At 42.3% G+C, this 123107-nt stretch overlaps 14 protein-coding genes and 1 pseudogene across 15 annotated transcripts; 11 read left to right on the top strand and 4 right to left on the bottom strand.

The window, feature by feature from the left end:
• The first annotated feature begins 11780 nt into the window (after positions 1 to 11780).
• On the top strand, positions 11781 to 17013 carry LOC131986938 (putative olfactory receptor 52L2). The gene is made up of 4 exons (XM_059352080.1): positions 11781 to 12134; positions 12264 to 12658; positions 16512 to 16577; positions 16728 to 17013. The coding sequence occupies exons 1-4, from the start codon at positions 11781 to 11783 to the stop codon at positions 17011 to 17013; spliced, it is 1101 nt and encodes a 366-aa protein (XP_059208063.1).
• A 1310-nt stretch (positions 17014 to 18323) lies between these two features.
• LOC131986937 (putative olfactory receptor 52L2) lies at positions 18324 to 21879 on the top strand. Its single transcript, XM_059352079.1, has 3 exons — positions 18324 to 18677; positions 18807 to 19201; positions 21855 to 21879. The coding sequence occupies exons 1-3, from the start codon at positions 18324 to 18326 to the stop codon at positions 21877 to 21879; spliced, it is 774 nt and encodes a 257-aa protein (XP_059208062.1).
• A 4195-nt stretch (positions 21880 to 26074) lies between these two features.
• LOC131986936 (olfactory receptor 8G17-like) lies at positions 26075 to 28250 on the top strand. Its single transcript, XM_059352078.1, has 2 exons — positions 26075 to 26952; positions 28205 to 28250. The coding sequence occupies exons 1-2, from the start codon at positions 26075 to 26077 to the stop codon at positions 28248 to 28250; spliced, it is 924 nt and encodes a 307-aa protein (XP_059208061.1).
• A 6832-nt stretch (positions 28251 to 35082) lies between these two features.
• LOC131986934 (putative olfactory receptor 52L2) lies at positions 35083 to 36027 on the top strand. Its single transcript, XM_059352075.1, has 2 exons — positions 35083 to 35436; positions 35566 to 36027. The coding sequence occupies exons 1-2, from the start codon at positions 35083 to 35085 to the stop codon at positions 36025 to 36027; spliced, it is 816 nt and encodes a 271-aa protein (XP_059208058.1).
• Positions 36028 to 39396: 3369 nt separating this feature from the next.
• LOC131986933 (putative olfactory receptor 52L2) lies at positions 39397 to 40341 on the top strand. The gene is made up of 2 exons (XM_059352074.1): positions 39397 to 39750; positions 39880 to 40341. The coding sequence occupies exons 1-2, from the start codon at positions 39397 to 39399 to the stop codon at positions 40339 to 40341; spliced, it is 816 nt and encodes a 271-aa protein (XP_059208057.1).
• Positions 40342 to 45021: 4680 nt separating this feature from the next.
• On the top strand, positions 45022 to 45966 carry LOC131986929 (olfactory receptor 8G17-like). Its single transcript, XM_059352069.1, has 2 exons — positions 45022 to 45375; positions 45505 to 45966. The coding sequence occupies exons 1-2, from the start codon at positions 45022 to 45024 to the stop codon at positions 45964 to 45966; spliced, it is 816 nt and encodes a 271-aa protein (XP_059208052.1).
• Positions 45967 to 50137: 4171 nt separating this feature from the next.
• On the top strand, positions 50138 to 51082 carry LOC131986928 (olfactory receptor 8G17-like). The gene is made up of 2 exons (XM_059352068.1): positions 50138 to 50491; positions 50621 to 51082. The coding sequence occupies exons 1-2, from the start codon at positions 50138 to 50140 to the stop codon at positions 51080 to 51082; spliced, it is 816 nt and encodes a 271-aa protein (XP_059208051.1).
• An 11508-nt stretch (positions 51083 to 62590) lies between these two features.
• On the top strand, positions 62591 to 64981 carry LOC131986926 (olfactory receptor 8G17-like). Its single transcript, XM_059352065.1, has 3 exons — positions 62591 to 62944; positions 63074 to 63468; positions 64966 to 64981. Exons 1-3 carry the CDS (start codon positions 62591 to 62593, stop codon positions 64979 to 64981), a joined length of 765 nt encoding a protein of 254 aa, XP_059208048.1.
• Positions 64982 to 68055: 3074 nt separating this feature from the next.
• LOC131987184 (olfactory receptor 8H1-like) lies at positions 68056 to 72481 on the bottom strand. 2 transcript variants are annotated; one of them, XM_059352372.1, is made up of 2 exons: positions 71461 to 72481; positions 68056 to 68073 (listed from the first exon to the last, which is right to left on the bottom strand). In XM_059352372.1, the coding sequence occupies exons 1-2, from the start codon at positions 72358 to 72360 to the stop codon at positions 68056 to 68058; spliced, it is 918 nt and encodes a 305-aa protein (XP_059208355.1). In that variant the 5' UTR covers positions 72361 to 72481. The 2 variants fall into 2 exon arrangements, with proteins under 2 accessions (XP_059208355.1, XP_059208354.1); XM_059352371.1 differs by lacking the exon at positions 68056 to 68073 and having other exon boundaries at positions 70483 to 72481.
• Positions 68617 to 69629, top strand: LOC131987185 (putative olfactory receptor 52L2). The gene has a single exon (XM_059352373.1). The coding sequence runs from the start codon at positions 68620 to 68622 to the stop codon at positions 69562 to 69564; it is 945 nt and encodes a 314-aa protein (XP_059208356.1). The 5' UTR covers positions 68617 to 68619; the 3' UTR covers positions 69565 to 69629.
• Positions 72482 to 91705: 19224 nt separating the features above from the next.
• LOC131986924 (olfactory receptor 52N2-like) lies at positions 91706 to 92653 on the bottom strand. Its single transcript, XM_059352062.1, has one exon. It carries the CDS (start codon positions 92651 to 92653, stop codon positions 91706 to 91708), a length of 948 nt encoding a protein of 315 aa, XP_059208045.1.
• A 6289-nt stretch (positions 92654 to 98942) lies between these two features.
• On the top strand, positions 98943 to 100381 carry LOC131986346 (putative olfactory receptor 52L2). Its single transcript, XM_059351245.1, has one exon. It carries the CDS (start codon positions 99132 to 99134, stop codon positions 100107 to 100109), a length of 978 nt encoding a protein of 325 aa, XP_059207228.1. The 5' UTR covers positions 98943 to 99131; the 3' UTR covers positions 100110 to 100381.
• Positions 100382 to 100967: 586 nt separating this feature from the next.
• Positions 100968 to 104028, bottom strand: LOC131986348 (olfactory receptor 52N5-like). The gene is made up of 3 exons (XM_059351247.1): positions 103634 to 104028; positions 102572 to 103083; positions 100968 to 101210 (listed from the first exon to the last, which is right to left on the bottom strand). Exons 1-3 carry the CDS (start codon positions 104026 to 104028, stop codon positions 101191 to 101193), a joined length of 927 nt encoding a protein of 308 aa, XP_059207230.1. The 3' UTR covers positions 100968 to 101190.
• Positions 104029 to 107291: 3263 nt separating this feature from the next.
• Positions 107292 to 108297, bottom strand: LOC131986347 (olfactory receptor 1500-like). Its single transcript, XM_059351246.1, has one exon. The coding sequence runs from the start codon at positions 108295 to 108297 to the stop codon at positions 107347 to 107349; it is 951 nt and encodes a 316-aa protein (XP_059207229.1). The 3' UTR covers positions 107292 to 107346.
• A 4851-nt stretch (positions 108298 to 113148) lies between these two features.
• On the top strand, positions 113149 to 116879 carry LOC131986923 (piggyBac transposable element-derived protein 4-like; annotated as a pseudogene).
• The last annotated feature ends 6228 nt before the right edge of the window (positions 116880 to 123107 follow it).

Here is a 123107-nt window from a genome sequence, read left to right as displayed (position 1 = left end):
TCCTAGCCTCTCAGTACGATCCCTTAGGTTACCTGTTACCATTCTCCACTCGAGCCAAGCTCATTTGCAGTTCCTACCTCAACTTTCATTCCCACGTGCATTTGTGCCTGCGGATACCAACCTTGAGAAGGCAACTCGTGAAGTCCACATCTTCGCAGACGCCTCAGAGCAAGCCTACGGAACCGTAGCCTACCTGAGGACTGAGGACAGGCAAGTTCAAATTCATCTGTCCGTCATCCTTGCACGTTCACGAGTGGCTCCTAAACATCTGCACTCCATCCCTCGCCTGGAGCAAGCTGTGCTGCAGCACAGCTCTTGTTCGTGTCCTTCAGCAGGAACTGACCTTGGTTGTGGCTAGTTTCGTATTGTGGTCAGACTCCACCACTGTGCTAACCTGGCTACATTCCCAGTCTTGCTGCTACAAGGTCTTTGTTGGAGCTTGGGTGGCTGAGATACAGGAACTTACAGAGAGCTGTACCTGGCGCTATGTAGACTCAGCAAATAATCCAGCAGACGATCTGACTAGAGGGAAGACCCTTAAAGCTGTCATAGAGCCAAAGAGGTGGTTGCAAGGACCCCCCTTCCTCCTTCAGAGCCAAGACACATGGCCAGAAAGGCCAAGCACAGAACAACCTCATGACCAAGCCGAGCTCCGGAAGGTCACCTTCTGTGGGGTAACAGTTATTTCACCCAGGCCTACCAGCCTAGACGACCAGGTCTACAACACTTGGCAGGAGCTCATGGATGCAACTGTTCAAGAACATAATGGTCGAAGCCCCTCCAGTCCTCCACCCACAGCTGATGAGTACCAACAAGCAGAGAGAATCATCCTTCATGGTCCAGCAACAGTAATTTCCTGAGGATTGTAAACTCCTTGCAGTGGGGAAACCTGTCTCGTCAGGGAGTCGCCTATTGACGCTAGCTCCTGAGATGGATAGGGTCACTGACCTGATAAAGGTGGGCGGTTGGCTCTGATGCCTAGAAAGTATAGATGACTCGATAACGTACCCTGTAGTCCTTGATGAGGCACACCCAATCACTCGCTTGCTCATCAAGAAATATGACAGTGATCTGCATCACCCTGGTCCTGAGTGGGTCTTCGCAGAGATGCAAAGGTCATTCTGGATAATCTGCGGGCGTGAGGCAATATGCAAACACCAGCGTTCGTGTGCAGAATGTCAGCGATGGAGAGCTCAGCCTGCAATCCCCAAAATGGCAGATCTGACCTGATGCCCGTCTACGATTATTCAAACCAGCCTTCTACTCCACTGGTGTGGATTGTTTTGGGCCCATGATGGTGAAGGTGGGACGACGCCATGAGAAACGATGGGGAATTATATTTAAGTGTCTAACAACCAGAACAGTACACTTGGATCTCCTCAACAGCATGGATGCAGATGCCTACCTGATGGCTCTCAGACAGTTCATCACCAGGAGAGGAACTCCTGAAGAGTTGTGGTCAGACCGGGGGACCAATTTCACGGGAGGAGAAAGGGAACTTATAGGCTTATGGAAGCATGCCGCCAACCCTTCAGAGGCAACTTGCCAGCCAAAGGATCAAGTTCCTGTTTAACCCCCCAGCAGCCCCGCACTTTGGTGGAGTGTGGGAGAGAGAAGTTCGGCCTGTCAAGTCTGCCCTCTACACCTGTGTGGGGTCCCAACCCATTCCACCAGAAGTCCTCCTCACAGTGCTCCTGGAAGTTGAGGCCATCCTCAACTCAAAACTGGCTGATATCACCGATATAGACCCTGTGACATCAAACAGTCTGCTCATGGGGCGGCCTGATGGATCGCTCCCCCAAGTGGTCTACCCTGAGTCAGAGATCCTGAACCGCAGACGTTGGCAGCATTCACAGATCCTTGCAGACCAATTCAGGTCCAGATTTATCAGGGAATACCTCCCCACCCTGCAGACCAGGCAGAAATGGCATTCTACTCCTCCTGAGCTCTTGGAAAAGGCCATTGTCATGTTGGTGGAACCACAGCTGCCTTGGGCCCAGTCTCCCAAACAGTCTTCCCGGGCTAAACAAGTTGGGTATCCCTCGTTTCTGGTGTGTTTCCATCAGGCACGTGGGGATTTGTTTGTGCAACTGAATTACATACAAAGTCAATGCAAAGATGCAAGTATTCTCTCTTCAAAAAGGGGCAGAGCTGCCTCTTTTTCTTAAGGAAGCTCAGATCTCTTGACATGTGTAGTAAGATGCTGCAGATGTTTTATCAGTCTGTGGTGGTAGTGTGTTGTTTTATGCTGCAGTCTGCTGGGGAGGCAGCATCAGACACAGAGGTGCAAGGCGGTTGGATAGACTGGTCTAAAGAGCTGGTTCTGTGGTTGGAACCAGGTTGGACACACTGGAGGTGGTGGAGACATGCACTGTCAAGATGTTCAAGGCCATCTTGAAATACCCAGATCATCCGCTACACAAAACCTTTATGGACCAAAAAAACGGCAGAGAACGGCTCCTCTCTCTGTGTTGCAGGACGGAGAGATTCAAAAGATCCTTCTCTCCTACAGCCATCAGGCTGTCTCATTCTTCTAGAGATTCTACCAGACTGAATTTCACCTTGGGGATAAATGAAGTAATTTTGATTTGATTAGTTTTGTTTTTTTTAAGGTCAGAGGTGCTGCAGTGGGCCCACTCCAGTAAACTCACCTGCCATTCCGGTTCCCATCGCACACAAAACTTCCTTGTCCAGCGGTTTTGGTGGCCCACTCTGGCCAAAGACACTATAGACTTTCTTAAGGCCTGCATCACCTGCAACCAACACAAGGCCTCTCATCAGGCACCTGCGGGACTCCTTCGGCCCCTCCCGGTTTCACATCGTCCTTGGTCCCACATCTCATTGGGTTTTGTCATCGGACTTCCTCCTTCCCAGGGTCACACTACCATCCATACTATTGTAGACCGGTTCAGTAAGATTGCACATTTTGTGCCCCTGCCTAAATTACTGTCAGCCAAAGAGACTGCCCAATTAATGCTGACTCGTGTTTTTCGCCTGCATGGCCTCCCTACCGATGTGGTGTCTGACTGAGGCCCCCAGTTTACCTAAGTCTTCTGGAGGGGGTTCTGCAGCCTAGTGGGGGCCACAGCCCATCTCTCCTCTGGGTTCCACCCACAGACGAATAGACAAGGTGAAGGGATGAACCAGGAGATGGAAACGGCTCTGCGCTGCCTGGTGTCGTGGAACCCTTCGGCCTGGTCCCAGCAATTCCTGTGGATGGAGTATGCCCACAATTCCCTTACCAGCTCCGCCACCGGCCTGTCCCCATTCCAGTGTGCGTAAGGGTACCAGCCCCCTCTCTTTCCGGCCTTGGAAAGAGAGGTCTCCTGTCCATCTGTCCAAGCCTTCATCAGCCGCTGTTGCAGGAACTGGGTCCAGGCACGATCCTCCCCTCTGCGCTCAGAGAGGTGCAATTCGGAAGCGGCCAACAGACGGCGTTCCACGGCCCCGGACTACAAGGCTAGTTACACCCAGGACCTGCCTCTGCTGGTGGAGTCGAAGAAGTTGCCCCCAGATTCGTCGGACTGTTATCGATCCAACGCATTATTAATCCGGCTGCAGTAAGACTACAGCTCCCTCGCTCCATGAAGACCCACCCTATCTTCCATGTCTCCAGGATCAAGCCGGTTCATGAGAGTCCGCTGGCTCCGGCACTCCCTCGTCCTCCACCTCCTCGTCTCATTGATGGAGGTCCTGCGTTTCCTGTCCGGCGTCTGGTCCGGTCTCATCATCGTGGGAAAGGGCTGCAATACCTGGTGGACTGGGAGGGCTATGGACCGGAGGAGAGGTCGTGGGTCCCAGCACGGCACATACGCGATCCGGACCTTATTGCTGACTTCCACCTTCATCACCTGATCTGCCCTCACAATTTGTCGCGCCGTGACAATTTGTCATCAAGCTCCAGCATTTAAGCCTCACCAGCCAAGCAACAGTTGCCAGATTGTCTCTTGTGTCATGCAGAACTTTCCAGCGCTTTCTCTCGGTTTGATTTCCTGGTTCCAATCCAGTCTGTTCTTGACTCCTCGTCTCTGCCCTGGTAAACCTGCCTGCCTTTTGTCCCAGACTCTGATTCCAGCCTGTGTGTTTCCTGGTTGGATTTTCACTGTTCCTGTGTTGGTGTCTGCTGCTCCGGCTTCTCTGAAAGGATTACTCGCCGGTCGCCTTCCCTGCTTCACAGCTGTGCTCAGGACTCTGAATGACTCAGAAATACCAGAGACCCTAGTTGCAAGACTGTGTTTGAGTTTATTGTTTCCTGTGTAATCTTCTGGGTGTGGAACAATAAAAGATGCCTCGGCCTCAATCTTGGTTGTACTGCATTTTGATCCTGCCTGATTCATAACAATAATAATTTATTTAATTTTTAATCAGTGTTCCATATTGATAGTTTAGTAACTTTATGACACTGATTTAGGTGAACTGGCTATCTTGACATCAACACAAGTGTTGCTCAAGTGTATCCTTACATATTTGATATCCTTATAGGAGGGATAGCATTTATGATAACGCCCTTTTTAAAAATATATATTTGACAACCCGTGAAACGTATCATTTATTCATAAAAGAGGCAGCCTTAATTCCCAACACAAGTACTTAACACTAAATTATTGGTATTACTCAACTTTTCATTCTTATTACTGAGACCCATTCCCACATTTCTAATTATTCCTTTTACTTCACCTTCTTACACATTTGGGCCAGCATTGCAGTAAAGTACCAGCTTTTTAGCTTTCAGCATTAACACACTTCATTTGCAGGAAAATGCATTTTGTAGCATTTTCAATATATCTCATCACCTTCAAATTAAAACTTCGTATTATGAAGATCAATTTTATCTGAATGTTTTTATAATTGTGCTATTATTAAATGGCTTAAAGTTGGTTGGACATTTACTGTAACTCTTAACCATGAGGATTAAAGCCATCATGATTGCATAATGTTGCATCATTTCATCCGAGTTGACGTGGAATGGCTCCCCCATGAATCAAAATGTCACTATAAGAAACTGTAAGCAGGAGAGAGAGCTTCTTTGGATGTTACCAACCAACAAAGACAAACAGCCTGGAGCCAGACAAACCGCATGACTCAAGCAGGTATTACTAAACAGTAATGGTCTTTCTTTAATATTGAATGACAATTTCTGTAGTTTTCTTTCACTTTGGTTTTTGACACTTTATACTTTTGGTGACCTATGCTATGTGCTCAAAGTTTACACTGGCTTACTGTTTGTTTCAGGTTGATGGAAAACTTCACATTCAACAGCTTCACACTGCAGTTGGAGGGATTTAACATTTCTGAATACTGGATGTACCCTGTCTTTTTCTGCTTCTTTTTATCCTACCTCTTTATAATGATTACAAATGTTGGCATTGTAGTCCTGATTTTCATTGACAAAAGCCTTCACCAGCCCATGTATCTGCTTTTCTGCAACCTGCCAGTTAATGACATTGTTGGGAACTCGATCATGATGCCTCGTTTGCTTTCAGATATCTTGCAGCCTCCATCTGGGCGTCTCATCAGTTATTCTGAGTGTGTGGTGCAAGCTTTTACCACACACATGTTCGGCACCACTTCCCACACAGTGCTGATGATTATGGCCTTTGACAGATATGTGGCTATCTGTAATCCCCTGCGCTATGCTGCCATAATGACCAACAAAATGGTGATCAAGCTGACAGTTTTTGCCTGGGGAGTAGCACTTGTTTTAGTTGGGATTCTGCTGGGTCTGACCATTCGACTGAACCGATGCAGAACTCTGATCATGAATCCCTACTGTGATAATCCCTCTCTCTTTAAACTCTCCTGTGAGAGTGTGTTTATTAATAATGTGTACGGTCTCACATTCACTGTCATCCTGTTCACAGGTTCCATAGGCAGCATCATTCTAACCTACACTAAGATTACAGTCGTCTGTGTCACGAGTAAAAACAAGTCTTTGAACAGTAAAGCTTTAAAGACGTGCAGCACTCATCTGGTTGTGTATCTCGCCCTGCTGATCAGTGGATTTATTGTCATTATTCTGCATCGCTTCCCTCATTACTCTGAATACAGAAAACTATCTGCCATTTTGTTTCACATTGTCCCCGGCTGCCTCAACCCCGTTATTTATGGCATACAGTCTGCAGAAATCTTCAGATCCTTGTCAAAATTATTCAGATCAAAAAAACTAACACCGTTATCCTGAGATTTAACTTCGTGTTTAACTCTCGGATCCCAAAAAGCTGTTTTCTTCAAACAAACAAAAAAAAAAACTGCAGAAAATATGTTTTATCTTAGAAAGAAAATGTAAAAACATACTCTAATCATGGATGTGCGGTTACTCTATTGCCGCAGGGCTTGTATAGATTTCATTTACTGCAGTGAAATATGAGGCCAAATTGAATAAAATGACCTGAAGCTATCTGTTAGGGTTCAGATGGTTAAAGCAAACATTATATGAATAGTTATTTTAAAGTAACTTCTGATAATTATGAGACTTTGTTAAAATGTTCATAAACATTAACTTTTTGTAAAGCATCTATAAAGTTCATATATACTAATTTTTATTTTTCATAATTCACTGATTATTTTAAACATACGTTGCAACTTTATACAAATTCCAAATATCAGTTATATTGTTCTACTTCTTTTAACAGCATATAAGAAAGAACAACACAAAAGAATAATAGAAATAGAAAAAAATGAATTCAAAATATAAAATGTTTTGATGAGCAATATTTAATGTAAATCATTGCTATGTAAATTAAACTAACTTATTTGACCAAATTTACCAAATTATTTGAAAAACATCTGTTTACATTATTTTGATGGCTTTTAAAGAGTTGCAACTGATGATGGTAATACTTTGTTACGTAGTGAACACATACTTCATCTAAAAGCATTATTTAGATAGTTCATACTTTGTCATTGCTTCAGAATTGTTTTGAAACAATCACTTAACATTATATTTACATTTAAGCACTTAGCTGTGTTAATTTGTTTTGCATGATATTTAATTATGTTTTAAAATGAATTTGTTGGATTTCAAAGCAGTCAGTCGGTTCAGTTTATTGATTAATTTCTGAACAAAACTAGGGCTGACCTGTGATGACCCTAGTCCTCTCTTCATATTTTGATATTATTCAAATCATTTTTGTGATTGTTCTTTTTGTGCTGTGCAGACAGGGGTGGACAGTAACCATTACTTCACTACTGTATGGTAATAGTGTCGGTACAATAGATATGCCCCAAGTTTTCATTTGTATATATATGAATTGAATTGAATGAAAAATGCAGCAGCATTCCTCATTTCAGCTTCAAAAATGGAGCTTTGGTCAAAGAGGACTCCCTTGTTGTTAGTTGCGTTCACAAAAAAATCAGGCCTTTACAAACTTTTGAAGTTAAGAAATTAATTTTGGGTCTACTACAATAACTCACATACAGTATACCTGAAGTTGGCCGTTCAACAGACACAAGAATCAATGTAAACATGGTCTTTGTGTTCTCCCAAGACAAAAGACTGTCAGCCTTTTTTATTTTACCTGTTTCTTCATCATTTTGTCAAATACACACAAGCATACACATCACCCTCTCTGTCCAACATTTCTACACTGAAAATAATCTGTTGGATTGGGTCTCTGTTGTTTGCCTTTTTTTGTTTTTAGAATAAATATGTCCTTTGGAATATACACGCTGGTTTTTTTTTAATGCCACACATTTATGAGTGAGATGCCAACCTCTTCTATAAGATGAAATCAAAATTCCTTCAACCTTTGCTATTTGTTATTATGCTAATTTGATTATAATATTTAAGCTAATTATTATTTTAAGTTCCAGTTTGGTAGTTCAGCGACTTCATGAGACTGATTTAGGTGAACTGCCTCTTTTCTCTGTTCTAAAGAGTATTGCACCATTTCGAGCTTGAATATGAATTCATATCATTTTTATTATAATGAATAATTATTTAAAATAATTGTCAATAACTCTGAAAGCCATGCAAACATACTTTTGAACCAATACTTTATTTTGATACTACCGTTGCGAAGTATCCATACATTTACTTTGGGACATCCTATGATGCCTACATTACTGCGGTCCCCTCGTGTCAGTACTTTTATGTTTCCTATATTTTTGGTGCCCAATGTGAGACACATTAATATTGCACAATTATGAATGATTGCCGGCTGTAATATCAGCATTTTTCATTTTTGGTCCACAACAAAAATTTGGATTTCAATTCTACACTTGCTCGAAGTCCCCACATTTTACACTAGTAGTCTGCTACAGGAGTAGAGCCACCTGTACTCACAAAAGTACATTGTGGTGTACACTAATTTATTCATAAATCTAGTAAAAGCTATTTGAGAAACTTGTGTATTGATAAGTACCACCTGTAAACTTTTCAGTCTGCTAAGTAAACCACTGGCTATTGCTAACTACCTAAATCAAACATACTCTGTAGAAGTTTAAGAAGTGGACTTGGTGGAAAAGTCACTGGGCCTAGATTCAACATACGGCAAAGCACAAGATTTAAATGTAATTGATGATTTGGTTTCATGTGTGCATCCATCCATCCATTTTCCTCCGCTTATTCGGGACCCGGTCGCGGGGGCAGCAGGCTAAGCAGGGCATTCCAGACGGCCCTCTCCCCAGCCACAACATCCAGCTCCTCCTTGGGGACCCCGAGGCGTTCCCAGACCAGGCGAGAGATATAATCCCTCCACCGTGTTCTGGGTCTTCTCCAGGGCCTCCTACTAGTTGGACGTGCCCGGAACACCTCTAACGGGAGGCGCCCGGGAGGCATCCGTACCAGATGCCCAAACCACCTCAGCTGGCTCCTTTAGAGGAGAAGGAGCAGCGGCTCTACTCCGAGCTCCCTCCGGATGTCTGAGCTCCTCACCCTATCTCTAAGGCTGAGCCCAGCCACCCTACAGAGGAAACTCATTTCGGGCAACTTGTATCCGCGATCTTGTTCTTTCGGTCACTACCCAAAGGTCATGACCATAGGTGAGGGTTGGAACATAGATGGACCGGTAAATCGAGAGCTTTGCCTTCCGGCTCAGCTCCTTCTTCATCACGACGGTCCGGTATAACGCCCGCATCGCTGCTGACGCCGCACCAAACCGCCTGTCCATCTCACGCTCCGTTCTACCCTCACTGCTGAACAAGACCCCGCGATACTTGAACTCCTTCGCTTGAGGCAGTACCTCTCTCCACCCAGAGGGGCCAGTCCACCGTTTTCACCCAGAGAACCATGGCCTCAGACTTGGAGGTGCTGACTCTCATCCCTACTGCTTTGCACTCGGCTGCAAACTGCCCCAATGAGGGCTGGAGGTTCCAGTCTGATGAAGCCAAAAGAACCACATCATCTGCAAAAAGCAATGATGCAATTCTAAGGTCACCAAACCGGATCCCTTCCTCCCCCCAGCTGAGCCTTGAGATCCATGAAAATCACGAACAGAATTGGAGACAAGGGGCAACCCTGGCGGAGGCCAACACCCACCGGGAACGTGTTTTAAACCTTCCCCAAGTCCAAAAAACACATGTAGACTGGATGAGCAAACTCCCATGACCCCTCCAGAAGTCTCACAAGGGTAAAAAGCTGGTCCGTTGTTCCACGACACAGGACGGAAGCTGCATTGTTTCTCCTGAATCTGAGGTTTGACAATCGGCCGTAGCCTCCTTTGCAGCACCCTGGGGAGGCTGAGCAGTGTGATTCCACGGTAATTGGAACACACCCTCCAGTCCCCCTTTTTTTTTAAATGGGAACCACCACCCCGGTCTGCCAATCCACTGGCACTGTCCCAGACCTCCATGCGACACTGAAGAGGCGTGTCAACCATGACAGCCCAACAGTGTCCAGAGCCTTCAGCATCTCAGGGCGAATCTCATCCAACCCTGGCACCTTGCCACCGGGCAGCTTTTTAACTACCCCGGCGACTGCTGCCAGGGATACTGATGAGTCTTCCCCCGAGACTCTGCCTCTTCCACAGTGGACCAATTGGCTGGATTAAGGAGTTCCTCAAAGTGCTCTTTCCACTGTCTGAGGACATCCCAAGGTCAGGTCAGCAGGTAATCATCGATCTTTGGCATAGTGTGCTCTGGTACCAGGTACACTTTTGAACAACTCTATGTTCGAACATGGTGTTTGTTATGGACAAACCGTGACTAGCACAGAAGTCCAATAACAAAACATCGCTTGTGTTTAGATTGGGCCGTTCCTCCCAATCACCTCGTGCAGGTACCATCATCATTTCCCACCCGAGCGTTGAAGTCTCCCAGAAGAACTACAAAGTCCCCAGGTGGTTCCCCTTCCAGGACACCAGTCAGAGACTACAAGAAGGCCGGGTACTCCGAACTGCTCTTTGGTGCATAGACACTAACAACAGTCAGAGACCTTCCCATTGCGACTGGCCCAGGTACCCGCCTTCGCCTGCTGCCTGGCTCACAATCCACCCGACCCCTGTGCCCTACTCTGCGGGGGTGGGCCCATAGGTCGGCGGATCCATGTGGCTTTTTTTGGGCTGAGCCAGACGGGAGTGGGCCCCAGTTTACCCGTGCCAGCCGTGGTACACCCTTCTTCATGAGTCACTTCATGAGGGTCTTTGAATGGCTCTTAGTCTGGCCCCTCCCCTGGGACCACTTTGCCTTGGGAGACCCTACCAGGAGCTGTTGCTCCCGACAACACAGCTCCCAGGATCACTGGAGCACACAAACCCCTCCACTACGATAAGGGGGCGATTCTTGGAGGAGGGTTTCATGTGTGTTATTAAGTATTATTGTTGTACTATCTGGAAAGGTTCTTGGTTGTAGGGTTTGCCACACCACTTGAAGTTGAATGTTAATCTTACATAACACAGCACAGGGCTTTCTAACCTGGCACACAAGATTTAGCACAATATACTTTGAATTTGCTTTTCCAACACAGACATACACCTCTGAAAAGGAATTTAAAGTTGCCACATGGTCCTTCACTCTGACCCCCAACTCAACTTGTGGTCAAGCAGAACAAAGACCTCCCTCTCACTGCCATCTTTGTTTTATGACCCTTTGTCTGTTAGTCATGTGGCCCTTTTGAAAAGTATGCTACACATGCTGCATATATATACTGCACACACACTCTACACATACACATTCCATTCGCATATTCCAGACATACTGCATACACAATCTACACATACTGGACACACAAATACTGTACACATGTACTGCACAAACTAAATCATTGGATTATTCACCTTTTCATTCGTATTACTTAGACCAATTCCCACATTGTAATTCTTCCTTCCCTTATACTTCTTACACATTTGGGCTAGAATTGCAGTAAAGCATCAGCTTTTAGCTTTAAGCAGTAAAACCCTTTTCTGCAGGGAATGCATTTTGTAGTTCATATAATACTTCATATTATGGAGATTATTTTGATCTGAATGTTTTCATAATTAAAGCTTTTATTTAATGGCTTAAAGTTGGTTGGACATTCACTATAACTCTTAACCATGAGGATTAAAGCCATCATCATGACATAATGTTGCATCATTTCATCAGAGTTGACATGGAATGGCTCCCCGAAGAATCAAAGTGTCACTATAAGAAACTGTATGTTACCAACCAACAAAGACAAACAACCTGGAGCCAGACAAACCGCAAGACTCAAGCAGGTATTATTGAAGAAGTGATGGTCTTTCTTTAATGTTGAATGACAATTTCTGTAGTTTTCTTTCACTTTGGTTTTTGACACTTTATACTTTTGGTGACCTATGCTATGTGCTCAAAGTTTACACTGGCTTACTGTTTGTTTCAGGTTGATGGAAAACTTCACATTCAACAGCTTCACACTGCAGTTGGAGGGCTTAAAAGTTTCTAAATACTCGATGTACCCTGTCTTTATGTCGTTCTTTTTCTCCTACCTCTTTATAATGATTACAAATGTTGGCATTGTAATCCTGATTTTTATTGACAAAAGCCTTCACCAGCCCATGTATCTGCTTTTCTGCAACCTGCCAGTTAATGACATTGTTGGGAACTCGATCATGGTGCCTCGTTTGCTTTCAGATATGTTGCAGCCTCCATCTGAGCGTCTCATCAGTTATTATGAGTGCGTGGTGCAAGCTTTTACCTCACACATGTTCGGCACCTGTTCTTACACAGTGCTCATGATTATGGCCTTTGACAGATATGTGGCTATCTGTAATCCCCTGCGCTATGCTGCCATAATGACCAACAAAATGGTGATCAAGCTGACAGTTTCTGCCTGGGGAGTAGCACTTGTTTTGGTCGGGATTCTGCTGGGTCTGACCATTCGACTGAACCGATGCAGAACTCTGATCATGAATCCCTACTGTGATAACCCCTCTTTGTTTAAGCTCTCCTGTGAGAGTGTGTTTATTAATAATGTGTACGGTCTCACTTTCACCGTCATCCTGTTCACATGTTCCATAGGCAGCATGGTTCTCACCTACACTAAGATTACAGTCGTCTGTCTCACCAGTAAAAACAAGTCTTTGAACAGTAAAGCCTTAAAGACGTGCAGCACTCATCTGGTTGTGTATCTCGCCCTGCTGATGAGTGGATTTATTATCATTATTCTGCATCGCTTTCCTCATTACTCTGAATACAGAAAACTGTCTGCCGTTCTGTTTCACATTGTCCCCGGCTGCCTCAACCCCGTTATTTATGGCATACAGTCTGCAGAAATCTTCAGATCCTTGTCAAAATTATTCAGATCAAAAAAACTAACACCGTTATCCTGAGATTTAACTTCGTGTTTAACTCTCGGATCCCAAAAAGCTGTTTTCTTCAAACAAACAAAAAAAAAACTGCCGAAAATATGTTTTATCTTAGAAAGAAAATGTAAAAACATACTCTAATCATGGATGTGCGGTTACTCTATTGCCGCAGGGCTTGTATAGATTTCATTTACTGCAGTGAAATATGAGGCCAAATTGAATAAAATGACCTGAAGCTATCTGTTAGGGTTCAGATGGTTAAAGCAAACATTATATGAATAGTTATTTTAAAGTAACTTCTGATAATTATGAGACTTTGTTAAAATGTTCATAAACATTAACTTTTTGTAAAGCATCTATAAAGTTCATATATACTAATTTTTATTTTTCATAATTCACTGATTATTTTAAACATACGTTGCAACTTTATACAAATTCCAAATATCAGTTATATTGTTCTACTTCTTTTAACAGCATATAAGAAAGAACAACACAAAAGAATAATAGAAATAGAAAAAAATGAATTCAAAATATAAAATGTTTTGATGAGCAATATTTAATGTAAATCATTGCTATGTAAATTAAACTAACTTATTTGACCAAATTTACCAAATTATTTGAAAAACATCTGTTTACATTATTTTGATGGCTTTTAAAGAGTTGCAACTGATGATGGTAATACTTTGTTACGTAGTGAACACATACTTCATCTAAAAGCATTATTTAGATAGTTCATACTTTGTCATTGCTTCAGAATTGTTTTGAAACAATCACTTAACATTATATTTACGTTTAAGCACTTAGCTGTGTTAATTTGTTTTGCATGATATTTAATTATGTTTTAAAATGAATTTGTTGGATTTCAAAGCAGTCAGTCGGTTCAGTTTATTGATTAATTTCTGAACAAAACTAGGGCTGACCTGTGATGACCCTAGTCCTCTCTTCATATTTTGATATTATTCAAATCATTTTTGTGATTGTTCTTTTTGTGCTGTGCAGACAGGGGTGGACAGTAACCATTACTTCACTACTGTATGGTAATAGTGTCGGTACAATAGATATGCCCCAAGTTTTCATTTGTATATATATGAATTGAATTGAATGAAAAATGCAGCAGCATTCCTCATTTCAGCTTCAAAAATGGAGCTTTGGTCAAAGAGGACTCCCTTGTTGTTAGTTGCGTTAACAAAAAAATCAGGCCTTTACAAACTTTTGAAGTTAAGAAATTAATTTTGGGTCTACTACAATAACTCACATACAGTATACCTGAAGTTGGCCGTTCAACAGACACAAGAATCAATGTAAACATGGTCTTTGTGTTCTCCCAAGACAAAAGACTGTCAGCCTTTTTTATTTTACCTGTTTCTTCATCATTTTGTCAAATACACACAAGCATAAACATCACCCTCTCTGTCCAACATTTCTACACTGAAAATAATCTGTTGGATTGGGTCTCTGTTGTTTGCCTTTTTTTGTTTTTAGAATAAATATGTCCTTTGGAATATACACGCTGGTTTTTTTTTAATGCCACACATTTATGAGTGAGATGCCAACCTCTTCTATAAGATGAAATCAAAATTCCTTCAACCTTTGCTATTTGTTATTATGCTAATTTGATTATAATATTTAAGCTAATTATTATTTTAAGTTCCAGTTTGGTAGTTCAGCGACTTCATAAGACTGATTTAGGTGAACTGCCTCTTTTCTCTGTTCTAAAGAGTATTGCACCATTTCGAGCTTGAATATGAATTCATATCATTTTTATTATAATGAATAATTATTTAAAATAATTGTCAATAACTCTGAAAGCCATGCAAACATACTTTTGAACCAATACTTTATTTTGATACTACCGTTGCGAAGTATCCATACATTTACTTTGGGACATCCTATGATGCCTACATTACTGCGGTCCCCTCGTGTCAGTACTTTTATGTTTCCTATATTTTTGGTGCCCAATGTGAGACACATTAATATTGCACAATTATGAATGATTGCCGGCTGTAATATCAGCATTTTTCATTTTTGGTCCACAACAAAAATTTGGATTTCAATTCTACACTTGCTCGAAGTCCCCACATTTTACACTAGTAGTCTGCTACAGGAGTAGAGCCACCTGTACTCACAAAAGTACATTGTGGTGTACACTAATTTATTCATAAATCTAGTAAAAGCTATTTGAGAAACTTGTGTATTGATAAGTACCACCTGTAAACTTTTCAGTCTGCTAAGTAAACCACTGGCTATTGCTAACTACCTAAATCAAACATACTCTGTAGAAGTTTAAGAAGTGGACTTGGTGGAAAAGTCACTGGGCCTAGATTCAACATACGGCAAAGCACAAGATTTAAATGTAATTGATGATTTGGTTTCATGTGTGCATCCATCCATCCATTTTCCTCCGCTTATTCGGGACCCGGTCGCGGGGGCAGCAGGCTAAGCAGGGCATTCCAGACGGCCCTCTCCCCAGCCACAACATCCAGCTCCTCCTTGGGGACCCCGAGGCGTTCCCAGACCAGGCGAGAGATATAATCCCTCCACCGTGTTCTGGGTCTTCTCCAGGGCCTCCTACTAGTTGGACGTGCCCGGAACACCTCTAACGGGAGGCGCCCGGGAGGGATCCGTACCAGATGCCCAAACCACCTCAGCTGGCTCCTTTAGAGGAGAAGGAGCAGCGGCTCTACTCCGAGCTCCCTCCGGATGTCTGAGCTCCTCACCCTATCTCTAAGGCTGAGCCCAGCCACCCTACAGAGGAAACTCATTACGGGCAACTTGTATCCGCGATCTTGTTCTTTCGGTCACTACCCAAAGGTCATGACCATAGGTGAGGGTTGGAACATAGATGGACCGGTAAATCGAGAGCTTTGCCTTCCGGCTCAGCTCCTTCTTCACCACGACGGTCCGGTATAACGCCCGCATCGCTGCCGACGCCGCACCAAACCGCCTGTCCATCTCACGCTCCGTTCTACCCTCACTGCTGAACAAGACCCCGCGATACTTGAACTCCTTCGCTTGAGGCAGTACCTCTCTCCACCCAGAGGGGCCAGTCCACCGTTTTCACCCAGAGAACCATGGCCTCAGACTTGGAGGTGCTGACTCTCATCCCTACTGCTTTGCACTCGGCTGCAAACCGCCCCAATGAGGGCTGGAGGTTCCAGTCTGATGAAGCCAAAAGAACCACATCATCTGCAAAAAGCAATGATGCAATTCTAAGGTCACCAAACCGGATCCCTTCCTCCCCCCAGCTGAGCCTTGAGATCCATGAAAATCACGAACAGAATTGGAGACAAGGGGCAACCCTGGCGGAGGCCAACACCCACCGGGAACGTGTTTTAAACCTTCCCCAAGTCCAAAAAACACATGTAGACTGGATGAGCAAACTCCCATGACCCCTCCAGAAGTCTCACAAGGGTAAAAAGCTGGTCCGTTGTTCCACGACACAGGACGGAAGCTGCATTGTTTCTCCTGAATCTGAGGTTTGACAATCGGCCGTAGCCTCCTTTCCAGCACCCTGGGGAGGCTGAGCAGTGTGATTCCACGGTAATTGGAACACACCCTCCAGTCCCCCTTTTTATTTAAATGGGAACCACCACCCCAGTCTGCCAATCCACTGGCACTGTCCCAGACCTCCATGCGACACTGAAGAGGCGTGTCAACCATGACAGCCCAACAGTGTCCAGAGCCTTCAGCATCTCAGGGCGAATCTCATCCAACCCTGGCACCTTGCCACCGGGCAGCTTTTTAACTACCCCGGCGACTGCTGCCAGGGATACTGATGAGTCTTCCCCCGAGACTCTGCCTCTTCCACAGTGGACCAATTGGCTGGATTAAGGAGTTCCTCAAAGTGCTCTTTCCACTGTCTGAGGACATCCCAAGGTCAGGTCAGCAGGTAATCATCGATCTTTGGCATAGTGTGCTCTGGTACCAGGTACACTTTTGAACAACTCTATGTTCGAACATGGTGTTTGTTATGGACAAACCGTGACTAGCACAGAAGTCCAATAACAAAACATCGCTTGTGTTTAGATTGGGCCGTTCCTCCCAATCACCTCGTGCAGGTACCATCATCATTTCCCACCCGAGCGTTGAAGTCTCCCAGAAGAACTACAAAGTCCCCAGGTGGTTCCCCTTCCAGGACACCAGTCAGAGACTACAAGAAGGCCGGGTACTCCGAACTGCTCTTTGGTGCATAGACACTAACAACAGTCAGAGACCTTCCCATTGCGACTGGCCCAGGTACCCGCCTTCGCCTGCTGCCTGGCTCACAATCCACCCGACCCCTGTGCCCTACTCTGCGGGGGTGGGCCCATAGGTCGGCGGATCCATGTGGCTTTTTTTGGGCTGAGCCAGACGGGAGGGGGCCCCAGTTTACCCGTGCCAGCCTTGGTACACCGTTCTTCATGAGTCACTTCATGAGGGTCTTTGAATGGCTCTTAGTCTGGCCCCTCCCCTGGGACCACTTTGCCTTGGGAGACCCTACCAGGAGCTATTGCTCCCGACAACACAGCTCCCAGGATCACTGGAGCACACAAACCCCTCCACTACGATAAGGGGGCGATTCTTGGAGGAGGGTTTCATGTGTGTTATTAAGTATTATTGTTGTACTATCTGGAAAGGTTCTTGGTTGTAGGGTTTGCCACACCACTTGAAGTTGAATGTTAATCTTACATAACACAGCGCAGGGCTTTCTAACCTGGCACACAAGATTTAGCACAATATACTTTGAATTTGCTTTTCCAACACAGACATACACCTCTGAAAAGGAATTTAAAGTTGCCACATGGTCCTTCACTCTGACCCCCAACTCAACTTGTGGTCAAGCAGAACAAAGACCTCCCTCTCACTGCCATCTTTGTTTTATGACCCTTTGTCTGTTAGTCATGTGGCCCTTTTGAAAAGTATGCTACACATGCTGCATATATATACTGCACACACACTCTACACATACACATTCCATTCGCATATTCCAGACATACTGCATACACAATCTACACATACTGGACACACAAATACTGTACACATGTACTGCACAAACTAAATCATTGGATTATTCACCTTTTCATTCGTATTACTTAGACCAATTCCCACATTGTAATTCTTCCTTCCCTTATACTTCTTACACATTTGGGCTAGAATTGCAGTAAAGCATCAGCTTTTAGCTTTAAGCAGTAAAACCCTTTTCTGCAGGGAATGCATTTTGTAGTTCATATAATACTTCATATTATGGAGATTATTTTGATCTGAATGTTTTCATAATTAAAGCTTTTATTTAATGGCTTAAAGTTGGTTGGACATTCACTATAACTCTTAACCATGAGGATTAAAGCCATCATCATGACATAATGTTGCATCATTTCATCAGAGTTGACATGGAATGGCTCCCCGAAGAATCAAAGTGTCACTATAAGAAACTGTATGTTACCAACCAACAAAGACAAACAACCTGGAGCCAGACAAACCGCAAGACTCAAGCAGGTATTATTGAAGAAGTGATGGTCTTTCTTTAATGTTGAATGACAATTTCTGTAGTTTTCTTTCACTTTGGTTTTTGACACTTTATACTTTTGGTGACCTATGCTATGTGCTCAAAGTTTACACTGGCTTACTGTTTGTTTCAGGTTGATGGAAAACTTCACATTCAACAGCTTCACACTGCAGTTGGAGGGCTTAAAAGTTTCTAAATACTCGATGTACCCTGTCTTTATGTCGTTCTTTTTCTCCTACCTCTTTATAATGATTACAAATGTTGGCATTGTAATCCTGATTTTTATTGACAAAAGCCTTCACCAGCCCATGTATCTGCTTTTCTGCAACCTGCCAGTTAATGACATTGTTGGGAACTCGATCATGGTGCCTCGTTTGCTTTCAGATATGTTGCAGCCTCCATCTGAGCGTCTCATCAGTTATTATGAGTGCGTGGTGCAAGCCTTTACCTCACACATGTTCGGCACCTGTTCCTACACAGTGCTCATGATTATGGCCTTTGACAGATATGTGGCTATCTGTAATCCCCTGCGCTATGCTGCCATAATGACCAACAAAATGGTGATCAAGCTGACAGTTTCTGCCTGGGGAGTAGCACTTGTTTTGGTCGGGATTCTGCTGGGTCTGACCATTCGACTGAACCGATGCAGAACTCTGATCATGAATCCCTACTGTGATAACCCCTCTTTGTTTAAGCTCTCCTGTGAGAGTGTGGTAATTAATAATGTGTACGGTCTCACTTTCACTGTCATCCTGTTCACATGTTCCATAGGCAGCATGGTTCTCACCTACACTAAGATTACAGTCGTCTGTCTCACCAGTAAAAACAAGTCTTTGAACAGTAAAGCCTTAAAAACGTGCAGCACTCATCTGGTTGTGTATCTCGTCATGCTGATGAGTGGATTTATTGTCATTATTCTGCATCGCTTCCCTCATCACTCTGAATACAGAAAATTGTCTGCCGTTCTGTTTCACATTGTCCCCGGCTGCCTCAACCCCGTTATTTATGGCATACAGTCTGCAGAAATCTTCAGATCCTTGTCAAAATTATTCAGATCAAAAAAACTAACACCGTTATCCTGAGATTTAACATTGTGCTTAACCCTCTGAACCCCAGAAAGTTATGTTTCTTTAAAAACCAAAACAGCAAAAAATATGTTTTATCGTAGAAAGAAACTGTGAACCCACACTCTAGTCATGGATGTTACTCTACAGCTGCAGGACTTGGGGTTCAGATGGTTAAAGCAACATAATTTGGATAGTTATTTTAAAGTTACCTCTGATAATTATAAGACTTTGTTAAAATGTTCATAAATACTTTTTGAAAAACATCTATGAAGTTCATAAATACCAATTCAAAGCACTTTTTCATAATACACTGATTATTTTAAACATAAGTTGCAACTTTAAACACATTCCGAATATCATTAGGGCCATGGGGCAATTGCACCAAGCACTGGCCCCTACAGTAATAGCTCGGGCGAGACTGTGCGGTTTGATCGTGGTCGGTGTGCTATTACTTTTCTCTACGGAATACGAATACGAAAAAAATGCCCAAAATTTTGCATTGAAGTGAATGGGAAGGTAAAAAAAAAAAAGAGTGAAAAAGAACAATAATTGGAGATTTTCAAACGTCTACTTCTCCGGCATAATTTCACCTAGAGACTCCATTTAAACTTTAAACAGTAGACACAAGTCTTGTGTATCGGTGTATTAATCCACGTTTCGATAGGTCACATAGTTTTTTTTTATCAATCCTTGTTCAATGACCATAATCATTAAGATGATGAGATTATAATGGGTGTGTATTGCACGGAATGTTCGTGTCACAGTGTGTGACATCATCGCCAGAGTGTAGAGGGAGAGGTAAAACTGTCAAAATATAAATTTGAAAACTGCACTCCAGGCCACAAATTCCACTCTACAGAAATAATTTATACATAGAAACGTAGGAAAATTAGTCTTCTCCCTCACAATCCTCTGGTAAAGCTGTCAGAGTTATAGTTTGGGCGTAGGACGCACAGATGATCCACCAACACCACCAACAGCCTCATTGGCTCCCATATTAAAAACGCAGGAACATTTCTGTAGAAAAGCATATTTAACAGTTTTTCAGATTGCTCTTACAAAGCTATTTCTTCATTTTTCTTCACAAAAAACATATGTAGACGTTCAGGAAGAACTCAAAGTGAAGTCGGATCAATGATAGGTATTATGGTTTTGCCAAAAATGCTTTCTGTTTGAGGTCAGAAATTTCAGTCTGTCCACCTCTGGCTGCTGTCACTGTTCCAGACAATTCTACAGCAGAAATCTCTGAAGAATCTCATCATAGTGTACACACACCGGCAGTAGCCCCTGTGGCCCTTTCAGAAATTCCCCAGAAGAAATTTTCTAGTTTTTTTTTCCTCTTCATTTAATAGCATATAAGAAAGAACAACTCAAAAGAACAATAGAAATAGAAAAATATAAATTCAAAATGTAAAATGTTTTGATGGGCAATATTTAACATAACTCATTGCTATGTAAATTACACTAATTTATTTTACCAAATATACCAAATTATTTGAAAAACATCTATAAACATTATTTTGATGGCTATTATAGAGTTGCAACTGATGACGATAATACTTTGTTAAATATTGAACACATACTTTGTAAATCATCTATAAGCATTATTTAGCTAGTTCATACTCTGCCATTGCTAACTAATTGTTTTTTAAACAATCACTAAACATTATATTTACATTTAATCACTTATATATGTTAGATTGTGTTGCATGACATTTAATTTTGTTTTAAAATGAATTTGTTGCATTTCAAAGCCGTTAGTTGGTTCAGTTTATTGATTAATTTCTGAACAAAACTAGGGCTGACCTGTGATGACCCTAGTCCTCTCTTTATATTTTCTTATGATTCAAATCTTTTTTGTAATTGTTCTTTTTGTGCTGTGCAGACAGGGGTGGACAGTAACCATTACTTCACTACTGTATGGTAATAGTGTTGGTGCAATAGATATGCCCCTAGTTTTCATTTGTATATATATGAATTGAATTGAATGAAAAATGCAGCAGCATTCCTCATTTCAGCCTCAAAAATGGAGCTTGTGGTCAAATGGAACCCCCTTGTTGTTAGTTGTGTTAACAAAGAAATCAGGCCTTTACAAACTAAGAAATTAATTTTGGGTCTACTACAATAACTCACATACAGTATACTTGAAGTTGGCCTTTCAACAGACACATAGAATCAATGTAAACATGGTCTTTGTGTTCTCCCAAGACAAAAGACTGTCAGCCTTTTTTGATTTGACCTGCTTCTTCGTCATTTCAAATACACACAAGCATACACATCACCCTCTCTGTCCAACATTTCCACACTGAAAATAATCTGTTGGATTAGATATTTTGTATTTTGTTTGCCTTTCTTTGTTTTTAGAATAAATACATTTTTTGTTATATACACCCTGTTTTTTTTTAATGCCACACATTTATGAGTGAGATACCAACCTCTTCTATGAGATGAAATCAAAATTCCTTCAACCTTTGCTATTTGTTAATATGGTCATTTGATTATAATATTTAAGCACATTATTATTATTAGAGTTCCAATTTGTTAGTTTAGCAACTTCATGAGTCTGATTTAGGTGAACTGCCTCTTTTCTCTGTTTTAAAGAGTGGTGCCCCATTTCGAGGTGTGAGACACAGTACAGTCTGCAATCATTCATAATTGTGGAATATTAATATCAGCATTTTTCATATTTGGTCCACAACAAAAAAATTATTCCATTTCTGGACTTGCTAGAAGTCCCTATATTTTACACCAATAGTCTGCCACAGGAGTAGACCCACCTGTACTTACAAATGTACATTGTGGTGTAAACTAATTCATTCATCAAATCATTCAAATCAAGTAAAAGCTATTTGTGTCACACCGCGGTGAGTGTTTTGTCAAGTTGCGTTTTTGTCCTGTCTCTGTCTTGTCAATTCCTGTTTTATTTTGAAAAGTAACTCTCCTCTCGTTTCAGGTCACTTGCCCTTCCTCATGTGTCTCCAGTCTGATTGTCTTCCCTGATTCCCTGATTGTGTCCACCTGTTCCCCATTACCCTCATGTGCTTATAGTCTGTGTCTCCCCTTTGTCCTGTGCCAGTGTGTCATGTCTTTTGTCCGCACCACTAGCTCTGAACCACAGTATTGCCACAGTCATAGTCTTGTGAAATTGTTATTTTTCCTTAGCCCTCGTTAAGAGTGATTTTTTGTTGGCCTTTTGCCCCTTTTTGCCTAGAGATCTCCTCAGTTTAGTTTTGGTATTTTTCTTAGTAACTCCCTCGTTTTTAGAGGCGCCTTTTGTTACCTGTAGCTCCGTTTTTCTTGGACACAATAAAGACCTTGTTTTTTCTCAACTACTCTGCATCCGAGTCCTATTCCTGGGTTTCCCCTCCGTGTCAATTTGAGAGATTTGTGTAATGGTAACTACCACCTGTAAACCCTTCATTCTGCTAAGTAAACCACTGGCTATTGCTAACTACCTAAATCAAACCTATTCTGTAGAAGTTTAAGAAGTGGACTTGACCAAGATTCAACATAGGGCAAAGCACAAGATTTAAATGTAATTTATGATTTGGTTTCATGTGTGTTATTAACCCTCTGGAGTCTAAGCCAATTTTTCCTGTTTATTTCCTCCTGTTTTTGTTGTTGTTAAATGCATGTATTTCTTCAACCCTTTGATGCAGAATAAAGTAATATACACCATTTTTTCAGCAGTACCAGTGCTACCAGAATAAATGGTTCTGTCATATGTCACATGAATGCACGAAAAGTTATATAACTCTGAAGACAAAGGAACAAATAAAGTGAAAATTTAATTTTACAGAAATATATTAAAACCACACACAAAAACATAAATGCAATGGCCTTTTTCAACTGAATGTTATATTTTTAGGTCTTGGGAATCAGGGGGAAAACAGATAAACACTCTACATTGTACAAAATTACATATATTTACAAATAAGTTGAGATGTTTTTCTCAAGAATAGCTCAACTGTGTTACACTTCAAAGCAATTCCTTCAAAGTGTTCTAGTCTTTTAGTGACATTTTGCAAAGCAAAACTAATTGTTGTTACTTATTTTACTGTAACAAATCAACTTTCTTGCAAAAACAATGAGAGCGCATCCATCCTGCTCCCCCTCCCCTCCCTGTGCGCTAAATATCAATATATACAATATGGTTTGGATAAACTCCCCAAAAAGACTGTTGTTCCATGTCAGATCATAAAACCTATGGAAGTCGTACAATGACACCAAATACCTCTTCTGCAGATCCAACGCAGCGACTGCTTTTTAAAGTAAGTTGATACAGTCCTCCGTTCCGGAGCTATTCAAGTATTAATAGATTCCCCCCACGCGAATCATCGGCGACTTGTTAGACTTCAGAGTGTTAAGTATTATTGTTGTACTATCTGGAAAGGTTCTTGGTTGTAGGGTTTGTCACACCACTTGAAGTTGAATGTTAGTGCTGCTTTAAACAAAAACAGGGCTTTCTAATCTGGCACACGAGATTTCGCACAATATACTTTGAATTTGCTTTTCCAACACAGACATACATCTCTGAAGAGTGTTGTGATTGTACCACAGGTGAATCTTGGGTTCATTTGTGGACTTTAACATTTGTGGACTAAAATGCAACAGCATCCTGATTCAACTCATTAAATGGCATCCACCTCCATTTTGAGCTCTCTGAAGGATCTTCTCTCCCAGAATGCTTGGCGTTTATGGCCAACAGGCCAACTCATTGGTCAAGGGACCTGTGACACCACATGGGGTCCCCTGGTAAAACAGATCAGAGACCTCTGATCATTCTCTTTCTCCACCGCTCCCCAGAGCAGTAATACCTCTTTTTCAGGAGGGGACACAGAGGCCTGGATCCACCAGCCCCCACCTCATCTCCTGCACATCAACATTGCATTAATGAATGCAAAGTTTTTTGCAACTGCCAGAGAAAGCTTCACCTCAACAAGGACAAACCAGCAACTTAATTTGCAAGATGGCAAATTATTGAAACTCAGCCTGAAATCAAATTTCCTTCCACGCCCTGCACCAGAAAGTATTTCCCCCCTTTTCCAACTGGACTGTGAGTAATGTAACTAGGCTTAGAAAAGCAATCAGCAAGGACTTTTTTAGTACAAAAGATTTGACCTGTAATTAATGTTTTGGTTTACATTTGTGTTTTTAAATATATTGGTTGTGATATTCGTGTAGCTACATCTTTCGAGGGTGTATGTTAAACTTGCTTTATACAGACAGTCAGTCTCATATGCAAACTAAAGTTACTAACATTTGATTTGCTCACACAGTGATTTACACATAATATACTTTAAATTAGCTGTAACAAAGATACAGTTTTGTAGCAGCCCAAAAGGCCAGGCCTCGTCATCCCTTCACCGCATGAGTTTTGTGGCTCTTTGTGTGAGGAGCTTCACCCCCCCCCCCCCCCTCCCCCTGTAGAAACCTGTACTCCATAGATATGTGCTTTTGTTTGCTTTACTTATTTAGAATAAATACCTGCTTATTAAAAATGCTGTCTATTTAATGTTGTACACTGTGAACAATATGCTAGCCTCTTCTGTGACAAGAATTCATGATTCATTCAACCACGGCTTAATATTAAGATGGCAATTTGATTAGAATTATATTCATAATTTATAATCAGTGTTCCAAATTGATCATAAAGTAATTTTATGAGACTGATTTAGGTGAATTGGCTATATCTTTATGTTTTACAGATGGTGCCCCAACAAGCTATGACTTTGAGCAAATCAAGCCATATATTTTTTTATCTAATTGATCTTTCTAATCAATAATGATTTATGATCATTATTAATAATTCTTTATAGCCATCTAACCACACCTTTAAACCATGAGATCAACACAAGCATTACTCAGGTTCATCCTTACATATTTGGTATCCTTATGGGAGGGAAAGCATTTATGATAACGCCCTTTTATTTACATATTTGACGCCCTGTGCAAGGTATCATTTGTCATAAAAGAGGCATCCTTCATAACCAACAAGAGGAGTTTAAAGTTGCCACATGGTCCTTCACTCTGACACACATCTCATCATGTGGTCAAGCAGAACAAAGACCTCCCTCTCAACACCATCTTTGTTTTATTACACTTTGTCTGAAAGTCATGTGGCCCTTTTGATAACTATGCTACACATTCTGCACATACTGCACACACACTCTACACATGCTACATATTCTGTACACATTTACTGCACAAACAAAATTATTGGAATAAATCAACTTTTCATTCTCTTTACTTACACCCATTCCCACATTTCTAATTATTCCTTTTACTTAGCTTTCTAAAACATTTAGGCCAGCATTGCAGTTAAGCATCAGGTTTTTAACTTTCAGCATTAACACACTTTACATTCATGCATTTTGTTGTTCATATAGTACTTCATATTATGAAGATAATTTTGATCTGAATGTTTTCATAATGATGCAATTATTTAATGTCTTAAAGCTGGTAGGACATTAACTATAACTCTTAACCATGAGGATTAAAGCCACCATCATTACATAATGTTGCATCATTTCATCCGAGTTCACGTGGAATGGCTCCCCCAAGAATCAAAGTGTCACTATAAGAAACTGTAAGCAGGAGAGAGAGCTTCTTTGGATGTTACCAACCAACAAAGACAAACAGCCTGGAGCCAGACAAACCACAAGACTCAAGCAGGTATTACTAAACAGTAATGGTCTTTCTTTAATGTTGAATGACAATTTCTGCAGTTTTCTTTCACTTTGGTTTTTGTCACTTTATACTTTTGGTGAACTATGTTATGTGCTCAAAGCTTATATTGGCTTCCTGTTTGTTTCAGGTTGATGGAAAACTTCACATTCAACAGCTTCACACTGCAGTTGGAGGGCTTAAAAGTTTCTAAATACTCGATGTACCCTGTCTTTATGTCATTCTTTTTCTCCTACCTCTTTATAATGATTACAAATGTTGGCATTGTAGTCCTGATTTTCATTGACAAAAGCCTTCACATGCCCATGTATCTGCTTTTCTGCAACCTGCCAGTTAATGACATTGTTGGGAACTCGATCATGGTGCCTCGTTTGCTTATAGATATCTTGCAGCCTCCATCTGAGCGTCTCATCAGTTATTATGAGTGCGTGGTGCAAGCTTTTACCTCACACATGTTCGGCACCTGTTCCTACACAGTGCTCATGATTATGGCCTTTGACAGATATGTGGCTATCTGTAATCCCCTGCGCTATGCTGCCATAATGACCAACAAAATGGTGATCAAGCTGACAGTTTCTGCCTGGGGAGTAGCACTTGTTTTGGTCGGGATTCTGCTGGGTCTGACCATTCGACTGAACCGATGCAGAACTCGGATCATGAATCCCTACTGTGATAACCCCTCTTTGTTTAAACTCTCCTGTGAGAGTGTGGTAATTAATAATGTGTACGGCCTCACATTCCTTGTCATCCTGTTCACAGGTTCCATAGGCAGCACGGTTCTCACCTACGCTAAGATTACAGTCGTCTGTCTCACCAGTAAAAACAAGTCTTTGAACAGTAAAGCCTTAAAGACGTGCAGCACTCATCTGGTTGTGTATCTCGCCCTGCTGATCAGTGGATTTATTATCATTATTCTGCATCGCTTCCCTCATTACTCTGAATACAGGAAACTGTCTGCCGTTCTGTTTCACATTGTCCCCGGCTGCCTCAACCCCGTTATTTATGGCATACAGTCTGCAGAAATCTTCAGATCCTTGTCAAAATTATTCAGATCAAAAAAACTAACACCGTTATCCTGAGATTTAACGTTGTGTTTCACCCTCTGAACCCTTAGAAAAGGATGTTTTTTATTAAAAGAACCCCCCGCAAAAATATGTTCATTTTTGAAAGAAACTTTAAAAACACACTCTAGTCATGGATGTGCGATTATTCTACAGCTGCAGGACGTAAAATACAAGGCCACAGAGAGTAAAATGACCTGAAATAGTTTGTTGGGGTTTAGAGGGTTAAAGTTAACATAATTTGGATAGTTATTTTAAAGTCATCACAAATAATTATAATTAATTGTTAAATAGTTCATAAATACTCTTTGTAAAGCATCTATACATTAATATATACCAATTCAAAGCACTTTTAAATAATTCACTGATTATTTTCACATTGGTTGCAACTTTATACATGGATCCAAAGAAAATTTATTTTCATCTACTTATAATACCATATAAAAAAAGGACAAAAAAATATATAATTCAAAATGTAAAATGTTTTGATGAACAATAATAAACATAACTCATAGTAAGTTAAACTGATTCATTGTATCAATATTACCAAATTATTCATAAATCATCTATCAACATTATATTGATGGCTGTTATAAAGTTGCAACTGATGACGATAATACTTTGTTGCATAGTGAATACATAATCTGCAAATGTTCTATATGCAATATTCAGATAGTTCATACTTTGTCATTGCTAAATAATTGTTTTTTTAAACAATCAATAAAAATTATATTTACATTTAATCACTTATCTGTGTTAGTTTGTGTTGCATGACATTTAATTATGTTTTTAAATGAATTTGTTGCATTTGAAGTCAGATCGTCAGTTCAGTTTATTGAGCAATTTCTGAACAAGTCCAGAGCTGACCTGTGATCACCCTAGTCCTCTCTTCATATTTTGTTATTAATCATATTGTTTTTGTGATTGTTCTTTTTTAATGTGACAAAGACAAAAAGCAATTTGAGAGATTTGTGTAACTAATACCTGTAAACCTTTCATTCATTTGAAGTTGAATGTTTTCAACTTCAAAGTCTTGCTTTAAACAAACATAGGGCTTTCCAACATGGCACACATGATTTCGCACAATATACTTTGAATTTTCTTTTCCAACACAGACATACACCTCTACAGAGGAATTAAAAATTGCCACATGGTCCTTCACTCTGACCCCCAAACCTCAACTTGTGGTCAAGCACAACAAAGACCTCCCTCTCACCGCCATCTTTGTTTTATGACCCTTTGCCTGTAAGCCATGTGCCCCTTTTGATAACTATGCTATGCTATCGGCCGCTTGTATCTGCCATCTTGTTCTTTGGGTCACTCCCCAAAGCTCATGACCATGGGTGAGGGTTGGAACGTAGATGGAGCGGTAGATCGAGAGCTTTGCCTTCCAGCTCAGCTCCTTCTTCACCACAACGGTCCGGTACAACGCCTGCATCACTGTTGACACCGCACCAAACCGCCTGTCCATCTCACGCTCCATTCTACCCTCACTGCTGAACAAGACCCCGAGATACTTGAACTCCTCCGCTTGAGGCAGTACCTTTCTCCCCACCCAGAGGGGGCAATCCACTGTTTCACGGCAGAGAACCATGGCCTCAGGGGCAACCATGGCCTCAGGGGCAACCCTGGCGGAGGCCAACACCCACCGGGAACGTGTTTGATGTTGTGTCGAGTATGCGGACACAGCTCATAACATAACAGTACCCCATATTCCCGCAGTACTGAGCAGCACTCTGACGATACGATGATGAAATCAATCATCGATCTTTGGCCAACAATATAGTCCCCAAGCGGTACCTCTTCCAGGACACCACCCAGGGACTCTAAGAAGGCGGGGTACTCTGAACTGCTGTTCGGTGCATAAACGAAGACCATAGTCAAAGACCTTCTCCTTGCAGTACCCCATATTCCCGCAGTACCCCCACAAGACTCCATGAGGGTCGTAAGCCTTCTCCAAATCCACAAAACACATGTAGACTGGATGAGCAAACTCCCATGACCCCTCCAGAAGTTTATTGTTTATTGTATCCTTTGGATCCCCATTAGTCTTCATAGAGATGAAGACTATTCTTCCTGGGGTCCACATTAAATCAAACAATTATTACACAATTACATCATTACAGCATTTACACAGATAATAACATGAAGTCATTCATCCTAACATGATTATAATGTATATTAACATGATTATAATATTAATTAAGTAGTACAAGGTATGATTATAAAAAGAGTTACATGATTATAGAAGAGTATACGAGGTAAGCATAAATTTTACCATGACGTTCAATGCAGATGTATTAACATATTTGAGTTCAACTTAACATGATTTCATATTTCATATTTTCATAGAAGACTATTGCAGCATAAGATTATGATTAAACACTGCTTCTCTCAGTTTCAGTTTAAAGCTCGACGCACCACTGGTAATGAACAAGTGTGGTGGGAGACTGTTCCAGTGAGCTACAGCTCTATACATAACTGACCTTTTTAGTGCATTGGTTCTAGGTAAAGGCAAGGTGAAGGTGTTTCCTGAGGCCTGTCTAGTACTATGACTATGTTTCACATTTGTTGGCTGAAGTTGTAAGAATAAAGAAAGAGGTTTATGTGAGATATAAGTCTTTCTCAAGAACATTATAAGACTATAAGCCAGTCTCTCCTCCACCAGCATCCATGTGAGTCTCTTGTGCATACCACTAACACTTTCTCTAAAAGAGCACTGCAGAGCGAGGCGTGCTGCCCTGTTTTGAGTGAGCTGCAGTTTAGAAAGGTCTTTCTTTGAGGCGCTGGACCAAACTGTTGGACAGTAATCCAGATGAGACAGAACTAAGGAATTAATTAATAGTTTAACAGTTGATTCATTCAGCAGGTAGGTAATTCTTCTGATGTTAGAGATATTGTAACTCATTTTGGACACTATATTGTTGATATGATTCGACCAAGATAGAGTTTCATCCACTGTTACTCCCAACAGTTTGGCTTCTTTGACCTGTTCTATAGCACTGCCTTGGATAGAAAGACACAGTTTGGGTTCAGATCTCATTACATGCTTAGAGCCAATAACCATACATTTAGTTTTCAAGACATTCAGCTTTAGTTTGTTCTCTAAAACCCACTCAGAAGCTAGCATTAATTCATGTTGCAGTAACTTTTCTACAGATGTAATGTTCTCTGCAGAGACATGCAATGTTGTGTCATCAGCGTAAATAACAGCACGTGCACACTTTAATGCATACGGCATGTCATTGACAAATATTGAGTATAGTAGCGGTCCAAGGCTGCTCCCCTGTGGAACCCCACTATTCAGCGTTGCAGTACTTGAGAGTGTGCCATTAAACATGACACATTGTTGTCGGTTCGACAGATAACTTTTTAATAATTTGAGTGCTGAATCATTTAATTTATAAGCTGACAGCTTTCTGAGTAACAACTCATGATCTATAATGTCGAAAGCTGCGCTGAAATCTAACAGCACTGCACCTACAATTAATTTCTTATCAATATTATTTAACCAATCATCCGTAAGCGATGTTAAGGCTGAGCAGGTCGAATAGCCTGTTTTATAAGCATGTTGGTGCTCAGAACTAATGCAATTTTTGTCAAAATACTTCTGAATTTGAATAAACATGATTTTCTCCATTATTTTGCCTAAAACAGGCAAAATACTAATTGGTCTGCTGTTAGGTCCTGATAGAGGCTCTCTATTCTTTTTCGACAATGGAGTAATCTTTGCAATTTTCCACTGCTGAGGAAAGACACATACATCGAAACACAACTTAAAAATATGAAAGATCGGCCTTACCACTATTCTAGCCGATAACTGCAATAGTCTGGCATCTAGATTATCAATGCCACAGGGATTATCACATTTAATTGATAACAGAAATTTCTCTAGCTCTTCTTCCTTGATCATGCTGAAACTCAAGCTGCATTCCTTGCCCAACATAATCTCTTTTTTAATAATGGAATCTGATAGCGTGCCACGCCTAGGCAGCATTTGCGATCTGATTGCGTCAACTTTTTTAATGAAATAATCATTGAAATAATTTGCAATGTCCATTGGTTTTGTTATAAATACACCATCACATTCAATAAATGTAGATTTATTTTTTACTTTACCCACAACTTCATTAAGTATTCTCCACATTTTTTTGTTATCATCCCTACATTCTGCAAATTTAGCTCTATAGTATTGTTTTTTCTTTTGTTTGTTCATTTTAGTGATTTTGTTCCTCAGTGCACGGTAAGCGTGCCATTCCTCTGGGTTTCCATTTTCAATAGCAGACTTCTTTAGTAGGTTTCTTTCTTTAATATAGGTTTTTAATTCTTTGTCAATCCAGGGTGCTTTAACTGATCTCACTGATAGCTTTCTAATGGGAGCATGTTTATCACAAACCCCTGAGAATAATTTCATAAAATTGACTAATGCAGCCTCTGGGTGTAAACAATCCAGAACAGTGTGACAGTTTACGTTTTTTAGATCATCTGTAAAGTCTTTTTCTGAAAAAGTTTTATAAATTCTTCTTAGTATTACTTTTGGTCCAGCTTTTGGTACCTTTGTTTTTATCGTTAGTGCAATTATGTTGTGGTCACTGAATCCTACAGGTACAGACACCGCTTTCGAACATTTCTCTGGGTTATTTGTAAAGAGGTGATCTATGCAAGTTGATGACAGTGAGCCTTGCCTATTAATATTAATTCTAGTTGGCATATTTATGATCTGAGAAAGGTTACATACAGCAGCTGCATCACTCAGCCTTTTCCTCAAAGCACAATTACAATTAAACCAGTTGATATTCATATCTCCAACAAAAAAGACCTCAAAGTTTTTGTCAGTCACATCCTGTAGCATACTACATATATTGTCTAAATATTCCACATTTGAACAAGGTGGCCTATAACAACAACATATTAATATTGGTTTACAATAAGGAATGTGAATTTGAAGCCATAAGGCCTCCACACCATTCCTACTCAAATCATTTCTGATCTTCGCTGGAATGTGCTCTTTCAGAAAGAAAGCAGTGCCACCACCAAATCTATCCCTATCCAGTCTAAACAAGTTGTACCCCTGTATAGAAACTACTGAATCTGCTATTGTGCTATCTAAATGGGTTTCAGATATGGCCATTATGTGGATGTCATTGTCATGCAATATTGAGCTTAACTCATTAACCTTATTTTTCAGACTGCAGATGTTTAAGTGAGCAAATTTTAAACCTTTTTTTGGTATTTTAATAGACATGTATGTCCAAACTACTCAAACAAAACAAAACAAAACAAAACAAAACAAAACAAGACAAGACAAGACAAGACAAGACAAGACAAGACAAGACAAGACAAAACAAAACAAAACAAAACAAAACAAAACACAATCCCTGAAATAAAATGTACACTGCTATTTATCACTTAGTCCTGTAGACTTCATTTCGGTGTGGAAGTCACAGGGGAGGGACCAGCACTGGTGTTATGGTTTAGACCTCTCCCCTTTACCCTTGGTGGGTGGACGACTAAATAATCAAATTTCAGGTACGCAATGTCCCCTCTGTCCCAAGCTTCTCTCATTTTTGGCAGCAGCTCCTTTCTTTTCTGTCTAACTGCCTCGGAGAAGTCTTCATTCAGGAAGACCCCTGGGGCAGTTCTCTTCAGCTCCTTTCTCCTAGACAAGACCAGTTCTCTGTCTTTGAAATTTAAAAACTTAGCCACTATGGGCCTCTGACGCTCACCTGTGGGGTCCCGCTTCCCCGTGCGGTGGGCTCTCTCGATGACCATGGCTCCAGTATCCAGCTTTAACTTCTCAGAGATCAGGCTGCGCACTTTCCTCTCTGCATCAGCTGGTTTCTCCCCGTCCGATTCCTTAATTCCATCAAAGATCAGATTATTTCTTCTCGACTGATTTTCCAGGTAGTCAGCCTTTGTTTCCAGTGCCAACAAAGTGTCACAGATAGTGCGCATTCCTCCTTCTAGGGTGTTATGGTCACTCAAAACTTTGGAGGTTTTGACTTTTATCTCATCCACTTCCTGTTGTGTGTAGTGGATGCTGTCTTTTATCTCCTGAATGTTTCTATTCATTGAGTCCAGACGCTCATTAGGTAAAGAGCTGGTCCGTTGTTCCTCGGCCAGGACGGAAGCCACATTGTTCCTCCTCAATCTGAGGTTCAACAATCCGCTGGAGCCTCCTCTCCAGCACCCTGGAGTAGACTTCCCCAGGGAGGCTGAGCAGTGTGATTCCACGGTAATTGGAAGACACACTCCGGTCCCCCTTTTTTGAAAATGGGAACCACCACCCCGGTCTGCCACTCCACTGGCACTGTCCCAGACCTCCATGCGACACTGAGGAGGCGTGCCAACCGTGACAGCCCAACAGTGTCCAGAGCCTTCAGCATTTCAGGGCAAATCTCATCCAACCCTGGCGCCTTGTTGCTGGGCTGCTTTTTAACTCCCTCGGTGACTTCTGCCAGGGATACTGACGTCTGAGGACATCCCCTGAGTCCTTAGACTCTGCCTTTTCCACAGAGAACATGTTGGCTGGATTCAGGAGTTCCTCAAAGTGTTCTTTCCACCGTCTGAGGCACGCCCAGGTACCTGCCTTTGCCTGCCGCCCGACTTACTATGCACCCGACCCTTAGGCCTAACTCTGCGGGTGGTGGGCCCACAGGTTAGCGGATCCACATGATCTTTTTGGGCTGAGCCCTGCCGGGGCCCCATGCTCGCCTCTAAAGAGGAATTTAAAATTGCCACATGGTCCTTCACTCTGACCCCCAAACCTCAACTTGTGGTCAAGCAGAACAAAGACCTTCCTCTCACCGCCATCTTTGGTTCATGAGCCTTTGCCTGTAACCCATGTGCACCTTTTGATAACTATGTTACACATGCTGCATATACAGCACACACACTCGACACATGCTACACATATACTTCACACCCATTCGATACACAGACGCGATCTACACATATTCCAGACATACTGCACACACACTATACACTCTTCACATTAAATAAATTATTGGAATGATTCAACTTTTCATTCTTATAACTTAGACTTATATTAGACTTACTTTTATAACTTCTAAAACATTTACGCCAGCATTGCAGATAAGCATCAGCTTTTTAACTTTCAGCATTAACACACTTTACATTCATGCATTTTGTTGTTCATATAGTACTTAACCCTATAAAGCCTGAACCATGAAATAATTGCCAGAAAATTCAATTTTTTTTAAAACCGAGTGCTTATTAACTTGCTGACGAATTTTTAAAAATAAATAAATTGCATATATGAATTCTAATTTGTATCATATTTGATACATCAGGTCTTTTTGTGCAATTTGTTGCTCACAGTTTGTTTTTCTTGAACTAACAAAAACATCAAACGGCAACATTTTTAACTTTTCCTTTTTCCTCAAACATGCAAAATACATATTTTTTCCATATAACACAACATCATACATCTGCTGATATGAAGTTTTTTAATGCAGCAATGACTGATCCACTCGTGGAACCTGCATATCATTTTTGCTACATCCGGTATTTTTGTGCAATTTGTTGCTCAGTTTGTTTATCTTCAACACATGTATACATCAGGTTTTTGATGATGGAGAGGTCTCAAAAATTACTGTATCTAATATGATACACTTGGCTTTATAGGGTTAATATTATGAAGATTATTTTGATCTGAATGTTTTCATAATTATGCAATTATTTAATGTCTTAAAGCTAGTAGGACATTAACTATAACTCTTAACCATGAGGATTGAAGCCATCTTCATTACATAATGTTGCATCATTTCATCCGAGTTGACGTGGAATGGCTCCCCCAAGAATCAAAGTGTAACTATAAGAAACTGTAAGAAGGAGAGAGAGCTTCTTTGGATGTTACCAACCAACAAAGACAAACAGCCTGGAGCCAGACAAACCACAAGACTCAAGCAGGTATTACTAAACAGTAATGGTCTTTCTTTAATTTTTCATGAACATTTTTGAAATATAATTCTTTCACTTTAGTTTGTGTAGCTTTAATCTTTTGGCGAACTACATCATGTGCTCAAAGTTTATACTGGCTTACTGTTTGTTTCAGGTTGATGGAAAACTTCACATTCAACAGCTTCACACTGCAGTTGGAGGGCTTAAAAGTTTCTAAATACTCGATGTACCCTGTCTTTCTGTTCTTCTTCCTCTCCTACCTCTTTATAATGATTACAAATGTTGGCATTGTAGTCCTGATTTTCATTGACAAAAGCCTTCACCAGCCCATGTATCTGCTTTTCTGCAACCTGCCAGTTAATGACATTGTTGGGAACTCGATCATGATGCCCCGTTTGCTTTCAGATATCTTGCAGCCTCCAACCGAGCATTTCATTAGTTATTATGAGTGTGTAGTGCAAGCTTTTACCACACACATGTTCGGCACCTGTTGCTACACAGTGCTGATGATTATGGCCTTTGACAGATATGTGGCTATCTGTAATCCCCTTCGCTATGCTGCCATAATGACCAACAAAATGGTGATCAAGCTGACAGTTTCTGCCTGGGGAGTAGCACTTGTTTTGGTCGGGATTCTGCTGGGTCTGACCATTCGACTGAACCGATGCAGAACTCGGATCACGAATCCCTACTGTGATAACCCATCTTTGTTTAAACTCTCCTGTGAGAGTGTGGTAATTAATAATGTGTACGGCCTCACTTTCACTGTCATCGTGTTCACAGGTTCCATAGGCAGCATGGTTCTCACCTACACTAAGATTACAGTCGTCTGTCTCACCAGTAAAAACAAGTCTTTGAACAGTAAAGCCTTAAAGACGTGCAGCACTCATCTGGTTGTGTATCTCGTCCTGCTGATCAGTGGATTTATTATCCTTATTCTGCATCGCTTCCCTCATTACTCTGAATACAGAAAACTGTCTGCTATTCTGTTTCACATTGTCCCTGGCTGCCTCAACCCCATTATTTATGGCATACAGTCTGCAGAAATCTACAGATCCTTGTCAAAATTATTCAGATCAAAAAAACTAACACCGTTACCCTGAGTTTTAAAGTTGTGTTTAACCCTCTGAACCCCAGAAAAGTATGTCTTCTTCCAAAGAAATCGCAGAAAGAAACTGTAAAAACACACTCTAGGTATCGTTTCCATTGAGCTGCAGGACTTATAGATTTTATCTCGATGTTATATATTGCAGTGGCCACTGTGAGTAAAGTGCCCTGAAACTGCTTGTTGGAGTTCAGAGAGTTAAAGTTGAAGACAAAACAATTACAGAATGTATAAACTTATAAACCAGGCTACCTTATTGTATTTGAAACATGTTTGTTGTTTTTGTGCTTTAAGCTTAATGTAAATTGTTTGATTGGTCACATTTTTTAAAAACATAATTTAAAAATGTTAAATGTATTAATTTATTCGACTTCAGTTAAATATTTTACCTGTTAACAAAACATAAAATGCTAAATACTGATGTGAATAATTCCAGTGAGTTCATTCCAGAGTGGACACTGTTCTCCTGAAATATGGCAAAAAAAGTCTGGGAAAACATACACAAATAGGTGGTGGTGTAATTTAAATGACTGATCTCGACTCTGAGATGATGTAGACCCAGAAGACTCTGATGTAGGTTTGGGCCGATGGATGATTGCGATACTTTGACTATTTGTTTTGTCACTTCCCTGGTGAATTTTAAGATGTACCTGTTTTTGACCAAGGTAATTTGAGGTCAACATGGTCTCTCTACAAATGTTATTATTATGATATATATATGCCTATTAAGATACACTTACTGTGAGGGGCTTTTACTTTGAAAAATAAGTTCAATTCAATTCAATTCAACTTTATTTATAGAGTGCATTTCATGCACAAAGCAGACTCAATATGCTTCACAATGTATACACATAATTACAGTTAAAAAAAACACTAAAAAAACACAGAAAAACAAACAAAAATCAATTACAAATTAATTGAAGAGTGCAGGTAGACAAGCTATTCCATATTCACCACATATACACTTACTTACTCACACAACAAGTCTGTTGTGTCCCGTTTACACACAGTTATTTCTCAGGCTTTTATTATTCGAAACTACTGGTTACTTCAATCCCCATTGCGCGAAGTACATCAGAGTGTCATAAACTACTTGTTTCTATAAAAAACTAGGTTCATCCCAAGATTCCTGTAAACACACAGATACCCTTCTGGGCCTTTACTTTGAAGGCCTGGCTCATCCTGGCACACAATATCTAACAGCTGACAAAGGTAATTTATTGGAGATCGTATCTCTCAAACTCCTAGTCTCATCAGAAAGAAAAGTCTCTGCTGAACACGTTGATGGAAGTTTTATGCCTGTAGTAAAAAAAATGTGAGCATCATTACAGGTTAGAAAACTGTGTTTTTCTGTTTTCTTCTTTACATTTCTGGTCCCATTACTCATTCGTCTCTATGGGACAGTTGGTTGGAGTTGCTGTCGCATTCAGGCTCACTGAGACAAATCTGTTCCTCCCACTAATTCCAGAGTTGGATGTCTTCAACCAGCACAAATTTCTCTTCCATCTGTTATAAAAATGATTTTTTAAGAGTGAAAGTTGTAAAAATGTTATCAACTACAGTTGCAGATATGTTTGTGGTCTGTGTGTTCCAGAATCTGGATAAAAACACAAATTGTTTATGAAGAACTTCCATCCAACCCTGGCGGAGGCCAACACCCACCAGGAATGTGTTTGATGTTGTGCCGAGTATGTGGAACTCCACGTCCCCAGCCTCACCCGGAATGCTGGAGAAATTCTTCCGGGGGTGTGAGTTAAAGATCCCGCAGACAGGGGCCTCTGCCAGATGTTCCCAGTTCACCCTCACTACACGTTTGTGTTTGACAGGTCCGTCCAGCAGCCTCCCCCGCCACCTGATCCAACTCACCACCAGGTGGTGATCAGTTGACAGCTCTGCTCCTCTGTTCACCCGAGTGTCCAAAACATGTGGCCGCAGATCTGACAATACGATGATGAAATCAATCATCATTCTTTGGCCAACAATAGAGTCCCCGAGTGGTACCTCTTCCAGGACACCACCCAGGGACTCTAAGAAGGCTGGGTACTCTGAACTGCTGTTTGGTGCATAAACAAAGACAACAGTCAAAGACCTTCTCCTTGCGAGAACTCCAACATGGCTGCGCTCATCCGGGGGCTTATGAGTATCCCCACACCCGCCCGGCGCCTCTCACCCTCGAGTCCAGCTTCTCTCCAGGTGTTTGGTTCCAGAGCCCACGCTATGCGTGGAGGTGAGCCCAACTATTTGTAGTCGGTATAGCTCCACCTCCCGCACAAGCCCGAGTTCCTTCCCCGCCAGCGAGGTGACGTTCTACATCCCCAGAGCCGCTGGAGCCGGGGGTCAGCACGCCCAGGTACTTGCCTTTGCCTGCCGCCCTGCACCCGACCCTTAGGCCTAACTCTTCGGGTGGTGGGCCCACAGGTTAGCGGATCCACATGATTTATTTGGGCTGAGCCCGGCCGGGGCCCCATGGTCGCCTCTAAAGAGGAATTTAAAATTGCCACATGGTCCTTCACTCTGACCCCCAAACCTCAACTTGTGGTCAAGCAGAACAAAGACCTTCCTCTCACCGCCATCTTTGTTTCATGACCCTTTGCCTCTAACCCATGTGCCACTTTTGATAACTATGTTACACATGCTGCATATACAGCACACACACTCGACACATGCTACACATATACTTCACACCCATTCGATACACAGACGCAATCTACACATATTCCAGACATACTGCACACACACTATACACTCTTCACATTAAATAAATAATTGGAACGATTCAACTTTTCATTCTTATAACTTAGGAATAATTAGAAATGTGGGAATGGGTCTTTTACTTCACCTTCTAAAACATGTAGGCCAGCATTGCAATTAATCATCAGCTGTTTAGTTTTCAGCATTAACACACTTTTTCTGCAGCAAATGCATTTTGTAGTTCATATAGTACTTCATGTTTTGAAGATTATTTTGATTTGAACAATTTCATAATTATGCAATTATTTAATGGTTTAAAGCTGGTTGGACTACTATAACTCTTAACCATGAGTATTAAAGCCATCATGATTACATAATGTTGAATGATTTCATGTGTTTGACATGGAATGGCTCCCCCAAGAATCAAAGTGTAACTATAAGAAACTGTAAGAAGGAGAGAGACCTTCTTTGGATGTTACCAACCAACAAAGACAAACAGCCTGGAGCCAGACAAAAGACTCAAGAAGGTATAACTGAACAGTAATGGTCTTTCTTTAATTTTTAATGACAATTTTTGAAATATAATTCTTTCACTTTAGTTTGTGTAGCTTTAATCTTTTGGCGAACTACATCATGTGCTCAAAGTTTATACTGGCTTCCTGTTTGTTTCAGGTTGATGGAAAACTTCACATTCAACAGCTTCACACTGCAGTTGGAGGGCTTAAAAGTTTCTAAATACTCAATGTACCCTGTCTTTCTTTTCTTCTTCTTCTCCTACCTCTTTATAATGATTACGAATGTTGGCATTGTAGTCCTGATTTTCATTGACAAAAGCCTTCACCAGCCCATGTATCTGCTTTTCTGCAACCTGCCAGTTAATGACATTGTTGGGAACTCGATCATGATGCCCCGTTTGCTTTCAGATATCTTACAGCCTCCAACTGAGCATTTCATTAGTTATTATGAGTGTGTAGTGCAAGCTTTTACCTCACACATATTCGGCACCTGTTCCTACACAGTGCTCATGATTATGGCCTTTGACAGATATGTGGCTATCTGTAATCCCCTGCGCTATGCTGCCATAATGACCAACAAAATGGTGATCAAGCTGACAGTTTCTGCCTGGGGAGTAGCACTTGTTTTAGTTGGGATTCTGCTGGGTCTGACCATTCGACTGAACCGATGCAGAACTCTGATCACGAATCCCTACTGTGATAACCCCTCTTTGTTTAAACTCTCCTGTGAGAGTGTGGTAATTAATAATGTGTACGGCCTCACTTTCACTGTCATCCTGTTCACAGGTTCCATAGGCAGCACGGTTCTCACCTACACTAAGATTACAGTCGTCTGTCTCACCAGTAAAAACAAGTCTTTGAACAGTAAAGCTTTAAAGACGTGCAGCACTCATCTGGTTGTGTATCTCGTCATGCTGATCTTTGGATTTATTTTTCTCATTCTGCATCGCTTCCCTCATTACTCTGAATACAGAAAACTATCTGCCATTCTGTTTCACATCGTCCTGGGCTGCCTCAACCCCGTTATTTATGGCATACAGTCTGCAGAAATCTTCAGATCCTTGTCAAAATTATTCAGATCAAAAAAACTAACACCGTTATCCTGAGATTTAACGTTGTGTTTCACCCTCTGAACCCCAGAAAAAGATGTTTTTTATTAAAAGAAACCCCCGCAAAAATATGTTCATTTTTGAAAGAAACTTTAAAAACACACTCTAGTCATGGATGTGCGATTATTCTACAGCTGCAGGACTTGTACAGATTTTATATATTGCAGTAAAATACAAGGCCACAGAGAGTAAAATGACCTGAAATAGCTTGTTGGGGTTTAGAGGGTTAAAGTTAACATAATTTGGATAGTTATTTTAAAGTAATCACTGATAATTATAATTAATTGTTAAATAGTTCATAAATACACTTTGTAAAGCATCTATACATTAATATATAGCTATTCAAAGCACTTTTCCATAATTCACTGATTATTTTCACATTGGTTGAAACTTTCTTCATGGATCAAAATACAATTTATTTTAATTTACTTTATATAATACCATATGAAAAAGAACAAAAAAATGTAATTCAAAAGTTTAAATGTTTTGATGAACAATAATAAACATAACTCATTGTTCATAGTAAATTAAACTGATTCATTGTATCAATATTACCAAATTATTCATATATCATCTATCAACATTATATTAGTGGCTGTTATAGAGTTGCAACTGATGATGATAACACTTTGTTGCATAGTGAATACATACTTTGTAAATGTTCTATAAGCAATATTCAGATAGTTCATACTTTGTCATTGCTAAATAATTGTTTTTTTAAACAATCAATAAACATATTTATATTTAATCACTTATCTGTGTTAGTTTGTGTTGCATGACATTTAATTATGTTTTTAAATGAATTTGTTGCATTTGAAGTCAGATCGTCAGTTCAGTTTATTGATCAATTTCTGGACAAGTCCAGAGCTGACCTGTGATCACCCTAGTCCTCTCTTCATATTTTGTTGTTACTCATATTGTTTTTGTGATTGTTCTTTTTTTATGCGACAAAGACAAAAGACTGTCCGCCTTTTTGATTTTACCTGTCTCTTCATCATTTTGTCAAATACACACAAGCATACACATCACCCTCTCTGTCCAACGTTTCCACACTGAAAATAATCTGTTAGTTTAGATATTGTGTATTTGTTAGTCTTTCTTTGTTCTTACAATAAACATCTTTTTGGGAATATATACACTCTTCTTTTTAAATGACACACATTTGTGAGTGAGATGCCAACCTCTTCTATGAGTTGAAACCAAAATTCCTTCAACCTTTGCTATTTGTTAATATGGTAATTTGATTATAATTTGACAAGTATATAAATTCATATTATTTTATTATAATTAATAATATGGATACTACCCTTGCAAAGTATCAATACATTTATTTTGGGACATCCTATGATGGCCTCAATACTATGGTGCCCCATGTAAGGCATCCATACATATATCAGTCCTCTTATGTTCCCTACATTTTTTGGTGCCCCACGTGAGACACATTACAGTAGGCAATCATTCATAATCGTGCAATATTAATACCTGCATTTTTCATTTTTGGTCCACAACAAAAATTTCCTTCACTCTGACACACATCTCAAAATGTGGTCAAGCAGAACAAAGACCTCCCTCTCACTGCCATCTTTGTTTCATGACCCTTTGCATACATACATATACTTCACACACATTCGATACACAGACGCAATCTACACATATTCGAGATATACACCATTCCATGCACACACACTATACACTCTCAGTATTAACTAAATTATCGGAATGATTCAACTTTTCATTCTTATAACTTAGACCCATTCCCACATTTCTAATTATTCCTTTTACTTCACATTCTAAAACATTTAGGCCAGCATTGCAGTAAATCATCAGCTTTTAAGCTTTCAGCATGAACACACTTTTTCTGCAGGGAATTCATTTTGTAGTTCATATAGTACTTCATATTCCATCCATCCATCCATCCATCCATCCATCCATCCATCCATTTTCCTCCGCTTATTCAGGACCGGGTCGTGGGGGCAACCGGCTAAGCAGGGCATTCCAGACATCCCTCTCCCCAGCGACAACATCCAGCTCCTCTCGGGGGACCCCAAGGCATTCCCAGGCCAGGCTAGAGATATCATCCCTCCACCGTGTTCTGGGTCTTCCCCGGGGCCTCCTACCAGTTGGACATACACGGAACACCTCTAACAGGAGGCGCCCAGGAGGATCCTTACCAGATGCCCGAACCACCTCAGCTGGCTCCTTTCGACACGAAGGAGAAGCGGCTCTACTCCGAGCTCCCTCTGGATGTCTGAGCTCCTCACCCTATCTCTAAGGCTGAGCCCAGCCACCCTATGGAGGAAACTCATTTCGGCCGCTTGTATCCGCCATCTTGTTCTTTGGGTCACTCCCCAAAGCTCACGACCATAGGTGAGGGTTGGAACATAGATGGAGCGGTTGATCGAGAGCTTTGCCTTCAGGCTCAGCTCCTTCTTCACCACAACGGTCCGGTACAACGCCTGCATCACTGCTGACGCCGCACCAAACCTCCTGTCCATCTCACGCTCCATCCTACCCTCACTGCTGAACAAAACCCTGAGATAATTTAACTCCTCCGCTTGAGGCAGTACCTTTCTCCCCACCCAGAGGGGGCAATCCACTGTTTCACGGCAGAGAATCATGGCCTCAGGGGCAACCCTGGTGGAGGCCAACACCCACCGTGAATGTGTTTGAAGTTGTGCCAAGTATGCGGACACAGCTCATAACATAACAGTATCCCATATTCCCGCAGTACCCCCATAAGACTCCATGAGGGTCGTAAGCCTTCTCTAAATCCACAAAACACATGTAGACTGGATGAGCAAACTCCCATGACCCCTCCAGAAGTCTCGCAAGGGTAAAGAGCTGGTCCGTTGTTCCACGGCCAGGACGAAAGCCGCATTGTTCCTCCTGAATCTGAGGTTCGACAATCGGCCGGAGCCTCCTTTCCAGCACCCTGGAGTAGACTTTCCCGGGGAGGCCGAGCAGTGTGATTCCACGGTAACTGGAACACACCCTCCGGTCCCCCTGTTTGAAAATGGGAATCACCACCCCGGTCTGCCACTCCGCTGGCACTGTCCCAGACCTCCATGCGACACTGAAGAGGCGTGCCAACCATTACAGCCCAACTGTGTCCAGAGCCTTCAGCACCTCAGGCCGAATGTCATCCAACCCTGGCGCCTTGCTTCTAGGCAGCTTTTTGACTACCTCTGCAACTTCTGCCAGGGATACTGATGACTCTTTACCTGAGTCCTTAGACTCTGACTCTTCCACAGAGAACATGTTGGCTGGATTCAGGAGTTCCTCAAAGTGTTCTTTCCACCGTCTGAGGACATCCCCAGGTCGGGTCGGCAGGTCTCCGCCCCCACTGAATACAGCTTGGGCCAAGCCCTGCTTTCCCTTCCTGAGTCGCCCGACAGTTTTCCAGAACTTCTTTGAGGCAGACAGAAAGTCCTCCTCCATTGCCTTCCCAAATTCCTCCCATACCCGAGTTTTTGTTCAGCGACAGCAGCAGCGGTACCGGAGACCCCCCAGCCAGCCAAGACCGAAAGGCCTCCTTCTTCAGTTTGACGGTCTCCCTCACCGCTGGTGTCCAAAAGCGGGTTCTTGGGTTGCCACCACAACAGGCACAGATGGCCTTCAGGCCACAACTCCTACCAGCCGCATCAACAGTTGACGTTTTGAACATGGCCCATTCAGACTCCATGTCCCCAACCTCACCCGGAATGCTGGAGAAATTCTTCCGGGGGTGTGAGATAAAGATCCTGCAGACAGGGGCCTCTAATAGTCAGCACGCCCAGGTACCTGCCTTTGCCTGCCGCCCGACTAACTATGCACTCGACCCTTAGGCCTAACTCTGCAGGTGGTGGGCACACAGGTCAGCGGGTACACGTGATTTTTTTTGGGCTGAGCCTGGCCGGGCCCTGTGGTCGATGGCCCGGCCACCTGCTTCATGAGGGTCTTTGAATCGCTCTTAGTCTGGCCCCTCCCCTGGGACCACTTTGCCTTGGGAGAGCCTACCAAGACCAGGAGCTATTGCTCCCAACAACACAGCTCCCAGGATCACTGAAGCACACAAACCTCTCCACCACGATAAGGTGGTAATTCTTGGAGGAGTAGACCCATTCCCACATTTCTAATTATTCCTTTTACTTCACCTTCTAAAACATTTAGGCCAGCATTGCAGTTAATCATCAGCTGTTTAGGTTTCAGCATTAACACACTTTTTCTGCAGGGAATGCATTTTGTAGTTCATATAGTACTTATATTTTGAAGATTATTTTGATTTGAACGTTTTCATAATTATGCAATTATTTAATGGATTAAGGCTGGGTGGACATTCACTATAACTCTTAACCATGAGGATTAAAGCCATCATGATTACATAATGTTGCATCATTTCATCCGAGTTGACGTGGAATGGCTCCCCCAAGAATCAAAGTGTAACTATAAGAAACTGTAAGCAGGAGAGAGAGCTTCTTTGGATGTTACCAACCAACAAAGACAAACAGCCTGGAGCCAGACAAAATACAAGACTCAAGAAGGTATAACTGAACAAGAAATGGTGTTTCTTCAACTTTTAATGACAATTTTTGATTTCTGAAACATAATTATTTCACTTTAGTTTGTGTAGCTTTAATCTTTTGGCAAACTACATCATGTGCTCAAAGTTTACACTGGCTTCCTGTTTGTTTCAGGTTGATGGAAAACTTCACATTCAACAGCTTCACACTGCAGTTGGAGGGCTTAAAAGTTTCTAAATACTCGATGTACCCTGTCTTTATTTTCTTCTTCTTCTCCTACCTCTTTATAATGATTACAAATGTTGGCATTGTAGTCCTGATTTTCATTGACAAAAGCCTTCACCAGCCCATGTATCTGCTTTTCTGCAACCTGCCAGTTAATGACATTGTTGGGAACTCAATCATGATGCCCCGTTTGCTTTCAGGTATCTTGCAGCCTCCATCTGAGCGTCTCATCAGTTATTATGAGTGTGTGGTGCAAGCTTTCACCACACACATGTTCGCCACCTGTTTTTACATAGTGCTGATGATTATGGCCTTTGACAGATATGTGGCTATCTGTAATCCCCTGCACTATGCTGCCATAATGACCAACAAAATGGTGATCAAGCTGACAGTTTCTGCCTGGGGAGTAGCACTTGTTTTGGTCGGGATTCTGCTGGGTCTGACCATTCGACTGAACCGATGCAGAACTCTGATCTCAAACCCTTTTTGTGACAATGCCTCTCTGTTTAAACTCTCCTGTGAGAATGTGTTTATTAATAATGTGTACGGCCTCACTTTCACCGTCATCCTGTTCACAGGTTCCATAGGCAGCATGGTTCTCACCTACACTAAGATTACAGTCGTCTGTCTCACCAGTAAAAACAAGTCTTTGAACAGTAAAGCCTTAAAGACGTGCAGCACTCATCTGGTTGTGTATCTCGTCCTGCTGATCAGTGCATTAATTGTCATTATTCTGCATCGCTTCCCTCAGTACTCTGAACACAGAAAACTGTCTGGCGTTCTGTCTCACATCATCCCCGGCTGCCTCAACCCCGTTATTTATGGCATACAGTCTGCAGAAATCTACAGATCCTTGTCAACATTATTCAGATCAAAAAAACGAACACCGTTACCCTGAGTTTTAAAGTTGTGTTTAAGCCCCTGAACCCCAGAAAAGTATGTGTTCTTCCAAAGAAATCGCAAAAAGAAACTGTAAAAACACACTCTAGCCATTGTTTCCATTGAGCTGCAGGACTTATAGATTTTATCTCGATGTTATATATTGCAGTGGCCACTGTGAGTAAAGTGCCCTGAAACTGCTTGTTGGAGTTCAGAGAGTTAAAGTTGAAGACAAAACGATTACAGAATGTATAAACTTATAAACCAGACTACCTTAGTGTATTTGAAACATGTTTGTTGTTTTTGTGCTTTAAGCTTAATGTAAATTGTTTGATTGGTCACATTTTTTAAAAACATAATTTAAAAATGGTAAATGTATTAATTAATTTAACTTCAGTTAAATATTTTACCTGTTAACAAAACATAAAATGCTAAATACTGATGTGAATAATTCCAGTGAGTTCATTCCAGAGTGGAGACTGTTCTCCTGAAATATGGCAAAAAAAAGTCTGGGAAAACATACACAAATAGGTGGTGGTGTAATTTAAATGACTGATCTCGACTCTGAGATGATGTAGACCCAGAAGACTCTGATGTAGGTTTGGGCCGATGGATGATTGCGATACTTTGTTTGATTGTTTTGTTTTGATTGTTTGAATGATTTGTTTTGTCACTTCCCTGGTGAATTTTAAGATGTACCTGTTTTTGACCAAGGTAATTTGAGGTCAACATGGTCTCTCTACAAATGTTATTATTATGATATATATATGCCTATTAAGATACACTTACTTTGAGGGGCTTTTACTTTGAAAAATAAGTTCAATTCAATTCAATTCAACTTTATTTATAGAGTGCATTTCATGCACAAAGCAGACTCAATATGCTTCACAATGTATACACATGATTACAGTTAAAAAAACACTAAAAAAAAACACAGAAAAACAAACAAAAATCAATTACAAATTAATTGAAGAGTGCAGGTAGACAAGCTATTCCATATTCACCACATATACACTTACTTACTCACACAACAAGTCTGTTGTGTCCCGTTTACACACAGTTATTTCTCAGGCTTTTATTATTCGAAACTACTGGTTACTTCAATCCTCATTGCGCCAAGTACATCAGAGTGTCATAAACTACTTGTTTCTATAAAAAACTAGGTTCATCCCAAGATTCCTGTAAACACACAGATACCCTTCTGGGGCTTTACTTTGAAGGCCTGGCTCATCCTGTCACACAATATCTAACAGCTGACAAAGGTAATTTATTGGAGATCGTATCTCTCAAACTCCTAGTCTCATCAGAAAGAAAAGTCTCTGCTGAACACGTTGATGGAAGTTTCATGCCTATAGTAAGAAAAATGTGAGCATCATTACAGGTTAGAAAACTGTGTTTTTCTGTTTTCTTCTATACATTTCTGGTCCCATTACTCATTCGTCTCTATGGGACAGTTGGTTGGAGTTGCTGTCGCATTCAGGCTCACTGAGACAAATCTGTTCCTCCCACTGATTCCAGAATCGGATGTCTTCAACTTTCTCTTTCAACTTTCAAATTTCTCTTCCATCTGTTATAAAAATGATTTTTTAAGAGTGAAAGTTGTAAAAATGTTATCAACTACAGTTGCAGATATGTTTGTGTTTTTATCCAGATTCTGGAACACACAGACCACAAATTGTTTATGATGAACTTCCATCCAACCCTGGCGGAGTTCAACACCCACCGGGAACATGTTTGATGTTGTGCCGAGTATGTGGAAACAGCTCTCACTTTGGTTATATAGGGACCGGATAGCTCGTAGCAACGAGATGGGTACCCTATATTCCCACAGTTCCCTCCACAAGACTCCCCGAGGGTCGTAAGCCATCTTCAAATCCACAAAACACATGTAGACTGGATGAGCAAACTCCCATGACCCCTCCAGAAGTCTCAGAGGGTAAAGAGCTGGTCCGTTGTTCCACGGCCAGGACGGAAGCCGCATTGTTCCTCCTGAATCTGAGGGTCGACAATCGGCCGGAGCCTCCTTTTCAGCACACTGCAGTAGACTTTCCCGGGGAGGCTGAGCAGTGTGATTCCATGGTAACTGGAACACCCTCCGGTCCCCCTTTTTGAAAATGGGAACCACCACCCTGGTCTGCCACTGCACTGGCACTGTCCCAGACCTCCATGCGACACTGAAGAGGCGTGCCAACCATGACAGCCCAACAGTGTCCAGATGCCCAGGTCGGGTCAGCAGGTCTCCTCCCCCACTGAACACAGCTTGGGCCAAGCCCTGCTTTCCCATCCTGAGTCACCCGACAGTTTTCCAGAACCTCTTTGAGGCCGACCGAAAGTCCTCATCCATTTCCTCCCCAAATTCCTCCCATACCCGAGTTTTTGTTCAACGACAGCCGCAGCGGTACCAGAGACCCCTCAGCCAGCCAAGACCGAAAGGCCTCCTTCTTCAGCTTGACGGCCTCCCTCACCGCTGGTGTCCAAAAGCGGGTTCTTGGGTTGCTGCCACAACAGCTTTGAACATGGCCCATTCAGACTCCATGTCCCCAGCCTCACCCGGAATGCTAGGGAAATTCTTCCGGAGGTGTGAGTTAAAGATCCCACAGACAGGGGCCTCTGCCAGATGTTCCCAGTTCACCCTCACTACACGTTTGGGTTTGACAGGTCCGTCCAGCAGCCTTCCCCGCCACCTGATCCAACTCACCACCAGGTGGTGATCAGTTGACAGCTCTGCTCCTCTGTTCACCCGAGTGTCCAAAACATGTGGCCGCAGATCTGACAATACGATGATGAAATCAATCATCATTCTTTGGCCAACAATAGAGTCCCCGAGTGGTACCTCTTCCAGGACACCACCCAGGGACTCTAAGAAGGCTGGGTACTCTGAACTGCTGTTTGGTGCATAAACAAAGACAACAGTCAAAGACCTTCTCCTTGCGAGAACTCCAACATGGCTGCGCTCATCCGGGGGCTTATGAGTATCCCCACACCCGCCCGGCGCCTCTCACCCTCGAGTCCAGCTTCTCTCCAGGTGTTTGGTTCCAGAGCCCACGCTATGCGTGGAGGTGAGCCATACTATTTGTAGTCGGTATCGCTCCACCTCCTGCACAAGCCCGAGTTCCTTCCCCGCCAGCGAGGTGACGTTCTACATCCCCAGAGCCGCTGGAGCCGGGGGTCAGCACGCCCAGGTACTTGCCTTTGCCTGCCGCCCTGCACCTGACCCTTAGGCCTAACTCTTCGGGTGGTGGGCCCACAGGTTAGCGGATCCACGTGATTTTTTTGGGCTGAGCCCGGCCGGGGCCCCATGGTCGCCTCTAAAGAGGAATTTAAAATTGCCACATGGTCCTTCACTCTGTCCCCCAAACCTCAACTTGTGGTCAAGCAGAACAAAGACCTTCCTCTCACCGCCATCTTTGTTTCATGACCCTTTGCCTGTAACCCATGTGCCCCTTTTGATAACTATGTTACACATGCTGCATATACAGCACACACATGCTACACATATACTTCACACCCATTCGATACACAGACGCAATCTACACATATTCCAGACATACTGCACACACACTATACACTCTTCACATTAAATAAATAATTGGAACGATTCAACTTTTCATTCTTATAACTTAGGAATAATTAGAAATGTGGGAATGGGTCTTTTACTTCACCTTCTAAAACATGTAGGCCAGCATTGCAATTCATCATCAGCTGTTTAGCTTTCAGCATTAACACACTTTTTCTGCAGCAAATGCATTTTGTAGTTCATATAGTACTTCATGTTTTGAAGATTATTTTGATTTGAACAATTTCATAATTATGCTATTATTTAATGGTTTAAAGCTGGTTGGACTACTATAACTCTTAACCATGAGGATTAAAGCCATCATGATTACATAATGTTGAATGATTTCATGTGTTTGACATGGAATGGCTCCCCCAAGAATCAAAGTGTAACTATAAGAAACTGTAAGAAGGAGAGAGACCTTCTTTGGATGTTACCAACCAACAAAGACAAACAGCCTGGAGCCAGACAAAAGACTCAAGAAGGTATTACTGAACAGTAATGGTCTTTCTTTAATTTTTAATGACAATTTTTGAAATATAATTCTTTCACTTTAGTTTGTGTAGCTTTAATCTTTTGGTGAACTACATCATGTGCTCAAAGTTTATACTGGCTTCCTGTTTGTTTCAGGTTGATGGAAAACTTCACATTCAACAGCTTCACACTGCAGTTGGAGGGCTTAAAAGTTTCTAAATACTCGATGTACCCTGTCTTTCTTTTCTTCTTCTTCTCCTACCTCTTTATAATGATTACAAATGTTGGCATTGTAGTCCTGATTTTCATTGACAAAAGCCTTCACCAGCCCATGTATCTGCTTTTCTGCAACCTGCCAGTTAATGACATTGTTGGGAACTCGATCATGATGCCCCGTTTGCTTTCAGGTATCTTGCAGCCTCCAACTGAGCATTTCATTAGTTATTATGAGTGTGTAGTGCAAGCTTTCACCACACACATGTTCGCCACCTGTTTTTACACAGTGCTGATGATTATGGCCTTTGACAGATATGTGGCTATCTGTAATCCCCTTCGCTATGCTGCCATAATGACCAACAAAATGGTGATCAAGCTGACAGTTTTTGCCTGGGGAGTAGCACTTGTTTTGGTCGGGATTCTGCTGGGTCTGACCATGCGACTGAACCGATGTAGAACTCTGATCATGAATCCCTACTGTGACAATGCCTCTCTGTTTAAACTCTCCTGTGAGAATGTGTTTATTAATAATATGTATGGTCTCACTTTCACCGTCATCCTGTTCACAGGTTCCATAGGCAGCATGGTTCTCACCTACACTAAGATTACAGTCGTCTGTCTCACCAGTAAAAACAAGTCTTTGAACAGTAAAGCCTTAAAGACGTGCAGCACTCATCTGGTTGTGTATCTCGTCCTGCTGATCAGTGCATTAATTGTCATTATTCTGCATCGCTTCCCTCAGTACTCTGAACACAGAAAACTGTCTGGCGTTCTGTCTCACATCATCCCCGGCTGCCTCAACCCCATTATTTATGGCATACAGTCTGCAGAAATCTACAGATCCTTGTCAACATTATTCAGATCAAAAAAACGAACACCGTTACCCTGAGTTTTAAAGTTGTGTTTAAGCCCCTGAACCCCAGAAAAGTATGTGTTCTTCCAAAGAAATCGTAGAAAGAAACTGTAAAAACACACTCTAGCCATTGTTTCCATTGAGCTGCAGGACTTATAGATTTTATCTCGATGTTATATATTGCAGTGGCCACTGTGAGTAAAGTGCCCTGAAACTGCTTGTTGGAGTTCAGAGAGTTAAAGTTGAAGACAAAACGATTACAGAATGTATAAACTTATAAACCAGACTACCTTATTGTATTTGAAACATGTTTGTTGTTTTTGTGCTTTAAGCTTAATGTAAATTGTTTGATTGGTCACATTTTTTAAAAACATAATTTAAAAATGGTAAATGTATTAATTAATTTAACTTCAGTTAAATATTTTACCTGTTAACAAAACATAAAATGCTAAATACTGATGTGAATAATTCCAGTGAGTTCATTCCAGAGTGGACACTGTTCTCCTGAAATATGGCAAAAAAAGTCTGGGAAAACATACACAAATAGGTGGTAGGTGTAATTTAAATGACTGATCTCGACTCTGAGATGATGTAGACCCAGAAGACTCTGATGTAGGTTTGGGCCGATGGATGATTGCGATACTTTGACTATTTGTTTTGTCACTTCCCTGCTGAATTTTAAGATGTACCTGTTTTTGACCAAGGTAATTTGAGGTCAACATGGTCTCTCTACAAATGTTATTATTATGATATATATATGCCTATTAAGATACACTTACTTTGAGGGGCTTTTACTTTGAAAAATAAGTTCAATTCAATTCAATTCAACTTTATTTATAGAGTGCATTTCATGCACAAAGCAGACTCAATATGCTTCACAATGTATACACATAATTACAGTTAAAAAAACACTAAAAAAAACACAGAAAAACAAACAAAAATCAATTACAAATTAATTGAAGAGTGCAGGTAGACAAGCTATTCCGTATTCACCACATATACACTTACTTACTCACACAACAAGTCTGTTGTGTCCCGTTTACACACAGTTATTTCTCAGGCTTTTATTATTCGAAACTACTGGTTACTTCAATCCTCATTGCGCCAAGTACATCAGAGTGTCATAAACTACTTGTATAGTGGCCCTTTTTGGCAGATTAGAAGCCACTATGTGTGGGGTAGACGACGCGCAATCCGACATCAAAACAAAGTAATCGCTGAGTAGAAGATTAAACAAAGGTGCTTTATTAAGCAAAGCTTCAAACAAAAATTCTTCTTAACTCGCTCTACTTTTAAACAAACATTTGCGACTTGCGGTCAAAAAACTGTCCTGCTTCCCCGTCTCACTCATCTCTTTCACAGGTGATTTAAATCCCTTCATCAGGTGGTGAATACAATAAAAATCCTGGCCTACAGGGGGAGCCAGACAGAATTACTTAACTTAATTAACCATAACAATTATGATTCCCATTTTGGCTCCAACATACCGGCCCCTAATTGTTGACGCGGTAGCAAGACAATTAATCAATTAAATAAGGAGCCAAAAGCAAACAATTTCGTAAATTGACAAACATGGCATACATTTTATAGCTCATCAGGGTACATAGTTCATAATTCCTCGTAAACCATAGCTCATTATCAATAATCCAATCCTTGGAAAGAAAAAGGTAATCCTAGGAACAAAGGTAATCCTTGGAAAAAAGGTAATCCTTAGAAAAAAAAGTAATCCTCGGAACAAAGGTAATCCATGCATGTATCCATGGGGAATGAGGAGTTCCAAAGTCAAGGAAATGTATGGCATGTGTGCAGGTGTGTGTGTGTTACAGCCACGTCCATCACGTTCAGTCACCTGCTTCCAGGAGCAGGCAGAGCTTGTCAGTAGGTCTCTGCAGGATGCTGCTCTTGGTTTTCACTACGACAGTCCGAACAAGCCCTCCTGGCCCAGGCAGTGCCTTCACCACACGGCCCATGAGCCAAGAGTTCCTTGGTGCTGTGTCGTCGACTATTATGACCAGATCATCAGGGCGAAGGTTCCGCTTAGGACTGTGCCATTTACTTCGCTGCTGCATGATAGGGAGATACTCTCTTACCCATCTCTTCCAGAAGAGGTCAGCGAGGTACTGTGCCTGTTTCCATCTCCGCCGAGAATACAGATCGTCCTTTTTAGATAGTCCCGGGGCATAACTGGTTTGGCCTTTAGTTGAAGGAGGTGGTTTGGGGTGAGGGGTTCCAGATCGTTAGGATCACTGGATACTGTTGTTAGCGGTCTGTCGTTCATGATAGACTCAACCTCACACAAAGCAGTCTGCAGAGTCTCATCATCTAACACCTGTTCCTTTAGGACAGAATGCAGGATCTTCTTCACCGGCTTAATCAGCCTTTCCCAAACTCCACCAAAGTGGGCTCCAAAGGGTGGGTTGAATGTCCATTTAACTCCTTCTTTCAGTAGTGCCTTTTGGATCCTGAGGTGATCCATTTCCTTAAGAGATTTCTGCAGCTCTTTCTGCGCTCCAACAAAGTTGGTCCCATTGTCTGTGCGTATGCTGGTGACTGGTCCTCTGCGACATATGAACCTGCGCAGCGCATTAATGCACGAGTCTGTGTCCAAGTAATCTGCTACTTCCAAATGCACAGCCCGGCTCACTAGGCAAGTGAAGATCACTCCCCAGCGTTTCACATGTGTCCGGCCACGCTTTACATTTATGGGTCCAAAATAGTCAATCCCAACATGTGTAAAGGGTGGGAGATCTGGAGATACACGATCCTCCGGAAGGTCAGCCATTTTCTGCTCTCCAGCTGCTGCTTGCATCCGCCGGCAGAAGACACAGCTCTTGACGATCTTTCTGGCTGAGGAGTTGGCGCTAGGCAACCAATATCTTTGGTTCAGTGTGGAGAGCATATGACTTCTTCCAGAGTGCCCAACTCTCTGATGAATGTTGATTAGGACTAGCATGGATATGTGAGAACCTTTGGGAAGGATAATCGGATTCTTCATCTCTAGCGGCATTGCCAATCTGCTTATCCGCCCTCCCACTCTCAACAGGCCCTCATCCAGAATTGGATTTAGTTTGCAAATGGAGCTACTTGCCTTCACTTGTTCACCTTTCTCCAGGTGAGCCAGCTCCTGAGATAGGTAGCGTCTTTGCTCGAAGCGAATGATGGATTTTTCCGCTTCTCTGATGTCTTCCACAGACAGCTTCTGTGCTCCAGTTTCCATCTTAAGATGTTTCATCTTTTCCTTCAAGGACTTGAATTTGGTCAAACCTGGGCTCAGTTCATGTAGTAAGAGGAGAAGTGCCCGTATCCTTAATATCCATGCAATCCCTCGTTTCAGTCTGTTCCATGATGAGTAATACTCAATCAACATGCTGGTTGGGTTAGTGTCCACACTAACGATGTTTGCAGAGACCTCCCGCTTGACCTCGGGGTCGTCTAGAGGGATTTGTCCTAGTCTCTCTGGGATTTCAGGCCAGTCGGTTTCCTCCTTCTCTAGAAACTGAGGTCCCTTCAGCCATCTTACCGACTTCAAGAATGGCTCTACGTTCAACCCACGGGAAACATCGTCAGCTGGGTTGTCCTTAGAGTTAATGTGTCTCCATTGCTTGTCTTGGGATAGCTCGCAGATCAACGAAACTCTGTTGGCGACAAAGGTATGGTATCTTCTTGTTTTGTTGTGGATATATCCCAATACCGATGTGCTATCCGTCCAGAAAACAGAGTCCTTGAGTTCTTGTTGTAGCTCCCTCTTCAGCATCCGATCCATTTTCACTGCAAGGGTTGCTGCAGTCAGCTCCAGCCTGGGTATCGTGATCTGTTTGAGAGGAGTCACTCTTGATTTTCCCAACACAAATACAATGTGGGTCCTTCCTGCTGCGTTGGTGAACCTAAGGTAGCTTACAGTACCGTAACCTAGTTCACTTGCATCACTGAAATGATGTAGCTGTGCAGTCCTTATAGGGCCAAAATCCTCAGGTTTCATGCACCTATCCACTTGAAATCTGCTTAGCTGCTCCAGTTCTGTGATCCATCTTCGCCATTGCTTGGAGATCTCTTCTGGGATGATTTGGTCCCATCCAGACTTTACTTTGCAGAGTCCTTGGAGTATCTGTTTTGCTTTAAGGGTGAATGGAGAAAGGAAACCTAGCGGATCGTAGATTGAGCTAACCATCGAAAGGATGCCTCTTCTGGTAAGAGCTCTAGCCTTGATGGCAACCTTGATGGCAAAGGAGTCACTTTCGGTGTTCCATTCAATCCCAAGAGCCCTTTCATTGGGCAATTTCTCCTTGTCCAAGTCCAGTTCCTTAAATTGCTTGGCTTTGTGATGTTCTGGAATACTTGCCAGCACTTCACGGCTATTACTGACCCATTTGGTCAATGAGAAGCCGCCTTGTGTACATGCCTCTCTGAGGTCACAGATAAGCTTGATAGCTTCTTCGACTGTGGCTGTAGACATGAGGCAGTCGTCGACATAGAAGTTGTTCCTGATTGTCTGAGATACTTCTCTGTTGTACCTGTGGCTGTTGTCTTCTGCAGTTTGCCTTAAAGCAAAATTAGCAATGCTAGGGGAAGACACAGCACCAAAGAGGTGGACATTCATCCTGTAGGACTCCAAGGGTTTGTTGGTGTCTCCTCCCGGCCACCATAGGAATCAGAGGAAGTCCCTGTGATGTTCTTGGACTTGCACTCGGTAGAACATTGATTCAATGTCGGCCATGAAGGCGATCTGTTCTTGGCGGAACCGGAGGAGGACTCCTATGAGGGTGTTTGTTAGATTGGGTCCTTGGAGGAGTACTTGGTTTAGAGAAGTGCCTTTAAAAGATGCAGCACAATCGAACACAACTCTTAGTTTACCCTTCTGTTGATGGTAAACACCATGGTGAGGTATGTGCCATACCTGTCCGTCCTTACGATGCAGCTGTTCCAGTGGCACCTTTTCTGCATAACCCTTTTCCAGCACATCAGTCATGAACCTTTTATACTCCATGGCATATCCTGCATCTCTCTTAAACTTCCTGAGGAGATTTAGAGTGCGTTGTTGGGCCACTGCATAGTTGTCTGGCATAACTGTGTCTTTGTCGCGAAAGGGTAAAGGCAGCTGGTAGTGTCCATCTTTGAGAACAAAAGAATTACGCACCATTGTCATGAACCTTTTATCCTCATCCGATGTTTCTTCCTTTTCATCATACTCCTTTTCGCAGAAGTCGTGGTTATACTGCGTAAGGAGAAGATCTTTGAGATTGGAGACCGATATCCGATTGGCTGTCACCACACTGGGTCCAGATTCCACAGCAGAACAAGAAGAGAGTGGACCATTTACCACCCATCCAAACAGTGTCTTGACTGCATATGGTCCATTGCCTTTGCTATTTATTATTTCCCAGGGTTCCATTGCCTTAGGAACATCGAGCCCTATCAGCAGTTCGATATCTGCATCAATCTCGTCCAGCTGTATCCGGCTCAAGTAAGGCCATTTTTCGAGATCCTTTTTGGTGGGTATATTTTCTTTGGAGACAGGAATCTTGGCCTGCGTGTAAACCTTTGGTAGATCAATACACGTGCTACCATCCCAGTGACTTATCTCCAATCCTGATGTCTCGTAAGTCCTTACAGGCCTTTCCTGACCCATGGTTCTTAGGAGAATGGTTGTTTTGCGTGCCTTTGGACTCAGCTGCCTCATTAGATTCTCGGTGCAGAATGACGCTGAGCTGCCAGGGTCGAGGAAAGCGTAGGTTGAGATGAACTTGTTTCCTTTGTCAGCCTTGATTCTGACGGGAACAATGGCTAGTGCAAGGTCCTTACCGGCCCCAGTTGCTTCACCTGCTGATACAAGGGCACTGTTGACTGGTGCTTTTCTTTCAGCTGGGCTGGACGTTGGCTGATGGCTGGACGTTGGCTGATGGCTGATGTTTGTGTCTTTGATGTTCTCTATATGCAGTATGGTCGGGTGAGTCTTTTGACACCTGTCACATGTCAGCCGTCTCCTGCAGTTCTTGCTCATATGACCTCTTAGCAGACATCCAAAACAATAGCCATTTACTTTCAGAAAGTCAACCTTTTCTTTGTGTGGATGGGCTTTAAACTTTAGGCAATCGATGAGTGCATGTTTGGCTTTGCAGAAACTGCATGAAGAAGCAGGGGTAATACATTGAAGCTGTTGCTTAAAGGTCCAACTTGGTGTATTTGAAGGTACAGTGCTGTCTTCCTCATTAGATGGTTCCACTATGGTTGCAAAGCTGCTGCCTCTGTTCTTTGGTGACTTGAGAATAGTTTGTGGCTTTGTAATTATCCTCCTGCTAGGGGGGTTGTGGTCTTGTATATCCCCAAACAGTGGATCCAGGAGTATTTTTGCCTGCCTTTCCATGAATTCCACCAGGTGATGGAATCTAGCTCTGGCTTTCGTTCTCTGCAAAGTGTCATAGGCAGTCGTTCGCCATCTTTCTCGCAGCTTGTAGGGAAGTTTGGAAAGGATCGACCTTAAGTTTGATGGCATATCGAGCTCTTCCATATACTGTAAGCTTGTCATTGCATTACAGCATCCTCTAAGGTACAGTGCATAAGCATGGAGCCCTTTTCCATCATCAGCTTTGACGGCTGTCCAATTTAAAGCCTTCTCCAAATAGGCGTTGGTTATTTTAATTTCATCCCCAAAATGCTCCTTTAATAGCCGCTTAGCTTCAACATAGCCATGACGTGCGTCCATGTGGAGACAGCTGCGCACTAGGCTCCTGGGCTGACCTGATGTGTACTGCTCCAGGAAGTAGAGCCTGTCTTGACTACTACTAGTTTTCTCCTCGATAACATGCTCAAATGCTTTAATGAAAACTTGGTATTGTAGTGGGTCACCATCAAACGCTGTGATTTCCCTAGCCGGTAGCAAGGCTAGCCTTTGCTGTGTTATAATAAGGTCGGCAATATTTCCTTGACCCTTTATCACTGTGCTGAGGTTGTCATGAGTTTCATGGCTGTGGCTTAACTCATCCGTGATGCATACTCTTGAAGGCTTAGATAGCTTTATGGGAGTCTGAGGGCTAGGTTGGCTCTGCACATTTCCACCAAGGCTCAGGGTTTCAACAGTGCGATGTAAGGGTGTTTTGGGTACTGCACCCATTTTCATGAACTCCACTGGTGAGACTTCAGGATCCATAAAGTCAATGGTCTTTATGTTGCTGGCTTCCAAATAATCATTCATTGCATCCTGTTCAGTCTCCTCATCCATATCCATTTGCAGAACTTTTATTTTAGCAGCTGATGCTGCAATTTCTGTGTCCAACTCCATTTGTTCCAATTTTGCTTTAAGCTCAGTTTCTTGAAGTTTTAGAGCGTGTTTTTCCTTTAATGCTGCCGCCCTGGCCAGCAGAGCAGCCTTTTCTGCAGCAGCTCGTTTACATGCAGATGACACAGAGGATTGAGCCTTTGATCCTTTTGATTTTTGAGACACATTAGAAATGCTGTCAAATGGATTGATTTTTGATTGAGCCATTTGTTCACTTTTCCACACTTCAACCTCTTCCTCAAAATATTTGAAGTTTGTTATTCGTGGCTCATACCAGTCCACATGATCCTCCTCTCTCTCCTCCTCAGATAGGAGCCTTTGCACAGAATGATGAACAGTTTTAAACTGATTGACAGCTTGATTAAATGTTTCCACACCTTCCACCACAATATCCACATTTCCACCTTCCACAAGCAATGTTTTTATTTCATTCATTTTCCTGGTGCATGATCCCAGTTTCCCTCTGCGTGAGGCTTTGAGGGATCTTAACATTGCTTCTGCGTCAGCAGCAGTCTCGGCGCTCTCGGGTATGTCCGACATATTTATACACTTTATTTTGAAGTTTATTGTTTGTTTTATGCACGTGTGTCACGGACCGCAGTGTGCGCTGCTCCTTAATGCCTTTTATACAGCGCAACACCGTTTCATTTTACACGGCTTGCATCCACAGATCGCCAGGTATTTAATTCATCCTTCCATTTTAATCACCGCAACCATCTTATGTATTTATCCCGACATCACGTTGTCAGCGCTGTGTACGGGTTCATTCGTGAACTGTTTCGTTTACTCACGACCGGTCCAAGTTGTCCGCTCCGATGTGCCTTTCCTTCCGATGCGGGGTTTATCCTCTTCGTCCTGGCGGAGTTTTTTGACCTGATATAGTGGCCCTTTTTGGCAGATTAGAAGCCACTATGTGCGGGGTAGACGACGCGCAATCCGACATCAAAACAAAGTAATCGCTGAGTAGAAGATTAAACAAAGGTGCTTTATTAAGCAAAGCTTCAAACAAAAATTCTTCTTAACTCGCTCTACTTTTAAACAAACATTTGCGACTTGCGGTCAAAAAACTGTCCCGCTTCCCCGTCTCACTCATCTCTTTCACAGGTGATTTAAATCCCTTCATCAGGTGGTGAATACAATAAAAATCCTGGCCTACAGGGGGAGCCAGACAGAATTACTTAACTTAATTAACTATAACAATTATGATTCCCATTTTGGCTCCAACAACTTGTTTCTATAAAAAACTAGGTTCATCCCAAGATTCCTGTAAACACACAGATACCCTTCTGGGGCTTTACTTTGAAGGCCTGGCTCATCCTGGCACACAATATCTAACAGCTGACAAAGGTAATTTATTGGAGATCGTATCTCTCAAACTCCTAGTCTCATCAGAAAGAAAAGTATCTGCTGAACACGTTGATGGAAGTTTCATGCCTGTAGTAAAAAAAATGTGAGCATCATTACAGGTTAGAAAACTGTGTTTTTCTGTTTTCTTCTATACATTTCTGGTCCCATTACTCATTCGTCTCTATGGGACAGTTGGTTGGAGTTGCTGTCACATTCAGGCTCACTGAGACAAATCTGTTCCTCCCACTGATTCCAGAGTTGGATGTCTTCAACCAGCACAAATTTCTCTTCCATCTGTTATAAAAATGATTTTTTAAGAGTGAAAGTTGTAAAAATGTTATCAACTACAGTTGCAGATATGTTTGTGTTTTTATCCAGATTCTGGAACACACAGACCACAAATTGTTTATGATGAACTTCCATCCAACCCTGGCGGAGGCCAACACCCACCGGGAACATGTTTGATGTTGTGCCGAGTATGTGGAAACAGCTCTCACTTTGGTTATATAGGGACCGGATAGCTCGTAGCAACGAGACGGGTACCCTATATTCCCACAGTTCCCTCCACAAGATTCCCGAGGGTCGTAAGCCATCTTCAAATCCACAAAACACATGTAGACTGGATGAGCAAACTCCCATGACCCCTCCAGAAGTCTCAGAGGGTAAAGAGCTGGTCCGTTGTTCCATGGCCAGGACGGAAGCTGCATTGTTCCTCCTGAATCTGAGGGTCGACAATCGGCCGGAGCCTCCTTTTCAGCACACTGCAGTAGACTTTCCCGGGGAGGCTGAGCAGTGTGATTCCATGGTAACTGGAACACCCTCTGGTCCCCCTTTTTGAAAATGGGAACCACCACCCCGGTCTGCCACTGCACTGGCACTGTCCCAGACCTCCATGCGACACTGAAGAGGCGTGCCAACCATGACAGCCCAACAGTGTCCAGATGCCCAGGTCGGGTCAGCAGGTCTCCTCCCCACTGAACACAGCTTGGGCCAAGCCCTGTTTTCCCATCCTGAGTCACCCGACAGTTTTCCAGAACCTCTTTGAGGCCGACCGAAAGTCCTCATCCATTTCCTCCCCAAATTCCTCCCATACCCGAGTTTTTGTGCAGTGACAGCCGCAGCGGTACCAGAGACCCCTCAGCCAGCCAAGACCGAAAGGCCTCCTTCTTCAGCTTGACGGCCTCCCTCACTGCTGGTGTCCAAAAGCGGGTTCTTGGGTTGCCGCCACAACAGCTTTGAACATGGCCCATTCAGACTCCATGTCCCCAGCCTCATCCGGAATGCTGGAGAAATTCTTCCGGAGTTGTGAGTTAAAGATCCCGCAGACAGGGGCCTCTGCCAGATGTTCCCAGTTCACCCTCACTACACGTTTGGGTTTGACAGGTCCGTCCAGCAGCCTCCCCCGCCACCTGATCCAACTCACCACCAGGTGGTGATCAGTTGACAGCTCTGCTCCTCTCTTCACCCGAGTGTCCAAAACATGTGGCCACAGATCTGACAATACGATGATGAAATCAATCATCATTCTTTGGCCAACAATAGAGTCCCCGAGTGGTACCTCTTCCAGGACACCACCCAGGGACTCTAAGAAGGCTGGGTAGTCTGAACTGCTGTTTGGTGCATAAACAAAGACAACAGTCAAAGACCTTCTCCTTGAGAGAACTCCAACATGGCTGCGCTCATCCGGGGCCTTATGAGTATCCCCACACCCGCCCGGCGCCTCTCACCCTCGAGTCCAGCTTCTCTCCAGGTGTTTGGTTCCAGAGCCCACGCTATGCGTGGAGGTGAGCCCAACTATTTGTAGTTGGTATTGCTCCACCTCCCGCACAAGCCCGAGTTCCTTCCCCGCCAGCGAGGTGACGTTCTACATCCCCAGAGCCGCTGGAGCCGGGGGTCAGCACGCCCAGGTACTTGCCTTTGCCTGCCGCCCTGCACCTGACCCTTAGGCCTAACTCTTCGGGTGGTGGGCCCACAGGTTAGCGGATCCACGTGATTTTTTTGGGCTGAGCCCGGCCGGGGCCCCATGGTCGCCTCTAAAGAGGAATTTAAAATTGCCACATGGTCCTTCACTCTGACCCCCAAACCTCAACTTGTGGTCAAGCAGAACAAAGACCTTCCTCTCACCGCCATCTTTGTTTCATGACCCTTTGCCTGTAACCCATGTGCCCCTTTTGATAACTATGTTACACATGCTGCATATACAGCACACACACTCGACACATGCTACACATATACTTCACACCCATTCGATACACAGACGCAATCTACACATATTCCAGACATACTGCACACACACTATACACTCTTCACATTAAATAAATAATTGGAACGATTCAACTTTTCATTCTTATAACTTAGGAATAATTAGAAATGTGGGAATGGGTCTTTTACTTCACCTTCTAAAACATGTAGGCCAGCATTGCAATTCATCATCAGCTGTTTAGCTTTCAGCATTAACACACTTTTTCTGCAGCAAATGCATTTTGTAGTTCATATAGTACTTCATGTTTTGAAGATTATTTTGATTTGAACAATTTCATAATTATGCTATTATTTAATGGTTTAAAGCTGGTTGGACTACTATAACTCTTAACCATGAGGATTAAAGCCATCATGATTACATAATGTTGAATGATTTCATGTGTTTGACATGGAATGGCTCCCCCAAGAATCAAAGTGTAACTATAAGAAACTGTAAGAAGGAGAGAGACCTTCTTTGGATGTTACCAACCAACAAAGACAAACAGCCTGGAGCCAGACAAAAGACTCAAGAAGGTATTACTGAACAGTAATGGTCTTTCTTTAATTTTTAATGACAATTTTTGAAATATAATTCTTTCACTTTAGTTTGTGTAGCTTTAATCTTTTGGTGAACTACATCATGTGCTCAAAGTTTATACTGGCTTCCTGTTTGTTTCAGGTTGATGGAAAACTTCACATTCAACAGCTTCACACTGCAGTTGGAGGGCTTAAAAGTTTCTAAATACTCGATGTACCCTGTCTTTCTTTTCTTCTTCTTCTCCTACCTCTTTATAATGATTACGAATGTTGGCATTGTAGTCCTGATTTTCATTGACAAAAGCCTTCACCAGCCCATGTATCTGCTTTTCTGCAACCTGCCAGTTAATGACATTGTTGGGAACTCAATCATGATGCCCCGTTTGCTTTCAGGTATCTTGCAGCCTCCATCTGAGCGTCTCATCAGTTATTATGAGTGTGTAGTGCAAGCTTTCACCACACACATGTTCGCCACCTGTTTTTACACAGTGCTGATGATTATGGCCTTTGACAGATATGTGGCTATCTGTAATCCCCTGCACTATGCTGCCATAATGACCAACAAAATGGTGATCAAGCTGACAGTTTCTGCCTGGGGAGTAGCACTTGTTTTGGTCGGGATTCTGCTGGGTCTGACCATTCGACTGAACCGATGCAGAACTCTGATCTCAAACCCTTTTTGTGACAATGCCTCTCTGTTTAAACTCTCCTGTGAGAATGTGTTTATTAATAATGTGTACGGCCTCACTTTCACTGTCATCCTGTTCACAGGTTCCATAGGCAGCATGGTTCTCACCTACACTAAGATTACAGTCGTCTGTCTCACCAGTAAAAACAAGTCTTTGAACAGTAAAGCCTTAAAGACGTGCAGCACTCATCTGGTTGTGTATCTCGTCGTGCTGATCAGTGCATTAATTGTCATTATTCTGCATCGCTTCCCTCATTACTCTGAATACAGAAAACTGTCTGCCGTTCTGTCTCACATCGTCCCCGGCTGCCTCAACCCCATTATTTATGGCATACAGTCTGCAGAAATCTACAGATCCTTGTCAACATTATTCAGATCAAAAAAAAATAACACCGTTACCCTGAGTTTTAAAGTTGTGTTTAACCCTCTGAACCCCAGAAAAGTATGTCTTCTTCCAAAGAAATCGCAGAAAGAAACTGTAAAAACACACTCTAGCCATCGTTTCCATTGAGCTGCAGGACTTATAGATTTTATCTCGATGTTATATATTGCAGTGGCCACTGTGAGTAAAGGTCCCTGAAACTGCTTCTTGGAGTTCAGAGAGTTAAAGTTGAAGACAAAACGATTACCGAATGTATAAACTTATAAACCAGGCTACCTTATTGTATTTGAAACATGTTTGTTGTTTTTTTTGCTTTAAGCTTAATGTAAATTGTTTGATTGGTCACATTTTTTAAAAACATAATTTAAAAATTGTAAATGCATCAATTAATTAAACTTCAGTTAAATATTTTACCTGTTAACAAAACATAAAATGTTAAATTCTGATGTGAATAATTCCCGTGAGTTCATTGCAAAGTGGACACTGTTCTCCCGAAATATGGCAAAGTGAAAAAGTCTGGGAAAACATACACAAATAGGTGGTGGTGTAATTTAAATTCCTGATCTCGACTCTGAGATGATGTAGACCCAGAAGACTCTGATGTAGGTTTGGGCCGATGGATGAATGCGATAGTTTGACTATTTGTTTTGTCACTTCCCTGGTGAATTTTAAGATGTACCTGTTTTTGACCAAGGTAATTTGAGGTCAACATGGTCTCTCTACAAATGTTATTATTATGATATATATATGCCTATTAAGATACACTTACTCTGAGGGGCTTTTACTTTGAAAAATATGTCTGTTGTGTCCCGTTAAGACACAGTTATCTCTCAGGCTTTTATTATACAAAACTACTCGTTACTTCAATACTCATTGCGTCAAGTACATCAGAGTGTCATAAACTACTTGTTTCTATAAAAAACTAGGTTCATCCCAAGATTCCTGTAAACACACAGACACCAGGGCTGGTATGGGACAAAAAATCAGCCCTGGCATTTTTGCCCCGACTGGCCCACCACAACTGATAACTCACCAAGTATCTTAGTGCTCTCCTAACCATGTAAATATCTGAACTATATCACTCCACACTACACTACATTTAGGCTACATTAGACGGCCCTCATCCTAGAGTGTCAAAACACAGGACGTCAGAATAGATACATTTAACTTTTTAATATAAATGCAATAACATGCAGCACAACAAAGCAAGATAATAGGCCTGCAGGAAAAAATGAAATAACACACAGTACTGTAAAAGTACAGTGGAAACTCCATGCTCACTTTAAAATGGTGTTCTACTAATTCTCAAGAAACAAATGTTTACATATCTAAAAAGATCCCTTTGGGTGAGCAAATTAGCCTGCACAGAAATGTGCTACTAGCAAATTTAACACTGTCACACTGAAATCATAATATTCACGTCCAACTGCTCGTCTGTTTATCACCTCCAGATCTATCAACCACTGATCAAGCTAGCACAGACAACAGCTAATCAGCTTCAAACACTAACAGAACTGACCAACATGAATTTAGGAAGAGACACTAGCATGTTAAACTGGTAACAACAGCTAGCCTAGCATGTTAGCAGTGCCTAGCAGTGCCAGTCAAAGAACTTCAACCAATTAAGTCATTAAGTTAAACTGTTAAACTTCATTAAAAGTTCAGACGTGCTAATCGTAATGGAGGCAGCAGAAACTGTGTTCTTGCCTCCTGGCGCATCTGTTACTGTTTGTAAACAAGACGCGGTCTATACACGATACATTGATGATGAAGCAAACTACACACACTCTGTTCAAAAAGTTAGCAAGCTAACAAAATAAAGTTATTAACCTGACTTCATGATATTTGAGCCAGGCAGCGAAATATTTATCGCTTCTTACCGCATGTTGCCGGGTGCTGCCATCTTTCCACCTCTCTCTCCCATAGACTCCCTACAGGTTAATTCCTCCATCATCACCTGGCGGCGCCATGCTGAGTCAGCTCCTGCTGCCGCATCACCGAACATTTCAGATAGTTTGACGCATTTTGCAGCATCTGCCTGAAGAGCTTGTTGTTTGTTTTTCTCTTAATTTCTCCGCTACTTCTATGCATTTCTTTTACATTTTTATTTTCTGGCTGAGCCGTGACTGATTGATTGATTGACAGCCGATGGGGCCGAGGAGGAGGGGGCCTTGGCCTTCGGCCCTCCCTCTACCTGTTTTATCGGCCATTGGGAAATCAGTCAACCAAAAAAAAAAAAAGTTTTTGTTTTTTTGTTTTTTCAAGTCGTTTGGCCCAAAAGTCTTGCCGGCCCACCAGGCATTTGCCCGGTATGCCAGATGGCCAGTCCAGCCCTGACAGACACCCTGCTGGGCCTTTACTTTGAAGGCCTGTCTCATCCTGATACACAATATCTAACAGCTGACAAAGGTAATTGATTGGAGATCGTACCTCTCAAACTCCTAGTCTCATCAGAAAGAAAAGTCTCTGCTGAACACATAGATGGAAGTTTCATGCCTGTAGTAAAAAAAATGTGAGCATCATTACAGGTTAGAAAACTGTGTTTTTCTGTTTTCTTCTATACATTTCTGGTCCCATTACTCATTCGTCTCTATGGGACAGTTGGTTGGAGTTGCTGTCACATTCAGGCTCACTGAGACAAATCTGTTCCTCCCACTGATTCCAGAATCGGATGTCTTCGACGGACACAAATTTCTCTACAATCTGTTGTAAAAATGATTCATGAAGAGTGAACGTTGAGTAAAAATGTTATCAACTACAGTTGCAGATATGTTTGTGGTCTGTGTGTTCCAGTATCTGGATAAAAACACAAATTGTTTATGATGAACTTCCATCCAACAAGCTCGTTCTCATTGGTCCCATGAAGGTGACATAATGTCTTCTTGGGGACTGATGCAAGTTTTCTCAGAGGAAACGACGATCATAAAACAAACTCCAGCGAGGAGACATCCAGAAGAGAAGAAGTCCTGAAGACTGTCGAGCTGGATACAAAGGTACTTATTGCTGGTTTTCTGTTTTATTATTCATCTGCACTGATTTCAGCTTTTAATGATAAAAATGATTAGATTTTATGCTGGCAGCTGAAAAGTTTTGAGTGAAATCTAATTTAAAAATAGAAAATGTGAGATCAAACAAATGTGCAACTACGAAATATAAATGTTCTCTCTTTATCTGTTTGTTTTGGCTCTACTGGTGCCAACTGGATTCTACAGCAGCTCAATGTAAAGACAGATATTAAGTGCCAAAGTGTTTTTGTTTATTAATTATTATTAAGTAAGTTAAGGCATTAATACGTGACATTGTTTGAATGCATTTGATCTTCACTAACTTTACTTTGGAGTAACTACTCATTTATTCTGACTATATTTTACATGCAACAATGCATTTTTCCATGGTGGGGTCTCTACCTCCAGTAATGTAAAGCCTTTGATTTGATCTGCTGTTGATACAAAAAAAAGGCTAGAAAGCTGCTTCATATTGTTCAAGATTATTGTTTTTATCCCTTGGGCTGTTTTAGTTTCTGACTCATTCTCATTCTGCATGTATTTACCAGTTAACACTCTGGAGTCCATCTATTTATTGAAAATACACATGTTTTATTTACAGTAATAACTTTATTTATATCTGATATGTAGACGAGCTGAGAAAGCTAGTTAAAGTTCAATCATAGGAGCTTTCACAGAGTCTATTTGCACGTAATTTAAAAATAGTAATAGTTTTCATTGTAGAAAGGAAATTCACATTTTAAAAATGGTCTAGAAACATAAATGTGACAGTTTTGTAGTTTTATTATGTATTCATGTTTATGCTGTTTTTTTGTGTATAAATGGTAAAAAATTGTACTTTTCCATAGAAACCTGTGATTTTTGTTTGTATTTTGGGTTCCTGGCAGCTTTATACTTTGTTATTTAAAATACAATGAAAAATCAGACTGATAGCTAGTCTGTGTGGAGAAAAAGGAGCCATGATGTGATGTAAGGACAGACTGAAAGATGCTAAACAGAGACAGAAATGAATGCAGAGGAAGTTGACAAATTTGAACCAAAATCTCCTGAAGTTCAGAGGTTTAAAACATGTTGATCATGCACTGTTGGTATCTCTTTTTTTCCAGCATATGGCCTGATCATTATTTGATGTTCTTTTCCTTTCAGAACACAATCATGCTTAGTGAAGAATTGTAAATGTTGGTTCCAAATCTAACATCTAAGAGGTAAAATGAGGAGGACATGTGGTTCAGGAAACAAGCTGCTGAAGCTTTTACAGCAGGACGTCTTGTGTTTACAGGTTTCACTGTGTTGTACGAGTGATTTAAGATGTAAGATTTATCCTTAAGAACTGATTGAAATTTCTCTTTTGCACAAGCACAGTTTGAGTGTTCTTTGATCTGTTTGAGGTTTCATGTGCAGTTTTATCCCCAACATAATTGATATTTCATTACTTTGAAGTGATTGAGTTTGAAAATATGGTATGTGAATATATAAATTACAGAGTGAGAGAAAGTTAAGAAAAGAATATGAAAATGTTACATTTTTCATTTTCATTTATCTTTTATTTATTTTCTGAAGGAATCATTGAGGGCAACCCCTCATTTACAATGATGTTGAGATTACAGAGAAAACACAAAACAATACAGAAAAAGCACATGCAAAAACATTAAAAACAGTTAGAGTGAAAGGCAAAGTTATTGGTTATCATGGTTTAGTTATTGGTTATTATAGTTTAGTTATTGGTTATCATAGTTTAGTTATTGGTTATCATAGTTTAGTTTTGGTTATAAGTTATAAGTTAGTTATAATTGTGTTGAGTTTGAGTGAATGTTGTCAGATGTTCCAGGTAGATGCAGCAGAAAAACTGAAAGCAGTTTTTCCAAATTCAGTATTTGTCCGGGGAACATTGAGCGTTAAGCATCAATCACTAGAGCGTGTTTGATAATCTGACCAGTTTAATAAATTGCTGAGGTTTGGTGGTATGTCACCAATCAAGACTTTACAAAGGAACCAGAACATGTCACATGAGGCCCAAACTGTCGACATCACGGTTCATTTTATGTACATTACTATTATGTTTGCATCATGTTTCCCGCTCCTCTCTCCCTCCTCTCTCAGATGGAAAACTTTACGTACAACAGCCTCACTCTGCAGCTCGAGGGGTTAAGTGTCACCAAGACCAACAAGTACACAGTCTTCTTGTTCCTGCTGCTGGCCTACACCTTCATCTTAGTCGCCAACGTGGGCATCGTGATCCTGATCTGGACGGATCGGAACCTCCACCAGCCGATGTATCTGCTCTTCTGCAACCTCTCGCTAAACGACGTGATGGGAAACTCCCTCCTGGTTCCTCGGGTGATCGCCGACATCCTGGTGCCGCCGTCCGAGCGCCTCATTCACTACTACGAGTGTCTGATGCAGGCGTTCACCACGCACATGTTTGGCACCAACGCTCACACCGTGCTCATGATCATGGCATTCGACAGGTACGTGGCCATCTGTGACCCACTGCGCTACACTACAGTCATGAACCGGCGGATGGTGGTGACGCTGACGTTGTCCGCCTGGGGATCGGCATTTGTTTTGGTCGCCGTCCTGCTCGGTCTGACCATTCGACTGAACCGATGCAGGACTCTGATCATGAACCCGTACTGTGACAACCCCTCGCTCTTTAAACTCTCCTGTGAGAATTCTTTCATCAGTAACATCTACGGCCTCACCTTCACCGTCGTGCTGCTCTCCTCCTCCATCGGCGTCATCATCCTCACATATTCTAAAATCACGGCCGCCTGCGTCATCAACAAGAACAAGTCTTTGAACAGTAAAGCCCTGAAGACCTGCAGCACTCATCTGATTCTGTATCTGATCATGCTGGTGAGCGGGTTTATCCTCATCATCCTGCATCGCTTCCCTCAGTACGCAGAGTACCGCAAGATTTCAGCCATTCTGTTCAACGTCGTCCCCGGCAGCCTGAACCCCCTCATCTACGGCCTCCAGTCTCAGGAAATACACAGGAGCCTCTCACATATGTTCCACATGAAAAAAGCTGCACCAACGTTGTGATTCTGGAGTAAATCTGTGACCCGAAACTTTAAACATTAAAACTGCAAAAAGTAGAAATGTGGACATGTTTCTTTGTTTCCTTCTACAGTTCTTTAGATCAGGGGTCTCAAACTCAAATTACGTGGGGGCCGCTAGAGGCAGTATAAAAGTGACAAAAAAAAGATGCAAAATTACTAAAAAATGACCCAAAAAAGACACAAAATGACAAAAAAGACACAAAATGACCCAAAAAATACACAAAATTACAAAAAAAAGGAGACAATAAATACAAAAAAAGACACAAATTTATTTTAAAAAGACACAAAAGTTTGAGACCCATGCTCTAGATTTTTCCTTGTAACTACTTCACTTCAGGCATTTATGTACATTTACTTATTGTTTAAACTGTCTTTTATAACCTTACCAGAAGTTTTTTGCCCCAAACCTAGGTCAGTGGTTTTACAACATAAATCCACAGAAACAGCAACCTTTTTTTACAACCACAGACCATACGTGTGTGCTATTTTTCTCATATTTTTTATTTATCTCATAATTATATAATTTTATCTCATAATTATGACTTTTAATATGGGCCAAAAAATCTGAACAAAGCCAAGTTTTCATTTTTATAACTGATGGAAATGGGCTTTCATAAGTGCTGGACAATGAACAATTCAAGACAGGGAAAATATAAACAATAAAGGTTGGAATAAAAAAAGAAACAATGGTGGAAATTATGTAACATGACAATCCTACTAACAGTCAACATACCTGAGGGCTTTTCTTAAAAAATATAAACAAATAAAGGAGTAGCAAAAAACATAAAATGTCCATCTTGTTCTTTGATTTGAAAAAAACAATAACAAACAAAACAAGATAAAATGCAATAAAAGCTTTTATTAAATATCCAGCATGATGTTTAATACTTTTTAACAGATGAATATTCAATTACAACACCACAAGATTAATCAATTAAAATCTGTGAAACATTATCATGAAACCGCAATACATCCATATGTGTCAATGAGAGAATTAGAGATAAAAAAAAAAACCCTATAAAATAATTGAGGATAATCTCTGTAGATTTTAGTGTGGGCTAAATATTTTTTTCTCTGAGCTGAGAAACCTTTACACAGTCCTGCAGAATTCTTCTTCTCAAATTCAACAGAATCTCAAATAAAATATTTGACAAGAATGCATTTATAGCTTAAATTCCTCTTCAATTGCTTGTGTAAATGGAGTTCATTTGTGTCATTATTATGCAGTTTTGGATCCAAATAAACAGTTTGCAGAAACACCAGGAAGGATTAATACAGAGATCATGGTTCGAGACAGAGAGATGAATAGTTTACAAGGAGAACAACGATGCAGGTTAGTCAGAGGTAGGCAGGGTCGGCAACAGGAGATCAGTCCAAAGGAAAATGCTGGAGAGTCTTTCATGGAGAATAAGGACAATCTGGCATTGAGTGTGTGAACCAGAGAGGCTTAAATAGTGGCTTGATTACTGATGAGGAGCACCTGATTGAACAGGTGAACAGAGTTGGCTGATGAGGTGGGAGTGGCCGGCAGGGAGAGAGAGCCGAGGGGAGGAGAGACGATAATTAGCAGAGGAATGGCTTGTGACACTTTGAATCACAAATAAATTCTACTTGTAATGAAACATTGTTAGATTGCAGCGCAGCAAATGTGTGCTTTTGTTATTAGTTTGCCTAATAAAGACACAGACCTCCATATGTAGGTACACATGTGTACGGTGGCCCTGAGAGCTCACAGCATTGTGACTTAAGAAAACACATGCAAATACACAAAACACAAGCAAAGTGAGAAAAAATCTTCATCAATTTGACAACAATTTGATCATTAATGTCATTTGACCTCTGACACAGCTATTTTCTTCCTGATAAATATAATCATAACCCTTTGTCTGACTGCTTTGATCTGCAGTCCGTAGATAATGGCGTTCATGGACGGAGGAACCACGTGGAACAGGATGGACGCCAGCTTCCTCTCGTCCGACAAGTGAGGGAACCGATGCAGGGTGATGATGACGAAGCCAGAAAACAGCATGATGACGTAGACCAGCAGATGGGTGGCGCAGGTCTGCAGAGCTTTACTGTTCACGGAGGTGTTCTTGCTGCTCAGACACACGATGGCGATCCTCAGGTAGGTGAGCGCCACGCTGCACAGGGACACGGACATCGTGCCCATGGAGCTGATGAGCCCGTAGATGTGGTTTATGAGGACGTTCTCGCAGGACAGCTTGAACAAAGATGCGTTATCGCAGAACGGGTGTACTACAACTGACCTGCAGCGTGAGAGGCGCACGCTGAGGCCGACATTGACTGCAATCAAGACAAACGCCACCACCCACGCCGCCACCGACAGCGCCGCCACCATCCTGCCGGTCATGATGGTGGTGTACCGCATCGGGTTGCAGATGGCCACGTAGCGGTCGAACGCCATGATCATGAGCACGGTGTGGGAGGTGGCGCCGTGAAAGTGAGCGCAGAACGCCTGAATGACGCAGTCGATGTAGTAGATAAACCGCTCGCCGGCTGGAATAAAGATGTCGCTCAGCAGGCGAGGGATGACGACCGTCGCCCCGAACGCGTCGTTAACGCTCATGTTGCAGACGAGCAGGTACATGGGCTGCTGCAGGCTGCGCTCCATGAAGATCAGCACCACCAGGCCCAGGTTGGACACCATGATGAAGACGTAGATGAGGAGGAAGAGGACGAAGGCGAGGATGGAGGAGGAAGCCGTGACCTTTAACCCCTCCAGCTGCAGCAGATCCATGTTGAATGTTTGGTTGTTCATACTGAAAGAGGATCACAGAGAGTCAACAGTTACATTTACATTTAGTCATTTAGCAGACACTTTTATCCAAAGCGACTTACAGGAAGATCAAAGCAAACAATCAAGGTATAGTGCAGTAAGAGCTATTAGTGCATCAATAGGTGCTAGTGACAATTCTTTAAGGAGTAGAACTATGGTGTGGTGCTAGGAGAGAAGATGCTCTCCGAAGGTCTTCAGGAGGTTTTTAAAGGTAGAGAGGGACGCCCCTGCTCTGGTAGAACTGGTAGTGTGTTCCACCAGCGGGGAACAAGAAGTGCAAAGAGTCTGGATTGTCTTGGACCAACGGGGGGCAGAGCCAGGCGCCGTTCATTGGAAGAGCGCAACGGTCGTGAGGCAGCATATGTCTGAATCAGGGTGTTCAGGTAGGTAGGAGCAGTACCGGAGACAATTTTGTAGGACAACTTTGTAGTTACCATACGTGATGGTGCAACGTGAATGATTTCCTGTCTCAGAGCTATGCCTGCTGTCATACACCGCTAGAAGATCGAATGAATCCTTTGACCAAACGTGTCATGATATCTTGTGGGGAAGGAAGTGAAGTAATAGTAGTAGTGAAGTTTGGCTACATATTATGGAAAAACTGACGATTTCCTTCCCTCATGTTGTGCTGTATTTCTTTCTCTTCATCTCTGTCTTCCTGTCCTAATCACCTCGGTCATATTGTTTGTGTGTGTTTTATACGTTTTGGACGGGTTGATGGCAAATTTCGTTGTACTACCCTGTGCAATGACAATAAAGGTTTCTGTTCTGTTCCTGTTTCTTTACAGACGTGCCCACTTTATGCTGATAACATGCAATTTGAGACAGAAAACATGCAGATTAAGGCAAAAACCACGTACTTTTTCTCATGCATTCAATTTTATGTGAATCTTTGTGCCTTCCGGGGTCCCTAAACAGTCTGTGAGCTGCATAAATCGGGCTGACTGGAAAGCTGAAACTTTTGTGCATTTGATGAACCTAAATGACCACTTTCAAAGGGGTTCCTTAACCCCTGACCTCAAGGTATCTGAATGGAAATGGGTTCTATGGGTCCACACGAGTCTCCTCTTTACAGACATACTGTCACACTCTGGCTCTGAGTGAGGGTATGTTGCCATTTGGCATACTGGAAAAATTCCCCCAAAAACCAATTTGTAAGGGAAAACTGCCTTACAAAAAGAATGACAAGCCGCAGTCAAAAAAAATGTAGGTGCAAAAAATCCCATTTATTATGGTCAACCACAAGAACTATTTACATCAAAGAAAAACTTTCAAAACATCAAAAAAAATGTAATATATTTTCTACACAGGAGGGTCAGCACAGCTCAGCAGTCCCCCAGCGACTACCCTCAGTGAGCAAAAAAATCTCCCAATATATAGTCTAAGCTCCTCCCTCTGGAACAGACCATTCCAGGCCATTAAATAATACATAATACATTCAAATACATTGGACATCAAATACATTGGACATCACTCAAATATTTCAGTCTTATTTCAACATGGTGATAAATATTCTACAGCAATATTTCAACCAATAAGCCCTGAAACAAAGAGGAACAAAAAAGAAACATTGGTTTGGCCCAATTATGTCCAACATGCCACACAGGCAAATAAAAGGGCAGCATTCACTGTCCTCGGGTCCTTTCACCAACCAGGAAGTACTGCGGGCGGTAAGAAAATAATGCATAACAAATGTACATAAACTGTAAGTGTTCATGACCACTATTTCTAGCTCTAACCCCAGTGTGTGCACCCACCAGGCTATAGCTAAAAGATAGCAGGCTACTCTTAACTGCACAGTTATGATTTTGTGATATAGGCAGGGTGATCTGCCACATTACCTTCCCCCTCTCCTGGAGTAGCCATGGTAGAGAACCGGGACAGGTAATCCGCCATCAGGTTCATCTTGCCAGCTCTGTGCCGGATCCTGAAACTGAAGGGTTGTAAGGCAAGGTACCACCGTGTGATTCTGGCATTGTGGTCTTTCATGGTGTTGATCCATGTTAGGGCTCGGTGGTCAGTCTCTAGAGTAAACACTCTTCCCAGAAGATAATAGCGTAGGCTATCCAAGGCCCATTTAATGGCAAGACATTCTTTTTCAATGGTGGAGTACCTGGTCTCTCGAGGTAGCAGCTTACGACTGAGGTACAACACCGGTCTCTCTTGTTCCTCTTCTCCTTGTGTCAGGACAGCTCCAATCCCCAGATCCGAAGCATCCACCTGAACAACAAAGGGCCTCTCGAAATCAGGACTGCAAAGAACAGGAGAGGAACACATTTTGTCCTTGAGGGAGTCAAAGGACTGTTGACATTCATGGGACCACTTCACAGGATTAGATGCAGATTTGCAAGTTAGGTTAGTGAGAGGCGTAGCAAGGGTAGCAAACTGAGGTATGAATCTACTGTACTGTACTGTACTGTATTTGACCTTTTCCAAGCTGAAACCCAAGGTACTGTGCTTCACCCTTACCCCACTGACACTTCTGTGCATTGAGTGTCAAACCTGCTCTCTCAATGCGAACCAAGACCTGTCGAAGCTGTTGGAGATGTTCTTCCCATGAGGAGCTGAAGATCACGACATCATCCAGGTAGGCGGAGCTGAAAGCCTCATAACCTCTGAGCATGGTGTCCATCAACCTCTGGAATGTCGCAGGTGCTCCATGAAGACCAAACGGCATCACTGTAAACTGGTACAGACCAAATGGGGTACGAAAGGCAGTGTACTGTTTGGAGGTCTCCTCTAATGGAATCTGCCAATAGCCTTTACACAGATCTAATGTGGTGATGAATCTGGCCTTTCCTATGCGCTCCACTAGGTCATCTATTCTTGGCATAGGATAGGCATCAAAGGATGAGATGGCATTTACCTTTCGGAAGTCTATGCAGGGTCGTAGAGTTGCATCCTTCTTGGGCACCAGAATCATCGGACTGGACCACTCACTCTCAGATGGTTCGATAACACCCAGGTCAAGCATACTTTTGATTTCCTTCTTCAGTGGACTCACCAGCCGTTCTGGAACACGATAAGGGCGCTGTCTCACTGGAGTTTGGTCTTTCAGGTGGATGGTATGCTGGATGAGGGTAGTCTGGCCTGGCCCTTCCTGGAATAGCCCAGGCAGTCCCTCAAAAAGCCCCTTGAGATCTTCCTGCTGATGTAATGATAGATGCTCGAGGTTGAGGGCTTTTGGTTGAGTCAGCTGCTGCAGGTCATTTTCCTCCTCATCATCTTCCTCTTGTACCTGTCGCGCCAACATCACTTTGGTTGGAGAGGCCTCCCGCTCCTTCCACTCCTTAAGGAGGTTTACGTGATATACTTGTTTCTCTTTACCTTTGTTAGGGTGAGACACCTCATAAGTCACTGGTCCCATCCTTCTCAGTACCTGGTACGGTCCTTGCCATTTTGCGAGGAGTTTGCTGGTGCTTGAAGGAAGAAGAATCAGGACTTTTTGGCCAGGTCTTAGCTCCCTCTGGCGAGCTCTCTGGTCATACCACCTTTTCTGGTCCTTCTGGGCTTTTTCCAGGTTCTCTCTTGCCTCCTCGTGGTACCTCTCAAGACGGTCCCGCATCTGCAGCACATAGGACAGGATCCCCTCAGAAACAGGATTCTTGGCTGCTTCCCACTCCTTCCTCAGTAGGTCCAAGGGCCCCTGTACTGGCCAGCCATAAAGAAGCTCGAATGGGGAAAACCCTGTTGAAGCTTGTGGTACCTCCCTGTAGGCAAATAAGACAAAAGGTAACCACTTATCCCAGTCACGTCCTGTATCTGACACAAACTTACGGAGCATCTGTTTCAGTGTTTGATTGAACCGCTCGACAAGTCCATCAGTCTGTGGGTGGTGTGGTGTTGTCCGAATGCCCTTGATGCCCAGTTCCTTGTGAAGCTGCTTCATCAGACCAGATGTAAAGTTGGTCCCTTGATCCGTGATGATCTCCTCTGGAACACCTACACGGGAAAACAGCTGAACAAGGGCATTAATGATCTTAGGGGTTTTGATGTTGCGTAGGGGAAATGCTTCTGGGAATCTTGTTGCATAGTCACAGATGACGAGGATGTACTGGTGTCCAGAGCTACTCTTCTCCACTGGGCCAACAATGTCCATGGCAATCCTCTGGAAAGGGGTGCTAATAATGGGCAGAGGCTGTAACGGTGCTTGTGTGGTTCTGCTCTTGCTTGTGATTTGGCACTTTGGACATGTGTTACAGAAATGTTGCACATCACAGTACATTTTTGGCCAGTAAAACCTGGCACCTATTCTCAAATAGGTTTTCTGTTGACCTAGGTGACCTGCCCAAGGGATGGTATGTGCCAAGTGTAGCACCAGCTGTCTGCAATTGGCAGGTACTACAAGGCGTTTACCTGCATCTCCCACTACATATAAAATGTCATTCTCCATCACCACCTTCACCCCTCTAACTTCACCTCCCTCCCCAACCTGCTTGTACAAAAATGACAGAGAAGGGTCGGACATTTGCAACTGGCTTATGTCATTTGGGATTTCCCACTCAAGGCTCAAAGGTTCAGGTGACTTCAATATTTCTGGAGCCCCCTGCCGTTTTTCAAAGCGCCGCTGTCGCTTGGACTTTCTTGGGCCTTTGGAACCACCCTCACACAGACCATTGTCAAGATCTGGGAGAGGCTCCAGGCCTCCTTTAACCTGGGACCTTGTAACCACAGCACACATTGCCTTTTCTACCTTTGTCTTTTTCTCCCCAATCAGATCCAACAAAATTGGCAAGTCCCTCCCCAGAATACAGTCGACTGACAAGTTTTCAATCACCCCAACTTGCAACAGGAATGCCTGACCCTCGATACCAACAGTTACTTCAGATGTAGGATACAGCTTTTTGTCTCCATGTACACATTCAATATCAGTTTTTTTTCCATAGTCAATACAGTTGTCTGTCAGGAAACATTTTTTTTACCAGCGAGGTACCACTCCCACTGTCCAATAGAGCCTGCATTGAAGTCCCATTAATAGTCACTGGACAATATGAAGGCTCCTCTGAGTGGATGGAGCACAAATCTCCAGGTTCCTCACTGCGGGGCACATAGCAGTATCCAGACAGTTTAGATTTTTTTAAAGGGGCAGAATGAGGCCTTGTGGCCAGGTTGTTGACAGTAGTAACATATTAAACCCATTCCCCCCTCACTGGCAAAAGGTTTCTGCAATGGCCGGTTGCCCCCACTATTCCCTGGAGCCCCCGTGTTACCTCTTTGACGATCATGCCTACTTTCTCCCAGTCCTTTACTGAACTGGCGTTGCTGTGGTCTGGTTGATGTCACCGTCGTCCTCCTGGCGTTAACATATTGGGTGGCCAACTTTGCAGCTTCCAAACCTGTTCTTGGCTCCCTCTCCTTGACCCATGTGCGCATGTCAGGTGGAAACACTTTCAACAGCTGCTCCAACACAATTATTTCACCGACGTCCTCAACACTGCACTGCTCTGGCTTTATCCATCGTCGATACAACCCCTTCAGGCGGTGGTAGGTTTCGGTTGGCGCCTCCCCCTGTGGCATGTTAATGTCTCTGAACTGCTGTCGATAAGTCTCTGGTGAAATGTCAAACTTCTCCAGCAGAGCTTCCCTGAGATCTGGATACGAGTTGGCGAGCTGCTCGTCCATCCCAGAATATGCCTCCAGTGCCCTTCCAGTGAGTAAGGGTACCAGTCTACAAGCCCATTCTGATGCTGGCCATTCCCAGGTTCTTGCAATTCTTTCAAAGCGAAGAAGATAGTTTTCGATGTCCTCACCAGACTGGTAGGGCAACATCTTGGGGTCTTTACGCAGATGTAATGGCGGTGTTGGGTGTTGCTGGACAGGTGCATCAAAGCTGGGTTGTGTCATCACTCTGTCTGGGACACCTTGCTCATGCAGGTGCCGTGCTGGCGTTGGAAGACCCAACAGAGAGCTTTCCCTACTTTCCAGGCTGAAGGACACAGGGCTGGGTTCCCTGGTGGTGGGTTGAAAGGAAGTTCGTAAAGCCCGGATCTCTTCAAACAGACCCTCTTCTCTCTCCTTCTGGGCACAGAGAAACTGCTGCACCAGAGTCACCAGTTCAGCCTGCTGCGCTGGTGGTTTCATCATCCGGCTGGATGGATGTGGTTGAGCTTCCCCCTCCTCGACATCATCCCAAGCCTCGCCTTCTTGTTCTGCCTTCAGTCTGGCCGCTGCTGCCCTTGTGTGGATAGTTGTCGCCCTCCGACCTCTGCCCCTCGTAGGGACCCTCCGGCTTGCCATCCCACCACTGCCACCAATTGTCACACTCTGGCTCTGAGTGAGGGTATGTTGCCATTTGGCATACTGGAAAAATTCCCCCAAAAACCAATTTGTAAGGGAAAACTGCCTTACAAAAAGAATGACAAGCCGCAGTCAAAAAAAATGTAGGTCCAAAAAATCCCATTTATTATGGTCAACAACAAGAACTATTTACATCAAAGAAAAACTTTCAAAACATCAAAAAAAATGTAATATATTTTCTACACAGGAGGGTCAGCACAGCTCAGCAGTCCCCCAGCGACTACCCTCAGTGAGCAAAAAAATCTCCCAATATATAGTCTAAGCTCCTCCCTCTGGAACAGACCATTCCAGGCCATTAAATAATACATAATACATTCAAATACATTGGACATCAAATACATTGGACATCACTCAAATATTTCAGTCTTATTTCAACATGGTGATAAATATTCTACAGCAATATTTCAACCAATAAGCCCTGAAACAAAGAGGAACAAAAAAGAAACATTGGTTTGGCCCAATTGTGTCCAACATGCCACACAGGCAAATAAAAGGGCAGCATTCACTGTCCTCGGGTCCTTTCACCAACCAGGAAGTACTGCGGGCGGTAAGAAAATAATGCATAACAAATGTACATAAACTGTAAGTGTTCATGACCACTATTTCTAGCTCTAACCCCAGTGTGTGCACCCACCAGGCTATAGCTAAAAGATAGCAGGCTACTCTTAACTGCACAGTTATGATTTTGTGATATAGGCAGGGTGATCTGCCACACATACCCACTTTGAAAGTGAAACTTCAAAAGGTGGATTTGAGTCTTTGTGCATCCTGGGGTCCCTAAACAGTCTGTGAGCTGCATAAATCAGGTCTGAGTGTAAAGCTGAGACTCTTGTGGATCCAATGAGCCCAAAGTTCTTCATGTGATGATGTTAGTGAGAGAAACTTGAGCTCAGAGTATAAAATGAGCTGCTGAGACCTCCAACTAGAGACCTGGAGCATTCAGACTAGAGACCTGGAGCGATCAGACTAGAGACCTGGAGCATCCAGACTAGAGACCTGGAGCATCCAGACTAGAGACCTGGAGCATTCAGACTAGAGACCTGGAGCATTCAGAGACTAGAGACCTGGAGCATTCAGACTAGAGACCTGGAGCATTCAGACTACAGACCTGGAGCATCCAGACTAGAGACCTGGAGCATTCAGACTAGAGACCTGGAGCATTAGACTAGAGACCTGGAGCATTCAGACTAGAGACCTGGAGCATCCAGACTAGAGACCTGGAGCATTCAGAGACTAGAGACCTGGAGCATCCAGACTAGAGACCTGGAGCATTCAGAGACTAGAGACCTGGAGCATCCAGAGGATGGATGGCTGACACACTAGACACACAATACAATCGCACAAAATACACAAATCTACTAAATGTAATAAATGTTTGTGTTCTAAAGTCCGAATGTGGGATTTTTCACTTCTATAGTGTTCAAAAAAAGGTAACATTTAGTAAAAAAATATATGATATCAACCCCCAAATTTCTTCAACAACTTATGAGATAACTAAGATAAATATCTGGGAATAATTATAGACTATCAGTTGAACTTTAAAAGTCATATTAAGAAAATGTGTAAAACCATCAAGGCAAACTTAGGATGTTTTATGATTATAAGAAACTGTTTGACTTTTAACTGTGCTTTTCTTTTTCTAAATTCTATGATTCTCTCACATATATCTTATGGCTTGACCACATGGTCCCAGGCTCACCAGTCATCAATTAAGGCTATAGAGTGTCTTTTTAACCGAGCCTTGAAAGTCCTGGACAAGAAGAGAATAAGGTACCATCACTGCCAAATTCTAAGCAAATATAAGATCTTAAGTCTTGCTAATTTTATTTCCTTCCACTCAATTAAATTGGTCTTCAAATGCCTAAATAATGCTGCTCCCCAACTGCTCTGCAAGACAATAACAAGACCGCAAAGTGGTACCAGATCCACCACCCGAGCAACGTCAAAAGGCAATTGTAGTATCCCATTCCGCAGAACATCTTTTGCTCAAACTGCCTTTTCAATAAAAGGGACAAAATTATGGAACTCACTGCCAGACTACTTGAAATGTATCCCTACATTTGTTGCATTTAAAAAACAAACAAAAGTGTGGCTACTTCAGCAACAATCTTGCTCTCATACTTAGTTTTTTACTATTTAGTTTTAATATTTAGCTTGTATTCTCTCTGTATTATTATTATTATTATCATTATGCTGTTGTTTTATGCCTGTATTTTTAATAATGTTAATCTGTATTATTATTTTTGATCAAAAGCCCTACTAGGGACAAGTGTCGTGAATTAGCTTTGGCTAAAAACACTATGATGCATACATCAGATAAACTGTCAAGATTGTCTATGTTTTTGTATCTGTCCCTATTCAAATAAACCTTAAATAAATAATAACTTCAGCATTGGAATAACAATAAAACACATTGTTAGTTACACATTTATGTAAGTGCTTCCAGCTTTCAGATCTTTAACACTTCTATTTTACATCTACAGTTGACCTGATTTCAATTTTTTCAATTAAACCTCTTAACAGTATATTAAGTAATTCAAATAAAAACGCTGGTAACACAAAAGCATCAATACATAAAATCGAACAATATATTTAGACTAAATGTAACAATCTGAGAAGGGCCATTCAGCTTAAGGAGTTCTTTTACTTTTGTTACTTTAAGTACATTTGGACAGTTTTGTACTTTTACTTCAGTAAGTTTTGAATGCAGTACTTTTACCTTAGTGGAGCAATTTCACAGTTTTTTTTATTAGTAATAAATTGATGATAAACAGGTTTAACTTCGAAACAGAAAGTTTTTTCTGCAATTGCATTAATCTCCTTTTTCATTTGTTTTTCTAAATCCAGTTTTTTTGGGCTGCAGTTCATTGAATATCAATTAAAAGTCTGTTGGGTTCTTTTGATAACATTTCTAAACCTTTTAAATGGGACTGAATCATCTATTTTATTGTGTCATCAAGTGAAAAACAATAAAAACTGCGTTTATCTAAATTTTGCAAAAAAACCTCTTCATATCTTCTGAATTAGCAGCATGACTAAAGTCAAACACAAGCTTATTAGTCTGTTTGAATATGACAAAATGATTAAGTTATAATTTATGCAGTAGTTCTCTGGTTCATCTCTACAGATCATTCAGTTCAGTTTTATTTATAGAAACTAAAATCACAAATGTGTATCAAAGGTTTTTACAGTCTGAGCAGCCTCTGACTTCTGACCCTGACACTGGAAAAACACCTCAAATAATGAATGAATAAATGAATAAATACAAACAAACAAACATTCAACATCGAAAAAGGGAGAAATTGAAGGAAGATTGTAGTTTCATACAGACATACATCACAATGTGTGACAGATAACATAATTAATTATTACGTTCTTAATAATTTTAAATCAATATTAATCAATCTTTCAAACATATCACACACAAGAACTGTAAGAGAAAGGAACAACTGAACATAAATTTATGTAAAAATACATTAAAACACATTTCGTGATTTTTAGTTTAGGACGATTTTTCACTGTTGTCTTTCTCACGAAAACTTATCAAACACAGTCAGTGAAATCTGTGTATGTATGTGTGTGTGAGAGGTTTACCTCTGTTGACGTGAACCTCCTCCAGCCAGACTCGAGGTGGACTCACACACACTTTATGAACTGACTTCGTGGCTCCTTGTCCTCCAATCAGGACGCTCCGCGGCCCAAAGGTCGTCTCAGCGTCGTCATCATCGTTTCATTTCAGTCGACTTTTTTCAACTTCTGGCAACTTTTGCTGATCGAATTCCGGATTAGATGTTTCCATAGAACACTGGAGGATAAATCAGTTTTAAAAATGTCATCCAGGATTCACTAAATGGGGAATGGTCCAGAGTGACGGTTCTGTAATAAACACTGGAAATATTGTGGCTCCACAGCTGTTTTCTCCTGATATTTTCACTCATAACATGTTGATTTTATTGTTTATTCTGTCCAAACCAGATTTGTTGATTGCTGAAAAGTGGACACCAGAACCGAGGTAGTGTACTTGCTTTTAAATCACTAAAAGCCAAGGCCCTCTCTATATAGCAGAGGTGTTTGAAACATATCGCCCCTCAAGATCATTCAGATCAGTAGGAAAAGTCAACTGGTAACCTAGCGCCCGCACCAAGCAGGGAGAGGAAGCCATTAGTTTTTAAGCGGTCTGTCTCTGGAACATCTTCCTATAGACATTAAGACCTCTCCCACCATCCCCGTTTTTAAATCCAGACTAAAAAACAAACTTTTCCATGATGCCTTGCACTAACCCACTCTTGCACCCGTTGGTCTGTTAGCCTTTATGTTTTTATCTGTGCTGTGTTTTGTCCTTTTGCTTTTATTCATTTGTTTTGTAATTATTTATTTTGCTTTTGTCATTTCTGTGTAATTTGTTCCCTGTGAATTCCCATGTCTTCATTTTTTTAAATTCAAATTATTTTAACTATTTTAATCGATTTGACCTTTTATGACATGACATTTTAGATATCTTAATATGTGATTGTTATGATTATGCGAAGCACATTGGGCTACCGTTCTGTGTATGAAATGGGCTATATCAATAAACATGACTTGACTTGACTTAGTGTGCGGTGAAATTAATGTTTTTGTCAATGTAGTCTGGTGTGTTTGGCGAGTCGCTATGGAGAGTAAACGAAACGACAGATTTTTGTAGTCCGACCCTGAAGTCAGCATCATGTGTTAGAATTTTCTTCTGGGATTTCGGATCTTTGCAGAAAATAAACGTCTTGGATGCTGACGCTTTTTGTTCAGCAGGATAATCTCCACAGATGAACTCTTATGATGTTTTAATGCAGCCGAAAGAAGTAAAAACCTAACATAATGCTATAGAGAACTAGAGACTTCTACGTCACTACTGTTAGCTTCAGACGCTTTCCGACAAGCTAACCAGCTCTTTGACAAGCTATCAAATCTGTACCCTAATAAATAGTTTATTGACATAATTTACAATCTACAGGAGGTTACAGAGCTCTGAAAAATCTGACTTGATGACACGGAGGGGAAACCCAGGAATAGGACTCGGATGCAGAGTAGTTGAGAAAAAACAAGGTCTTTATTGTGTCCAAGAAAAACGGAGCTACAGGTAACAAAAGGCGCCTCTAAAAACGAGGGAGTTACTAAGAAAAATACCAAAACTAAACTGAGGAGATCTCTAGGCAAAAAAGGGGCAAAAGGCCAACAAAAAATCACTCTTAACGAGGGCTAAGGAAAAATAACAATTTCACAAGACTATGACTGTGGCAATACTGTGGTTCAGAGCTAGTGGTGCGGACAAAAGACATGACACACTGGCACAGGACAAAGGGGAGACACAGACTATAAGCACATGAGGGTAATGGGGAACAGGTGGACACAATCAGGGAATCAGGGAAGACAATCAGACTGGAGACACATGAGGAAGGGCAAGTGACCTGAAACGAGAGGAGAGTTACTTTTCAAAATAAAACAGGAATTGACAAGACAGAGACAGGACAAAAACGCAACTTGACAAAACACTCACCGCGGTGTGACAGTACCCCCCCCTCTAGGGCCGACACCTGACGGCCCAGGCTGTTCAGGGTGTTCTTTATAAAAGTCTCGAATGAGGTCAGGGTCCATGATGAACCTGGCTGGGACCCACTGTCGTTCCTCTGGGCCATACCCCTCCCAGTCCACAAGGAACTGCCTGCCCCGACCTCGATTGCGCACTGCCAGCAGCTTCTTTACGGCATAAACAGGCCCCCCTTCGACCATTCGGGGAGACGGGGGTGGCTTGGTTGCCGGCACCATGACGCTCTCCTTGACAGGCTTAATCTTGCTGACATGGAAGGTGGGATGTACTCTGAGGGACCGGGGCAGACGGAGGCGCACGGCTGCTGGATTGATGATTTTAGAGATGGGGAATGGACCAACAAAGCGTGGAGCCAGTTTGCGGGACTCCACCTGCAACGGCAGCTCCTTGGCAGCGAGCCACACCCGCTGGCCAGGTTGATAGGCAGGAGCCGGTCTCCTCCTGCGATCTGCTGCTCTCTTAACTCTGTCCCCTTGACGGATTAGTGTCTGGCGGGCTGCTGCCCAGATGCGGCGGCAGCGGCGGACTAGGGCATGGGCGGAGGGCACCGACACTTCAGGCTCAGACTCAGAAAAGACAGGGGGTTGGTAACCAAACACACAATTGAAGGGGGACATACCGGTGGCAGAGGTGGGAAGGGAATTGTGGGCGTACTCGACCCATGTCAGGTGTTGACTCCAAGACGCTGGATTCTGTGCCACCAGGCACCGGAGGCCGGTTTCCAGCTGCTGATTGAGGCGCTCCGTCTGGCCGTTAGCCTCTGGATGGTACCCCGAGGTGAGGCTAACTGTAGCTCCAATTAACTTGCAGAACTCCCTCCAGAACCGTGAGATAAATTGGGGCCCCCGATCTGACACAATGTCCTGAGGGAATCCGTGGATCCTAAACACATTGTTCATCATACACTCAGCTGTTTCTTTAGCAGACGGCAGTTTAGGCAAAGCTATGAAATGTGCCATCTTAGAGAATCTGTCCACTACGGTTAAGACCGTAATGTTACCTCTGGAGATCGGGAGCCCCGTGACAAAATCCATGGAGATCGCCGCCCACGGCCGGGACGGGATGGGGAGAGGCTGCAGCAAGCCTGCGCGGGCTCTGGAGGAGTTCTTATTCCTGGCACAGACTGGACACGCCTCAACGTACTCCTGGACCTCCGGCTCCATGGACGGCCACCAGAACCGCTGTGCGATGGCGAACATGGTCCGACGTACACCCGGATGGCAGGTGAGCAGAGACGAGTGAGCCCAGTGAATCACCTGTGGGCGCAGATTAACAGGAACAAACAGACGATTTTCGGGGCACCCACTAGGTGGAGGGGTCTCACCATTCGCCTGCTTCACCTCGGCTTCTATGGGCCAGGTAACCGCTCCAACCACATGGTTAAGTGGAAGGATGGGGTCAGGTTCCGTGGCAACGGGCTCGGGGCTGAAAAGACGGGACAGGGCATCAGGCTTAGTGTTCTTTGACCCCGGTCTGTAAGATAGGGAAAATTGAAAACGGTTAAAGAACAATGACCAGCGGGCTTGTCGAGAATTCAACCGTTTGGCTCTTCTTATGTACTGCAGGTTCTTATGGTCTGTCCAAACCAGGAACGGGTGTTGTGCCCCCTCCAGCCAGTGCCGCCACTCCTCCAGCGCCACCTTCACTGCCAGCAGCTCCCGATTTCCCACATCGTAGTTTCGCTCCGCTGCCGTCAGGCGTCGTGACAGGAAGGCACAGGGGTGGAGCTTGTTGTCCGACTCGGCTCGTTGGGACAGAACACCCCCGATCCCCTCATTGGAAGCATCAACTTCCACCACGAACTGGCGAGAGGGGTCGGGGAGTGTGAGGATGGGTGCTGTGGTGAACCGCCGCTTAAGCTCTCGGAAGGCTGCGTCCGCGTCGGCGGACCAGCGGAACGGCACCTGTGGAGGAGTGAGAGCATGGAGAGGAGCCGCTGTCGCGCTGAAGCCTCTGATAAACCGCCTGTAAAAGTTGGCAAATCCTAAGAATTGCTGCACTTTCTTGCGGCTATCTGGTGTGGGCCACTCAGCCACAGCGCTAACTTTTGCCGGGTCCATCTGAACCCTTCCAGGAGCTATGATAAAGCCCAGGAAGGAGATGGTATCGGCGTGAAATTCGCTCTTTTCGGCCTTTACAAACAACTTATTCTCAAGGAGACGTTGCAGAACAAGATTGACGTGTCTCTTGTGAGTCTCCACGTCGGGAGAGTAAATCAGGATGTCATCTAAGTAGACATATACAAAGTGATCTAGAAAATCTCTCAACACATCATTTATCATGGACTGAAATACTGCTGGAGCGTTTGTGAGGCCGAACGGCATGACTAAATACTCATAGTGTCCTGAAGGTGTGTTGAAACCAGTCTTCCACTCATCCCCTTCCCGAATGCGAACGAGGTGATATGCATTACGCAGGTCCAATTTGGTGAAGATCTGCGCCTGTTGAAGTTGGTCGAATACTGAAGTCATGAGGGGAAGGGGATATCTATTCTTTACTGTGATCTCGTTGAGGGGGCTATAGTCAATGCAGGGGCGGAGGGTCCCATCCTTTTTCTTTACAAAAAAGAACCCAGCCCCGGCTGGAGACGAGGATGGTCGAATCAGGCCTGCTTTCAATGAGGTCTCAATGTAGTCTTTCATGGCCTGCCTTTCAGGCCCAGAAACCGAATAAAGCCGGCCCTTGGGAATGGTGGAGCCCGGCAGGAGCTCGATGGGGCAGTCATAGGGGCGATGTGGCGGAAGAGCTGTGGCCTTATTTTTACAAAAAACCTCCGCGAGGTGGTGATAACAGCTTGGTACTGTGGTCAGGTCGATGGTCTCTGGGTCTATGGCAGAGTTAACAGAAACATTGTTCAGAGTGAGAATTTCATTCTGGGGCCGGCAACAGATTTTACAACCCTCCCCCCACCCAATAATGTCCCCGGTCTGCCAATCAATGCGCGGGTTGTGGCGCACCAGCCACGGGAGCCCGAGGATGAGAGAGTGCTGAGGTGAGTTAATCAGGTAAAGTCTAATGTGCTCCTCATGATCAGCGATGTGAATGTGTACTGGTTCAGAAATATGTGTAATGTCAAATAGTGCGCGCCCGTTGAGCGCGCTCGCCTTAATAGGCTTACTCAGCGGCTCTACCTGGAGCCCCAGTCTCTGAGCAAACCCCCAGTCAATCAAGCTCCCATCCGCCCCCGAGTCAATCAAAACACCCTGCTCAATGTCCTTGCCAAGGTGCGTAATCGTTACGGTTGTTAACTTTCGTGGGATGGGGGTGACGGCTGTGAAATGACTCACCACCAAGGTCGCTTTCACGGGGCAGGCGGCGATGAGGTGGCCCTGTGTGCCACAGTAAAAGCACCTGCCTTCCTGGGATCGCCGCTGCCGCTCCTCCCGAGAAAGCCGGGACCTTCCCAGCTGCATAGGTTCCCCCTCCAGCTCAGCAGAAGGGCGAGGAAGTGGCTCGGGAGGAGATCGACGTGGCGCCGTGCGCCAAGGAGCCGCGGAGGGATCTGGCATAGCGGCTGGCACCAACCTGGACCCGCGCCGCTGCTTCCTCTCCTGCAGCCGGTTATCCGTGCGGACGGCGAGAGCGATGAGGGAGTCGAGGTCCGGAGGAAGGTCCAGCGGAACCAGAAGATCCTGGATAGGATCTGCGAGCCCTTTCAAAAAAACGTCGTACAAGGCAGCGGCGTTCCACCCGCTCTCCGTAGCCAGGGTGCGGAAGCGGATGGCATAATCACAAACTGAATCAGCTCCCTGCTTCAGCCTGCAGAGTTCCCGAGCCCTCTCTCGATCTGTCGCCACCGGGTCAAAGACGAGTCTGAGAGCTTCGGTGAATCTCTTATGTGACGTACACACCTCGGAGTCTCTGGCCCACTCCGCGGTGGCCCACGCCCGGGCCCTCCCCGTGAGGTGAGACATCATGAAGGCAACTCTGGATCTCTCCGTGGGAAAATCATGGGGTGAGTGTTCATAATGCATTTTGCATTCTGTGATGAAGGACCTACTTAGTCCGAGGTCCCCCGAGTATCGCTCCGGAGGAGCCAGCCTGGTGCATGCGCCAAAGCGCGTAGATGAGGGAGAGGGCTCCGGAGACGCTGCGGGCGGTTCAGGCGCTGCTGTCGGGTTCTTGGCGAGGATGAGGAGAAGCTGCTCCACCTGGGAGCCGAGGAGACCCACCTTGGACATCACGGTGGCCTTAAACTCCTCTTGGCTGAACGCGAGTCCTCTGAGTCCTTGGCCAAGGCTGGCCACCTGCTCCTCCTGCTGCGTGAGTTTGGACGCCTGGGAGCGCAGCGCCGCGCTCAGCTGGTCCTGCTCTGCCGAGTCCATGCTGGCCAGTGTGTACTGACACGGAGGGGAAACCCAGGAATAGGACTCGGATGCAGAGTAGTTGAGAAAAAACAAGGTCTTTATTGTGTCCAAGAAAAACGGAGCTACAGGTAACAAAAGGCGCCTCTAAAAACGAGGGAGTTACTAAGAAAAATACCAAAACTAAACTGAGGAGATCTCTAGGCAAAAAAGGGGCAAAAGGCCAACAAAAAATCACTCTTAACGAGGGCTAAGGAAAAATAACAATTTCACAAGACTATGACTGTGGCAATACTGTGGTTCAGAGCTAGTGGTGCGGACAAAAGACATGACACACTGGCACAGGACAAAGGGGAGACACAGACTATAAGCACATGAGGGTAATGGGGAACAGGTGGACACAATCAGGGAATCAGGGAAGACAATCAGACTGGAGACACATGAGGAAGGGCAAGTGACCTGAAACGAGAGGAGAGTTACTTTTCAAAATAAAACAGGAATTGACAAGACAGAGACAGGACAAAAACGCAACTTGACAAAACACTCACCGCGGTGTGACACTTGAGGCTGTGAGAGAGTTCCCGTCCATGACCAGTGTGATGAAGTTTAATGTCCCGACAGCCACTGTAGTCTCCTTTAGCCACTTGTTAGCTGCCACCTTTTAAAGGACACAAAAACTCAAAAAACAAAATTAACAAATGTGGGTATTTTGTAACCCAGGTTAAGAATTTGCCTAAATTTATATCTAACATTAAAATAATATAATAAATATTATTTTTGCTCTCCCTGTTGTCCAAACACGACCTCATTAAAAACATAGTCACGTGACTGCGCACAGCCAATCGCGTCTTGCAGAGGACTGGAAGCTGTGTGCAGGTTTGTGTCTTCAAAACATTAGTGAACTTCGCTCCTTTGCTTTGTTTTATACTCTGTGTGCTAAGAATATCATTGTTAATCTTCAGTGCTAACAGCTGGGCCGTCGAGAGTCCGTTGCCGCCATCGTGCGTGGTTTATCAAAGGAACTGGTGAGTGATTGAATTAATGGGATGTTAAGCTAAGCTATGTTATGCTAACGGCGCTAGCGGTAGCATTAGCCTCCGCCGCAAGCGTTAGCATTAGCCTTGGCCGCTAGTGTTAGCATTAGCCTCGCCCGCTTACATTGCCATTTGCTGAGTCTGTTTCATGTATTTCGACTTGAGCACAAGCTAAGTTGTTACATGCCTCAATGAATACAGTGCTATTGTGATTAATTTATTGTGTTAACTGTGTGCAGGCTGTAAGCCAACCCATTGCACTTTGAACGCAGCTAACCTGGGAATTATGAACGCACTTTGAATGTTTATATTAATTGTACTTTCTACATTTAATTATGTTTTTTTTACTTTGTGTACACATGAACAATAAAAATGGATATGAACGAGGTGAGCTAAAGTTATCACAACTATCTGGCCTAATACCTTGGTTTTTACTGGACCTGTTATTTTTTGATGCAGGCCAGGTGTCCTTTTTGGAGTAAAAGATGGCGAGCTAATGAAACCACGGCTGGGAGCCAAGAGCCTCTGCAGCACCACAGCATTGCAGCCCTACTGGTTTGTAGGGCTCTCATTACACTGCCCCAACTCCACTCACATCTTTTCCCTTTAAGGACAATAATCAATGGACAATTCTTCACAAAATTTCACTTCAACCCTTGTGGGTTGTGCAGCAGTTAGGGGAATTCTGTGTGAACATCTCTGGGGATTTATTCATTTTTGTATTATGAACCTGTATGCTGTTGTGTTAAATCCTGAACCAAACCGACCTATTTCCAAGTGCACTTACTTAACATATTCCAACCGGTTGCCATAACTGCAGTTTGTATATATTTTGTGTTTTTCTATTTTTTCCTTATATTTGTTACTGTAAATATTTTGTTCACTTATACAATACAAGGTACCATCACCAACTGTCTTGTGTCCTCATTAATTGCTGACCACCAGCTCCAGCAGCCGTATCTCGACTTCTGAGCCCATACTAGCCCATAGTTAATCCAACTTGCTACTATTAATAAGTCATTAATATTTACTAGCGAATGCAAGTACCTGCTACAATTTACTCATGTGTTTTATGTCGTTCTGGGTTTAAGAATTGATGTAAAATCTAAAATTGATGCCTGTGGAACCCTGCAGGTTACTGTGGGAGTTTTGCAGAAATGATCTTCAGTTGTAACAAGGAATTGTTTGCCAGAAAGAAATCTCTTGCAAATTGTACTTTGCAAAATAACTTTTCATTTGATCCTCACATTTCTGGCAACGAGCTATTCCTTCTCCGTTTATTGGGCGCTACGAATGTCTATCATAAGTGTCTGTAGGTAGCTCTTTGCCAATCATATTAGTTATACCAGATGACGTATGTAGAGCGACAGAAACTCGAGGAAGCATCGACCATGAACATGACTGATGTTTACATAGCCAGACTAGCCCATCTCTGAGACTAAAATGCTCAATTCTGCTTCTGCAACGTTTTTCTGCAGCATGTTCTGGCTCTGGCTGCTCACAGTCTACCGGCAGTGTTGGTGTGTGTGTCTGTGAGAGAGTGTTGCTTGCTGCTTTGCTTCTCCAGTTCTTGCTTTCTGCAAGATTTATTTTTACGGCTTATTTTCCCCCTCATGTCATTCAGCCACATACACCTACTGATTTTTTGGTCAATAGACAAGCTGCTGGAGGTCTCTCGCCGGCTCCGCTGTCCCCCGGCTCATAGCGAGATCACCGGCGTTACAGCAGTGAGCGGTAGCGGGGCTAGTTGGTAGATTAGGCTTTTGACAAATCCTGTTGGAAGCAAGGCTAAAACATCCTTTTTCGTGGTGAAACAGGGGTGTAAAATCAAACCTTGTTCTTCTTTTAAAATAAACTTTGGCTCTAAACTATCTCGAACACTGTCTACAGCAAGATCCAAAGAGAGCTTTGCGTCTGCTGCAGCCATGTTGGATCTGTAAGAAAACTACAAAACTACAAGCTTCCGTCTGTAGTACGCGTCATCGTCTTGCCGTCTCTCCCCATTCTGTGGTTGGATCCCTGAAACAGGGCTAAGAAACGCAAAAGCAGTATGGGTGTACCCAGGCTACCACATTTCAGCAAGTGCAACAAATCTATTAACAGTCATGATATTATTTCTCTGTCAGAGTCAGTGTTTTTCTGGTAAATAACATGAAGATTTTTTGTCTGACAGATTTGATCTGCAGTCCATAGATAACAACGTTCGTAGCGGGTGGGACCACGTGGAACAGCATGGCTGACAGCTTCCTGTGGTCAGAGAGCTGAGGGAATCGATGCAGGATGACGACGATGAGGCCAGCCAACAACATGATGATGTAGGCTGCCAGGTGTGTGGCACAGGTCTGCAGAGCTTTACTGTTCAGAGAAGCGTTCTTGCTGCTCAGACACACGATGGCGATCCTCAGGTAGGTGAGCGCCACGCTGCCGATGGACGAGCCCAGCATCAGCACGGTGCTGCTGAGGCCGTAGATGTTGTTGATGAGGACGCTCTCACAGGACAGCTTGAACAAAGAGGCGTTATCACAGTGCGGGTTGAATATAGTCCACCGGCAGCGTGACAGGCGGGCGCTGAGGCCCACGAGGATCCCCACCAAGAATAACACCACCAGCCACGCCGACACCGACAGCGCCGCCACCATCCTGCCGGTCATGATGGTGGCGTAGCGCAGCGGATTGCAGATGGCCACATAGCGGTCGAACGCCATGATCATGAGCACACTGTGACAGGCGCCAGCGTAAATGTGAGTAAAGAACGCCTGAGTGACACAGTCGATGTAATAAATGTGGCGCTCCGCGGATGGAACAAAAATGTCACTTATCAAGTGAGGGACGATCACCGTCGCTCCGAACACGTCGTTAACGCTCATGTTGCAGAAGAGCAGGTACATGGGCTGCTGCAGGCTGCGATCCATGGAGATCAGCACCACCAGGCCCAGGTTGGACACCAGGATGAAGATGTAGGTGAGGAGGAGGAGGACGAAGACGGGGACGGAGGAGGAGGACGTGACCTTTAACCCCTCCAGCTGCAGCAGATCTGAAACTGAAGTGCTGTTTTCCATTCTGCATTGGGTTAATGTTCGCCTGGTGAGGACAGAAGGGAGAAAACGTAAGTAAATGGGTCAAAGACGAATAAGGATTTAAAATGTGAAAATATATGACAGTGTCTAAAAATGCCTATTTAAGCTCTTTCTATGTTTATTAGACTGTTCTGTATACAATTCAACAACAGAGAATAACTTTAAGAATGAAATTTGCATATTTTTTGTGGATTGTATGCAAAATGTATGAAAAATGTCCTTCCTGGGTAACGGGAGTGGATTTTAAAATAATTCAAATTTCTACCATTGTTAGCTTATAAAAGTTAATTGATATCAATTTTTAGAGTTCAACAAACAATTACTGCTCAGAAAAACATAGTTTTATCAAAAATGTTTGCGATATATTTGGTTAGTTATACTGGAATGGGCTTATTAGGTGCTCTTGATCATACAATCTTTCATGCCAAAAAGAGAAAAAACATGGAAAATGTATTAGAATACTTTACAGTAAAGGCAAAAATATTTGTCATTGTATCCTCAACTCAAGAAAACCTGATTGTGTAAGAGAATATTACATTTTAGCTTAAATTACTTCACTGCATCACTGTTACCCGGAATGACATGTTGTTATCCAGGAATGACGTACTGCAAGATTTCAAAGTTTTTCACTACTCATGAATATATCTTTTCAACAGTCATACATAGTACAAAGGGAGAGACACTGAGAACTGTTAAATATTTGAAAAATAATTTTTCAATCTTAATTTCAAAAACAGAACTGACCGTTTAACAGAAGACAAGTCAGGTTGAGAAAGAAAGAAGGAAAGAGAAAGAAAGAAAGAAAGAAAGAAAGAAAGAAAGAAAGAAAGAGATGGGGTCAATTTGACCCTTGAGGACGGTATGAGGGTTAAATGTAGGCATTTCATAAATTAATTTTGCCGGCATTTCATAAATTGTGTGCGGGGGGTTAACGACTCTGCCTTTTGAATCATCACAAATGAGGCCTCCAAACAAATCTTCATAACTCAAAACTGAGGATCTCACTATGTAAATTCATAAATTTTCAGAAAGAGTAGGACCTGATGTATGTAGGGATGTACTGTATAAAGTGTTCATGTAGTATGAAATATGTGGACATGTTCATAGTTCAAACTTGGAAGAAGAAGGAAATCTTAACTGTTTCTATCATGAATTGAAGAAAAAATACAACTAAACATCATAAAATATCAGACACACATAAGTCTATTATTAATATAATATTACAATATCAACTTGATGCTTAAAAACTGATAAAATACGAAATAAAATACTATATTCATCAACATGTCCATTGTGGATAACAGAGAACTTGTCCTGGGTAACAGAAGATCTTCGTTATCCAGGGAGGACATATTGTTAGCCAGGGAGGACAAATAAGCTATTTTCCCGCCAAAACTTGGCCAAACAATGGCCTAGATAAGTCTTCATCACATCAATGATAGATTTCACATGGAAAAGCCATTTTTTAAATAATAAAACCAGCATTTGTTTTATTAGCGTTATCCAGAAAGACACATTTAGGACATCATACACCAGTCACCAAAAAGGTCCAAATATCAGCATTTAAAGAGAGACTTATTGACCTTTCAAGAAGTTGTCTGGGTCCATCAGAGTCTTCTTGATTATGCTGTAGCTGGTCAAATGACTACAGAAGTGCTTTATGGGTAATGGTGGAATTTCAATGTCTGTTACCCAGTGAGGACATTAGGGAAATCCAAAAATGCGGACAAAAGTATTACTTGTGTAAAAATGTAAAAAAGCCTTGGGTTGTTACTGTATTAGTAGGTATTATTGCAAACAACACCACAATTATGCCCAAGTAGATTATGTATACATTTCTTAATTTTTTTTGACATTTTGTCAAATTTTTATAGTTAGATTTAAGCCCGGACGTTACTCAGGAAGGACATTTTGGTACTTTTGAGCACTATAGCTCCTTAAATGTTTATTTCTTACAATAGGTAATGATATAAGTAAGTAAAGAGGAGCGAGTTGGAGAACATAATGTAGTGTTTTAAAATGTTTATTTATTTATTACATAATAAACATGCTTCGGACCCTGAAATTGAGACGTCTCGTCTTTGACCCAAATATCAAATATATAAGTATCATACGTACGAAAGAACAGTTTTTGAAGATGATAATAATACAAATACTTAATCAGTACAAGAATTATCTTCAACTGTTCAATGAGATATGTTTTTAACCCTCTGAATCCCCAAAATATAATGAATAATGAAAATGTAGTGAATTGTATGTTCTAAAAAAATGACCCGCCACTATGTTTAACAGCAGAGGAAACAACCTTAACGTTCAATTGGAAATTCGATGACTTTTCCTAAAATAACCCCAACATGACAAAAAGCATTGCCTTTGTTCATATTTCCATGAAAGCTTTACATCAACGAGGTACAAATCTTGCCTTAGGGGCAGCTATAAAATGATTGTAATACCACAAAAACCATAAAAACTGTGCACACATGCGCGCACGTACGCATGCACGCTTAATAAAAATGTTTACACCTATGCAGTACCATTAGCGATAAAAATAAACTCTATTTTAGTGAAACAGTAAACCACTTTTGCAGGCGTGTTGCAATAAAAATGAGTGGATTTCACTGATTAAATCCTGTTTTTCTGCACTGTACAAGGAAAAACATCATCACTTTTAACCCTTTGGACAAGTGGTGTATACAGAAAGTTAAGACAACACAAGGGTTAAAATAACACCAATAATCCAGCATAGAAGCAGATTATCGTCAAAGTTTGAACTTTCCAACGACCATTATAAAAAGTGATCAAAACTTGTGTTAAATGTTGATATTAGGGTCAGAATATATATATATATATATATATATATATATATATATATATATATATATATATATATTTAGTATGCAGTTTTAGTCAGACAAAGCTAGAACTTCATTGAAACATAAAACAACAATATGATAATCACAGACCAACAATAAAAAAAATCAATTGAATTTCTTTACAACTAATCACAGCACATCATAAGACATTGTTAATCTTTATCTGTCGAATAATAACTGCTCTGCATTCAAAATCAATAATAATAAAATCTCAAATGAACATATTTTCATTTTAGGCTGTAACAATGGAGGCATGCAAAGTTATAAGTATGTTAAAGGTTTCCGTCTTAAGACTATAAACATCCAATAAACAAGCAGCTCTGTTTCTGTGCTGTGTGAGTCTCGGTCTTACCTGTCGACATGGACCTGCTGCACTTGGACCACTCGGGGCAGACTCACTCTTTTTTATTAGCTGAATGTTTCGGGGCTGCCAGGTTTGTTGCGTCACTGAGAGCTAAGGACAGTCACTGGGAGACAGAAGTCTGTCAGGAAGATTCTGCATTCAAATCACACAAAAACAAAACATGTCCAGATATTTTCTGAGCTGGCTGTCCCGAGTGCATCGAAACTCATCTGAGTTTTGGTCTATTTCTCCAGTTTCTGACTCATTGTCATTCTTCCTGTATATACATATAATACATAAATATATTGTAATGAACTAAGTCAGCATGTTCCTGAGTTGGCCAGTACCTCTCTCCACCCAGAGGGGGCAGTCCACCGTTTTCAGGCAGAGAACCATGGCCTCAGACTTGGAGGTGCTGACTCTCATCCCAACCGCTTCGCACTCTGCTGCAAACCGCCCCAGAGGTGACCCTCTGGTTCCTCGGGGAGAACTCAAACACAGCGGTGCTCAGCCGGGGACTTGTGAGTATCTCCACACCCGCCCGGCACCTCTCACCCTGGGCAACTCTGGAAGTCCAGCCTCTCTCCAGGAGTTTGGTTACAGAGCCCATGCTATGTGTGGATGTGAGCCCGACTATTTGTAGTTGGTAACACTCCACCTCCCGCACAAGCACGGGTTCCTTCCCCGCCAGCGAGGTGACGTTCCACGTCCCCAGAGCTAGTCGCTGGAGCCGGGGGTCAGCACGCCCAGGTACCCGCCTTCACCTGTTGCCCGACTCACACTGCACCCGACCCCTATGCCCTACTCTGCGAAGGGTGGGCCCACAGGTCGGCGGATCCATGTGGCTTTTTCGGGCTGAGCCCAGCCGGGCCCCTTGGACAAGAGCCCGGCAAACAAGACGCTCGCCTGCATGCTCCCCTCCCGGGTCTGGCTCCAGTAGGGGGCCCCGATTTACCCGTGCCGGGCGAGGTACACCGCTGTTTTTGGATCCGCTTCATGGAGTCTTTGAATCGCTCTTAGTCTGGCCCCTCCCCTGGGCCCACTTTGCCATGGGAGACCCTACCAGGAGCTATTGCTCCCGACAACACAGCTCCCAGGATCACTGGAGCACACAAACCCCTCCACCGCGATAAGGTGGCGATTCTTGGAGGAGACTTTTTTTTTTTTTTTTTTTGTACATAAAAAAAGTGTTTTATGTCGTTCTGGGTTTAAGAACTCATTCCTTTGGCGCCCTATATTTGCTTTTTCAAGTTAAACAAACAGATTTGACTCTTTCACTATAAGGTCTCTATCTGCAGGATCCTTTACTTTTAAACTAAAATGTATTCAACTTGCAGTAAAACATTTTTGATTGCAGTGTGGAAAGGTTTGCTCTCAAATCTGCATAGTAAATACAAAAAAAGTAAAACGTAACTTGAAACGTGACTAAACATTTCAACGAGTGCAACAAATTTGCTAACAATAGGTGCGTTTCCACAATAGTCGAATACCTGGAATGAGGCGGGTCTCCCTTGCCGAAACGCCCCTAATTTGAATGTGAGCTTGCCCTAGCGGCCGTTTTTTGGCCCTGTGAAAGGGCAGGGCCATTTTTCTCCCCTGAAAAAAGCCTGCGTGCTGATTGGATAGAAGCGGGATGTGACGTAGTACTCGACGCCACAACAACACGCGCCATTTTTAAAAGCCGGCAAAGTAGCGAGTCCTCACAAGCGACAATAAACATCAGCCCCTTTCATTGTGCGGTCCCGCAAGTGTCCCGCTATGTTGCTGGAAAGATCTGTGCCGGCTTTTTGCCTCAGGGCGTTCATAGTAATCATGTGAAGGTGTGATATTCTTTCATAGTGCAGTTTGCCGTGCACAGTAGCACGGAGCTAATGGGCTTTACAGTTAGCTATGTAGCAGTACAGTGTGTATGTATTACCTCCGTTTGTTTACAACATGAACTGGACAATTTATGATCAGCGGCGGACACTTTGTGTACAGTTAGTATGCTCATTTGTTTACAATACGTGGCCTACGCTGTGCACAGTAAGCGACAGCTTTATACTTTGTTATTTAAAATGAACAATGAAAACAATTTTAACAATGAAAAATCAGACTGATAGCTAGTTTGTGTGGAGGAAAAGGAGCCATGATGTGATGTAAGGACAGACTGAAAGATGCTAAACAGAGACAGAAATGAATGCAGAGGAAGTTGACAAATTTGAACCAAAATCTCCTGAAGTTCAGAGGTTTAAAACATGTTGACCATGCACTGTTGGTATCTCTTTTTTTCCAGCATATGGCCTGATCATTATTTGATGTTCTTTTCCTTTCAGAACACAATCATGCTTAGTGAAGAATTGTAAATGTTGGTTCCAAATCTAACATCTAAGAGGTAAAATGAGGAGGACATGTGGTTCAGGAAACAAGCTGCTGAAGCTTTTACAGCAGGACGTCTTGTGTTTACAGGTTTCACTGTGTTGTACGAGTGATTTAAGATGTAAGATTTATCCTTAAGAACTGATTAAAATTTCTCTTTTGCACAAACACAGTTTGAGTGTTCTTTGATCTGTTTGAGGTTTCATGTGCAGTTTTATCCCCAACATAATTGATATTTCATTACTTTGAAGTGATTTTGAGTTTGAAAATATGGTATGTGAATATATAAATTACAGAGTGAGAGAAAGTTAAGAAAAGAATATGAAAATGTTACATTTTTCATTTTCATTTATCTTTTATTTATTTTCTGAAGGAATCATTGAGGGCAACCCCTCATTTACAATGATGTTGAGATTACAGAGAAAACACAAAACAATACAGAAAAAGCACATGCAAAAACATTAAAAACAGTTACAGTGAAAAGCAAAGTTATTGGTTATCATGGTTTAGTTATTGGTTATTATAGTTTAGTTATTGGTTATCATAGTTTAGTTATTGGTTATCATAGTTTAATTTTGGTTATAAGTTATAAGTTAGTTATAATTGTGTTGAGTTTGAGTGAATGTTGTCAGATGTTCCAGGTAGATGCAGCAGAAAAACTGAAAGCAGTTTTTCCAAATTCAGTATTTGTCCGGGGAACATTGAGCGTTAAGCATCAATCACTAGAGCGTGTTTGATAATTACTATCTGACCAGTTTAATAAATTGCTGAGGTTTGGTGGTATGTCACCAATCAAGACTTTACAAAGGAACCAGAACATGTCACATGAGGCCCAAACTGTCGACATCACGGTTCATTTTATGTACATTACTATTATGTTTGCATCATGTTTCCCGCTCCTCTCTCCCTCCTCTCTCAGATGGAAAACTTTACGTACAACAGCCTCACTCTGCAGCTCGAGGGGTTAAGTGTCACCAAGACCAACAAGTACACAGTCTTCTTGTTCCTGCTGCTGGCCTACACCTTCATCTTAGTCGCCAACGTGGGCATCGTGATCCTGATCTGGACGGATCGGAACCTCCACCAGCCGATGTATCTGCTCTTCTGCAACCTCTCGCTAAACGACGTGATGGGAAACTCCCTCCTGGTTCCTCGGGTGATCGCCGACATCCTGGTGCCGCCGTCCGAGCGCCTCATTCACTACTACGAGTGTCTGATGCAGGCGTTCACCACGCACATGTTTGGCACCAACGCTCACACCGTGCTCATGATCATGGCACTCGACAGGTACGTGGCCATCTGTGACCCACTGCGCTACACTACAGTCATGAACCGGCGGATGGTGGTGACGCTGACGTTGTCCGCCTGGGGATCGGCATTTGTTTTGGTCGCCGTCCTGCTCGGTCTGACCATTCGACTGAACCGATGCAGGACTCTGATCATGAACCCGTACTGTGACAACCCCTCGCTCTTTAAACTCTCCTGTGAGAATTCTTTCATCAGTAACATCTACGGCCTCACCTTCACCGTCGTGCTGCTCTCCTCCTCCATCGGCGTCATCATCCTCACATATTCTAAAATCACGGCCGCCTGCGTCATCAACAAGAACAAGTCTTTGAACAGTAAAGCCCTGAAGACCTGCAGCACTCATCTGATTCTGTATCTGATCATGCTGGTGAGCGGGTTTATCCTCATCATCCTGCATCGCTTCCCTCAGTACGCAGAGTACCGCAAGATTTCAGCCATTCTGTTCAACGTCGTCCCCGGCAGCCTGAACCCCCTCATCTACGGCCTCCAGTCTCAGGAAATACACAGGAGCCTCTCACATATGTTCCACATGAAAAAAGCTGCACCAACGTTGTGATTCTGGAGTAAATCTGTGACCCGAAACTTTAAACATTAAAACTGCAAAAAGTAGAAATGTGGACATGTTTCTTTGTTTCCTTCTACAGTTCTTTATATCAGGGGTCTCAAACTCAAATTACATAGAGGCAGTATAAAAGTGACAAAAAAAAGACGCAAAATTACTAAAAAATGACCCAAAAAAGACACAAAATGACCCAGAAAATACACAAAATGACCCAAAAAATAAACAAAATTAAAAAAAAAAGAGACAATAAATACGAAAAAAAGACACAAAAGTTTGAGACCCATGCTCTAGATTTTTCCTTGTAACTACTTCACTTCAGGCATTTACGTACATTTACTTATTGTTTAAACTGTCTTTTATAACCTTACCAGAAGTTTTTTGCCCCAAACCTAGGTCAGTGGTTTTACAACATAAATCCACAGAAACAGCAACCTTTTTTACAACCACAGACCATACGTGTGTGCTATTTTTCTCATATTTTTTATTTATCTCTTAATTATATAATTTTATCTCATAATTATGACTTTTAATATGGGCAAAAAAAATCTGAACAAAGCCAAGTTTTCATTTTTATAACTGGTGGAAATGGGCTTTCATAAGTGCTGGACAATGAACAATTCAAGACAGGGAAAATATAAACAATAAAGGTTGGAATAAAAAAAGAAACAATGGTGGAAATTATGTAACATGACAATCCTACTAACAGTCAACATACCTGAGGGCTTTTCCTAAAAAATATAAACAAATAAAGGAGTAGCAAAAAACATAAAATGTCCATCTTGTTCTTTGATTTGAAAAAAACAACAACAAACAAAACAAGATAAAATGCAATAAAAGCTTTTATTAAATATCCAGCATGATGTTTAATACTTTTTAACAGATGAATATTCAATTACAACACCACAAGATTAATCAATTAAAATCTGTGAAACATTATCATGAAACCCCAATACATCCATATGTGTCAATGAGAGAATTAGAGATTTAAAAAAAAAAAACCCTATAAAATAATTGAGGATAATCTCTGTAGATTTTAGTGTGGGCTAAATATTTTTTTCTCTGAGCTGAGAAACCTTTACACAGTCCTGCAGAATTCTTCTTCTCAAATTCAACAGAATCTCAAATAAAATATTTGACAAGAATGCATTTATAGCTTAAATTCCTCTTCAATTGCTTGTGTAAATGGAGTTCATTTGTGTCGTTATTATGCAGTTTTGGATCCAAATAAACAGTTTGCAGAAACACCAGGAAGGATTAATACAGAGATCATGGTTCGAGACAGAGAGATGAATAGTTTACAAGGAGAACAACGAGGCAGGTTAGTCAGAGGTAGGCAGGGTCGGCAACAGGAGATCAGTCCAAAGGAAAATGCAAGTCTTTCATGGAGAATAAGAACAATCTGGCATTGAGTGTGTGAACCAGAGAGGCTTAAATAGTGGCTTGATTACTGATGAGGAGCACCTGATTGAACAGGTGAACAGAGTTGGCTGATGAGGTGGGAGTGGCCGGCAGGGAGAGAGAGCCGAGGGGAGGAGAGACGATAATTAGCAGAGGAATGGCTTGTGACACTTTGAATCACAAATAAATTCTACTTGTAATGAAACATTGTTAGATTGCAGCGCAGCAAATGTGTGCTTTTGTTATTAGTTTGCCTAATAAAGACACAGACCTCCATATGTAGGTACACATGTGTACGGTGGCCCTGAGAGCTCACAGCATTGTGACTTAAGAAAACACATGCAAATACACAAAAGACAAGCAAAGTGAGAAAAAATCTTCATCAATTTGACAACACAAGCAAAGCATTTACCTGCAAACACCACAATACAACACAATGAGAAAACACAACAGAAGTGTTTCCAGAGGACACTTAAAAGTGATGCACACTTCTGGACATGCTAACGTTAGCCAGCGATCGGTAGCGTGCCAGCGTGACCAAGACCAACTCGGCCCGCTGAGAGAGACCAACTAAAACGTGTTTCATTCATTTATTTGATTTGTTTAACTGCAATGTGATTGATACGGGCTAGCGGGCTAACGCTAACGGGCTAATGCTATATATCACATTATACCATTAAAAAATATCATTATCATGAAATACCATGATAATTTCCATGTTATAATTATATGACGTGAAATTACTATTATCTTGAAATAACGTGATAATATCAAGCGTGTCCAGACGTGTGCATCACTTTTAAGTGTCCTCTGGAAACACTTCTGTTGTGTTGAAGCCTATTTGCATCACTTTTTCTTGTGTTGTGGTCTTTGCAGCGTTTTCTAAATGCTGTTCTTGTGTTGTCACATTGATGAAGATGTTTTCTCAGTTTGCTTGTGTTTTGTGTATTTGCATGTTTTTTTTTCTTCGCTGTGAGCTCTCAGGGCCACCGTACCTGTGTTTATATTCAGGAGTTATTTATGGAAAGTTTTCACATCCTTCTTCTTGTGAAACACGCTGACGATCTTCTGTCGGAGCTCTTTGCACTGCAGTCCGTAGATGAGGGGGTTCAGGGCCGGGGGCACCACGTGGAACAGGACGGACGCCACTTTCCCGCTGTCCGCCCACTCGGGCCGCCGGTGGATGATCATGGGGGTGAAGGACGCCACCAGCATGATGACGTAGACGGACAGGTGTGTGGCGCAGGTCTGCAGCGCTTTACTGTTGAGAGTCTTGTTCTTGCTGCTCAGACAGACGATGGCGATCCTCAGGTAGGTGAGCGTGACGCTGCAGAGCGACGAGCCCAGCAGCAGCACGGCGCTGCTGAGGCCGTACATGTGGTTGACGAGGAGGTTCTGACAGGACAACTTGAACAAGGAGGCGTTGTCACAGAACGGGTTGACGATGACTCGCCGGCAACGCGTCAGACGGATGGCGAGGCTCAGGAGCACCGCCACCAGGAAGAAGGCCACCAGCCACGCCCCCGCCGACAGCTTCACCGCCATCCTGTTGGTCATGATGGTGGCGTACCTGTCGGAGGTTAATGGCATCACATCAAAAGCTTAACTCTATGGAGTCTTGGGCTATTTTGTCCATTTATGAATAATTTTTCATGTCTTTTCGTGTCATTTTGTGTGTTTTTTGTATATATTTTTTAATCATTTCTGTCTGTTGTTGTTTCTTTTTGAGTTATTTTGTCTTTTTTTTTGGGTCATTTTGTGTCTTTGGGGTTTTTTTTATTCTGTCTTCTCATTTTGTGGGTTTTTGGTCATTTTGTGTCTTTTTGTGGTGTCTAAAAAAGACACAAAATGACTTCAGTTTTACTTGGTATATCATCATCAAACTGAAACTGGCCTCATGGAGTTTACAGCCAGAACTTTAGAGGTAAATTTACAGTAGGGCTCCACGCTGCTTTGTTTTCTAGTCTGATGGAGTCAACAAGTCTGGATTATTTGGAGCTTCTGGACTCCACAGGGTTAAAATAAAAACTCTTTGCATGTCATCTTGTGATTTTTACATCAGTGATGATTCTAACTGAAGCATATTTGTTACACAGAGTTATAATATAATGAAAGTTTACCGCAGCGGGTTGCAGATGGCCACGTAGCGGTCGAACGCCATGACCATGAGCACGGTGTGGGAGGTGCCGGCGTGGAAGTGCGCGGCGTAGGCCTGCACCACGCAGCTGATGTAGTAGACGTAGCGCTCGGCGATGGGAGTGAAGATGCTGCTGAGCAGGCGAGGGATGATGGCGGTCGCCCCGAACACGTCGTTAACGCTCATGTTGCAGAAGAGCAGGTACATGGGCTGCTGCAGGCTGCGATCCATGGAGATCAGCACCACCAGGCCCAGGTTGGACACCATGATGAAGATGTAGGTGAGGAGGAGGAGGACGAAGGCTGGGACTGAAGAGGAGGACGTGACCTTTAACCCCTCGATGGATATACGGTCCATATTAACAGTTTGGTTCTCCATCCTGCCGACGGAGCGTCCTGCACACACACACACACACACACACACACAGACACACACAGACAGGGAGTTCAATGGTTATTGATGAGGTTTAAAAAGTAAACATAAAAGGAATATTTAAGCAATAAATGTTGTGGAAAATCTAAATCAGACAACAAGAGTTTCTCAGACAGACAGCCCTGTGCGGGATTTAATGAGCATCAAAAAAACAGAAACAATACTCAAGATACACAAACATCCTTGATGCAAACCGCAGCTAATTCTGGTCCTATCTATCTATGAAGCAAGAAGTGTGTGTGTGTGTGTGTGTGTGTGGAAAGTTTACTGATTATCTGATTGTGTCTGTAAATAGCATTTTCTAATAAAAGTGTATGAAATTTTACAAAACATTTCTTCTTTTTTTTCACATTCTTGTCAGATTTTATATAAAACATTCATTGTGACGCGGATGGTGTCAAACTTATATTTCTTATAATCTTTCAGATGATTTATTTTCAGTCCAATACACAAACAAGAAAGTCACTTAGCTAAATAGGATAATATCTTGTGCAAAGAAGATAATTTGTGCAAACAAGATAGTTATTTGTGAAAAGAAGATAATAACTTGTGCAAACAAGATAACATCTTGATCCTACGAGACTCTTCAGACTCTCAAACATTGATTTCCTGCACTGGTTCAGTTTACTTCGGGCTTTCAGAACGGTGGAAAGAAAACATCCAAAATACACATTTGGCTTATTTATTGATTATTATTATTATTTATTTGATCACATTTTGTCTCTTTCTGTCTGTAAATTTATCATAAATCCACTAACAGTTTACATTCGATAGAACATTTATGAAAATATACAATTTCTTTTCTGTAAAATGAAGCGGAAATCTGCATAAAAATGACGACAATAAAAGACAATAAAAGAGTGAATTTCGACAGGGTCAATAAAAAGACCAAAATAAAGACGAATAAAGTCGAGAAAAATATTAAATACCAGAAAGAGAACAGATAAAACACATGATATCAATAAACAATAAAACAACAATGATATCAATAAAACAATAGACATCATGTCTATAAACGGATCCTATTCAAATGTTTTAAATTATAACATAATTGAATTTGTCATCAGAATCAAAGAAGAATCTGCATACAAACATTAAAATACATTTAAAAAAACTTGTGATAGAAAAACAGCTGAAGTGCAGATGTCTTCGGGTAAACAGTGTGAACAATGGTTACAATAATCAAACTGAAATGATGAGATCTAATGTAAACTTTAAATGAATATGAGAGAAATCTACAGACACAAAGAGACAAATGTGATTAAATAAACCGCTGAATGTGCATTTTGGATGTTTTCTTTCTTTCCAACGGTTTAAAAGACAATGAAGCAAGAATAGCAAAAAAAATTACCAGAACATTGAAGAAAAAAAAATGTTTTCCTATAATATCTGGACCGATAAATGTCTGAAATCTGATAGAAGATAACTCACTGAAAAGTTAAATAATCTGTTTACAAAAATCAGCACAAATCAGGAAACACACATCAATTTTAACGTCATTTTCTGCGAAAATATGTAAATATTTCAGTTTCATCTCTGTTTTGACCAAAAATAGTTTGAACAAGAACATGAGCGAAATGTTTGTGTGTGTGTGTGTGTGTGTGTGTGTGAGTTACCTCTGCTGACGTGACCTCCTCCTGCAGCAGGACCTCAGACTGACTGACACCCAACTTTTATCAGATTACAGATGTGGCTCATCAGCTGGTCACCATGGTAACTGTTGCTGGGGAAAAGTCCAGCTGCTCTGATGTTGATCATGTTTTTCCACCTTTGATACATTTCTGTTTCTGCACTGCAAATGATTTAGTTCTTACCAAGATTTTAAAAACCCTTTAGATTTAGAAGTGTTAGATCATTTATCTTGTTCTTAGTGTTCAACATGATTATTTCTAGATTTAATAATCTTAATTTAAGAAATCTTGTCAAGGTAAATTATCTGTCCATGCAGCAAGATCATTTCCCTCAGATTTACTGTTTTTATCTGTTTTTTAGACTAAACACCTTTGTTTTGTGAATTTATATAGGCACATGAGATATAACACAAGTTGCAGAACTGAAGAATGCTAATGTTACAAAAGTTTTAAAAATTTAAATGTAGGATTCAAAAATAAATTTTTCTTAACTTATATATAAGTTCCTTTTCTTGTAAATTAAGATATATATATATATACATATATATATACATATATATTATATATATATATGTATGTATGTATATATAACAAGATAATGTGCTACTTGCTTAAACAAGATTTGTTGCGCAAAGTAGATAAGTTGAGAAAACAAGATAATGCGCAAACAAAATAGTTATTTGTGCGAACAAGACAATATCTTGCACAAACAAGATCATTTGTGCAATTAAGACAGAAACTTGTCCAAACATGATATAATTTTATCACCATTTCTTTATATTTTATTTTAAGCCATCGTAATGATTTTTTCCTTGTAAATATGACAACAATTTTTTCTCTGACTGCTTTGATCTGCAGTCCGTAGATAACAGCGTTCATGGACGGAGGAACCACGTGGAACAGGATGGACGCCAGCTTCCTGTGGTCCGAGAGGTTCTGGAAGCGATGCAGGATGATGATGATGTTACCTGACATGAGCAGGACTCATAATAACCTATTGTACCTGCTAGAAGGTGGAGCTTTCCCGTTCCATAGCGTCACCTCTGCCTCTGCGTCATCTACCGTGTGAACATATCAACATGTTCTAAGAAACTCAATCAATCAATTTTATTTATCGTGTAATCATATCAGGTACAATTCCAGTGAAATGTAACACCACCAGGTCCTTCAATCTGTCCAAAGAAAATAGTTGAAATATAACAAAAAGCTGAAATAGTCCTGGGTTTGTTGGTGAACATTTGGAAAGTTTAGAAAAGCCTTAATATTAAATCCTTTTATTGCCAAGTTTGCGGAGTGCTAAACAGGAAGTCTTTGGTGCGCTGCTCCATGGGAACAATAGATGCAGAAGATCCATCCGGAAATTTTGAATAAAGTCGGAACTTTTTTGGCCTCAGCTCGGACAGAGCCCCGCCTCCAACACGGTCAGTTCTCTTTATACATCTGTGATTTAGTGATTCTAGTTTTGGTAGCCAGAATGCTGATTTCTGGAAACACTCTTTTAATATTACATTTCAAAAATATCTAAAATAAGAGAGTGACGGGTCGGGAAATGCTCTGCTGATGTAATTCTTTATTCTACCACCAGATGAAGTTCGTCTCAGTGTTTTTCTGACGTTACATTTGATCATTAATGTCATTTGACCTCTGACACAGCTATTTTCTTCCTGATAAATATAATCATAACCCTTTGTCTGACTGCTTTGATCTGCAGTCCGTAGATAATGGCGTTCATGGACGGAGGAACCACGTGGAACAGGATGGCCGCCAGCTTCCTCTCGTCCGACAAGTGAGGGAACCGATGCAGGGTGATGATGACGAAGCCAGAAAACAGCATGATGACGTAGACCAGCAGATGGGTGGCGCAGGTCTGCAGAGCTTTACTGTTCACGGAGGTGTTCTTGCTGCTCAGACACACGATGGCAATCCTCAGGTAGGTGAGCGCCACGCTGCACAGGGACACGGACATCATGCCCATGGCGCTGATGAGCCCGTAGATGTGGTTTATGAGGACGTCCTCGCAGGACAGCTTGAACAAAGATGCGTTATCGCAGAACGGGTTTAAAACAACTGACCTGCAGCGTGAGAGGCGCACGCTGAGGCCGACATTGACTGCAATCAAGACAAACGCCACCACCCACGCCGCCACCGACAGCGCCGCCACCATCCTGCCGGTCATGATGGTGGAGTACCGCATCGGGTTGCAGATGGCCACGTAGCGGTCGAACGCCATGATCATGAGCACGGTGTGGGAGGTGGCGCCGTGAACGTGACCGCAGAATGCCTGAATGACGCAGTCGATGTAGTAGATAAACCGCTCGCCAGCTGGAATACAGATGTCGCTCAGCAGGCGAGGGATGACGACCGTCGCCCCGAACGCGTCGTTAACGCTCATGTTGCAGACGAGCAGGTACATGGGCTGCTGCAGGCTGCGCTCCATGAAGATCAGCACCACCAGGCCCAGGTTGGACACCATGATGAAGACATAGATGAGGAGGAGGAGGACGAAGGCGAGGATGGAGGAGGAGGCCGTGACCTTTAACCCCTCCAGCTGCAGCAGATCCATGTTGAATGTTTGGTTGTTCATACTGAAAGAGGATCACAGAGAGTCAACAGTTACATTTACATTTAGTCATTTATCAGACACTTTTATCCAAAGCGACTTACAGGAAGATCAAAGCAAACAATCAAGGTATAGTGCAGTAAGAGCTATTAGTGCATCAATAGGTGCTAGTGACAATTCTTTAAGGAGTAGAACTATGGTGTGGTGCTAGGAGAGAAGGTGCTCTCTGAAGGTCTTCAGGAGTTTTTTAAAGGTAAAGAGGGACGCCCCTGCTCTGGTTGGAACTGGTAATGGTTCCACCAGCAGGGAACAACAAACACAAAGAGTCTGGATTGCCTTGGACCAACGGGGGGCAGAGCCAGGCGCCATTCATTGGAAGAGCGCAACGGTCGTGAGGCAGCATATGTCTGAATCAGGGTGTTCAGGTAGGTAGGAGCAGTACCGGAGACAACTTTGTAGTTACCATACGTGATGGTGCAACGTGAATGATTTCCTGTCTCAGAGCTACGCCTGCTGTCATACACAGCTAGAAGATCGAATGAATCCTTTGACCAAACGTGTCATGATATCTTGTGGGGAAGGAAGTGAAGTAATAGTAGTAGTGAAGTTTGGCTACATATTATGGAAAAACTGACAATTTCCTTCCCTCACGTTGTGCTGTATTTCTTTCTCTTCATCTCTGTCTTCCTGTCCTAATCACCTCGGTCATATTGTTTGTGTGTGTTTTATACGTTTTGGACGGGTTGATGGCAAATTTCGTTGTACTACCCTGTGCAATGACAATAAAGGTTTCTGTTCTGTTCCTGTTTCTTTATAGACGTGCCCACTTTATGCTGATAACATGCAATTTGAGACAGAAAACATGCAGATTAAGGCAAAAACCACGTAGTTTTTCTCATGCATTCAATTTTATGTGAATCTTTGTGCCTTCCGGGGTCCCTAAACAGTCTGTGAGCTGCATAAATCGGGTTGACTGGAAAGCTGAAACTTTTGTGCATTTGATGAGCCTAAATGACCACTTTCAAAGGGGTTCCTTAACCCCTGACCTCAAGGTATCTGAATGGAAATGGGTTCTATGGGTCCACACGAGTCTCCTCTTTACAGACATACCCACTTAACGCTGTTCCCATGCTCATAAATGTGTATTTTTCACCTAGTCAAAAAAAGGTGGATTTGAGTCTTTGTGCATCCTGGGGTCCCTAAACAGTCTGTGAGCTGCATAAATCAGGTCTGAGTGTAAAACTGAGACTCTTGTGGATTCAATGAGCCCAAAGTTCTTCATGTGATGATGTTAGTGAGAGAAACTATAAAATGAGCCGCTGAGACCTCCAACTAGAGACCTGGAGCATTCAGACTAGAGACCTGGAGCATTCAGACTAGAGACCTGGAGCATCCAGACTAGAGACCTGGAGCATCCAGACTAGAAACCTGGAGCATTCAGACTAGAGACCTGGAGCATCCAGACTAGAGACCTGGAGCATTCAGACTAGAGACCTGGAGCATTCAGAGACTAGAGACCTGGAGCATTCAGACCAGAGACCTGGAGCATCCAGACTAGAGACCTGGAGCATCCAGACTAGAGACCTGGAGCATTCAGACTAGAGACCTGGAGCATTCAGAGACTAGAGACCTGGAGCATCCAGACTAGAGACCTGGAGCATCCAGACTAGCCTTCCTGTCGTGTTCGGGTCAAATCTGACCGATTTCCATTTCGATCAATCATAAATATTGTGTTTTACATTTTATTGTCTCAAGGGCTTATGATATCCTCCACACTAGGCATTTGAACATATACAATTGCTGATCACTACTTTCATTGAATTTTGAGTTGTTTAGTCAACTTTGTAACACCTGTGGTTTTCCCGGTCAAAAATGACCGCCATAGGAAATGAATGGGTGACCCTAGATTGTGTTCATTCATCAGATAGTACACAACCACAAATCCACCACCACCACCACATGCACACACAAACACACCTACACGCACACACACGCACACACACACCTACACGCACACACACACACAAACACTATGAGGGGCATTTTATGCCAGCACACTATACTAAAACGCGTGTACAGCGCCTATGCGATGACATCAAACGTCTAACGTGCGCGTGTAAATTCCATTCACTTTCAATGGACAGACAGGCGTCACGTAGGCGTCACGCAGACGCTGTACACACGTTGTTGCGCATACGCCTATGTGACGGCTGCGTGACGGGTGAACTACGCCTCAAATACGTGACATGAAGACCCGCGTGACTGTTAAGTACAATTCTACATAGGCATACAAACACGCATATTGCGAGTACACCAGATAACATGGGTGACGGGTGAAAAGTGCCACTAGCGAACGTAGCGGACGCCTGTGTGTGTGTGTGTGTAACGCGTGTACGCCTATAACAGTTCAGCTGTTACACAGAGTCTCATCTTCATATGGTATTGTTTATAAGAAAGCAGAACTTATAGATGAACTCCAAGCCCCCACAGAGCTGTCAGGATATTTCTATTATTTTCAGGCCCATTTTTATTTTCTTGTTAACGAAATCTCTCTCTCTCTCTCTCTCTCTCTCTCTCGGTTTGAATGATATCGAATTGATATTTAATGATAGCAAGGGTAAAAAAGGGATAATTAAAATAATTTCAGCTACTTAAAAAATAGTAATAGTAAAGTGCAACGCTCACAGCCAGTTCCCAGCTTCGCGCGCGGACATACAGTTCATTACGCACCAGCTGTAATTAGGTAGGTTTACCTGCCTGCAGATGTAATCGCTGTCACCCCTGAATATTAAGTAGCCATGCGGACCTATCTAATGAATATTCAGTAGCCATGTGGACAGCAGTCCGCAATATGATTCCATCGGACCTTATATCTACACTGTTTAACCCAATTCGGCACTTATGCACAGATCCATTATGTTTTACAGATATTTGTAGTTAGCTAATAAGGTAAAACATTTAGTTTAAGCTGCATTTTGCTGACTTTCACTCCTAAAACAGGCTAATTAAGCCTCCGGTTTTGGCCGGAAAAACGTTAAGTTTATCTGGTATGTACGAGATAGTCTTTCTCTTCATCTATAAGTTATGCTTTCTTATAAACAATACCATATGAAGCTGAGACTGTGTGTCAGTGGCGAAGGCAGAAATAATAAAACACTGCCTATATAACACAAGCTCTCCCAACAGAGCTCTATAAAGGCTGTACACAATACAACAGTAAAGACAAAACATGCGTATCGGCTCTATCGTACGGCACAATAAATCATTTTATTGCACAAAGTGCCGACTACAGATGAACCCAAACAGTAGATAAGGTGTTAAGGAACAGCACAATATCAGACAGAATCCTCACATGAACGGCGATTGGTGTTTCAGTACCACGGACAGCTCATGCGTAACAGAACATGCGCATAGCCTACGGCAACAAGTTAGTGTGGAAACCATTAAGGACACAACACCGGCCTTTAATCTTTCTGTTGTCTCACGCCAGTGTTTACTTGTACTGTTTAAGGTTGAGCCGCCAGCCGTTGTGAGAAATAAAGCACGACGCGGTGCGAGCCGCAAATATAACGACCACCCGTCAACGAAGAGTTCCAGGGTGGTCACAAGGGCCGAGTTACAAATGCAATTATACATTTATTTCCTTTCTTACATACTTGTTTATATTTTTTGTAACAAAATATGTTTTTATCAAACTATGATGGCGAATTTTGAGATTAACAGCCGCTTCGCTTCACAATTAAAGCAATCCATGTTTTACCAAGACAGACCTATTACACAGTTTAGGCTGTTTCAGTCTACCTAAATGCAATTTAAGTACACGACTCGGCTGATGCTTAATGAACTGTATGTCCAAGCGCATAAAATTACTCAAAAAGCATCCTTATTCATTGGACAGGTCCGCATGGCTACTTAATATTCAATTTGTACATTACAGCTGATGCGTAATGAACTGTATGTCCAAGAGCGAACTGGGAACTGGCTGTGAGCGTCGCACTTTAGTAGGCTATTACTATTTTTAAGTAGCTGAAATTATTTCAATTATCCCTTTCACCCTTGCTATCATTAAATATCATCAAGAAAATAAAAACGGGCCTGAAAATGATAGAAATATCCTGACAGCTCTGTGGGGGCTTGGAGTTCATCTATAAGTTCTGCTTTCACAACCCCGTATGAAGCTGAGACTCTGTGTAACAGCTGAACTGTTATAGGCGTACACGCGTTACACACACACACAGGCGTCCACTACGTTCGCTCGTGGCACTTTTCACCCGTCACCCATGTTATCTGGTGTACTCGCAATACGCGTGTCTGTACGCCTATGTAGAATTGTACTTAACAGTCACGCGGGTCTTCATGTCACGTATTTGAGGCGTAGTTCACCCGTCACGCAGCCGTCACGTAGGCGTATGCGCAACAACGCGTGTACAGCGTCTGCGTGACGGCTACGTGACGCCTGTCTGTCCATTGAAAGTGAATGGAATTTACACGCGCACGTTAGACGTTTGATGTCATCGCATAGGCGCTGTACACGCGTTTTAGTATAGTGTGCGGGCATAAAATGCCCCTCATAGCACACGCACGCACACACACACACACTCCACCCCACGTGAACCCCTTTCAGACTGACCATGTGTCCTCTCTTTCCCGTGCTTATGTGCCTGTCCCCCTACGTGAACCACACCTTCCAGACTAAATGTGTAACACTTCAAAGTTACCAATTAGGTGTTTGTTATGGGAACCTGGCTCTTTCCCAGGCTAATGTGTCCATCCCCCCACGTGAACCACACTTTTGATACAAAACGTATGATATCTTCTCACAGATCCCCTATATATAGCTTGCTTGTGCATTGCTCTTATTTTACTCTGAACACAATGAGTCGGCGCCCAATCAGACGTTTTTCTGTCAGAGAGGCTTTTGACCTTTTTTTTCAAACTGATGAAGACGGGATTGGAGTTGAACCAGAAATAGAGGAGGATGTTTCAGAAATAGAAGACAACGATCCTGATTTTGATCCAGACCATCATGAGACCGAACAGTCAACAGATGGCGAGGAAGAGGCCCCTGAGGAAGAGGCACCTGGGGAAGAGGCCCCTGTGGAAGACACACCTGAGGTGACATTCCAGTCCAAGGATGGCAACTTGCTCTGGTATTCACCCCCCCAGGACAGAGGAGGCAGAGCAAGAGGTAAAATATCAAATATCATTAGGATGTCACCAGGGCGAACACGGTATGCAACATCTTGTGTGGATGACATCAAGTCCAGCTTCCAACTCTTTTTACCAGAGTCCATTGTGGAAATTATACTGGCGATGACAAACCTGGAAGGGGGGCGTGTGTTTGCGAACACATGGAAGGCCTTGGACCAGGTAGACCTCCAAGCCTACATGGGTCTGTTGATTCTAGCAGGAGTACATCGGTCCAACAATGAGGCTACAAAAAGTCTGTGGGATGCAGAGTCAGGGAGGCCTATATTCCGGTCAACTATGTCCCTGCAACAGTTTCATGTCCTCTCAAGAATTATCAGATTTGATGACAGAGCTACACGACCTTTCCGCTGGCGAGACAACAAACTGGCTGCCATCAGGAACGTTTGGGACAGGTGAGTGGAGCGCCTACCACTGATGTACAATCCAGGCCCTGAGGTGACAGTGGACGAGCGCCTGGTCCCTTTCAGAGGTCGCTGTCCATTCAAACAGTACATCCCAAGCAAACCAGGCAAGTATGGGATCAAGATCTGGGCAGCATGTGATGCCAGGAGCAGCTACGCCTGGAATATGCAGGTTTACACAGGGAAACCTGTTACTGGAAGGCCAGAAAAAAACCAAGGCATGCGTGTTGTGTTGGACATGACAGCTGGTCTCAAGGGGCATAACATCACATGTGATAACTTTTTCACATCACATGGGCTTGGTCAGGAGCTGCTGAAAAGAAAGCTCACCATGGTGGGGACAGTGAGGAAGAACAAGCCTCAACTTCCCCCTGCACTGGTGTCGACCAGAGGGAGAGAGGCACTCTCATCCAAATTTGCTTTCACTGACACACACAGTCTTGTGTCATATTTGCCCAAGAAAAATAAAAATGTCATCCTGATGAGCATTCTACACAAAGACGCCGCTGTCAGCGAAGCAGAGCACAGGAAGCCCCAGATCATCCTGGACTACAACAGAAACAAAGGAGGCGTTGATTGCCTTGATAAGGTAATGTTGCTTCTTAATGTAAGGTAATGTTGCTTCTTTCTTTAATAACAAAATCATTACTATTAGACAAAACATTACTGCCCTAAAACCTACAACTGAACTTGCCCTCCCTTTCTCCAGAAACTCCACCTGTGTCATGCCTCATTTTAACTGTTTAAATCTGAAAGAACTTGGTGATATTGTTGGTCAGCTCAGGTCCTCCACCTGCTGCCTGGATCCCCTCCCAACTGCATTTTTCAAAAATGTTTTTAACTGCTTAGCACCAGAGGTTTTACATATCATTAACACATCTCTTCAGTCAGGTATATTTCCCACATCACTAAAAACAGCTGTCATCAAACCACTTCTGAAGAAAAACAATCTGGATCAAAGTGTCATTGCAAATTACAGGCCCATCTCCAACCTACCATTCCTCAGTAAAATACTTGAAAAAACAGTTTACATTCAGCTCAAGAATTATCTAGCATCAAATAGCCTCTTAGATACGTATCAGTCTGGATTCCGTCCCCACCATAGCACAGAAACAGCACTTATTAAAATCCTAAATGATCTACATATAAACACAGACTCCAAAAAAATTTCCATTCTTGTTCTACTTGACCTTAGCTCTGCATTCGACACCATTGACCACAATATCTTACTGGAAAGACTTGAAAGGTGGGTTGGTTTATCAGGCCCAGTTCTAAACTGGTTCAGAATCTACCTTCAGGACAGACAGTTTTACGTTTCCATCGGTGAATTTCATTCAAACAAAATGAACATTACATGCGGGGTACCACAAGGGTCAATTCTAGGACCACTACTGTTTAATCTCTACATGCTTCCACTCTCACATGTCATACGCAAACATAAAATAAGTTATCATAATTATGCAGATGATTCACAACTTTACATTTCACTACACCCCGATGACCTATCACCCATAACATCCCTCACTCAGTGTATCAAAGACATTAATCAATGGATGTCACACAATTTTTTACAACTAAACAAAGACAAAACAGAAATACTCATCTTTGGTGCACAGGCTCATAGACTGAAAATTGCAGCACACCTCAACTCTCTCTCCCTTGACAGCAAAACTGAAGCAAGAAATCTGGGTGTAATTATCGACAGCAATTTAAATTTCAGAAGTCATATCAACCACATCACCAGATCATCTTTCTACCATCTCAAAAATATCTCTAAATTGAGAGGCTTTCTGTCAAAATCTGACTCAGAAAAATTAATCCACGCATTTATAACAAGTAGACTAGATTACTGTAATGGTTTATTCACTGGAATCTCCAAATCAAGCATTCAAAGGTTACAACTAATTCAAAATGCAGCACCAAGAAATATCAACACATCACACCCGTTCTTAAGTCCTTGCACTGGTCACCCGTTAGAACAAGAATTGATTTCAAAATACTGCTCCTGGTTTATAAAGCACAACACGGCCTTGCACCTCAGTACATCACAGATATGCTCATCACCTACACCCCAGCAAGAACACTTCGGTCAACAGGCAGTGGCAACTTACTCATCCCTCACACCAGATCCAAAGAAGGAGAAGCAGCTTTTAGTGTTTATGCCCCAAGAAAGTGGAACACCCTGCCTGACACAGTTAAACTTGCCACATCAGTAGCCATTTTTAAAAACAGATTAATCTCTAATTAAGATCTTTTCTCTACAGCATTTGGTTGAATTGTGTGCATGTGTGGTTGTGGGAGTGGGTGCACATGTGTGAGTAAGTAAGTGTATATGTGGTGAATATGGCATGGCTTGTCTACCTGCACTCTTCAATGTAATTTGTGTAATCTGTGTTTTTTGTTGTTGTTGTTGTTTTAAACTGTAATTATGTGTATTGTGAAGCACATTGAGTCTGCCTTGTGCATGAAATGCGCTCTATAAATAAAGTTGAATTGAAAAAAAATTGAATTAATGTATATTTTCATCTGTCATGCATTTGATTTACTTGTATTCATGTAAAACATTGCATTTTGTGTAAGACAGGTTCAATATTGTTTCCAATCTATTCATTATTGTTTCTTTCATTGCAGCTTACTGGTACATACACCTGCAAGCGAATGACAGCTCGTTGGCCTGTGGCTGTGTTCCACAACATCCTTGATGTGTCTGCATGTAATGCATATGTGGTGTGGACAGCGATCGACCCAGCCTGGAATCAGGGGAAATGTTTCAAGAGGAGACTCTTCCTGGCAGAGCTTGGGAAAGCTTTAGTGACTCCTCTAATTCAACGGCGCCAGCACCTTCCCCGCACACCAGCCTCTTGCAGTCTGGTGAGGAGTCTGCAAGCCCCAGCCACTGCCCTGGCCACTCTCCCCCCCACTCTAGAGACAATAAGACAAGTCTTACATGTTTCAAATGTGATGCCTATGTTTGCAAGGCACACTGTGACCTGATTGCAAAATGCCACTCCTGTGTCTGAACACACACACACACACACACACACAATGTGTTCATGTTGATGTTCTGATGTTCTGTGAATTTGGTCTCTGTTTTGATTTTTCTACACTAAATGTTAATTTTGGAATACAACTTTCAATTTCTGTGTCTATTCACTGCAGTTATTCATGTAACCAGTAGTCTGAGACATTGTTTACAGGTTAAAAGGGAGTTAAATACAATTTGGTGACGATCAATGGTTTTTGTGTTAATGTAAGGGCAGTTAAAACAGGCCGGTCAAATTTGACTGGGAGCACCAAAGTAAGGGGGGAGAAACGAACACGACACAAAGGCTAGAGACCTGGAGCATCCAGACTAGAGACCTGGAGCATTCGGACTAGAGACCTGGAGCATTCAGACTAGAGACCTGGAGCATTCGGACTAGAGACCTGGAGCATCCAGACTAGAGACCTGGAGCATCCAGACTAGAGACCTGGAGCATTCGGACTAGAGACCTGGAGCATTCAGACTAGAGACCTGGAGCATCCAGACTAGAGACCTGGAGCATTCAGACTAGAGACCTGGAGCATTCAGACTAGAGACCTGGAGCATCCAGACTAGAGACCTGGAGCATCCAGAGGATGGATGGCTGACACACTAGACACACAATACAATCGCACAAAATACACAAATCTACTAAATGTAATAAATGTTTGTGTTCTAAAGTCCGAATGTGGGACTCTGGAGGGATTTTTCACTTCTATAGTGTTCAAAAAAAGGTAACATTTAGTAAAAAAATATATGATATCAACCCCCAAATTTCTTCAACAACTTATGAGATAACTTCAGCATTGGAATAACAATAAAACACATTGTAAGTTACACATTTATGTAAGTGCTTCCAGCTTTCAGATCTTTAACACTTCTATTTTACATCTACAGTTGACCTGATTTCAATTTTTTCAATTAAACCTCTTAACAGTATATTAAGTAATTCAAATAAAAACGCTGGTAACACAAAAGCATCAATACATAAAATCGAACAATATATTTAGACTAAATGTAACAATCTGAGAAGGGTCATTCAGCTTAAGGAGTTCTTTTACTTTTGTTACTTTAAGTACATTTTGACAGTTTTGTACTTTTACTTCAGTAAGTTTTGAATGCAGTACTTTTACCTTAGTGGAGCAATTTCACAGTTTTTTTTATTAGTAATAAATTGATGATAAACAGGTTTAACTTCGAAACAGAAAGTTTTTTCTGCAATTGCATTAATCTCCTTTTTCATTTGTTTTTCTAAATCCAGTTTTTTTGGGCTGCAGTTCATTGAATATCAATTAAAAGTCTGTTGGGTTCTTATGATAACATTTCTAAACCTTTTAAATGGGACTGAATCATCTATTTTATTGTGTCATCAAGTGAAAAACAATAAAAACTGCGTTTATCTAAATTTTGCAAAAAAACCTCTTCATATCTTCTGAATTAGCAGCATGACTAAAGTCAAACACAAGCTTATTAGTCTGTTTGAATATGACAAAATGATTAAGTTATAATTTATGCAGTAGTTCTCTGGTTCATCTCTACAGATCATTCAGTTCAGTTTTATTTATAGAAACTAAAATCACAAATTTGTATCAAAGGTTTTCACAGTCTGAGCAGCCTCTGACTTCTGACCCTGACACTGGAAAAACACCTCAAATAATGAATGAATAAATGAATAAATACAAACAAACAAACATTCAACATCGAAAAAGGGAGAAATTGAAGGAAGATTGTAGTTTCATACAGACATACATCACAATGTTTGACAGATAACATAATTAATTATTACGTTCTTAATAATTTTAAATCAATATTAATCAATCTTTCAAACATATCACACACAAGAACTGTAAGAGAAAGGAACAACTGAACATAAATTTATGTAAAAATATTGTTTTTAAAACACATTTCGTGATTTTTAGTTTAGGACGATTTTTCACTGTTGTCTTTCTCACGAAAACTTATCAAACACAGTCAGTGAAATCTGTGTATGTATGTGTGTGTGAGAGGTTTACCTCTGTTGACGTGAACCTCCTCCAGCCAGACTCGAGGTGGACTCACACACACTTTATGAACTGACTTCGTGGCTCCTTGTCCTCCAATCAGGACGCTCCGCGGCCCAAAGGTCGTCTCAGCGTCGTCATCATCGTTTCATTTCAGTCGACTTTTTTCAACTTCTGGCAACTTTTGCTGATCGAATTCCGGATTAGATGTTTACATAGAACACTGGAGGATAAATCAGTTTTAAAAATGTCATCCAGGATTCACTAAATGGGGAATGGTCCAGAGTGACGGTTCTGTAATAAACACTGGAAATATTGTGGCTCCACAGCTGTTTTCTCCTGATATTTTCACTCATAACATGTTGATTTTATTGTTTATTCTGTCCAAACCAGATTTGTTGATTGCTGAAAAGTGGACACCAGAACCGAGGTAGTGTACTTGCTTTTAAATCACTAAAAGCCAAGGCCCTCTCTATATAGCAGAGGTGTTTGAAACATATCGCCCCTCAAGATCATTCAGATCAGTAGGAAAAGTCAACTGGTAACCTAGCGCCCGCACCAAGCAGGGAGAGGAAGCCATTAGTTTTTAAGCGGTCTGTCTCTGGAACATCTTCCTATACATCTTCCTATAGACATTAAGACCTCTCCCACCATCCCCGTTTTTAAATCCAGACTAAAAAACAAACTTTTCCATGATGCCTTGCACTAACCCACTCTTGCACCCGTTGGTCTGTTAGCCTTTATGTTTTTATCTGTGCTGTGTTTTGTCCTTTTGCTTTTATTCATTTGTTTTGTAATTATTTATTTTGCTTTTGTCATTTCTGTGTAATTTGTTCCCTGTGAATTCCCATGTCTTCATTTTTTTAAATTCAAATTATTTTAACTATTTTAATCGATTTGACCTTTTATGACATGACATTTTAGATATCTTAATATGTGATTGTTATGATTATGCGAAGCACATTGGGCTACCGTTCTGTGTATGAAATGGGCTATATCAATAAACATGACTTGACTTGACTTAGTGTGCGGTGAAATTAATGTTTTTGTCAATGTGTCTGGTGTGTTTGGCGAGTCGCTATGGAGAGTAAACGAAACGACAGATTTTTGTAGTCCGACCCTGAAGTCAGCATCATGTGTTAGAATTTTCTTCTGGGATTTCGGATCTTTGCAGAAAATAAACGTCTTGGATGCTGACGCTTTTTGTTCAGCAGGATAATCTCCACAGATGAACTCTTATGATGTTTTAATGCAGCCTAAAGAAGTAAAAACCTAACATAATGCTATAGAGAACTAGAGACTTCTACGTCACTACTGTTAGCTTCAGACGCTTTCCGACAAGCTAACCAGCTCTTTGACAAGCTATCAAATCTGTACCCTAATAAATAGTTTATTGACATAATTTACAATCTACAGGAGGTTACAGAGCTCTGAAAAATCTGACTTGAGGCTGTGAGAGAGTTCCCGTCCATGACCAGTGTGATGAAGTTTAATGTCCCGACAGCCACTGTAGTCTCCTTTAGCCACTTGTTAGCTGCCACCTTTTAAAGGACACAAAAACTCAAAAAACAAAATTAACAAATGTGGGTATTTTGTAACCCAGGTTAAGAATTTGCCTAAATTTATATCTAACATTAAAATAATATAATAAATATTATTTTTGCTCTCCCTGTTGTCCAAACACGACCTCATTTAAAACATAGTCACGTGACTGCGCACAGCCAATCGCGTCTTGCAGAGGACTGGAAGCTGTGTGCAGGTTTGTGTCTTCCAAACAGTAGTGAACTTCGCTCCTTTGCTTTGTTTTATACTCTGTGTGCTAAGAATATCATTGTTAATCTTCAGTGCTAACAGCTGGGCCGTCGAGAGTCCGTTGCCGCCATCGTGCGTGGTTTATCAAAGGAACTGGTGAGTGATTGAATTAATGGGATGTTAAGCTAAGCTATGTTATGCTAACGGCGCTAGCGTTAGCATTAGCCTTGGCCGCTAGTGTTAGCATTAGCCTCGCCCGCTTACATTGCCATTTGCTGAGTCTGTTTCATGTATTTCGACTTGAGCACAAGCTAAGTTGTTACATGCCTCAATGAATACAGTGCTATTGTGATTAATTTATTGAGTTAACTGTGTGCAGGCTGTAAGCCAACCCATTGCACTTTGAACGCAGCTAACCTGGGAATTATGAACGCACTTTGAATGTTTATATTAATTGTACTTTCTACATTTAATTATGTTTTTTTTACTTTGTGTACACATGAACAATAAAAATGGATATGAATGAGGTGAGCTAAAGTTATCACAACTATCTGGCCTAATACCTTGGTTTTTACTGGACCTGTTATTTTTTGATGCAGGCCAGGTGTCCTTTTTGGAGTAAAAGATGGCGAGCTAATGAAACCACGGCTGGGAGCCAAGAGCCTCTGCAGCACCACAGCATTGCAGCCCTACTGGTTTGTAGGGCTCTCATTACACTGCCCCAACTCCACTCACATCTTTTCCCTTTAAGGACAATAATCAATGGACAATTCTTCACAAAATTTCACTTCAACCCTTGTGGGTTGTGCAGCAGTTAGGGGAATCCTGTGTGAACATCTCTGGGGATTTATTCATTTTTGTATTATGAACCTGTATGCTGTTGTGTTAAATCCTGAACCAAACCGACCTATTTCCAAGTGCACTTACTTAACATATTCCAACCGGTTGCCATAACTGCAGTTTGTATATATTTTGGGTTTTTCTATTTTTTCCTTATATTTGTTACTGTAAATATTTTGTTCACTTATACAATACAAGGTACCATCACCAACTGTCTTGTGTCCTCATTAATTGCTGACCACCAGCTCCAGCAGCCGTATCTCGACTTCTTAGCCCATACTAGCCCATAGTTAATCCAACTTGCTACTATTAATAAGTCATTAATATTTACTAGCGAATGCAAGTACCTGCTACAATTTACTCATGTGTTTTATGTCGTTCTGGGTTTAAGAATTGATGTAAAATCTAAAATTGATGCCTGTGGAACCCTGCAGGTCACTGTGGGAGTTTTGCAGAAATGATCTTCAGTTGTAACAAGGAATTGTTTGCCAGAAAGAAATCTCTTGCAAATTGTACTTTGCAAAATAAGTTTTCATTTGATCCTCACATTTCTGGCAACGAACTATTCCTTCTCCGTTTATTGGGCGCTAAGAATGTCTATCATAAGTGTCTGTAGGTAGCTCTTTGCCAATCATATTAGTTATACCAGATGACGTATGTAGAGCGACAGAAACTCGAGGAAGCATCGACCATGAACATGACTGATGTTTACATAGCCAGACTAGCCCATCTCTGAGACTAAAATGCTCAATTCTGCTTCTGCAACGTTTTTCTGCAGCATGTTCTGGCTCTGGCTGCTCACCGTCTACCGGCAGTGTTGGTGTGTGTGTGTCAGGCCTGGACATGAAGGAGGACTCAGATGCAGAGCGTAGATTCGTGTGGACTTTATTAATCCCTCTTATCCTCAGGACACAGTGATAAAATAAATGGCTATGAAAATATCCTATGAATCTAATAAGAACAAAAAACCACTCCAAAAGGGAGGGACAAAACAGCAGACACAAAAGGAAAATAAACCAACAGAAAATCACTCCAAAGGGAGGAAAAAATGCTAAGGCTAAAGATCCAAAACAAAAAGGCACTCCTAAAAAACAGAGGCTGAAACACACTATGGCACTAGGAACAAACTAAGAACACTATGAACACAAAATCACTCGCCTGGAGGAAAAGAAAACACTTCACAAAGAATCAGAGACAAAACTTGGACTATGGTAACTGGCTTGGGTGATCGACAGGAACGAAACACTCTGGCACAAGACAAAGGGAGACGCAGACTATAAGACACATGAGGGCAATGGGGAACAGGTGGACACAATCAGGAATCAGGGAAGACAATCAGACTAGTGACACCAGGGGAAGGGCAAGTGATCTGAAACGAGAGGAGAGTTAATTTTCAAAATAAAACAGGAAGTCACAAGACAAAATAAAACCCAGAACAAGACAAACCTCACCGCGGTGTGACAGTGTGTCTGTGAGAGAGTGTTGCTTGCTGCTTTGCTTCTCCAGTTCTTGCTTTCTGCAAGATTTATTTTTACGGCTTATTTTCCCCCTCATGTCATTCAGCCACATACATCTACTGATTTTTTGGTCAATAGACAAGCTGCTGGA

This window comes from Centropristis striata, chromosome 15, assembly GCF_030273125.1.
Source record: "Centropristis striata isolate RG_2023a ecotype Rhode Island chromosome 15, C.striata_1.0, whole genome shotgun sequence".
NCBI classification, from domain to species: domain Eukaryota; kingdom Metazoa; phylum Chordata; class Actinopteri; order Perciformes; family Serranidae; genus Centropristis; species Centropristis striata.
This window is presented reverse-complemented; position numbering and strand designations above follow the sequence as displayed.

What these genes read in the sequence shown, in the direction of transcription:
- LOC131986938 (XM_059352080.1), top strand. Translation starts at nt 11,781, where the DNA reads ATGGAAAACTTCACATTCAACAGCTTCACACTGCAGTTGGAGGGCTTA. An exon ending in CTTACACAGTGCTCATGATT is followed by an intron (nt 12,135 to 12,263) that starts ATGGCCTTTGAC and finishes GGGATTCTGCTG; the next exon opens with GGTCTGACCATTCGACTGAA. An exon ending in CTGTCTGAGGACATCCCAAG is followed by an intron (nt 16,578 to 16,727) that starts GTCAGGTCAGCA and finishes GCTTGTGTTTAG; the next exon opens with ATTGGGCCGTTCCTCCCAAT.
- LOC131986937 (XM_059352079.1), top strand. Translation starts at nt 18,324, where the DNA reads ATGGAAAACTTCACATTCAACAGCTTCACACTGCAGTTGGAGGGCTTA. An exon ending in CCTACACAGTGCTCATGATT is followed by an intron (nt 18,678 to 18,806) that starts ATGGCCTTTGAC and finishes GGGATTCTGCTG; the next exon opens with GGTCTGACCATTCGACTGAA. An exon ending in CCCGTTATTTATGGCATACA is followed by an intron (nt 19,202 to 21,854) that starts GTCTGCAGAAAT and finishes TCTGTTTTAAAG; the next exon opens with AGTGGTGCCCCATTTCGAGG.
- LOC131986936 (XM_059352078.1), top strand. Translation starts at nt 26,075, where the DNA reads ATGGAAAACTTCACATTCAACAGCTTCACACTGCAGTTGGAGGGCTTA. An exon ending in CCCGTTATTTATGGCATACA is followed by an intron (nt 26,953 to 28,204) that starts GTCTGCAGAAAT and finishes AGCACAACAAAG; the next exon opens with ACCTCCCTCTCACCGCCATC.
- LOC131986934 (XM_059352075.1), top strand. Translation starts at nt 35,083, where the DNA reads ATGGAAAACTTCACATTCAACAGCTTCACACTGCAGTTGGAGGGCTTA. An exon ending in GCTACACAGTGCTGATGATT is followed by an intron (nt 35,437 to 35,565) that starts ATGGCCTTTGAC and finishes GGGATTCTGCTG; the next exon opens with GGTCTGACCATTCGACTGAA.
- LOC131986933 (XM_059352074.1), top strand. Translation starts at nt 39,397, where the DNA reads ATGGAAAACTTCACATTCAACAGCTTCACACTGCAGTTGGAGGGCTTA. An exon ending in CCTACACAGTGCTCATGATT is followed by an intron (nt 39,751 to 39,879) that starts ATGGCCTTTGAC and finishes GGGATTCTGCTG; the next exon opens with GGTCTGACCATTCGACTGAA.
- LOC131986929 (XM_059352069.1), top strand. Translation starts at nt 45,022, where the DNA reads ATGGAAAACTTCACATTCAACAGCTTCACACTGCAGTTGGAGGGCTTA. An exon ending in TTTACATAGTGCTGATGATT is followed by an intron (nt 45,376 to 45,504) that starts ATGGCCTTTGAC and finishes GGGATTCTGCTG; the next exon opens with GGTCTGACCATTCGACTGAA.
- LOC131986928 (XM_059352068.1), top strand. Translation starts at nt 50,138, where the DNA reads ATGGAAAACTTCACATTCAACAGCTTCACACTGCAGTTGGAGGGCTTA. An exon ending in TTTACACAGTGCTGATGATT is followed by an intron (nt 50,492 to 50,620) that starts ATGGCCTTTGAC and finishes GGGATTCTGCTG; the next exon opens with GGTCTGACCATGCGACTGAA.
- LOC131986926 (XM_059352065.1), top strand. Translation starts at nt 62,591, where the DNA reads ATGGAAAACTTCACATTCAACAGCTTCACACTGCAGTTGGAGGGCTTA. An exon ending in TTTACACAGTGCTGATGATT is followed by an intron (nt 62,945 to 63,073) that starts ATGGCCTTTGAC and finishes GGGATTCTGCTG; the next exon opens with GGTCTGACCATTCGACTGAA.
- LOC131987185 (XM_059352373.1), top strand. Translation starts at nt 68,620, where the DNA reads ATGGAAAACTTTACGTACAACAGCCTCACTCTGCAGCTCGAGGGGTTA.
- LOC131987184 (XM_059352371.1), bottom strand. Translation starts at nt 72,360, where the DNA reads ATGAACAACCAAACATTCAACATGGATCTGCTGCAGCTGGAGGGGTTA.
- LOC131986924 (XM_059352062.1), bottom strand. Translation starts at nt 92,653, where the DNA reads ATGGAAAACAGCACTTCAGTTTCAGATCTGCTGCAGCTGGAGGGGTTA.
- LOC131986346 (XM_059351245.1), top strand. Translation starts at nt 99,132, where the DNA reads ATGTTTCCCGCTCCTCTCTCCCTCCTCTCTCAGATGGAAAACTTTACG.
- LOC131986348 (XM_059351247.1), bottom strand. Translation starts at nt 104,028, where the DNA reads ATGGAGAACCAAACTGTTAATATGGACCGTATATCCATCGAGGGGTTA. An exon ending in GCCATCTGCAACCCGCTGCG is followed by an intron (nt 103,084 to 103,633) that starts GTAAACTTTCAT and finishes AACCTCCGACAG; the next exon opens with GTACGCCACCATCATGACCA. An exon ending in GCTCCGACAGAAGATCGTCA is followed by an intron (nt 101,211 to 102,571) that starts GCGTGTTTCACA and finishes TTTGAGAAGAAG; the next exon opens with AATTCTGCAGGACTGTGTAA.
- LOC131986347 (XM_059351246.1), bottom strand. Translation starts at nt 108,297, where the DNA reads ATGAACAACCAAACATTCAACATGGATCTGCTGCAGCTGGAGGGGTTA.